Source organism: Emydura macquarii, unplaced genomic scaffold (assembly GCF_026122565.2).
Source record: "Emydura macquarii macquarii isolate MOO-44397 ecotype Brisbane River unplaced genomic scaffold, CSIRO-AGI_Emac_v2 contig_3108, whole genome shotgun sequence".
Classification (NCBI taxonomy): Eukaryota; Metazoa; Chordata; order Testudines; family Chelidae; genus Emydura; species Emydura macquarii.
Genome location: NW_027133245.1, coordinates 918709 through 1062887, shown reverse-complemented (window position 1 = coordinate 1062887; position 144179 = coordinate 918709). Strand labels below are relative to the sequence as shown.

The 144179-nt window shown below is 41.1% G+C and overlaps 1 protein-coding gene across 3 annotated transcripts; it reads right to left on the bottom strand.

Moving 5' to 3' along the window:
* Positions 1–44943: 44943 nt before the first annotated feature.
* Positions 44944–143871, bottom strand: CEP135 (centrosomal protein 135). Of its 3 annotated transcripts, XM_067530575.1 has the most exons (27): positions 142923–143871; positions 138645–138809; positions 136311–136501; positions 132519–132686; positions 125539–125680; positions 124528–124612; positions 120383–120511; positions 113421–113636; positions 112488–112553; positions 111068–111218; positions 110214–110407; positions 109011–109154; positions 104030–104173; positions 94441–94518; positions 94102–94253; positions 82260–82375; positions 82029–82183; positions 81372–81427; positions 68477–68645; positions 65248–65358; positions 60453–60638; positions 58010–58219; positions 57122–57324; positions 51984–52088; positions 50435–50581; positions 45447–45535; positions 44944–45092 (listed from the first exon to the last, which is right to left on the bottom strand). In XM_067530575.1, the coding sequence occupies exons 2-26, from the start codon at positions 138755–138757 to the stop codon at positions 45487–45489; spliced, it is 3480 nt and encodes a 1159-aa protein (XP_067386676.1). In that variant the 5' UTR covers positions 138758–138809; positions 142923–143871; the 3' UTR covers positions 44944–45092; positions 45447–45486. The 3 variants fall into 3 exon arrangements, with proteins under 3 accessions (XP_067386676.1, XP_067386677.1, XP_067386678.1); XM_067530576.1 differs by lacking the exon at positions 45447–45535; XM_067530577.1 differs by lacking the exons at positions 44944–45092; positions 45447–45535 and adding an exon at positions 45546–46489.
* Between the last annotated feature and the right edge of the window lie 308 nt (positions 143872–144179).

Genomic DNA, 144179 nt, shown 5'->3' with positions numbered 1-144179 from the left:
CTACTATAAAGGAATTATGTACCTTATTCATATATCAAGTTGTAAGGCACTTCAGCACAGAAGCATTTCCACAAGTAACACAAAGTTGCAGAGACAGAATACAGCAAAACAGTTTAATAAAAATGGCACCGTTTGTTATGGTGGTGTGGTTTTTTGTCTGTGTGTGGGTTTTTTGTTTTGTTTTTTCTTTGAGCAAAGTTTCATAGCTGGAGTAAGATTAAAACCTTGGAAGAAAACTGTGTCTAATTTTCCCACTCTATAGTTAAAAACCTCCATGATCTCCAGCAGTCAAACTAAAATTATTCCAAGTATAAAAGAGCAGATGCTGAAAGCCATAGCAACTGTACTTCGATGTTCATGCCAATGAGCTGAATTTGCTTGAAGAAGACTATTAATTATATGAATAGAGTTTGATCTGAAGAGAAGTCTATCATGAAATCTGCTAAACTTTTTCAGGAAAATGAATTTCTTATCCCCATGTTTCCCCCAAGTTTTACTTGATATATCTTCCCTTATGTCTCAATAGAGCAATGAAGCAGATTTACAAAGAAGAAATGTTTAGCTTTTGTATTGTCAACAAAATACTGAGAAATTCATAATTTAAAAAGGGAACAGTTTTATAACCAGGCTTGTTTAAAGGTATTTCAATCAAATCTTAAATGGCAACAACCCAAGAGTCTAGAGGTTGCAACTCTAAATAACTTCATGCTGTTGTGTATGTTTTAAGGGCAAGTCTTTTCCCCAAAATTCTCCAATGTTGCTATCACCTTATCTCCACAGGTGGTTGCACTAGTGTCAATAAGGCACTGAGTCCACCAGCATTTTACACACTGTGTGCTGTAGACCTTCTCTAAGCAGCAGTAGACAACAGTGTTTAAAATGCCAGCACCTGCGTGGAGGTTTGTCTAAAAGAGTAGAGCTACCACTTTGCTATTGCCTAGTGGAGGTGCAATGGTAGCAACAACAGTGGTGGATTTGTTTGTACTAGGTTTTTTGCCCAAAGTCTTTTTAAGTGTCCTCTGTGCTCTGGGGAAAATGAGACCAAAACTTACATTCTGCAACAATGTTAACTAAGTCTATCTCCAGAAAATAGAATTCATTCTGATGCTTTCACCCCCATACATTACAACAATGGGGCATAGTTGAAAATACTCATTGATATAAATCCCTGTGATAATCTTCAATGAACAGCTTTTCCACTAAGCTCTCTAGGTGGCCTGGCTTCATCGGTCTCGATTTTCATGATGTTGCCCGGGTGGTCTAGCTTAGAATTTCCTTCCCCTATGTACCAAGGAACGGGGAAGTTTGTAGCCATATTCAGCCAGTCATCTCCTCAAGTCCCAGCTGCTGTGCTCTTTTCCAGGAAGCACGGATGACCAATGTACTCTTTGGTCTCTCCCCAATTCGTGACTGTAAGATTGGCAATAGCTGCCTGGCTCCATGGATGAGGGGACATTATGCTATCATTGAAATAACTCCCCATTGATGGGAAAACTAATGGCCTGGGAAAGCTCCCATGTAAGATGCAGCTCCTAAAAAGCAGGTAGAAAACACAAAATATTGGCTGGCTGGCTGCTGCTACACATAATTGGGAGGCACACTCTGTAAACAATCATAGACTTACTTCATTATCCACTTTCAAATCCCTCATCAACACCCTCCTTTACTGTAATGTATACAAAACACTTGACAATCATTGGGCTATTGATGTGCAGATCACAGCCATCATGCTAATAATGTCTCATTCTTCCTGTATTCCCCGGTCTTTCTGTATCTACCTGTTGTCTCTTGTCTTATACCTGAATTGTAAACTCTTTGGGGAAGGGATTGTCTTTTTGTTCCATATTTGTAGGAAGTGTAGCACTATTTGGTCCTGATTCATGACTAGGGCATGACAGTAATACAAATAAATAATAAATATTACTGAATTTCACAGCGTCTAGTTTGAGACAAATTCTAACTCTAGAAACTAACTCAGACACTGTCCCTGACAGCTTAAATATGCCCATTTCTCCTCTTCCATTCACACCAACCATCCCATCCCCACATCATCTCCCTGTGCTCCAGTAGCTCTCCGGACCTCTGCTTACCTCCAGCTACACAGTTGGTTAGGACATTCCCTTCCCCCTACAACTCCCTAGGAGGGCTTCCTGATGCCAGGTATCCCTTCTTCCACCACAGCACCCCTACCCACTATCTCCTAACCTTGGGCAAGGTTCTCCTCCACTGCTAGGCCATGCCCAGCCTACAGATTCCATCAACTGCTGCAGGTGCTGCAGACACCAGTCCCCCGAGTCCTCTGCTATTGTTCCCAAGCTTGGCTATGGCTAGAGGAACCAGCAGAATAAAGAGGCAGTTATTGCTGCTGCAGTGTTCCCTGAAGGCTGTAGGAGATACTGCAGATGGTAGAAGCTGAAGTTCAGCTGAAAGTTGAATTTTGTTTCATTTTTTCAGTGGTGGTAGCTCCTTCAGGAATTCTCCCTTTCCCTCCGCCCCCTCAACCCAGGGCCACAAACAGTTATGCCTTTCCAGAATAACCCATCTAGAGAAGAGAGAACTCCCAAGCACATGCACTCAGAATTTCCTCCTAATTCTTTCATTAGGAAAGGGGAAAAAGAGAGATGGAGGATGAATTTGCCCCTTCACAAGCGTGGTAAGGGATTCAGTCCCCAGACTAGCAGATGTCAGAGGATATGCTAGGAGCACAGCTGTCCTCCCCTGTTGCTTCACTGGAGTAAGTCTCCTTCAAGAACTGTATTTTCATTGGCTGCCCCAGTTACAGGTGCCCTCAAACGCCAACTCATAGAGAGTGCATAAAATCTGTATAGGTGGAGCAGGGGGGCCTAGCAGGAGAATAGTTCATGATAACAGTGAGTTGGTCAACACTGGGAAAGGGAATTCCCAGCAATATCTTCTCCTGCTCCTTCTCCACCCAACGTGGAATCCTGTGGATTCTACAAAAGGGTTTCCCTAGGATCAGGGTGCATGTTGTGGAGGGAGGATGCACAGGTTCTCACTCATGGACAGCAATGGGATCATATGTTGTTAAAATGATCAATGAAGGATATTTCCGGTTTGTAAGGTAGTCGCAACTGTATCCTGGACTGACTAAACTCTTTGGCCTTCACTCTGTTTTTTAGCCCAAGAGATAGTTCTGATCAACTTAAAAAGGAAGCACCTTAATATTACTGAATTGAAATTTTAATTACATTTTAAAAAAACAAAAAGCTACACTGAACAAAATGGGTGGTCAAACAGCTGAAAGGTATATTGTTGAAAGATTAAAAACAAAACAATACTCTCAGCTTTTTGGCCCTTTATTCTCCCATCATTTCCTTCTTTTAGTCCTCATTTTCCTCCCTACTTCCCTTCATCACCGTTCCTAAGAGTTAGTAAAAGTGTTTCATATTAACATAAATTATGGAACCTGAGTTTGCTTTTGCAGGCCCCTGAAAATAAAAAGGACTTGGTTTTGTAATTTCATGTGATCTTGAATTTGGTCCCCAAACTAACAGTGATGAGTTCCAGCTGCATGCTATTTCAGCGTGTGTGCAATACTACATTTTGAAACAGGTGCTATAAAATAAAGAATTTCAGGGGCTATCATAAGCTTCAGTTCCAGAGTATCTAATATATTATGGGGCTCATTAAATAATATAGAAAAAGATACACTATCACATTGCAGTAGCATACTTCAAGAACTGCAGTAATACATACTAGATACTCAAGTGTCAATTGCAGAAGAGGTATGTGGTCTTGCTATAAAATGATATATGCCATACAAGATACCAAAAACAACTGGAAACCTAATATAAATTCCTGCCCCCTCATGTGCTTACACAACTGAGAGTATGTCTACACTATAAAAAAAATATGAGTCCTTCATTTATCCAGCAGTCCTTAAAAAAGTAGTATATTTCCTTAAATGAACAGTATATTTAGCCACTTAATTTAGATATAAAAATCCTCAGAATCTTATTAGAGATGGCATGGAGCCAAACCTAACTGCTTGTATGTAAAGGTATCAAATCTAAATCTATTAATAATTTTTCAGAGTTGTGGCATTAAAATTACTGATGAAAAAATTAAAAAACACTCTCCTAAACAAAATTTACGGGTACAGGATTAGGAGTGGGATTCACAAAGGGATTTAGGCATTGCAATGCTGAGAGTCATGATGCCTAACTTTTAGGCACTTAGATAACCACAGGAATAACACCACGATCAACAAAGCAGTTAGGTGCCTAGGCTCCTTATACAATGAATGTGGAGAGACACCTACAAATGCGATCTCCACCTACCGTGCTGGCATTTGTAGAGTCACCTTAGCTAGCCAACGGGAGATGCCAACCAGAGGGGGATGAGCTAAGCCCGCTCCCTTCTTGCAAATAGGTGCCTAAGTCTTCTTAGTAATCCATTAACAGGAACCTTCTGCCCACAGTCAGATGGACTAGGCACCTCAGGTGTTTCTTGCAGCAATGAGTTAAGTGCCTGCCTTGCTCCACACAAAATTGGCAGTAGGAGGAGGAGGAGAAGGTGGTAGTTGTAAGCAAGTGCCTTAATCTAGTACTGTAAAGAGGCTAGCTCTTAGACTGAATGAGATGAGAGTTAAATCACAGATGCTTTTATTTGCAAGCATGGCTTTGACTACCATCTTCAAATGGGTGGTTCACAAATCTACTTTGCTACTGAGACATTCTCCACCTTCATCCAATCTAGAATCCCAGCAGGTTTTTCTGACATCTCTTTGTGAAGATGCAGTCATCTTAAATTCAGCATGAACAAAACTGACCTCTTCAGTTTCCACCATACACCTTCTCTTCCCTCCACCCCATTTATCTATCACTGTGAATGCCACCACTATCCTCCCGTTCACTTAAGACAGTAATTTGGGCATCAGCTTTAAACCAAATTTAAAACTCACTACTTCTAACACAAGATGTCTAAGATCAGGCCTTTCCCCAGTCTACATACAAAATCAAAAATTTCTTGTCCAAGCCCCCATTATTTTCACATCATGACTACTGTAATTTCCTCCTTTCTCGCCCGTCACAATGGGCCCTCAACCTCAATTGGTGCCTTTGGGTGTTTCCAAAATATAAATATTTACTACAACTCTAAAAACTAAAACTTTAACACAGCCTATCATCTGCTGGTCTGTAACATTTAAACAAAATGTATGACAGAATATAGAACAAAAGAGAGCTAGAGATGATTGGAGCTGAATAACGTACTTAGGAGTTTATGGCTTTTCCAGTGTTCTGTGAGAGAACTTTCTTTGAATTGAAAATCTGAATTAAAGTGCTTTGGAAATTATTAATTTTTAAAATTAAATGACTTTAAAATCCCCACACACTCTGGAAATTAAATACAATAAATATACAACATGAAAATGAGTCAACACATGCATTACATTAAAAAAATTTAGAAGAAGAAAACAAAAAACCTATAAATCTTAACTATAGTTAGGAAGCTCTCACTGTTTGTACTGAGTCACAAAGCATTAATCACCTTCAGTGATCAATATCATCATAGCAAACTCTCTTTTCTCCAAGCTATAAGTTCTGAAACCATAACGGGGCAACTTGTACAAAAACTTAATATTTATACACACCAGGATAAATTGGCAAGTATTACCATTTTTTGTAATATAGATAAAGTACAGGCTTGGCAGTAAGTATAGCATTCTTTGCAACCCTCTTATCTTTTGAACATTACAAAGACCATCTATTCATAGAAGATGCCTTGGAAAATTCTATTCATCCACTTGCCTGAAGACAGTAATAGTTGTTTAGGACAATGATAATAAATTTAAAAATTAATTCTCTTTTACTGATCTGACAAAGGATGGATGACCAGATTTTTTTGACCATGGATTGGTGAATTTTATTAGTGACTTTGCAAGGCTCTCAAAATGTTCTGCTCTCCTATAAAATGTTTATTTTATTAAGTTTACTATAGATATGTTTTTATTACATAGTACTGGACAATTTTCTTTTTTTAATTTTCATCACTGGCTATCTGCCAGCGAGCTGTTCCTCTCTGTGTTGCCATAGAGGTATTTCAAACTAGTCAATCTGCAGCTGAGTAGTAAGTCATCCCTGCTTGTAACAATTGCCACAGTGGAGCAAGCTTTAGCAATATTTAACATACTTAGATAACATGGGAACAACTGACCTCAATAAAAAAGAAAAAGGCAAATCTTGAATATGGACTTCAAATCAGCCTTAATGTATTTATTTTTATTGTCAGATTACAAGAAATATAACTGAACTAATCACTTAACCCTTGTAGACATGAAAAGTTGCACAAGTTTAACTTAAATCAGTTTTTAAACAATGTACTTAAACCCGTAATAAAAGGTATGTGGACACTTGTGTTAAGAATGGCTTAATTTAAATCAGTGAGGAATCAATTAAACTGTAATAAGCCTGGTTTACATGAATTTATCATCTACACAGCCTTTTAACTAATTCATCTGAAAAATCTTACCTCAAGTAAAACCAGTGCACTTTTTTCATGCAGCCAAGCTCCCAGAATCAAAACTGAGTACCAAACAGTCTAAAATCAGAAAAGGATGATTTGGGATTTATTTTATTGTTATATTTTCTGGAGGTATTTAGTCTTTGAAGTGAAAGCATATAAGATTATAAAATAATTTGTACTGAGAGTATTCATTGGTAGGGATGTTGAAAGCTTTATACATTGCAAGAACTATTACCTCCTGGAAATAGTAAAGCGATTCCAGAACAGATTTAATATCCATCAATTATATTTTCTGCAATTGGGAAAAAATGCCCTATTCAAATTTTACTATTAGCCCATGGGGTGAAGTAGGAGGGAACATGCTATACTACTAAAGTAAGAAAGGAGGAGGAGGAAACAACTAGGAACTCGTTTGAACCAATGGCTCTATCACAAATGAAGCACTGTTTCATCTCTTAGATTAGACACATTCTCCCCCAGAAGTCCACTGCTAACAACAAACCCACAACACAGAATTCGTAAAGGCATTAAGAACCCACACCTTTAATGATGACAGTAGCTTTTGGTGTAAGTCAAAACAAAGAAGGAAAAAAGTTAAAAATTACAGGTGTTTTTTTAAAAATGTGTGTATAAAAAAAATCACTCCAGCTTCTCAGATTTGGTACAATCATTTTGGATTTCCTAATATGGCACAATCCTCTCCTCTAATCCAAATGTCAGCATTCCCTATCTGCTCTCCCTTGTCCACAAATCACTGATTGACGCCACTGTCTGCACACAGAGGGAGAGCAAAATACTGAAGTGGAGTACTACTGTGCAGAACTGAGAAAAAGATTTCGCACATAGTTTTGTGTAATGTCCACTTTCATTCCATCAGGCAGTGAACAGAGTGACTAGATACTCTGAATTTATGAAATACATGTATGTTCACATTCCAGCAAGTCAGCTGTGAATTTCTTTTTAAAAGTGCTACAAATAATATGCTATACTTGCCAATCATAAACAATTTTTCCTGAAGTTGAGTTTCCATTCAAGAAGAAACAGTTCGCTATACTGAAGTACTGAATACTGACATGCACATAAGTGACAAAGCAGTCTCTAATGATTCCGAAAGCTATATGCTGATGAGATATATACTGTTATCAGGCAGACAGAGCGACAGCAGCTGTGTCCAGAATTGCAAATGATACCATTTCATGGATCACCTAGCTGGTGCCTGCCAGGCCAGCATTATCCCCACCACAAAGATGAGTAATATTGAACATTTTTCATAGGCAGTCTCCTCTGCCCTTTGTTCTGGAATCTCAGATCTAATCTTTTGGAGGGGAAGGCATAGTGAGGGAAAAGGGAAAGAATGGGTTGTCATGCACAGATTAGACCATTATATATTCTGGCAAAGCGAGGTCTTCCATTTAAATTGCTCTTGCTGTGCAGTTTACAATAACGGTCAAACTATTAAGGGTGAAGTACTGGGCCCATTGAAGTCAATGGGAGTTTTGCAACTGACTTCAATGGGGCCAGGATTTCACCATGGAAAAGAAGCAGAGGATCAAAATCTTACAGAACCATAATAACCTATCTTCTCACTCACCACAGTAAGGATTTTCTTTGCATCTTCAGCAGAGAAAAACGCTGAAGCTGCAGACTGTCATTGCACTGCCTATTAATATTAGTATATGTTGCTAGGAAAGTGCTTATATTTTGTTTTTTATTTTGCATAGTGACAGCAAGTGGCACGAAATCAATCCTAAATTAAACTGTTCTTAGTTTAAAGACAGAACTGAATATGGACAGAATAGGCATAGAGCAAACAAACCATTTGCTACAGTTGGGAGACAAAGAGAAAAGGAAAATCTGAGTACATATAAGGTACTGAAACTTCATTTTATAATGGAATTCGTATATATTCATCAGAAGAGGTCTTCAGCTATACAGAAAATATAGGCAGTTTTTAAAAAAACAGACACCAAAACAGGATGCTCTTTACATGCCATGAGGCAATAAATATCCTGGATGACCTCAGATTATCCACAGAAAAAAATGTTCAAGTGTGCCTTTTCTAGGTAGTCCATTGCATATTATCTCAGATATCATCTGATACTACTAAAGACATGTATTTATCTGAACTACCACCACACTGAATGGAAAATAACCTTGATGTCCTTCAGATATGAAAACAGAGTGCTAAAGACTCATTGTAATTGATTGTATGCATCTGAAATCTGCCACAGTACATAGAATATTAAATAGAGACATAGTTGAAATATCCCTTGCAGGCATTAGAATGTGTCTCTAACACTCTATTAACTATAGCAAAACACCCTTTTCCATCAAATTGTTATTTGATATACTTTACTAAAATTATGAACATCACTATATTGTAAAGCACTTGAAGTTATGGAACTGTTTTAGTTTTTGTTACAATATAAAAACCCTCTCACCCTCCACCTCCCCAAATTTAAGATGCTAGTGTAGTTACAATTTGAGCAATAATAGGCATTTTCTTAGTTATTACCAGGCAGATGATCAGTTAAAGTAGCTAGATTTGCCATAGGTCCTAATCTAGCTTTCAGAGTAGTTTCATAGAAAATACTTTGTTGCTTTAGAAGAAAATTAAATCCTCTTGAATTATGTGAATATTTCATTCTGTAAAAAAGTTTGCACATTTTATGTTTTCCTTCATTTTATAAACTGCTAAAAGGGCACATAGAAAAGATTTAACCTATTTTGTACAAATTTAGAGAAAAATAAAATAGACTTAATTTTTATTACACAAAGGCCTGTTTCCATGGCTCTAGCAGTATGAAAATTACATCTACTTTTCAGAACACTGTAAAAGGCCTACATGTAAAAGAGAACCACGACCAACATGTGTCCCCTAGAAATTATTTGAATATCAACCCATCAAAAATATCTAAGCACATGTACACACACCACAAAACATGCTGGATTAACCAGTCCATGGAGTGGATTTGGGAGCATTTGGTGATTATTAGTTCTCTTAAAGGCTGCAAGCTAAGGACAAGGTTTTAGCCAGTCAAAATGTGGGACTTAGGAAAGCAAGTTTAAACTTTTCTTTTTTTTTTTTTTTTTGGTAACTGATTATACTTGACAAAATTACATATGAATAAAACATACAAAGCTGTACTATTACATGCTGATGCTCTGTTAGCTAATAAGTGGTTTTTAAATTACAAATTGGTAAGCAATTGTGAGATGTCATAGCTCTGCCATCCCACTGAAAAAGCAAGATTAGCGCAGTATGTGGCGGGCAATTTTTAATTATATCTACTTATAGCTTTGCAGAAGAGGACTGGATTGTATATGAATAAAAACATATGACAGGCCTTAGCAAAGTTTCAGGCAGTTCCTAATTAGAAATATATGTTTTAGCTGTAGCCTATAGAACTAGCCTGCTTGCTTGCTTGTATTATTATTATTAGAGATATTTTGATATGATTATGTGATTCAATAATAAAATTAGACATTTTATTCAGCTGTAATGCAAAGTACCTTCCAGGCCACATCCTGGATGACAGCTACCGTTAATATATATATATTCAACCTTTGACTTAGATAAATGTAGAATAGGATAGGACATATATGGTCATAACCTTTACCCTAGACAAGTCAAGTCAACCTTTGGCTTAGATAAGTATCAATGTAGGACAGGATAGGACATATATGGTCATAACCTTTACCCTAGACAAGTCAAGGGACATTAAAAGGGGTTAGGGGCTGTCCCGATTACCAAGAAACTTTACAAGAACACCACAGAACCCACAATAAGCTAGAAATAACAAAGGTGAGATAAATGGCCACTTGGAAAGGGATGTGGATACGTCAATAATACGTACGAACTTAGTAGCCAATAGATTATATGTACCCCAAAAGTTTGAAGGTGGAAAGGCCAAGTATGGGCCGGAGGATCCGTATTCTGGGGTATAAGAAAGATCAAATTTAGCTCATCGGGGCAGTCGACTGTCAGCAACCCCTGCTTGAAGTTTTATTTAGTGTTAAGATTCATTCTTTATTTTATATTCTTAAAGTTGTAATGTTAGTCTTAGCTTATAGCTCTTAGCTTTGAAGCAGCTCTTATTCCACTCAACTCCAACTTGAGAAATTAGACATCTCTTTCAACCAAGTCCAGAAAGGGTGTGAGTATACTAGTTTAAAGCATATCATAGATATATCTATCAAATAAGTCTTTACCTTTAAGATTGTATTAATCCATTATCAATTTGATTATTCATTTTATTTTCTCTATATCAGTCATTTGTTTATTATTTTATGTTATTTTAATAAATTTATAAAATTATACAAATATTGGTTATCACTGGAATTCTTCCTGTGTTGTACCCGGGGTCCTTATAACTCACCTGAAGCCTGATTAAGGATATGAACCTCATAATCCTTTAATTAGAGCAACTGGCAAACCTATTACCCTATTCAATAAATTAATAACTATAAAATCAGGCTACATAGCACAAGTCACAAACACAGATGCAGCAAATCAACAGTAGAATACAGAATGCTAGGCTAAGGTGAAAGGAACATATGAATTTGACAAAAAATCTAGTAGGAAAAAAGCAATGAAGTGTTTTTCTTTTCTCTTTTATAAACTAAATAGAACATTTTACCATAAGGAAAAAGATCACACAAATCAATGCAATGAAGACATGATATCTATCTGCAACTTCTGTGTGAAGAGAAGTTTAAAGACAACAGAGTCACACATCCTCAGATTTCCTCTCAATCTCCAACCCTTTTAGAGCCCTACTATATTCATTAATTGCCCATGAGTAGTTTGTCTACTGTGATGTAGGTGGTTTCTGTTTTGTTTGTAAAATAGTAGACAACTATTTGTGTACATAGAGTATAAATCCAATAACAACTAGACATTTACTATCTTGCCACCCTTCCCTCAGAAGAAATCCCAATTGACTAGCTATGGACATCCTGCCATAGTAATATTCTACATTTGGAGCCAACCAGGCCATCCTTGGAAAATTTCCCATTGAGATTGTAGGACTGGCCTCTAAAGTAGAACTTGCTTAGATAAGATGTCTATTGCAGTTGAATATCTTGTTCTACTTGAGACTATGAAACTCCAGAGTATCCAATCCATGTTGTACTGAAATCACAAGCCATGCAGCTGATGGTGGTTGGGGAAGCAACCTTTCTGCCACCCCTAATCCCAGGGCTATCCAAGGCCTAATTTAGCTCCTGGCACATGTTATTAAAGCAGCCTTGAGGCTCTAAATTGTGCCTGGCTGCACTAACCCCGCCCCCTCCCCAAAGAGCTGTTCTGGCAGCCAGAGTTCCCCAAACAACAGCAGTATCCATTCATGTCCTGACAAACCCCTTACACCAGAAGATCCTCCAGAAGCTGGCTAAGACCAAGGAGTCAGTATCTGGTGCAATATCTTAAAATTTAGGTTTATGTACTAAGCTAATGTTATTATATGTTTCTGATCAAATGACAAAATGAGAATGAGAGAGAGAATTCCCCTCCTGCCAAACTGCCAGGTAACTATTTGGTTCAAACACAGGGAACACCATAAGTGAGAACAGGGGTGAAATGGAAGGTGACCCTCAGCCTAACCCCTGCATAACCCTCAACTGGGGATTCAGAACCTGAGCTGGAATCCCAAACACCCTCCCTTCATACAAAGATGAGGGGGAAGAAGGGGTAACAATTTGTGTGAGATTTAAGTCACACACTGCTCTAAACCCAAACAGAATTGATGCCAGTAGCCTCATGTATCCTATGTTTGACATTACCTCAGGAGTTTGCCCCACTACCTACAGGCTGCAAGCTGCGACATTTTATTGTTTATTTTTTATTCCAGAATCATTAACCCACCGCCAACTAACAAGACAGACCCTCCAGGCTGCTGTGAGGAACGTAAAAACCCACCAGACATCAGTCACTCAAGTCTAGAAAGAAAATCCCATCCCAACCCCCCCCCCAAAAAAACATCTGGCGAGGTCCACAGCACACCCAGTGTACGTCTACACTGTGATAAAAGACCCATGGCTGGCCCAGGGTGAGCTGATTCTGGCTCATGTGGCTATAAAATTGTGGTGTAGATGTCTGAGCTCAGGTTGGACCCCACGCTCCAGAACTCCACAAGTGGGTAGAGTTCCGGAGCCTGGGCTCCAGCCTGAGCCGAAACATCTACACTGCAATTTTATAGCCCCTCAGCGTGAACCCCATGAGACTGAGTCAGTTGACACGAGCCAGCTGCAGGGGTTTTATTGCAGTGTAGAGACATATCCCTGGAGACCTGGTCAGGCAATTACAAAACAAAGAAGGTTGAGTGTAGTGGGAGCACTCTATGGAAGCTGACTGCTAGTCCGGGTACTTTTTATCCCTCAGAAGGAGAGCCACAGAAGCCAGTTGACTCTCTTGGCCTCCCCTAAATAGGCCAGTCACAGGCTAGAAGTGATGCCTAGCCGTCCTCTCACCCCATGCATGCTTTCTGCTTACACTTGGGAAAGTATGTGTGAAGCAAGCAGAAACCGAAAAGGACACCAGAGTGTTAATTCCCTGGCAGTACAACCATCCCCTTCCTGATATCCTCCTCACAGCTGAGGGTAGAGGGAAGCATTATACAGAACCTGTAATATTTTACACCAATACCACCTGCTGCAAGGAATTTCAGCAGAACTCTCTCACCTACAGGCTAATAAAATATACACAATAAATTACAAGAAGAGGTGATTGCAGCATAAGATGCTGTTGCAACATTTGGATTTCTTTCTTTAGGAGAGGATTAAAGGGTCAGGTATAGAAGCAGGAAAGTGGTGTTAAGATAAATAAGAAATGGGCAGGCATGCTAGGCCAGATGGCCTTTTTCCTTTCTTAACATTTCTTATATTCTTATATTCAGGAAGGATTGCTCAACAGGAATAACCCTTCCCTTGCAAATGCTCCAAAACATTATGCGGCATGGATGTTCTGCTTTTCTGAAATGGAAAACTCAACAACACTTTTGTTAAAAACAAATCTGATTGAAAAGGATGTCAGTTTGGAAGCAAACTAAACTGTCTGTAGAAGGGGTCAGAGAACAGCTATGCCAACCAGTCAACAATTTGCCTATATTAACATACTAGTGCAAATTCATCCTTGTTCTAACTCCTCTGAAGTCAAGAGTTAGGGATGAATTTGACACCAAATAGAGATATCTTTCCACTGTTTCAACAGAATAGTTGACCAGTAACACTATACAATAATTTTTTAAAGTCCATGAAATTAAACAAAACATCAAAATATTAAGAAACTGTGGTTGATTAAAAAACATTATTGAAAAACGTTGGAGGGTGGCTTTTTGAAGGTTGACTTTTGAACTTTAAAAGCAGGAAACCTCTCATTTTCCCAGATTCCAAACTTACCAACTTCACTAAGTTACGGAGTGTCAATATATGTTGCAATCATTCTGAATAAGATTGATCTAAATCATGCACTGACAGGTAGTGGGACATCCATCAGTCTTGCAAACTAGAGCTGAGATATTAAAAAGAAGAGAGTAATGGGCAAAAATAATTAATTGCTCAAAAATACAGAGCTGATGTCCACATGATATCTAAGGTTGTCAAAAACTGAAATACGATTCAGGAGAAATTCTGTTCATTGTGCATTGTAACCACAAGTGAATGAAAGCAGCACAGACACAGATCAAACATACAATCATTGGGATGATCAAACACCATTTGAGATCCTTCCAAAACAATTCTTGAATCATGTGTGCTCTCTCATGCTACCATTTGCAGGACTATGAATGCAGGAAGAAGGATGATGCAATCAATATTTTCAACCCTCTAGCAAGAAACTATCCGTCTCAAACTTCAATCTAAATAAACAACAAGGACTTCTCAATTCCAAAGAAGAGGTAAACCATGTGTGTTCATTATAACAAAATTCTCACACTATTGTTTTAGTTTATTTTTGGTGTTTTTAAAAAACAAAGTTAGTGGAAAACCCTTACTGGACAGGTGCCAAAAGAATCAAAGTAAACAAGATTAATACCCAAAAAACATTTGCTGTTATTTGAAGCAGTTTACATTGCTCCACACACACACACCTGATCCAAACCCACAAAAGCAAAGAACCAAAAACGTACGCCACCTCACAATAAATACCTTCTTCTCCTCTCCCCACAAACACACTCCTTACCATTACTACAACTACAGGCCATACACCAAACACCACAGGCCATGTACTACAACGTTAGGACTGGCTCTCCCTTTATGCACACACTCCCGTATCAAACTATCTTTTCCCAACACTACTAGTTGTGGATATTTGGAGTAGTGCAGCATAGTTATGTTGGAATGGGGTGGTTAGCTAAAGGAGTAATGGAAGGCTGGCATCCCTAGGAAAGACAGGGGACAGAGTTACCGATGAAGCATATTGTCTGTGTTGTTGGTTGGTAATTGAAATCAATGGAAGTTTTACCTAAATTAGAACTGGGCTCTAAATCTGGTAAGAAATTCTCAGCACTAGAATCCTTGCAAAGTCAGTAATTACACTAAACAGAAAATGTTTGTGGTGGCGGCAAGAGAGGGAAGGAAATTACAAAACAAAGTTTTACCAAAGTGAAATATTTTTCCTTCTGTTCCATACTGGAAGAAACTACTTGTCATTCTAAAAGGATTTTAAATTATGAACATATAGCCTTATAGAAATGATAAATTCTAGGTTCTCTCCTCTCTAATTTACACACCATTAACAACTTGGAGAGACTATTAAAGGAAATTAGTCTATAGTTTTCTGATTCCCTCTCCCCCTGCACACCAGAGTAATAAAACAAGATAAAATAAAAAAGCCAAACTTTCCCTTCTGTTTATAGGCCTCATCTATCTCCCATGACTTCACTGAGAGCTATCTGAAACTTGAATGCCATCTGAACCAGGAATTGTTACTTTAAGAATACCAGAAAAATTGTCAAATTAAATATTGATACCTGCAAAGGGTACGTATTTTAAATGGTTAAGGCACTTTAGCCTGTAGTACAAATCCTGAATCACCCAAGTCAATGGAATTCAGGAGGTGGACAGGAAAACAAGGCTAGGGACACCTAACGAAAGACTGTTTTACTTTTTAAATTATCTATGGAACAATTTGACCCAAACCAACTGAGAAACTGGTTAACCATGGTTTAAAACTAGTATAACCCACCAAACAGCAATATCTTGGTCCAATACAAGATATTACTTCACCCATCTTGTATCTGTATACAGTATACACATTACGTAAATATATTACACACAAAAAACTATGTTAAAGAGCATGAAGGGTGCAAAGTCAAGCCCTCCAAAGTTTGGAATTACCAGAATCCAGGCTGCATATACAATCTTAATTTGGCCCCTTTGGGTGTATACATTATGAGACCATCCTTAATTGTGTAATCACATGCTATTTTTGCCACAGGACCCCTGCCTCATTCCCTGCACACCGAATAGATAACTATTTTTGATGGTTGGCGCTTGTAGGGATTATCACCTAGTGATCAGGCGGTTAGGCCCTTTAAAATGTGGATGGGGGTTTTGGAAGGGGAGCCCAGGCTCCCCAGCATCACCAGGTTCCGACCTAGGGCCCTGTGAGGCCTTAAGGCTGCCCTGGGGGCATTTCCTACCACCCCTCTATTGTCCAAAGTTTGCAGTCTGTCACAACAAGGTGCAAAGAGGTCAGCTTACTGCTTGGCACCTCCTTGGGCCAGTATGGCATAGCACCTCTCTCTTTTAGTGGGGGCAGTAGTTGCCTCCTCCTGTGACCAGGTCATTTCCAAGTCTCTCCCTTTTTGGGATAGCCCATAAACAATACAAGGAGAATTAACAAACAAACGGAGTTAATATGAGAGAGGGGGAAATGCCTCCTTCGCAGGGTGTATCAGAAGCAGATCCTCCATCCCTTACATAAGGACCTTCAGACAGCTGTTAGGAGTTAAAAGTCTGCTCTCTTCCTTGATCTCCCCCCAAGTGAGATGTTCTACTTCCTTTTAACTCCTCCTCCAGTCTGTGCACTTCTTGCAGGGATGGGGCTGGCTAAACCCAGAGCTGCTCCTTATCACTGACCATTGTGGGGTTTGTATACCTCATCACACTGTTCAATATTTTGTTTCCTCCATATTCTTCACTGGGGCCCTAGAACTTACTTACTGCACGTTATTCAAACTCCGTTCTGAATACAGAATTATTAATTTCCTCATGGGTTTTTCAGTGGTACTCACCATTATAGTACCTGGGTGCCTCACAGACATTCATTAATTTATTTTCATAACAGTTCTGTGAGATGAGGGGGTTGATATTATCCTCATTTTACAGATAGGGAGCTGAGGCACAGAGAAATTAAGAACAAAGATGTCCACTAAATTTGGGTGTCCAGTTAGAGTTAGCTGGGACCTGATTTTTTCAGGATACTTAGCATTATATAGAACTTTGTGTGTTCAAAGCACATCTCCCACTGACTTCCGTTGCAGATGTGAGCACACAATGCTTCTGCATATCAGACCCCAGCATCTCATGTCAGACACCCAGAAAGCGAGGAACGCATGCATAGCAACCACCTGTGAAAAGTCTGGTTTAGGTGACTTGCTTAGCATCATACAGGAACTCTGCGGCAGAGGCAGGGATAGAATTCATTACTCCAGGGCAGCGTTTGATTGTCTTAACTACGAGACCCTTTTTTCCCTCTTCTTGCCATCCCCTGCCTCATTCACTACACATCTTCCAACCTCTGCAACAAATGAGGCAGGAGTCCTACAGACAATAGTCTTGTTTACTACACAACGCTGATTCTATTCTCAGAGCAGGTCCATTTGCGTACTGAAGGAAGCAGGAAAATAGTATGCAATCATGTAATTTAAGATTGTATCATAATTCATATGCTCAAGGGGGTGAATTAAGGTTGCACTGCACAGACCATCGTCATACTCTCACTTCCTAACTTTTGAGCGTTTGACTGTGCAACCTTCATAATGTTCTTTTAATATATATTTCTGTGGGTAACTTCCTAAGTTTAAAAAACCTGAAAAAAAAAGCAGTTCCATCCTATGGCATCGCACTGTCACCCACAGTGTCTTTAGATCTCACACACAGACCTCTGTCACTTGAGCTAATGGAGTAACTGATAGCAATAGTCAGTTTTCATCCTTTATGTGGAACAGCTCTCACAGGTGATGAGGCACACACTTTGCCAGTGGGTTTCAGAGATATTTGCCGAAAGCAGGGAAATGGTGAGATCCTGGAATCTTGGTTTCTGCAAGGGAGCATGCTTGAGTGGATCCACAAATTCTTCTTGGTCCCTCCCATTTCAACTTTCTGTCTCATCCCCTCTAACCTCTCTCAGTCCCAATCTTCTCTCTTCCTCAACTCTGATTATTTGTCCCATTCTCCTTGCCTACCCAGTCCTAGTCTGCACTCCTCAAGCTTCTCATCCCAGTCCCAGTCTCCCCCTCTGGGCTTCACTCTCCAGCTCCTAATCTCGTGACTGACTTCTAGTCTCAGTGTCCCCACCTGGTACCAGGTTCCCCTCCCCCAACTCCTTGTCCAATTTGGCTCTTTCCTCTCCACCCAATGGCTCCCAGCCCATCACAGCCCAGTGATTCCTAGCACTGGTCTCCTGGTTCAGAGCCTCATGTGATCGGTTTTTCCCCCCACCCAGCCAGCTAGCTCCCAGCCTTTCTGCCCCCAGTTTCCCTCATTAACTCTCAATGTCAGTCTCCTGCCCCCCAGTTTCAACTCCTATCGTCTTTGGCCAACCAATCCCAACTCGCTCTCTCCCACAGCTTCCAGTCTCTTTACCCAACCAACCCCAGTGTCAGACTCCCTGTCCAAATCTATTATTTTCTCTTCCCCTAGTCTAGTTTTTGTCTGCTCTGCATTCAGATCAGATGAATTCCTTCTCCATCACGTCAACAGAGGCTTGCTGAGAGCACAGAATGGACAGTCTCTCCCCTCTCCGTTACAGGGCCCAGTCCTAACCTGATCCAGAGTAACTGGGAACAGCCATGACAGGGAAAGTACTTCTGATCCCCCATAGTCCAGGGCTCGAGCACATTCAGTTGCTCTGTGGGGATGGCACATCGGCAGTCCTGTGACATACTCAGGAGCTGTGAGGGTACGGAGCATGCTTAGTCACTCTGGGGAATAGCGCAGCTGTTATCTGGTGAGCACTAGGATCTGCAAGAGGCTGGGGCCATGCTGAATGTTGATGGACTCTTCAGAGATTTTAGCAGCTAAAATCAAAGAAATCTCTGAGCATGTGTGAACTACAATTTTTCAAAGGTTTACAACTTGGACAAATTTTGGACAATTTTTCCACAGAAGTGGCAAAATACACATCCCTGCCCCAAAGGCCACCCTCTCCCAAATGTTAAGTCTCTACTCCAAAGCCTGGGGTCACTAGAGCATTTCAAATAAAAGATCAAGCTTTTTTTTTCATTTTTTAGCATGGACAAAACTACATTTTAAAAAATGTATTTATTTATTTTTACACAGCTATAGTCTCAGAAGTGGCTCACCCACTGTGGTTGAAATTTTTCAAAATCTTGAGGCAAAACACCCAGCAGGGAGAATTTCAACCCAGTTAAAGGTCAGAAAAATAATAAGCAACTGAAAACTGTCTTATAACAGGAAGTGTCAGGTAACCTTAATAAAAAGTGATGTTACCAACCTCACCTATATCACATACACACTATAGATACACACGTGTGTACACACTGTATATTTCTATAGGTTTTTAGTCCATTGTTAACCAGGATTTCTCTCTCTCTCTCTCCTAGTTTGGGTCAAATTGTTGCATACCTCAATTGATTTGTACTTTTCATTTTTTGTACTAAAGAGTTTCCAGTGTGGCTTTACTGAAGGTCACAGAGAAAGAACTGCATGCTGCTTTCTTTAAAGAAAAGGAGTGTTCTTTGAAGAACAAGTTAAAAAGTCAATGTCCTGTATAGCTCCACAGATATTAATTTTGGGTATATTTCTCCTAAATTTTTGTTTTGGCAATCAAAATTTCTCATATACAACCTCCTACTAAAGAAGGTTCACTGTAAAGCCCTAGATTGAATTGTTTTATTAAGCTGCTTGAGTCTGACTGATGACATTCAAAAACATGCTGAGTAATAAAACACACTCAAGCAGGTCAGCAGCATATAATTTTTGCACACCTTGTGTCTTTTCACACATGCAACCACTAATGGTGTGGACGAGAGCCTTTATTCACATGAACTGTGTTTTCATACACTTTTTCTAACTGCAGTAAGTTTATATAAAGTTATAGATATAAACATTAAAATGATACAGGCAACTATTTCAAAGCTTTTATGGGAAAGTGAATTGATTTTACTAATTAAAACAATAATAAATCCACTATATCCATATTTTAGAAGCAAACTTTAGTTGCATCATTCAGTATTGTGATCAACTGAAAATTACAAATATTGTTCCTCAACTTCTCTCAAATTCTGTCTAATTTCCTGTAACTGCATGCATATGGGAAAGGAAATGTGAATACATTTAAATGGTATATTGTACTTATGATTTTATTAGGATATGAATAATTTTTGCATATTATCTCAAACAAATTTAGTATGTCACTTATCCATGGCGATATTCAATAGCAACTTTAAATCTGTCTTCACAGCAGCCCTCAATTAACACACCACTAATGTAGTAATATGTATTATAGGTTTTTTAATGGCGTTAATTAAAAATGAGTCTGCTGTATGTAAATATTATTTCTTTAGCATACTTTATCAATATAGATATAAATTCTGAGGTAAAAACATCAGCTTCTGACCAGAGGCAATTTGGGTTTTTAACAAAGGAATCATATGATATATAATGAAGAGAGTCAGTGAAATTCCTTCTGGGGAAGGATATACAAGACTATGTTAAAAATCTGCATTACAATATATTGTTTCTTATAAAGATGGATTTCACAGATTCTCTGTGGAAAAAAAGATAGTTTTCAGGCACCAATGTAATCAAAAATGGAGATAAAATACATTTGAGTAGTCCAATGCAAACAGCAGCAGTGATTGTGTTAGAACTGCAATTCATATTATCCATTGTTCTAGTCAAAGGAGACAAATTTTTCCCTGAAATACATCCTGTGTAACCCCAGTGGGCCCAATTCAGTTGTATGGGATGCAAATTATTGCAAAATTTGTCCCAGGTGTTTAAACTATCTCAGCATTTATCTCACAGTCATCATGGTAGTATCTATGCATCTACACGGTTCCGAGCACCTTGGTCTCCAAAGATTCACAGTGCACCCTTCCTAGCATACCACTGCTAGTGACCTCTTTGAAACTATTATTCAGCACTGTATGTATAAATTTTGCCTTTGAAAAACCTAAGATTCCTGGATTGATATTATGTGGGGAAACCCCCTGGGCACCAAAACCTCTTGAATACATCCAGAGTAAGCTATTAAAATATGAATACAAAGGTGCAAAAGTATGTTTCTTGAACTAGTTCGAGAAAATTTAAAAATGTTCATGCAGTCATTTAAATATATGCTGTCTCTACAAAATTACTGTTTTTGTTCTTATATTTCATTTTAATGTGATAACCAAAGATGACATTCATTCTTTGTTCCATTTTTATTCTTCATGCTTATTCCATTGAATTATGCTTGTTGTAAAGCAATTTTTATTGATACACACATTGAAAGATCCCAAAACACAACTGATACCCAAAATATTGCATCATAATTTTCAAGGACTGACTGAGGTACCTGGCAAAGGTATATAAAAGTGACCTATGGGAAAACAAGAGGAGCCTCTAAAAGTCACTATTCTTATTTACAGCAATCAAAATTCTGAATTAATCTATAAAGTATCACTTGACTAATATCCACAATTAAATTCATATGTAAAACAAAACAATGTAAATAAAAAACAATGGTCCCTTTTAAAAACAAGTCAGTTTATTACGCATAACAATACGAATATTTTAGCTACCTACATAACTTATAACTTTTGTTATTTGCATGGGGGTGACTTGAAAGATTAATTTAGTAGTAAATGATGCAAAGTTACTTTATGCTTTAACAAATAAATGTCACAATAACTAATAAAGAGGACATTTATCTAACCATCTGTATAACTTCATACATCGGTAGAGTAAAATACTTAAGGATTCAATTGGAAAATATTTGTAATATTTTCCTTAACGTGAGATTATAGAAGCATTAATAATTCATACAAATAGTGAGCTCTATTCCATTACAGTTTGCTGGCAGTGCTATTTTTAAAAAATGTATATTATACAGCATAAAAAATACAAATATATGCTCACAGTTGAAAAGAAACTTACTTAAAATGTGTGTTATATGAAAAAGTTTTCAAATACTGCATATTTACATTCACGGGAGATGGGCCATTGAAAAGTGTGCTTAATTAAAAAGGATGCATTGAGACACAGTAACCTGAACAATAAGTAACAAGTAGTAGGAATCTCTAGGGTGAGTACTCTATTTACTAGTACCCTTTTTTAGAGTCTTTAAAACCTTGAAATATGTATAGCTTGCTTATAGTTTCCACACACTAATAGATACAGTCCTATATTTTAAACTCATTGTTATAATGAAATATTAGAAGAAAAAGCTTTGACTGAATAAGTTTAACAATTTAAGAGTTGGATTTAAAGTATTATCCTTAAATTCCTGAATTGGCTTAAAACTTTGTAAAGTGATTTATATGTATAATATACACACTGGAAATAAAATTTAATTTTTTCATTAAATAAATTTGTCAATGTTAGTTTCTGTTGCCTAATTTAATGTTCAGAAATAGCTAAAACATTTGATACCCTACACAAAGTATATCTAGCATTATTTGGTAGTGGTAATTTCTACATTTGAATTACTAAATATTAAGTGAAGTTCAGCTACAATCACTATTATTTTTAGTCTAATTAAATAAACAGTACTAGGTCCCTAAACTACACACAATACCAGTGTAAGTATATTATTACAAAAATAGGTAGAAGTTGTCTGTTTATGCAGCATACATTTATCTAGCTGACAACAGATAGAAAGTTAGCTACAGAATATTTATTATACACCTTCAGTGGTAAAGAGCACTTATCCTTTTCTGTGCTAACTCCCCCCAACATACACACACACCTAACTAGCAGATCAGTTTCAGTGCCATTATGTCAAGCACATTAAATTTTCAGGATGTATGGTGTGGTTTCTAGGTTTTCCTGTAACCCATTGAACTGTGTTTTTAAAATTAGTCATTTTGTATTTAAAAAGCCAGAGCAAAACATTAATAAAAATATGCTGTGAACTTCTACCACTAAACACTTATTCTTTTATTGTGAATCTTAATTTTAGCAAAATTCATCAAAATAAGTGACAAAATTCAAAAGAGATCTGTTAATATTACAAGGCAATAATTTGTATTGGTAGTTCATTCTCCCCTTCCAACAGAATGAGAAATGATCAAACTGAAGAAATTGTGTAAAAAAACAGATGAAAAGCAATTTTACATTCCGGACATCATAAGCTCTAGTTTACCTTTTCCAGTTCTCAGGGAAAAGGTAAAAACCAGAAATCATGCATTATATCTTGAAACCATGAAAACCAGCAGATTTCATAACTCATTACAATATGATGGCAGAGGTACACAATAAATGGCTTAGAGGAGTTTAAACAAAGCAATGTAGCTCGAGGGTGATTGTGTGGAACAAAAGTCATGTTTTGAGAGTTCTCGCTGTTCAGCGAAGGAAAATGAATACAGGACTCTCCGGGGAAACGCTAACAAAGGAAAAATAGAAGAAATGTAAAAGCCAATCCAGCTATTAAATTCTCAGAAAGCAACAAAGTAACACCCGCAATGAAACAGACATTCCCAATCTTTGTATTTAACAAAGACAATTTTACAGTAGGAGATACTGCTCATGCTTCTCCCACCCCGCATCTATTCATTGTGCATCCAACTGCCACTAGTGTACATAATCATCACAATTGCCTTTCATTGATGTTAACAAGGGAATATCACAGGAAGCAAAACCGACGCTAATCCCATGCTCAAGCAAAAACAATCGCACACATGTAGTTTAATAATCTTTAAGGAAAAACTAGCCGTGGCAAACAATAGAAAATAGCCCTGATCATCAAATAGTCTGACAAGCAACAATCGCTGAGTAGAGGCAAAGAGATGCTAATGGCTCAGAGTGACAAGGTCAGGATGCAAGGAAGCATAGTACAGTGATATAGGTTTTCCCTACCGGGAAAGCTAACTGCTGCAATTTACATTAAAATAACGTTTGTCAGGGAAACAGGGACGTCCTACCTGTTTCACTCATTCGTTTTGTGAGCAGCGATTTAGTGTGGGGTGGTTTCCTTTTGCGATGGATGCAGCAGCAGCCGACCAGCCTGCCTCTTAAGCAGCCTCCATTGCTCTCCCCGCTACTGCCACACCATGGCTCAGTCACTCCAATGATCACATGCTCCCTGCAGCCCACCAGACCCAACTTGGGAGAGAAGGCACAGCTACCCCACCAAATGGGAGAGTTTGGGTAAAAGCTGGATCCTGTCAGTTTTCAGTTAGGTCTGCCAAATTCTATTGCCTAAATAGAGAACTGTTCCCTATTAGGAAAAAAGGTAAATGCTGGATTTACCTGGATCCTGATGGCATTTGTACTCGAGTCTCCAAATTCCACTGCCTAAACAGAAATGTCTAGCTGCTTCTACTGCAAAGAAACTCTGAACACTGCTCTGTTCTGGTGTAGTAGCACAAACAAAAACCTGGTTCTGGCACCTGGATCTTATTGGATCCAGACAATTTTGGGCCCCATCCTGCAAATCCCCACTGCTTAAGTAGGCAACACGTTTAGCTGCTTCTGCTCCAACAATGACACACGAATACCAAAGCATCCCAATTCAACTGAATAGAAACCCTGGCACATTCCCCCAAAATCTTGCACCTAATCTTCAAATTCTATATGTTTAGCCACTGTTATCTACCAATAAATATATATATATATTTTTAGAAAGAGTGGACACCAATGCAACTAGATACAACAGCCCAGCAAAACCCAGATCCAGCACCTGGGAGGCATTGGATCCTTCCCCCTGGCATCAGCCAAATTCCACTGCCTACACAGAAAACATATTCAGCAAAACCTAAGCTTCAAGAATCCAGACTCTGATGCAACCCAGGGCAATAGTGCCACAAAATCTTGGCTCAAGCATCTGGATCCTGCTAAAACCTTACAAATTTTTGGCCCCAGAAAGCGTATCATCACAATGGAGAGAAAATGTTGCTTCTACTATTCCAAAACTATCTGGACCCCAGTACATGCTGCTACAAGAAAAATGCAAAAACTAACCGATGCAAAAACTCTTAACTTGGCACTTGTACCCTGCTGGATCTAATGTTTAGCTTCACACTCCCAGATTTAAGTCTTAATATTTATACAGCTTCTGCTAGCCCACCAGAATAATCTGGATCCCAGTGTATTGTGATCCAAAACCCCGCCCAAAAAAAAGAGGGGGAGGGAGATGCACATTTAACAATTACATAGAACACTGTGTACACATACCACTGAAACAGCAGTTAGCTATATGTATTCTAAGTAAATGTTAATAATGAAGTGCTGGAAATAGTTCTTTGATCTGCAATGTTCCATAAATGACCAAACAAGCTGAGAAATGTGCATCTTCATCGTCCCCCATTGGTCAAGAATCATAATCAGTGGATTAGTTCCTTAGCAGATGGATCAGCAACAAAAAATCTATGCCCCAAATTTTGCAAGCCAGTAATTGGCCGCCTGCAAGTATTAGATCTTGTTATTTGCAGCACTGTCAAGGTAAGATGCATGGTGAGCCATTTTATGCACATGCATGTAAGAAGTCTGTCTACACTTTAGAGATTAAAATTTTGATTAGAGGACAAAAATTAAATGGTTACAGTAATCCAAGCACCAACTAACAAGGGGCAGTTTCACATCCTCACAGGGAGTAGAAATAAATCAGGCTAGGATCACTATCTGTTATTGTTCTGTCTATTGCTGAGACAGGAAAAGATTAACACAGCTGAATTGCTTTTAGAGTTCTCCCAAGTTAAGAGAGGGATTGACTTTGAGAACAGGTGGTTTAGCTAGTAAAAGTCACTATGTGTTTATTAAATGTACCTGCACTATCCATTAAATAATGGTAGCTTCCATCAACACGGTGTTGTCCTAGTCATTTTGGTCCCAGGACACTAGAGAGACAAGGTGGGTGAGGTAATATCTTGTATTGAACAAACTTCTGTTGGTGAGAGACAAACCTTTGAGCTTACACAGAGCTCTTCTGAAGAAGTGTGTAAGAAGAGCTCTGTGTAAACTCAAAAGCTTGTCTCTCACATCCACAGAACATGGGCCAGTACAAGATATTACCTCACCCACCTTGTCTCTCTAGCTTCTGTCCATTGTGAGTGAAGGCATCAGTCCATTAGGTAGTGCAAATAAGCCATTTAGATTGAAGGCATTGAGTAAGAGAAAGAAAAAAAAGCAATGAAGAACCCCATTCACTAACTTGCTTTTACTTGCATGCATGCAAGAAAGCTGCACATCTTTTTAAATCCAGAACATTCAAAATCTCCTGTATACATACACATGTTCTTTATATCAGCCAGTCACTTCCCAGGTGCCACCTGCATGAAAAAAAGTGAGCAATAAACCACAAAAGCTGCAGTACTAGCTCCTACTGACATTTTATACGTATTAAGAAGAAAACCAGCACCAACAAAAGCAAAAAATTATTATGCTCAGATTAATTTCTGTTTTTAGGAAAATATGGATGTCATTACTAAGCATTAAAACTGACTCGACAGCCATTTGACATCCTTAATTTGCCATCTGAATGCAACCTGGCTTTCTAGTTCTTTCAAAAATGAATTCCTACAACATCAGTTGATAGTGGTTAAGAAAATGCCACTGTTAAACTCCTGCAGAACAGCTCTGCTAATAGACAATGCTGAGGCAACACCATGAATCTAATTAAAATAGGATATACAAATGCAAAGAACTCACCACCAATCTAAACTCTAAAGTAGATAAACTTTATTTAAGTAATCTAAGATGGCCAAAACAATGGTAATTTTAATCACATTTTACATTTTTTTAGAAACTAGAAAAACAAATATATTAGAAAACAATTATGCTCTCACTGTCTCACTTGAAGTGTTAGATATACACAAGTACCACTAATCAGGTTACTGATAGATAAAACAGACTGGGACACTTTAATATAGAAATCCATCAAAAGTTTCAAGACGACTTATATTTACAGCTTACATAACAATACAAAAGGATGGGGACTTTCTTATTCAGAAACACCTTAAAATTGTGCAAGAACCATTTCTGCACATTATAGAGTTAGAGTAATAAGTTGCATTGTTAAAATACAGAATCACTTATACACACATGCATCATTCAAGTAAAATAGAGCCTTCTCCTTTGATAGAACTAAGAGGCAAAATAAATTAGTCCATTGTTTTGCTAATACAAAATTGTTTCATACAGCCCATACATATTTTATCCAGTCTAGTTTTACATGTGCCAAGTACTGTAATGGACTTCCATTCCTTCCCTTGGGAAACTAGTTTACAGCCAAATACAGAAATTCAAGTTTTTCTTAGCATGAATCACACTTTGACTATCTCACAGATCATTTCCTTTCCCTAATCACAATTGCAAAAGTCAACTCTCTATCTTCTATAGGTTGCAGAGTCTTGTTTGCTCCTTATTCATGATAACATCCTGTAGCGAATACAGCAGCTGGTGACATGGAAGAAATACCAGGAAGTTATTTACATATATTTAGCATCTAATGGGATTTTCTCCTTTTTGAGCAAGTCAGTCGGCTTACTTCATGCTTCCCCATCCTCTTCAAAATGTTCTATTTCTTCCCTCTAACTACAACTTGTGCCCCAACTCTCCTGCATGGGCTTCTCTGCTGTTTGGACCCCTTCTAGTCCTCTTGCACATACTTCTGTTCCTTGTGGATCCCCTTGAGATATTGCTCAGAGGTGTAGTCTTCTCTCCCTGCTCCCATGGCTATAATACTTCCTGGATGCCTCATTTCCTTCTTTGCTTTCCTGGACATTCTTCTTCCGCTGGTGTCTAGCAGCTCAAGGCCTTCTGGTGATAGCTTCCATTTCTTCTTTTCCTGTGGTGGCAGTGGCCCCTAATAAAGGCATCTAGTTCGGCTTTTAATCTTTTTCCCCCTGATATTTTTACAGGTTTCCATATTCTTCTTTGTACCAAAGAGAGTGGACACCTATGTAAGCAGTGGGAATTGAGGTGAGCCAGCACCAGGTGACCATCAAGCTCTCTAGGGACCACAGTGCAGGAACTATTACCCTAATACATATCACACAACATTTTTCCTGATACTCAACCTAATATTCTCCTGTGGTACCTTAAGTCTGCTCTTTTGTTTCCATCTTATGAACGGAGGAAAGTGTCATCACATAACTAAAGATTAAATCATACAGCAAGGGTAGTCAATAGGTAGACTGCAGGCCAAATTTGGACCTCCAGACACTTTGGAACAAATTCCCACGTCTTTTTATTTACTTATTATCTATATTATTATTTCTCTAGAGTCTGGGCCTTGACCAAGAAATTTGGACCTTGACAAAAATAAATGACTGCCACTGTCATAATGTTTATACACACAGGGGATGAATAACAGTTTCACAGGCAACCATATACCTGGTAGTTCCTAGATGTCAAGTGTTTGACTTTGCAATCTAAAGAACGTTCTTTTAATGACTTTTTGGTATGCTCCACCCTCCCTTTCTAAGAAAATATTTTTTCTTATGTACAACAACAATTACTCCACCACATATGATTTGAACCATGAGCCTTAAGTACTGCAGGAGAGTTCTACCAACTATATTAGATAGCAGCTGGAGTTGGGGGGATAGGTTGAAAGCATCATGGGCTAGATCCAGGGGTTAGAGTGAGATGGGTTATGGGAAACAGACCTGGCCCTCCCTGCTTTCCTCACTCTGCAGCAGCTACTCTGGCAGGTCCCAGTACAGCAGCAACATGAGCATGGCTCTTTAGTATGTCCGTGTTCCATTGTTTTGGCACAGTGCCAACATTCTTCTGAGGCATAGAAACAAGATAAGAGAAATGGTGATTTATTTATATATTAAAACACGCAGATAAACCTGAATGGAATCTCACAGGACAAAGAACAAGCACTTCTCCAGTCATCTCCCTGATGAATTTCAGGAGCTTACTGCAAATAGTGGAGGCGTTAGGTAGTCTTCAAAAAGGGAGCAAGTATATTTTATAATGCAAAACATTTAAATTTTATTGCAAATTTTATTAAATTTAATGCAATTTAAATATAGGGGTTGCTACTAGCTCTATTACATATGCAACATAAATACACACTGTTAATAATTACAGGTGGGATTGGTAATAGTTGCTGATACTTCCCATTATAGGACCCTATTTTCAGTTGGTTATAATTTTGCAAACTGTAACTGTTAGAGCTAAAATGTTTCATGCTGGGTGTTTGCCTCAGTCTGATTTCGTTTTGCAAAACTTCAGCCAAAATAGTTTAACCACTTCCAAGAAACAAAGCTAGGGAAAATTACATTGTTTTGTCCATTTAAAAAAATAAATCCCGGTTACCTTTTCTTTGAACAGCAGTAGTACCCCTGGACTTTGGAAACGGGAGTTGAAATTCGGCAGGGGGTGGCCTTTGTGTCAGGGAATTGCCTTTTGCCATTCGTGTGAAAATCTGTCCAAATTTGCCCAAGTTATAATCCTTTGAAAATTGAGCTTCACACATGCTCAGTAGAGACATCTTAGAGTTTAGTAGTTAAAATTGCCAGAGACCCTGCCCTCAATGAGCATGCTTGAGTGTCTCAAAGAAGCTATTAGTGCTGACCAGACTGTGCATACCCCATTCTTACAGAGCAAATGAGCAAGCTACAGCCCAAAACCACAGGGTGAAGCCAGACATTCCATGTAATGGTTGCTCTGGGCAGGACCAGGGCCAGGCACTGGAGTGGAGAGCCTCTCTCTCCTGTGCTCTAAATGTTCCCCCTTCTGACACCCAGGCATTGTAGAGGAGGAAAATGATTCTAATGTACAGGAGGGATGGTGCTCACTTAGTGATCAGTTATTCAATATTTTGTTTTACCCTCATTGTTCACTCTACAGCCCTATGCTTTGCTACACACGGTTCAAACCCTGGTCTGAAGACAAAACTATTACATTTCCTCATGCATTTTTCAAGGCTTTCACCACTATAGCATCTAAGTGCTTTACAAGCATTAATTTATTTTTGCAACACTCCTGTGAGGTGAGAGTGTACTATCCCCATTTTACAGATGAGGCACTGTCACGGGTTGCTCCACTTACCGCCCATGTGGCACCTCCACCTGGTCACTTCTGGGGATTAGCTCTCGAAGCAAGTGTCCCTGTCCACGGTTTGCATGCCATCGCTCTGACTCTGGTCTGCAGCTCCTCTTGCACCAGGACTTGCAGCATCCTCTTCATGACTTAGCCCTCCCGCTGTCACTCAGTGTGCCCCCTTCCAGGGTTCAGTCCATCAACCGTCCTAGCTAGTCCTCCCATTCACTGCCCCTGTTCCATTCCCTCAGGGGCAAGTAGAGGTACCCATGCCTGCCCTCTACTCTGGGTTCTCAGCAGTTCAGGACTTCCTCTCTCTGACCTTACTGCTTCTTCCCTGGACTGCTTCCCACTATCTGGTTCCCCTTCTCTATCTAGGTGTACCAGCTCCAGGAACCCTCTTCCCAGGGAGTGACTGTTGCCTATCTTCCTGCAGCCCCCCAAACACCCCTACCTCTTCATAGGGAGTTTCTGCCCTTTCTCAGCCTGTTCCTGCACAGGTGAGCCTGTTCCTAATTAGCTGCCTGCAGCTAAAAGCTCTGCTGTTTGAAGCTTAATTAGATGATTGAGCCCACTTGGCCCAATTCCATTTTTGCAGGGCTAGTGTGGGGAAGAACATCATCACAGGAGTTGAGGCACAGATTTTAAGATTAAAAAGAAGTGCATTCATTGTAGGTGCCCAATTTGAGTTGACAAGAACCAGAGAAGTTCAGTTGCAATGCTGAGTGCTCAGCACTTCTGCAAGTTGGACCTTTGGCTATCAAATCAGGCACCCAGAAAATAAGGAACACACAGCTAGTGACCACATGTTAAAAGACTGGTTTAAATGACTTGAGCAGCATCACACAGGGACTCTGTAACAGAAACAGGATAGAATCCAATACTCCAGGGCAGCATTCATCTGCCTTCATCATGAGACCACCTCTTTTCTTCCTGCCATCCCCTGCCTCATTCACTACACACCTTCCAACTTCTGCAAAAAATGAGGCAGGGGTCCTACAGACAATAGTCTCCTTTACTACACAGCCTTAGTTCATTCACAGAGCAGGTACATCCTCTGTGCACTGAAGGAGGCAGGGATCCCATGGAAAAAAATGTATATGTTTGTGTAATTAAGACTATACATAATGCAAACACACAAGTGGGCTGAATTAAGATGGCAACAGGCAACCTTAATTCTAGCATCTCTTCTTCCCCTGTCCTCAGATTTTGAGCTTCCTGGGACAGAGATTGTACATTCTTCTGTTTAGAATGTATTTATTTTTAGTTAAAATAGCAATAATTTGATACAGATCAATAATTTGATAACAGAAAGACAGTGAAAGAGAAAGGAAAAGAAAAGAATAAAGATGCACCATAGAGAACTCTTCAAAGAGTTCTGTCTAGCTCGAAAGATTGTCTCTCTTACCAACAGAAGTTTATCCAGTAAAAGATATTACCTCACCCACATTGTCTCTCTAATATCCTGGAATGGACAGGGCTACAACACTACATAGACCAGAATGCTAGAGGAGAGAGAAGATGTGTGTTAATGGCAGAAACAAAGAGAAAGGGGTGGATGCTGGAGGAAATCTTGCTCACTTTTCTTATGCAAGTAGTCCCATTGACTTCTAACTGATCAAATCATCAACCTCATCAACTCAGAATATCTTCTCCAAGAAGCTTTTCAACTGCAAGATTTCTCCAACTCCTTGAACATGTACCATTACCTGATACAGTCTGTGTATCTAAATTCTGTCTGAACTAGATTGCAAGCACCTTGGAGCAAGGACTGAATCTTATTTTATGTGCATACTATACATGGGTGGCTCACCTCTTAAGGGCTGGGGCTAGCCAACCTTGCCTCCAGGTTGAGTCAGACTTCGGAAAGATCAGGAGGATTACCTCATAAAGGGCAGGAGGCTACAGTGAGGGAGGGAATGCTCAGGGATTAGACACTGCTAGCAGTGAGCAGGCTCTAGCGGGGAGTCTTGGGAGTTAAGATGGAGACTCTGGTAAGGCAGGGCTTGGAAATGGCCTGCCAAAACAGGAATATCTCTCCAGGCAGGGAGGCCTTGGAGATCCCCTGATCAAATAGGAGAGGGTCTACAAAGGCTTCTTGGCAGGAAGGTCTTGGAGGAGGAAGAGAAAAGTTTTGCTGCATGAATTTAGGAATGGGATTGTTTTGGGATTTTGAAATTTATTTGCAGTTCATTTTAGATTAATAAACCTGGTCCCCAAGGCAGTATTTTGACCAAGAAAAAGCCTGACGTTTTATTTAAACAGTCCAAGAAAGGAAGCTGAGGCAGGTTAGCTGTAGTGTGACCCTAAGCCATGACGTGGCACAAGAGAGGTGGCCAGCCCAGTTACAGTACTCAAATAAGAAAGGTTAATATTAATAACAAAAAATAAATTGTAGAGAGTTAAACTGTTTCTCCAGAGAATAAAATGCTTATTATTTTTTAAAGCTAGTGAAAAGCAATTGTTTTCATCTATAAAAAATGAAGGACAATTTGATTTTTTCTGGATGGCTGGGACATGTATGAACCATTATCCAGAACTGGTGCACCATAGGCAGCACATCATTCCTCATTGCTAGTGCAATGAACCTTTCTTCACACTTGATCTATTCCATAATTAAAGTCCTATGGGTTATAAGACTTTTGCCATTTAAAAGTGTTAACTCTACTACTTTAGATAAAGCAGAGGAAGAGGATGTTGTCAGAAGACAATTTCTTGCTGTTGGATACTTATTGATAAAGGTATGTTTTCAAAAATTTTAATATAGCAGACTGAAATAGACAATCATTTTGCCTGACAGATATGAGTGCACCACAATGACTGCTCCATTACTTATCACAGCAGCTAATTAGTGACAGTATAATTTGATGAGTGGCTCTAGGAAGCAACTGTTTTAGGCAAATGAAGAACAAAATATCCAGAAAAAGGAAATGTAAAAACCTGTTACTTACAGTATGTGGTTCTTCACGCACTTGTCTACATATGTTCCACGGTTGGTGCACATGTGCCCAATGCACTAGGTTTGCATTCTTTTGACCTGCAGTATCCATTGGGTGCCATGCCTACATCCTAAATGTCTTTGTGCCTCCAGCAGAGGGCATAAAGGGCAGGGCAACCCCAAGTGCCTCTCAGTTCTTTCACCAATACAGAATCCAGGTTTTATCAGACCCTGTAGTAGTGGGGACAGAAGGCAGGTCATGAAATATATATGGACAACACATCTCAAAGAATCACAGTTACTGTAAGGTAAATAACCATTTCTTCTTTTTGAAGTGCTTATCCAGATATATTCTTCTGCTGGAGACTCCCAAGCAGTAACCTGGATCACCAAAGATGAGTGCTAGGAGCCTACCAAAACAAGAGCCTTATCAAAATTAGCATTTGATTAGGATGTGTCAATGCTGGATAAACATGCACACAGAACCCTGGTAGCTGCCTTACATCTATCTAGTACTGAAACATTTCTCAAGAAGCAACAGAAGCTGTTTGTGCTTTTGTAGAGTGAGCTGTCATGATCTTTGGTGGGTTTATACTAACTAATTCATAGCACAGCCTGATGTAAGTAGGAATCAAGTTAGAAAGTCTCTGTGTTTAAATGGCCCGACTTTCACCTCATCCCCATAAGCTATCAACAGTCAGGGGGATACCCTAGAGGTATTAATGCTATGAATGTAGACAGAGAATGCCCTGGAGCATCTAGAGCAATGGCTCTCAACCTTTTCAGACTACTGTACCCCTTTCAGGAGTCTGATTTGTCTTGTATACCCCAAGTTTCACCTCACTTAAAAACTACTTGTTTACAAAATCAGATATAAAAATACAAAAGAGTCACAGAACATTATTAATGAAAAATTGCTTATTTTATAATTTTCACCATATAAATTATAAAATTAATCAACTGAATATAAATATTGTACTTACATTTCAGTGTATAGTATATAGATCAGTATAAACAAGTCATTGTCAGTTTGAAATTTTAGTTTGTATGTACTTCACTACTGCTTTTTCACGTAGCCAGTTGTAAAAGTAGGCAAGTATCTAGATGAGTTAATGTACCCCCTGGAATACCTCTGCATATCCTCAAGAGTACACGTACCTCTTGCTGAGAATCACTGATCTATGGCGTGAAGCTTAACCTCACCTTTGTAGGAAAGTGGTTTTGGGGAAAAATCCATCTAGGTACATAACCTGGTTTAGATGGAAGTTGGAGACTATCTTTGATATAAATTTTGGGTAAGGTGTCCGGGCCAATCTGCTCAACACTGGTAAGGCGTCAGCTGGAATTTGAACACACTGGAGAGAGTCCAGAGGAGAGCAATGAAAGTAAGAGTTTTAGAAAACATGACCTATGAAGAAAAGTTGAAAGAACTGGGCATGTTTAGAGAAGAGAGGGGCTGGGAGGAGAGAGGGGCGCGGCAGTGGGCACGTGATACGAGTCTTCAAATATGTAAAAGGTTGTTGTAAAGAGGATGATGATAATTTGTTCTTCATGTTCACCAATGGTAGGACGAGAAGTAGTGAGCCTAATCTGCAGCAAGGGGATTCAGGTTAGGTATAGTTAGAAAGTTTTTCCTAATAAGGATAGTTAAGCACTGGAACAAGTTACCTAGGGAGGTTGTGGAATGCCCATCATGGTTTTTAAGAACAAGTTTGACACCAATCAGGCTTGGTGTAGGTATACTTAATCCTGCCTCAATGCAGGGGGATGAACTACTAGGTGATCTCTTGATGTCCCTTCCAACCCTTTATTTCTATGATTTCTATGTACTACTTTCAGAATAATTCCATGGCAGATTTTTTTTTTGTTTGTTTTCAATTTCATGTTTTTGTTTCAGAAAGTGGAGGAAGTAACCAGGAGAACAATCATTTCAGACTTGATTCTCGCACAGAGGAATTTTGTTGCAAATCTGAAGGTGGAAGGCAACTTGGATGAAAGTGATCATGAAAACTGTGATTTAATGAAAGGAAGTGAAAGTGGCAGAATAAGAACAAAGAACTGCAAAAAAGCAGACTAAACAAACTTGGAGAACTGGTAGATAGAGAAGAAAAGGAAGGTAGGGAAGAAAATCTAAGGCAAAAAGGAGTTCAACAGAATTGGCAGTTTCTCAAAGATATAATACTAAATGCACAACAACAAACTATCTTGATGCGAATGAAAGATAGGAAGAATAGGAGCTCTTTAATTGCCTGAAAATCAAAAAGGAATTCTACAAAAAGTGGAAATGTAGACAAACATGGACAAATTTGCTAAAGATGAGCACAGAAGAATAGCACAAGCATGTAGGACAAAAAAGCTACGGCATAAAATGAGTTACACCTAGCAAGAGACATAAAAGGTAATAACAGCTTCTTTTAATACATTAGGAGCAAAAGAAAGACAAAGGAAAGTGTAGGTCCTATATTTAGAGGTGAAGAAGAGCTAATAACAGATTATATCAAGAAGGCTGTTTAAGGTGTTTAATTCCTATTTTGCTTCACTTGTCATTAAAAAAGTAAATTGTGACCAGATACTTAACACAATTAATATTAACTACAAGAGAAATGGAACACAAGCTGAAATAGGGAAAGAACAGGTTAAAGAATATTTAGAAAAGCTAGATGTATTCAAGTCAGCAGGATCTGGTGAAATTCATCCTAGGGTACTTATGGAACTACCTGAAGAAATCTCAGAAGCATTAGCAATTATCTTAGAGAACTCATGGAGGATGGGTGAAGTCCCAGAGGACTGGAGAATGGCAAACATAGTACCTATCTTTAAAAAGGGGAACAAAGAGGACCCAGTGACTTATAGATTAGTCAGCCTAACTTTGATGCTTACAAAGATACTGGAACAAATTATTAAAAATGTGTAAGTACCTTGAGGATATTAGGGTTATAAGGAGTAGCCAACATGGATTTGTCAAGAACAAATCACACCAAACCAACCTAATTTTCTTTACTGGCCTAGTAGATAACGGGAAAACAGCAGACATGCTATATCTTGATTTTAGGGCACAGTCCCACATGTTATTCTCATAAGCAAACTGAGGGGGGCAAATCTAGTCAAGTTCAGCAGAGGTCTATCCTGGGTTTGATACTATTCAATATTTTCATTAATGATTTTGATAATGGCGTGGAGAATATGCTTATAAAATTTGTGGATGACACCAAGCTGGGTGGGATTGCTAGCACCTTGGAAGTCAGGATTAGAATTCAAAGCAATCTCGACAAAGTGGAGAATTGGTCTGGAAACAATAAGATGAAATTCAATAAAGACAAATGCACAGTACTAAATGCACAAGTACAAAATGGGGAATAAATGGGTAGGCAGTAGTGCTGCCGAAAAGGATCTGGATACAGTGGATCACAAATTGAATATGAGTCAACAATGTGATGCAGTTGCAAAGTAGTTTATTATCATTCTGGGATGTGTTAACAGGAGTGTCAGATGTAACATATGGGAGGCAATTGTCCTGGTCCACTCAGTGCTGGTGATGCCTCAGCTGGAATACTCATCCAGTTCTGGGTGTCACACTATAAGAAACATGTGGATAAACTGGAGAGATACCAGAAGAAATGAACAAAAATGATAAAAGACGACTCAGCAGGGACTTGATAACAGTTCTCAAATATGTTAATAGTTGTTATAAAGAGGATGATGATCAATTGTTCTCCATGGCTACTGAAGGTAGGACAAGTAGTAATGGGCGTTAATCTGCAACAAGGGAGATTTAGGTTAGATATTAGGAAAATTTTTCTAACGATAAGGATAGTTAACCACTGGAATAAGCTTCCAAATGGGTCTGTGGAATTCCCATCATTGTAGGTTTTTAAGAACAGGATAGACAAATACCTATCAGGAATATTATAGGTTTACTGTGTTCTACCTCAGAGCAGGGTGGGTGGACTAAATGACTTCTTGAGGTTCCTTCCAACTGTACATTTCTCTGATTCAATGGCAAATGCAAAAGTTTCATAGGCTTCTTGACAGAGGGGTGGATTTTGCTCTCTCGTTTGTTTATATAAAACATGTCTGTGGTACTGTCCATCAGGATTTGAATGGTTAGTTCTTTTATAAATAGGAGGAGAAAATTATGCATGCCCAATAACTAGCCCGAAGATATTTCTGTGAAGTTGTGTTTCATGAGAAGTACACATACCTTGTGTCTGAAGGTTGTCCAAATGGGCTCCCCAACCAAATCTTTCACTAACATCTTTGAAGGCAATAGTGGAGACAATGGTACTTTCCTTGCAGACTTTCAGAATGACTTTCCACCAATTAAATGACAGGATTTCTGGGGGAACATGCACTGACATATCCAGGTGATGCCTGGTGGGCTGATATAGACTTTAACCACCCTTGCATGCAAGATGAAGTCTAGCAATACTGAGTTACATATATGCAGGAGGTCATGTATTTTAGGAATATGAGACAAGTCCTCATCAGTGTCTTGGGATGAACTTGCTGGTGGATGGATGGGTCCAGTATAGTCTGTCATTCTTGTGGTAGACTGGTCATTGCTATCTTGGAGTCTAAAACCACTCCTATAAAATCTATTCTTTGAGCTAAAGGTTAGTATTGACTTTTCTTTATTTTTAGACCTAAGGAGGCAAAAAGTTAGAGTCCAATTAATGGAGTTTGTTACCTGTTGATGCAACTTTCCATGAATGAACCAATCATTCAAGTATGGATAAACCTGGACTCCTTGTTTTCTGAGGTAAACTGTCACTACCACTAGGCATTTTATGAATACCCTTTATGCTGTTAATAGGCTGAATGGTAGCACCCTGTACCACTAGTGGCAATTGCCTACTTAATCCCTTTTGTGGGCCAAGTGAATCTTTATAGGGAAATAAGCATATATTGGAGATCAAGAATTACATATAGGTCATGAGAATCTAGGGCTGGAATCATTGTGACCAGAGTCCATCCTGAACTTGAGCTTGCAGATGAAGGTGGTCAGCTGTCTCACAATGAGAATGAGACATTTTTTATGTGACAATTTTCTGTTAGCAGCTTCCCACCTAATTCATTACTCATGGGCTACTATGCCCCACCTGTGGAGTTTGGAGGCAGTTCAATGTTGTTGTTGAGGCTCCAGGATTGGGCTCTGCCCTTCAGCTAAGGAGGCCACCAGAAGCATTCTTCAATAGCTGTAGAAACACTTCAGCAACTCATTATTAGCATTAAAGGAACTTGATATAATGTGTTAAATTAACGTTCAGGCAATATATGTCTACATCTCCCTTTTGAGCAAAATTTCAATTTATATTCTGGTTATTTACCAGACTACCAGGGTGGGTAGAATTTGGAGAGAGGTTGCTAACAAAGAAAATCATCAGATAAGAAATTTCTCATTCTGTTGCAAAGCTTCTCTCCTCATTCATTATTCATAGCTGTAGCAAGCAGTGAATCCCAGAAGTAGGAAGGGAAAGAATAAGCAGAGTTTAATTATTATGGTAGAACAACAGACAGCACTGAAAGTTATAAAGCTTGGTTGTAGGCCTTAGCCCCCCCTCACCACAAGGCTCTGTCCCTCTCCATGGCTCTGTACCCTGCTCCTCCTTTCCCCACCGAGACCCTGTCCCCTTCAGAGACCAGAAGCCAGAGCATTGGCTACTTCCAGGCACTAAGAGCCGTCCAAGCGGGGGGACCCAGCTCCGGGCCGGCAAAGCCCTTGTGGAGCTTGGGGAGCAGCAACTGTGAGGGGTGGAGCTCAGGAACCTGGGCCACAGCAGGTCAGTCTGGGCTACTGTAGCGAGTCCCAGCCCCCCCCCCCCCACCTGCCGTGGGCGGCACGCCCCCATGGGCAGGGACATGGGCTGGGGGCTGCTCACGGTCACCCCTGCCCAGTCTTACTTCTTCACTGCTTCTGGAGCTGAGTGCCTGGCCAGTAGCCACCACTCTTTCTGCTCTGCCTTCAGGTCCCCTCCCTGACCATTTTTGCTTACATCCATCAATGAACCTATATTCCTTGAATTTATCTAATTTTTTTTAAAACTCAGTTATAGTTTTGGTCTCCACAACATCCCCTGGCAACGAGTTCCACAAGTTGACTGTGCATTTTGTGAAGAAATCTTGAAATTGTGAATGATCTAGAAAAGTAGCATATTCTTCTTAAATCAGGACACCATCTCCATGGCCACAAAGAAGCTTTGACCTTTAGATGGTCCCTCATTTTGGATGGGATATAAACACTCATGTCTCAATCATAAGCCAACCACTAACTGGGGAGGAGGAGGGAGGTAAGGAGTAGGAGGAAACTTCCTTTGCAAGTACCATAGTTGCCCACTATGTGGTTTCTTGCATCTTCTTGTAAGACTCCACAGGTCTAGAACCTAGGCCTGCAGAGCTACTGTACTGCTACTCAGCAGCAGCTATAACCAACTTTCACTCCACTTCCCATGACCTGCTGTGTACTATGGGAAATTCTACCTCAAGGGTTTGACAGACAGCAACCCCATTGACTTCAGCAGCTTCTGATTGAGTTTCTGCCCTATATAAACCCAAGGGACATTCCAGGAAGTGTCTAGGCAACAATTATCTTCTGTAGCTGCCATGACTGGTCCTACTCCTTGCTCTTGAATTCCTGGCTTGACCTTGGCTTGATTTGGACTTTGCCTCCTGACTCGCATGCTGAAACCTGACTCGAACTCTGAACCTTAGTATCGATCCTGGCCTGGAACAGACTATGAACTCCTCAGGCGTGCCCCTGCTCTGACTGTTGGCCCTGACTGCCCTTGTTGGAATCTTGACACTTCTACCAGTTACTGTCACAGACAGAATACTGGACTACTTGGATCACTGGGCCGATGATTGTGAATTTTGTTTTACTTTACTTTTCTTTTTTTAAATAAAGACATACCCTGACAGAGGTGTCGAAATTAACTAAAAGTATGTATTCTATGAGATTTTGGAAAATTGCCTTCCAAGCATGCTTGCCTCCATAACACATATGCTAGAGTGAAAACTGGATTGGCTTCCAGCATATTATTTGTACTTACCTGACCAGAAAGGGGCAGGTGTTATCCGAGAATGATCCCTAATTTTGCATTGTATCAAGCGCAGGGTTTTATATCACTAGAAAGAATTTCAGCAGGTACATTTTGGGAAACTCATTCATGGGATGAAGCTGATGCATGACACCAGCAATTCTAGCTTTAGAAATAATTGGCTACTGAGAACCCCTCAAGACACAATTGATGCAATGAAGTTTTAGAGAACTGCAAATCTTTACCATTATGGTAAAATTACAGCCACAGCCACGTTTGTTTTGACTTCCAGTGAGCAATTCTCTGCATTAGGATAAAAAAATCCTCTTGATTTTAAAGAACTAGTGGCAATGAATCCCTTCCAGAAGCTGTTCATTTATGAAAGGGTCTGTTTCTTTCAACAGGGTACAGATTGGCATATTGTCTGTACATGGGTATAGGAGTGTAATGTGCGACCTGTACCTTGTATAACTACTTAAGACTCTGGCTGCAGAGGGTGGATCAAAAGGACAGGAACAGTGAGCTCCTACACACAAATGCTCTTTTTGTCTTTATCATACTGGGGATTTTGTTGGTTTAAAGGAACATTTATCTAGATTTACTTGAAAACTTCTGTTCCAGATTTTTCCCTCTGCCAGGGTAATGGTGCCTTCTTGGACACCTTTGGTGTTGGTAGCAACCAATGGATTGCTATGCTGTTTTTGACAGTGAGTGTTAAGGCCTCCATGCTCAGCTACCACCTTCTGTACTGCTTCCTCCAATAGCTCCTCATCTGCAAGTTGGCATGCACAACATATCTGTTTAGAATGAGTGATGGCTATTTATGGGTATCACATGGCTTCCTTGTAGCCACCAAGTTAGGATCCATTGCTCATCACAGATCACATCAAGGCTTTGACCAAGATAGAAACTGAGACAGCTCTCTCCAAGCAAGGATCATACCCCTAGCCAATGAGACACTTGTTTGCCAAAGTAGGCTTTCCGCCTAAGTATATGGAAAAACCTTTGGTCTGAAAGGCTATAACTGAGGCTTTGAAATTGCTGTGCAGTATGTCTTCACTTTTATAGTTTATGTGGCTTTTTGGAAGGAAGTCTCCTTCTGAAGGTGGAACTAAGTCTTTAACTGGTGGAGCTATTGCTACACCAACTTTTGCTCCCAAAATGTATGAAATCTTTTTATTTTTACATAAACATTTTAGTTTAACATTTGCTTCTATCATATGTCCTTATTTGATTCTTATGATGCCCTCAAAGGAGGCACTAATGGCAAAACATGTATCTAGCAATGCCTGAAAGGGAAGATAGTTTATTAATATTAATGAGTTCCTTGCAAGCCACTTTTTTTTTAAATGAATGTATGGTACTTCTCCTGGCTGTTTAGAGAGGGTACCAATATTCATCCTGGCAAAGGGACCAAACACAAGAGGGGTACTGGTTCACATACCTCAATTGGGAAGTAGCTTGCTACACTGTCCCTGAGACCCTGAAAGGCTGGCTCTTTGCTCCCTTAGGATGGCTAACACCTAAGGTTAGTACTGTAAGAACAACCCAGTACCCACTCAGGGCTTTACTCAATAAATCAAGACACTTTTGAACATGGGAAGGGATTTCCCTTCTGTAATCCGATGAAGGTGCAGCTTCAGGGGGAGTGGAATTCTCATGTGCCTCAATTCTGGTCACAAGCTGCCTGAAGTGCTAGTAAGACTTAACGGGAGCCTACCTGTAAAGCAGGGAAAGGAGGGAGAGCCCTCTTTTTGCCTTTTGGAGTCTGAGCCCCCTTCCCTGACAGAGCAAGGGTTTATGGCTGATGATCGAAAGGCACAATTTCCATTCCACTGCAATCTGAAATGAGCCCTTTTCCATGGCAGACCAAGGTCCTTTGACTGAAAGCCACACAGGCACAATTTCCATTAGGTTGCAGCCTAAGGCAGGATAGCACAGGAGGAACAGGCTTCTTTACATGCCCAGACATGCTGCAAGGTGGGGTGGGCAGTGAGCATGGTACAAAGCACTGAGACAGTCTGCAGGACAAAAGCCCCAGCACACCCTTCTTCAGGGAGAGCAAGCAAAAGATAAGGGGTTTACCCGATTTCCACCGCACTCCTTCATTACCAGGATTAATTACTGCCTTAAGGAGGACACATTTGCTTTTGCCTTTTTGGGACTCCCTGGGGTTTGCAGGATGTACCTGAGTAACATGAGAATCCCCCAACTCATAGTGGGAGGAAGGGGAGCTGGATAGGAATACTGCTTCTTTCCTCAAGGAGATGAGGATCTTTTAGTAGATAGAGGTGGGGGAGGACTCTGGATCCTTTTGGGATTTTCCCTCTCTCAGCCCAGGTCTATTGAGGGAACTTACCCCTGAACTAGCTGGATAGCTTTCTTCTTGTCCTTAGACTCTCTCTCCAGAAGCTCCTGATTGGGCTTTTCTGTATTGGAGTCATGGCTCTTTGGGGTAGGGCAGGGACCTGCTGTGCTAGTCTGACACTGAGCCCAATGCCCTAGCAGTGCAAGCATCGGGTGGTTAGCCACAGGCAGGGCATAATTCACCACCTGAAGAGCCTGTAATTTTATGTTGAAGTCATAACTTTTTGGGGCAAAGTGGGAACCTCCTGATCTGACTCTGAGCTCTGTACCCTGCTGTGAGGGTTGCTGACATAATTCAACTTCAATGGATGCTGTAAGTGCAGCCTTGCATAGAGAACACTACTTAGATTTAAGTAGGGGGGTTTGTAGGGCAGCTCTGCCATACATGAGTGAAGGCCACAGAGTCCAGCAGGGAGGTGCTGCAGTAGCAGATCCAGGTGGCTAAAACCACCACTCTGCCAGATGAGGAGAAAGATAAGTAGCAGCAACTGCAAGAAAATAAATAAAAATAAAGGTTTTAAAACAAAATGGTTGGGAGAAACTGAACCAACTTTTTCCACTAGCGGAGGCAGAAAACCTGGGGGCCTGAGCTGAAGGGTGGATCCTTGTCTTGGAGCCTCCAGCAATAACATTGTATTGTCTCCAAATTCTACACGTGGGGCGCATTAGACCATAAGTAATGAATGAGGAGAGAAGCTGTGCAACAGAATAGGGCACTGGCCTCCTTTCTTTTTGGGAATCAGAAAGTAATCAGAGTTAAACTTTTTGTACTTCTTCCATGGGTCCAAGATTTAGGAGTGACTGCATCTCCTCATGAAACTTACTTCATGTATGAGAGATCCCTGAAAAGGGATAAGGAAGGAGAGAGGTTTGGGGGCTAGGAAGGATCTGGAACTTAATGAAATATCTACCTCTACAGCTACCAGGACCCATTGGTCCATAGTAATAGTGTTCTAGACCCCATAAAAATGAAATAAATGAATCCTAAATGGAGGGGATATATCAGGAAGATCCAATAGAATGTGTATGCCACTCCTGACTGAGTCAAATCTGCTGCACTGATGATGATAAGGGCACTGAGCAGACTTGGTGTTAGATGCAAGTGACTTTTCTCTGTGGAATTGTTGGCACTTTCTACGTAGTTCAGGTTACCTATATCAGATATAAAAAGATTGCCTCTGCAGCAGTTGAGGGTTAAAGTCCTTCTGCTTTGGTGAAGAAGCATATAGTCCTAAGGATCTAAATGGGGCATGTGATGTCTTTCAGAAAGAATAAGGCCTCAGTTATTTTAACACTGTCAAGTTCATATCCCTCAAATTGAAGCTCCTCAGTTCTTAACAGATTTCTTTGTAGCAAGGGAGGCAGCCATATATCTGGCAGCTGTATCTACAACATCAAGGGCTATTTGGAGGGATTTAGTCACCACTAGTTGACCTTTGGCAATCAGCAACTTTAACTCCTCCTTGTTTACAAATTGAGATAAGGAGTCCCAATTCAAATAATCAGGACCTTGTAATTGGCAACTCATTTGGAAACTTGATGAAGAATACTTTTTCTAAACACATCTGTATTTTATTTGTCTCTTGTCTTTTGGTGTCACATTTTGTTGGCTTTGTCTCAATCTCTCATTCACATCACAGACAATTAATGACCCCTGTGGTAGTGATATAAAATTGCTGGAAGCTCTGGGAAGGCACTTAGGAGTGATGGTCTGCTTTCTTTGATGCCGGTGCCAGAGAAGCAGGCACCTGCCAGAGCCATTTAGCTGGCTCTAAAAGCCCTTTGTTGATGGTCACTGCAAGACATCCCAGTACTGAAGTGTGCAGGATGTCCAGGAGCTTGTGTGGTGCGCAGAATGCCTGGGAACACCTCTACTGGAATCTCCAGTGTGCCATCCATTCGGTTTAACAAGTCCAGGAATGTCTTGTTTACCTCACCAAGGTCAACTCTAGGTAGCGGTACAGGACTGACCTCCACAAGTTTACTTTGTTGTAAAACTAAAGTTCCTTGTCTTCACTGAGTTTTTATCTTGTGATAGCTCATATGCTACTTGAAGAGGACATACTGACCTCTCCAGGAGGAACATTTTCAGATGAGATTCCCTAAATTTTTGTGTTCTCTGTAATGTGGTTCTTGTCCAGACATAATAAGCATCACAACCTTAGGTCGTCTTAATTCTGTACTGTAGACATATGCTTGCTCTTTTCACTTAGTATTTTATTATTTTTAAGTTTTTGACAGTAAAAAGTATGTAAATTAAAAGATTGAAAAGCTACCGCTGAGACTATCCATAACAGAAGAAAATGCAGAATAATGTAAGAGTGTACTTGATATAGTTACTATGTGCTTCATCCTGCACTACTGATGTCAATGAGAGCTTTGCCATTAAACTCATTTGGGGTAGTATAAGTCCCTATAATATCATTTCCCTCCACCCCACACTGGACAAACCAACAACCTGTTAAAAAATGAATTGTACTCTTTTTGTATAAGCAATTCCCTTCCATGCCCCAGAAGTTGGAACTAACATGTTAAAAATATTTGCAAGTAATTCTTAATTTGCTTGTGTTCTGTGTTGCCATTTTGAGTCCATATGATGTAGTATCTACACAGATATGGCTATGTCTAAAGTAAACTGACAAAATATGCCCACCTTCATACAAGAATAAAGGAATTGTATATGGTAGCAACAATATATTTAAGTTAATTACAATATTTCTATTGAGACCATAGTTCCAGTTAAAACACATTTTTATTAAGTTACAATCTTAATCTTATTGCAAAATACTGTAGATGGGAGACAAAGTGTAGAGAAATTCAAAGCTTAATTCTTCCATGTCAGTTTATTGTTCTTTACTCCTTATTGCTGTCCATAATGGAATCTGGGAAGAACAAGATTTTCTTCAAAATTATATTAATGGAATGCTGTAAATCAGTCAACAGAGATGCATGACAACAATATAGGTTTCACCTTCAAATCCTATACATAACACCAATAAATATTTGTGACATTATCTTTCGAATTAGTAAGTATTATTAAGTACTATTCAAGTTTAACATTTTGGATGGCAATTAAGATGAATCCAAATACACACTTATCTGACATAGATCAACTTTAATATGTTATAAAAAATGAATGTAGCACAGTACATAATCTACTTTGACCTAAACTTTTAATAATTGTCTGTCACATTCATCAGAGTTTTCTTAAAGAGATGAATCTTCACTGCACTTACCTAGTAGCTCTGTATCCTAATAAGGCCCTGCGTCACCTCTTTAAAAGCTTGAACTCAACTGCATGAACAATTCCAGATTTTGTTCTGATCTTTTTAAAAAAAAAATTGAAAAATATCTCCAGATTTGGTCTGGAAATATTTATATTAAGTAAAATAAAGCTAATGTAAAATAAAGCTAATGTAATATTTAGTACATTACAACGCAGTATAATTTAAAAATCTCATGTTTTCATTACTTTGAATTAATATTGGCAAAATAAGTAAATTTTAAAAATAATAAATGGTATTACAGAAGACACTGCAGAAGACTAGACTATTCTTTTTATTAGAGATGCTGTATAGAATAAATCTATAAAATACAATTATTGATTTGACACTGTCCTTTAAGAAGAAAAATCTATAGCAATGGTGATAGTGCAGTCAGAAAATAAACTGAATTCCTCAGCACATGGGGATTATAAAAGCAATGACATGTAAACCAAAAACACTCGTAAAAAATCCAACACACTGAGAAATCCACCAGAAGCATAACAAATATACTGTGCATCAAGAAATCTTTTAAAAAGATCAAACCTGTTTTTGCTCTATATTAGCTCATGCTGTAATATGTACAAATTTCTGAAGCCTTATCTGATTTAAGCAAATGGAAATAAGCAGAGAAATCAGAAGTTGTCACATCAGTTATTCTGACCCAGCTTTCTTCTTTTGTACAATAAATGTATATAGTGATTATACTATCTTTGCAAAATTGTCATGCAACTTTGTTATGAGTGAATTTTATGCATTGACTAGCACTGAAAAACACCCCTTAAAAAAAAACCTTGTCACCCCCAGATAAATGGGAGAATAGAATTTTGCAAGGCGGACTGTATGACACAAACACATACAAATTCACAAGGAATCACTGCTTTGAAGAAAAGTCAGAGGTAGCATTCATATCAACCTTCATAATTTTCAAAAGTCCATGAAACAAGTTAATCCTCCTATTACTGGTTTAGTTTTAAGAATATCCCGGGTATGGTTATTCCTTGAAGCTCACATTTCTGGGGGGGGGGAGGAAGAAAATATTTTTAAAATATAAACATCTGCTTACAGTATTTATCAATTCAACCAATGGTAAAATATATAAGAACATTATCCTCTTCATAATTTATTCCTAAATAACTTGAATCAGCCCATATCACCCACAGCATATTTTAATATATGTTTAATTCTTGATACATATTGCACAAGCACTGGACAAAAGTACAATGTAAACCAAAGACAAGAAGAAAGTGTTTATAAAACAGGGAAAAATTCTCAGTACACAATATAAAATAGCACAGTTGACAAAGCATACTTCCACTGTGGAATGTGGCAAGGAATAAGAAGTAAAACCAATGAGAGAGGGGGTGAAATAAGTTCATGGGCAGGTCTGAATGCCAAGAATCAATTATGTTTTGGATTCAGAGATGTGACAAATCTTAAATTTGTGTATGAAACCAGGCATTTAAAGAGTATTTGGATTCAAGTAATAAATCCATGGAAAAAGTACAGATTTTAAATGGTTTATCTCCTGTTAACTTTGTGCAATTTTGGTATTCTTGGTTCCCCTCTGAAGTTCAGACATGATCTAGCTAGACAAATCAATTGTTGTAACATACCTGGTTACTAAATACTTTCTGAAAACAAACAGAGCTCATCTCAGTGTCCTTTGATTTTGATTTTTCACTGAGATGTAACATGTAGGCGTGAGAGAGACATGGGGCCCACAAACTAGTAACCAGGTTTGTAACATTGACAGGCCACATCTAAAGCAATAAGGCTTTGTTAAAAATATAGAAACATATGAGAAGGTCCTGTAAATCTCCAGATAGTAAAAGATTAGAGACTAGCTACAGATTTTGATAGACTGTGCCTTATGTCCTTGAACATTCAGACTTTGGCAATCAGAGATGGAAGAGACCCCAAGAAGTATGTTGGGAAACTGGCAGTTTATGCTAGAACATTCCAAAAAAAAAATCAAAGTTTTTGCTGTTTAGTAGCGTGTGGCTTGGCATCCTGAGGCCCCTGCTAATACAGAGGCCCAACACCTTCCAAGCACCCTTCAAACCTAGAAGTAAAGAACAATATCTTGGCCTGTCCCATACCTTTTTTATGGAAGGTACAGGGTTGGATAGTGGATCCCAGGAAATAGAATGTGACCACACCCTCCTTTGCCTTCATGAGATTATTCTCTATAGTCTCCTAAATGGTGCCTCTGCCCAAATCCCCATTTAGTAAACCTTCAGTCTGCTAAATTGCCTATTGAGTGTCAAAAATCTCAGGCAGATATATCTATGGGCATCAAGTGCGTTGGAGGATTTCCACACTTGATGCCATGTCATTTCCATAGACTGAATTCCATACAATTCTGCTTAGGGAGAGAACTGATAAACTGGCATGACTTTTCCCAAAGCTCATGCTAGTATTTACCTATATATCTGTTATTTACCTCAGTATAAGATTCCTATAACTGTTTATGTGTTGTTAACAGGTAGATCCTAGTATGGGTTGTTGCTCTTCATTCTTAAAGGATTCCAGTGTTAGAATCATGATTCGGGGTGCTGAACTATGTATGAGGATTGTCCTTGAACATCAGTACCGCTACCATCAAGTGCTAATGCAAAGGTTAGAAGGAAAAGCCAGTGATATTCTTTGGCAGCATGTGCTTGCATTTTGCCACCTTACACATGGCTAGAGTGGTACATAGAGGTTCCCAAACATCCTCCAGCCAGCAGACGATGGATTGGATGGGTATGATTTCTGGCCTGGAGCCCATGGTGGTTTTCCACATGATTTGGGTGATCCTAGCCTCTCTCTCTACACAAAAATGAGGAAGCTTGGGTACTCTGAGGTAAAAAGGAAGAGAGGAAGGATCGATGGCTGTTTTCCTCAATACTCCTGGATGTGATGACATAGCAAATTCCTCCAGCTTTCAGGGTATCAACCTGACAATCGTTCTCATCTTTTCATGTAGTGGTTTCAGGTTGCTAAACTAGATAGTTTGTGTATCAAATGTTGAACAGTTGTCAACCCTAGTCTTTGTGAGGCCATTAATACTGAGAATATCAGAGCAAACTGTAACGCAGAGTGTTTAAGTGAGGTTTACCACGGATGCCGAAATCTCAGAACAGGCTTGTGACACGCTGCTCCCCTCATTATCACTCTTATAGTGTAACTGTACTGTTTAATGCAAAGTATGTCATGTAAGATGTTTTTGGAATGCTCATGATATACTGAACCTTATTGTTATAATAATATGTTTGTTGCAATGTCATATCTATGGTCATGAGGCTTCACTATGTAATGTTTCCAAAGGTGTGTTTCATCGTTTGAAGCAGATTCAGGCAAACCCTCCAAGAGCAGAGGGACAGTTCATGCCTCACTAAGGCATGCATAAAACAAACCACCTCTTCCAGGAACAATGGACTAGCCTAAGCATTGATAAGGGGATGCTCACTGACTCAGGTATGCAGGAAGCCATACAAGGACATTGTTTATCACCTTATCGGAGGACGGGGGGGACACGGACGAATTCCCAGAGTGGGAAGAAGCAACATTCTAAAAAGGGGAGACATTTTGCCATTCGCTCTCTCTTCCACCTCCATCTGCAACCACAACCAAGCAACTGAAGTGCTGATAGCAGGGGGAGGGTCTGGCTGGAGGCAGATCAGCCAGCCTGTGGTGAGAATCATCTGACTTTGTAAGGTTGCTGAAAGTGTTAAGCTTAGTTTAGAATGTGATTTGCCTTTTATTTTCTCTTTATCAAATCTGACCTGATTTTCTCTGATTTATAATCATTATATATTTTTTGTTTGTTTTATCTAAAGCAGTGCATTTGGTTTAAGGTGTGTTAGAGACTCCATATGAAGTGACAAGGCTGGTGCATATCAATCTCTTTGGTAAACTGACAAACATATGAGCTTGCAGTGTTCAATGGACAACACTGAACATTGTAAGGCAGCAGTTCCTAGGGTTGCATGTGAGGACTGGGGATATTGATTGGTGTCATACTGGTCATACCAATGCATTATCCCATGAGTGGCTGGCCAGAGTTGGGAGCAACATGGTATAGGCTGTGAGTGAGCTGCCCAGGAGCGGGGGTTCTCACAGCAAAGCAGGGTAAGACGAGCTCCAAGAGTGAGGGATTGGGGTGACACAACGATTCACCAGTCCAGATTGCAGAGGGGAACGTCACAAGGCTATATGCTTGGACAGTACCTACAGGATACTATACAAAATGCAGGGCATATATCACCAAAGATAAAGTAAGGAAACAAGTTGATCAGGCTGCACAAATACTCAACCTCTGGCCCAGTTCAGGCCATTGTGGGTATGTCTACACAGCAACCAGACACCTGTGACTTGGCCAGTGCCAGACAACTTGGGCTCACAGGGTTGTTTCATTGCTATATAGACTTCTGGGCTTGGGCTGCAACCCACGATCTGGGACCTTCCTGCCTTGCAGGATCCCAGAACTCAGGCTACAGCCCGTGACCAGAAGTCTACACAGTAATGAAACATCCCTGCTGCCCATGCCCTGTGAGCCTAAGTCAGCTGGCATGGGCCAGCTGCAGGTTTTTCTTTGCTGTGTAGATATACTCTACATCAATTCAGCAGGATAGATATGCCCCAGCTCTCACCTACTGGTGAGGTGATTTAATGGCTTTAGAATTTTAAGCTATGGACATATGTGGGAGTCCTGTTCTATAAGCAAAAACCCAGGCACAAAAATCCATTGTAATATTTAGCTTTTGGAGAATAACTAGCATTTAATGTTTTCAGTCAATATTATTTATTCTGTTTAAAATACTATAAAAGAGTGTAACTATCATCAGAGTGTTTAAATATTTCATATGCACCAGAATATAAAATACTGATTTTCTGCCCTCCATTTCAATCTAAAAACAGCTGTACTTAACTCTTATGTGAACATTTAATCTTGATAAAATCATCAAATTACTTACTTTTCTGCTGTTGCTCGATCAGTTGTTCTTACAATTGCACGCTCTGGAGAATGGGAAGGAGATCTCAGTGTTGAGCTAAGTGGAGATGAGGTACGTACAGAGGATGTGGACAGACCATGTCGACGCATCTCCTGAACTGCACGCTCTCTATCAAGTAGACAATAATTTTGTTAAACACTAATTTGTACACACTTTTATCTTTATTATCATTATTAGTATTCATATTCTGTCACACCATACTATTTCTCTGTAGAAATTATTAGAAGATAAAAGAAAATGAAAGGTGATAATTTAAATGGCTATCTCACACATTTTAAATCAAAATGTCTCAATTATATTTAAGGGACACAGATCACACTTAAAAATTAATTGTTAAAAGTAACAAACAAGAGTACGATAAAAGATTAGAAAAAATTCTCTATTTTTTCACTGTTTGTTTTCTTTGTGAATTTGACAACACTTTGTGTAGTCAGTCTTGTTCTTCTGTAAAGTCAGTATGTTTGTTTTTGTATAGGTCTCCTACACCTCAAGAGGAGAGGAAAAATCATTTAAAAATGTGATTGTAAATCCACTGGATCTAGTAGGAGTTTCAAAACCAGATACAGTACCTAAAACCACTTGTAACATTAAAAAAAACAACACTCCCCTTTTCCCCCCCAAGTTTGAAGTTGAGCATGTTCTTTCTTTTACACCTCATTCAGCACTGAAGAGGATAGAAAACAACATCACTTGCACCAGCATCCAAGCTGCAGCCATCGTGTAGGAACACAGGCCTATGCCTGAGTGTATTATGATTTTAAATTGAGTTTTGGTGTTAGAAAAAGTGATAGGCCCAAAGCTTGTGACCAAAAAGAATTAGATCATGAGACAGGGGGGATTGTTTGTGTAAACTTGTACTGACCATTAAAATATCAACATTATCTTATTTAAGGTTTGGGTTGAGGTAACAGAAATAAAGAAAATATAGCTAATTGGATACCAGGTGCAGTAAATAATTCATTTGTTTAGTTTATTACAAAGAAATGTTTACTTTAGTAGTTAAGGAAAAATATGACAAAATGATGTAAGAAAACCTTGGAAAAAAAAGGCCCAGCTATCTTGACAGGGGCAGAGGATAGTGGTCAGTCCTAAGCTGTTTCGTTTGGCTTTAGCTAAAGTCAACAGTGACATCACTTGTTCGTTATACTGTATACAAAAGCAAGGTTTTCTAGGGGGTCTTTGTCAGAGCTTTCACAGGAGTCACACCATGATGGGAAGGAGTCTCCTGGGCCTGATCCAGTTGTAAGAATTTTGGCCAATGCTTATAACTATATTGTTGCTAGGGTATAAAATATTAGGATATATATGCTTGCATTGATATTCTGGATATCATGAACATCAAGAAGCCTTTGGACTAATAAAGGAATGCTTATGTGGAAACTGAGTTGTGGCAAACCTTAATAAAATTATTAGGAAAATTATTTTCAACACATGGTATTGCATTAGCAGCAACATTAAGGATGGGAAAGGAGGATTACCCCACTGCAACAAAAACAACACAGGTGCTTACCGTTCAAATCGTTCAGTTGTCAGTTGTCTTTTTAAAACATCATAGTCAGTCTGCAGCTGTGCAACTTTACTTCTAAGTATGGAAACCTCTCTATTATGACTGGTTCTAAAAATATCATGAGAAATAACAAAGAATTTTCTTAAACTGCTTAAGTTTAATGCTTAAACCAGCATTTTCAGCTGGTATCTTAGAAGAATTAGGAAAAACAGCAATGAACAAGGCAAACAAACAAAAAAACAGCAAGAGGAGTTGTTACTTCAAACAGTCCAAAATAACAGCGTGATAACCAGAAGTGATGGGAAGAAGAATTGAATAAATACAATGACAAATTTATTGGATGAAGCTAACCTGGGAAACACAGAAGTGTGAATGTGGAAGGCCTTCAACAAATTTGTACTACAATGCATCATATTCTTTTATAGATAAATATATACACAACTATGTCTGGGTGAGAACAGAGTCAATTATGAGTTAAAAATGTTATTTTAGTTAGCACCTACCCCTATATAAACCAAGCATTATTGCACAGTTAAAAGAGAAAAGAGTACAAAAGCAACTCATCACACAAGTGGCACAAAACTAAATGATATTGCCGCAGCCAGAAGTATATCAGCCAGGCTACACATCACTGGTCAAACTGCCAGCAACAAACACAATAAACTGAGCCAAATGCTAATCTAGAACCAATCTCTCTTAATTCAGACTCAGAGCAGCAAAAAAACCCAGGATCTGATGGACTGTCAAGAGGAATGAGTTCTCTGTGCTGAGATTTTTGATTAGTCCTAGATGGTACAATTGCAAGAACTGAAAAGAAAATCAGCCAGTCAATCTTAAGTATCATTATAAAACGTAATTCTCAGGAAGCTGCTTTCTCAGACAACACAGGCTTTTAAAGTTGGTTGCCAACACCATGAATATTGTCATGAATTTGGGCCTAGAACAGCTTGTCCAACTCAGAAGATAGACAATTACATTCTGCAGGAACTGAAGCTTCCAGATAATCTTCAAAGGTAGTGTTAAGGGTTGGGTTAAAACCTCATTGGAACTAATGGGTGTGAATGTGCCTTTCTTTAAGAGAGAGTTCATTAAGAGTAGTGATCCACCTACAACAAGGCATAATGGAATCTGCCAAGAAACTAGAACCATGATGTGAACAGAGAGTTCGAATGGGTATCGTGAGAGAGAGAGTGAGCGTGCATGAGAGAGAAGAACAACACAACTGAAGCAAGACATACTGAGAGAGAGAGCCTGGGCAAGCACAGAGAACGATCCTGGAATAAACTAGAAAGGGTGCTTCTGAGTCCAGTGCTGGCTAAAGAGGTTTGGGACTATAAAAAAAGACACTATCTCCTTTCGGTTTCGGTTTCTCTCGTGTGTGGATAAGCAGGACTTTCAGCACACAATGTCCTTTGTACATTCATTATAAATAAACAAGATAGCATCTGTAGGAAGGAGCTGTGGCCTCCCCGGGAGCGAGGACCTGAGGAAGGGCCGCAGCGACTGGGCTGGACAGGAGGAGACCCGACGGACAAGTCTGCCCAGCAACGCAAGGGCCGGGCAGGGATAGGACCACACGTGCTGCCCAATCAGCTGCAGCGGGGTGGAGCCTCTCAAGAAAGGGGCAGTATAAGAGACAGGCCGCAGAGCTCAATCTAGAGGAGACCGCTGCTGGAGGCAGACGTGCCACCCCGCTGGCTGAGGCCTAGGCCAGAGATAAGACTCCGACCATTCCCGGACCAACCTGGCCCTGGGGACTGGGTAGGGCCTTCTCGTAGCTGGACCAGGCAACCCGGCCAAAGAGACTGGGCCGAGATACCTGAATCGTGGGACTGGACAACGTCCCCTGAACCCCGGGACTGGGCCGAGCCCCCTAAGCAACCCAGGTGGGCAATACCACCTGAGGCCGGATGGGAGCTGCCGGCCACCAAGCCCCCAGAGTTGGGGCAGGACTTGGACGAGCTGCCTGAGGCCACACCCTCCCCTGAGCCCTGTGACTTAGGAGGAGGTGCTCCCCGCATTGCCGTCGGTGGACGAGGAGGGACTGGCGGGCCTACCCCGGACGGAGTGCCCCAGCGACCCTGAGGAGTCAGGAAGGCGCTGTGGCCTCCCCCAGAGTGAGGACCCGAGGAAGGGCTGCAGCGACCAGGCCGGATCTAACAGCCCTCCAACAGCATCAGATTCCATCATCCATTTCTACTCTGGAATGGAACATCTCCAGGGCCCTGAACTTTGACTAGCCATTTATGTCACAAAGGGGTAACAGTAGAAATAAGTACGATGTATAACAACAGGCAATTCTGGAGGTTGCGGAGTAGTACAGACTTATGGTTAAAGCACTAGAGTGGAACTCAGGAGATATCTGGCAATTCCCAGCTCAGTCACAGACTTCATGTGTGACCTTGGACAAGTTAATCTACCTTGTGTCTCAGTATATCCATCTGTAAAATGGGGATAATATTTCTCTGCCTCAAAAGGGGGGTTTTAAGGATAAAATTGTACTACAGAGGGCCATATAAATACCTTGATAGATATGTAAGCAGAAAGGCATGATTGACTGTAGTAAAGCTAGCATAAGAGAAAAGACCACCTCTCAAGTGGCTGTTGCTGAAAAAAAAACAAAACCCCACACTATAGACCACTGCAGTCCAATAACCCAGTTGTAATGAGTCCAATAGGATCTATTTAATACAAATTAATCCAATTAACACAGAAGGTTCAAAGGAGACAACAGTTTTCAACTTTCTGTTATGTCTTATTCAAAGTTCTTCAAAGACTGACAGTCTTTCAGGAAAGAGAGAGAATTTAGGACTTGATAGAATTGTAAAATAATAAATAAAGCAAAACATTTTGTAAACATTGAGGCTATCTATATGATTAGATAAAAATATATATATTAAAAGAAAGTTAAGGTTGTAAACTCAAACGTTAGGAATGCCATTATTAAGATTGCTTCTGCAACCTTAATTATAAGCATTATTGCACAGTATTTAATTACAAGAACACACTATTTTCCAACATGACTCATTCAGAGCACATGATAGAAAATACTCACTGAGTAGCTATTTTAATATTTATTTTTATACAAATCAATGTGTGGCCCTGTGCCTAATTTACTGCACACTATCCAAACACGCACTGAATACAGAATTATTAATTTCCTAATGGGCTCTTTATGGTACTCATGATAGCACCTGAGTGCTTCACAATGAATTTACTTTCATAATATCTTTATAAAGTGAGGTAGCATTATTATTCCCATTTCACAAATGAAGACCGGAGACAGTGAAATTAGGGCCAACAATATCAAAGTGTCTACTAATTTTGGGTGCCCAATTTAAGGTGACTAGGACTTGATTTTTCAAAGTACTTAATATTTTTATAGCAGTTAATATCGTCAAAGCACAACTCCCATTGACTTCAGTTGCAGTTGTGAGTGCTCAGCACTTCTAAAATCAGATCTCAAGGTCTCAAATCAGGCATCAAGAAAATAAGGGACACGGTGACCACCTTTAAAGTTCAGTATAAGTGACTTATCAAGCATCACATATGAATTCTATGGCAAAGACAGGGATAGAATCCAATTTCCCAGGGTGACATTCAACTGTCTTAAGCATTAGACCATTCTTTCTCTTCCTGCAACCCCTTACCTTTACGCACCTTCCAACTTCTGCAACAAATGAAGCAGTAGTCCTACAGATAACAGTCTCCCTCACTAACCAACCCTGATTTACTTCCAGAACAGGTACTCCTGTGCGTCAAATGAGACAGGAGTCCTGGAGAAAAATAGTACATGATCGTGTAAACAAAGATTGTATCATAATGCATATTCACAAAGAAGTCAAGGATGCCTGGGTAACCTTAATTCTGGCATTTCCTATCTTTTGAGTGCTTGACATTGCAATTTTAATGTATTTTTTATGTATTTAATTTATTCCATTTTAAAACAGCGGTTTTCAAACTTTTTCAGTTGGGCCTCTCCTCCACCTTAGAGTTACAATTTTTGGTTGCACCCCTGCCTCCCAATCCAGACAGGCTGGGTGGCCCACTGAGGTGAGTCTCGGGGTGGAGGTGGCACTCTCTCACCGAGTCTCGCCAGGCATCTCCACTCACCCCCCTTCTCGAACGTTCCTCTGCACCTCCCAAGGAGAGCACACCCCGCAGTTTAAAAACCTCTGGAAGCTGTTGCTAAATGGAAGGCTGAAATCTGGGGGGGGCATGTGACCTGCATAGTCCTCCACACATATTGCCTCTGCCTATCTCATAAGGAGGTATGCGGTAGACTACATTATTTGGAAAGTGGCACACAGGCTAAAAAGTTTGGAAACCACTGCACCAGAGTTAGGCTGTTTCCTCCTCCTCAAAGACTAGGCACCAGCAGGGAGAGAACTAAGAGCACTAGAGAGTTTCCCTGCTCTCTGTTCTAATGCTTGGCACTATAACGACCCTAGGCAGACAGGAGGACAAATTACAGTAAGAGTCCTGCTCTCTCTCAGGGTGGAGCATGCTCATTGTGATTAGCACAGAGCTCTGTGGAGATGGAGTTTACTCAATGGAGTCTGGTGTTTTGAGAATTTTGTTGCCAGACTCTAATAAACTTCTATGGTGCATGTGCAAACAGTGATTTTCAGAGGTTTATAATTCAATTACATTTGGATGGAATTTCACAGGGACAGCAAAAGGCAACTCTCCCATTCCAGGGTAATGCCCCTTGTCAAATTTCAAGTCTGTGCTTGAAAACACAGAGGCATCAGAGTTCTCAAAGAAACATTTGTAAGAGTTTAACATGAACAAAACAATGTATTTTCTCCTAACAATTTCCTGAAACAGATAAACCTGATCTGACAGAGTTTCTTTCCTGTAGCTGAAATGCTATTCATAATAGTAACTGGGAAGATGGAAGTCCACGTCAAGAGTCCTTGAGAATTTTGGGCTTTTATAGAAGGTTTGAACACACAAACTCTTCTGACAGGTGCACACACACAAATAATGATGTTCTCGGAAAAACAACCTTTTGATCTAGTGTGGAGGGATAATGTAAATAAGTTTTCAGGCAGATCAAAATTTTCCACAATAAAAATACAAATAAAAATTACAACTCAAAATATTGGAAGAAATGTAATTGTTTGTTTAGAACTTACAGTTTGCTCTCTGCAAGTGTTAGCTTGTCTTTAAGTAACTGAATTTCTGAATCCTTCTCATGGGATGTTAAATGATTCTGAAACTCTTTGTCTCTGCTAGTAGCCAACAGTGTTTCAAGATTTTGAATAGTAAGTCGTTCGCTGGACAGTTGCTTTTTTAACAGTTCTGCTTCTGACTTTACATCTTCTAATTCAGCCAGAACCTAGGGCATAAAACAATTACTACAGTAGAATTGTTACTTGCCTCGCATTTAATGTTCACTGTTTATGTAGTATTTTACAAACGAACGTACACAGACGTGCGCTTTCTCTGAAAAACACTAATTAACAATTTATAATTAAAGATTGTTTTAAACAGACAAGAAACTATGTTAAGATGGAGTTACTGTTGAACATACATATCAATTTTAATTTAATGGTTTAAAAAAAAACACATTACAGGGATGTTTTAATAATTCCTAAAATAAGCCTTAACTCTGTTAGTGTTATTTTTAACCTGAGAGTTTTTTATTTGTCATGTAACTTCAGAATTAAATATATTATATTAATTATTAAAATTAGTCATTTTAATACACAAAAACGAACCACCATGATCTAAATAAAATACTCCTAGATTTATAGTAGGTTAATAATCAGTGGAAAATTTAAAGATTGTAGTATATCAAGAATTATTGGACTAACATGCATCTGCTTCTTACATGCATGCGTGCGCGCGCACACTTATTTTCTATTCTAAAGGAATCCCAGTGAGATGTATATGCATTTCAGAAATGATTACTAGTAAAGAAGAGGAGAGGGGAGAAAACAATTATTAGAGCTCCCTCAAGTAAGGGAATCAAATTGTATATGTGTGCCATAACAAGAACTAAATTAGCCTTTGCTTCTTACCCTTTCATAATCCATGTTTTTGGATGTTAGCTGTCGTGAAAAAAGTTCTTTGCTAGACTCAAGTTTCATACACAGTTCCCTCACAGAAGCTAAGTCAGCTAATACAGATGACTTTTCTTCTTGTTCATGTTTGAGATCCTCTTCCAGTCTGGACATATTTTTTGCATTTGAAGAGAGCTGAGATTCATATGCTTGGTGCGCATTGATATGCTAAATGGAAATAGACAAAAGCTAAGGAGTCATGGATTTTTTTCCCTCCCCAGTGTTAAAAGTTGCATAACAAAGTTACATACATTTAAATATCTTTTCCAGGAGCTCTAAACTGAACTTCAGACTACCTTATTTTTTTCTAAATCATAGTTAAAAGAAAAAAAATCCAACCTAAAAACCATGTTTCTCTGAAATTTTTGCAACCATTTGAAGGATTACACAGATATTAAACAAAAACAGAAGTAGAATATAACAGTGTTTCAGAAGAAAATTAAAAATTGGAAGACTGAAGTCCATCTTTTACTCAACTGCCAGCCTTGAACCTATCACTCTTTTGTCAATGAATTAAGAATGCCAGACAGAAACGTGGCCTGTCTCTGCTTGGCTGTTATAATCTTTTTGATCTTCAGAAAGATTGTTCTCCCAAATATGAAATCCTCATCTGACATCACTGGAATAATCTAACATGCTGTTACAAGAGCCAAAAGTTGAACTAATACTTAACTCTGAAAAATCTCACAAGAAAATTTTGTCCCACTTAATGAAATGGAATTATCGGAAGACACGGGAATTATTTATTCACATCTACTGAGATCATGCATTATCTAACTCCTCCACCTTGAAATCTTCATACCAGCTCTATCAAACAACAGTTGCTCCACAGGAATGCAAATCTGCTCTAACTAACAACAATTACTCCACAGTGCAAGATTTTTCACTATACCATGCAGACGTTAATAGCAGAATTCTACCAGTTACGCAGGCAACTCCAAAAGGCAATGGAGTTTCCTGGGAATAATTAAGGGAAACACAGCTGAAGGAAACATTGCTATGCAGTTTCTTTACTGTTTTTCCTTTGGATTATTTATAGAAGTCCAGGCAGCAGAGCTACAAGTATTTTAGGATTTAGTTGTGGCTGGCCATAAACTCTGTGTAAGATGCAGCAATCTGTAGTGCTTTCCAAGGAGCAGACCTGTAAGTAAATGGTCACTAAGAGCCACCACCTGCCTTTCCTACTCCCTGGACCAGAACTATGCCTGTTGCAGCATATGTCTACAGGTATACCAGCCCAGCTGCATTCACTGGTATGCTAAGTGACTGAAGCCAAGGTTTCACCTATTTCCAAACCTTCCCATCCACATGCACTGGGTACGTGGAAAGAGTGTTATTAGTAACCGCTCTCTTAAGAATAGCAAAGAAAAAGAACAGAGGAAACAAAATTCAACAGACATTTCACATCAACTAATCATAATTAACCATGAAGGATCTTTCAAATACTTCGAAAAATAGATGTTTTAGTCTTACTGTTCTTAGTTGTAGATTTACTAGAAGAATTTTGTACATTTGTGTTTTCTAAAGAACTATGTTTTCTACTTCCAAAATTGCTGTTCCTACTCAGCCATATTCTGTGCTATTGACCTGCAAGTATACTTTAATGCTCTATTCCAGATGAAATAGAGGTTGCCTATGCTGCCTTACAACTGCTCAGCTACAAAATCAAACTCTGATGCGGAGGACAAAGGTATTGCCTCATTCAAAACCTCAATCTATCCACTAGATTTCACATCAACTCCAGCCCCTAACCAAAGCACAAAACTTCCTTAGCTCCTCTGATTTTTGTCTGTGGTAATTTCAGATGGGCTCCACTGAGCACGTTCAGATATTTAATTGAGTAACAATAGTATAGCATTAGAGTGGTTTGCATTTCTGTGCAATGCCTTGCACAAAGGGGGCTTTGATCCTTGACTTTGGCTACTAAATTATGCTAACGTATCAACACCTCCTCCACTACTGCCTCTATGATTGCCACATGGAGCCTTTCTGTCAAGGAACTCACCGTGCTTTAAACAAATAATAAATCATGCCCTTGTGAAATACTGTAGGCAAATGTCGGATCTATTTTATGAATAAGCAACCTAAAAGGCTCTTAGAGACAGATTGACATCATACTGGCAAATAATCTTTTTTCTAACAACTGAAAATCTCTCTCTGTGGCATCGGCAATGAGTTAAGTAGAATAGAAAAGATACTACTGCAGCAAGAATTGCAGTTACCATTTCAAATATTCTGTCTGCCTTCAAAGCATTAAAGAATAGAAGTTCATTTCCATGCAAGCATAGCAAAGGTTCCTATATTTTATTTAAAAAACAAAAACAAAACTAAAAACAAAAAAACAAGCATAAAGCACTTTCCTTGATAGGATTCAATTGTATTGGATAGTATTGGTTATTACCTCTTGATTTTCTTTTTCTAAATGTTCCACTCTCTCTCGAAGATGTCTTCTATCAGTATCTACAGAGAGGAGTTCAAGACGTATTGAGCTACTTTCTCCCTCGGCTTGATGGGCCTTGACTTCCCAGCCCTCAGCTTGGCTGTGGAGCATTCGGAACTTTTCTAACAATTCTTGATTTTCTTGTTCCTAGTTGAAATAAAAGTAATCACTCTATAATTAACAGTGTGTCACTGCAACAAGTGCATCTTCAAGTCATTTGATCCTCTTTGTGCCTACAAACCACTTCTATTACACTAATTCAGAGGAAGGGAGAATCTTTCACTATATCCCTGACCCTGGATGAAAGCATTCATCTTTATCTCTCTCTCAAGAAAGTACATAGCTTCATTCTTTTTGCAAGTGCCAAGCAGTAAATGTCTCCCAGATACAGCAGCCAAACTCAGTTTATATTAAACAGAAGTGCTTTTGTTTTGTTTTTTTAAAGCAATTTATGGAATAGACACTATTGTTAGACGATACATATTTGTCAAGGATACCATGAAAAATTCATTAACAATATTTTTCACTTCATATTTTACCTCTTAAGGTAGGAATTTCTTGCCATTCTCAAGGTCAAAGCTATGTTGCTATTATCATTTCTATCAAAGCTGCAGTGTGTCTGGCAAATATATCCCTAAAAGACCATCAACCCAGACAATTACCTCAATTTATGAGCTTCCCTAGCTTTAAAGTTTTCAGTGACTACAATAAATACTCAAATTTGGATTATATTCATATATATTCAACACTTTTTTTCTTTGATTTAAGGAAGCTATAAAAAAGGACCATATACTTCTTTCCAATCACCAGGGTCTCCAACAACTTCTTCCTAGCTAGATCTCAGGATTTGTAACCATATCCATTTTCTTTGACCTCTCAACTACTTTTGACACACTCAACCACATCCTGCTTATTAAAATTTTATCCTCCCTTGCTTTTCATGACTCTGTCTTCTCCTGATTCAACTCCCTACATCTCTAATCATTCCTTCGGCATCTCATTCAGCAGATACTCTTCCTCTTCTCTCGATGGAAGTTCCATAGGCCTCCATCTTTGGTCCCTTCTTCTTCCATTACACCTTCTTGCTACTACTATTTTTGTATTACAACAGTCCCTAAAGGTTCCAGTCGGGATTGAGGCTCCATTGTGGTAGGCACAGAACAAGTATGTATGTCACACACACACAAAAAACTACATTTAAATAACATTATTAAGTTTGCAAAGTCAAATACTCAAAAGTCAGGAAATGCTAGATTAAGGTTGTCTGTGCAACCTTATTCAGCTCCCTTTTGTGTATGCATTTGACATAATACAGTCTATGATTTTCTCCACAGGACCTCTTTCATTCAGTGCACAAAATGAGATGATGCTTAGTAAGCTGCTATTCAATATTTTATTTTATCCACATTGGTCGATGCCCTCATGCCTTGTTTACTACACACTATTTGAAAACTTATGAAGACAGAATTATTAATTTCTTCCTGGGCATTTCTATAGTACTTATTACTAGAGTATCTAAGTACTTCACAAAATTTATTTTGATAACATCCCTGTGAGATAAAGGGATGATATAATCCATTTTACAGATGGGCACTGAATATCACAGAGATTAAATTCAGAAGTGTCCACTAATTTTGGGTGCCCAATTTCAGATGACTAGAACCTGATTTTTTCAGATAACTTAGCATTATATAGAACTTTGTGTTCAAAGCACAGCTCCCACTGGGTTCTGTTGCAGATGTGAACGCTCAGCACTTCTGCAAATCACACTGCAGGGTCTAAAGTCAGGCATCCAAAAAACAATGAATACACCATTAGTGATCACCAATGAAAAGTTTGATTTGAATTACTTGACTAGCCTCACACAGGAACTCTGTGGCAAAAATAGGGATAGAATCCAGTTCTCCAGAGCAGCATTCAACTCTCTTAACCATGAGACCGACCATGCTTGCTCTTCTTGCAGTCCCTGTTTCATTCATTATATATCTTCCAGCCTCTGCAACCAATGAAGCAAGGATTCTACAGACAATAGTCTTCTTCAATACAAAACCCTCATTCATCCCCAAAGTAGGCCTATCCATTGCACCGAATGAAGCAGAAGTCCTGTGGAAAAAATTGTATGGGATCATATAATTGAAGACTGTCATAATGAATACAAACAAATGGGTTAAGGTTGCATGGGCGTTTTCTAACTTTTGAGTTCTTGACTGTAACATTATTGTTTTCTTTTTTAATTTAGGGTGTCGTGACAACCTGTACCCTATGTTCACCCCTTTTACAAGACTATGTTAAATTTTGTACAAAGCATACTGTGTAAAGTATCATTTGAAAACTCATGATTTGCTGATCATTATTGTCCTGGTAACATATGTGTGGCAACACTGCATGTAAAGATATGAGATTACACTGTATAATATTACCAACACATGTTCCAACATGTTCTGGAGGGCAGTCTCAAACAAGTTCTCCACAGACAAAAGGCTAGCCAATGCCTTAGCCAGGTGTCAACAAGATCAAATGGATCACCACCTGATTAAGTGGCTACTTTTTGGCAGGAGAGAGGGTGTGGGCAAAAGATCTACATTTTGAGAAAGAAGCAGTTTAAGGTTCCTGGACACACTGAGTTTCTGTCTCTTGAACATTAGCTGGAGATTATTCTTGTGCAAGAGAAAGGGCTATAAGAGAAGAGGACAGATGCCCCAAATCATCTCTCCCTTCTCTCTACCAACTGCATCAACAACACTTGAAGAAGAAAGGAAGCAGCACTGGACTGGGGGGAGAGATTCAGTCAGTAAGACTGCTGGAACTTGTGGTGAAGAGACCTTTGCTTTGAATTCACTTAGTTTGTAAAGTTAGGTATTAGTTGCATTTTACCTTTTATTTCTTTGTAACCAATTCTGATTTATATGCCTCATTACTTGTAGTCACTTAAAATCTTTGTAGTTAATATATTTGTTTTGTTGTTTTATTTAAACCAGTGTGTTTGGATTGAAGTATCTGAGAGACTCCATTTGGGATAACAAGATTTGTGCATATCATTTTCTATTAATAAATGACTGACTTTACATAAGCTTGTATTGTCCAGGAGAGTGCTGGGCAGTACAAGATGCACATTTCCCAGGGAAAAGCATGGGACTGGGAATTTGCCGGTGTCGCCCAGTAATGTAATTCATGAGTGGCTGCCTATAGCACTCATACAATATATATCGGAGTGATTTACGTGCTGGAGGCTATGTGTGAGTACTACTAGGAGTGGTTGCTCTCACAGCAAAGCAGGATAAGGCACCCCAGGTTGGTGAGTTTAGGAAACACAGTTGTCTATCAGTTCAGATTGTGCCCTGGGTAATGTCACAGGTGTCTGTGAGTGTGTAATATTCTTTAGAAAAGTGCTCCTCATTTGATCTCAGTCTTCCTCCACAGCTACTGGCTCCCATTCCCCTCCTGTTTCCTTCCCTGGCTCTTAGTTCCACTCTTTTTGCTCAGCCAGTCTTTCCTCTATTATCACACCAGCCTCTGGTCCCAGTCTTTTTTCGTCTCCAGACTACATTTCTTAATCTACTCACGCTGCCCTTCCAGAGCTGGGCTCTTGTTCCCACTGCATTTGATTCAGGCAACTTCATACTCCATGCTTTGCACCAGTAAGGGCAAGCATCAAAAGAACAGAGGAAACAGAATCCCAGCTTTCAATTCTGATGCCCAGACTCAGTATGGTCTGCAGCAACCCAGAGTTGCAATTTCAGAGAAAGACTCTGCAGCCCTGAGCTGAAGTATGCCCCATGCAAACAGAATCCTTCAGGAACTTAGCTGTGAAGCTCTAGCAAAAATCTCTACTGAGTGTGTGTGAACTGTGATTTTTTTCAAAGGCTTGTACCTTGGCCAGATTTGGGCAGATTTTTGCAGAAATAGCAGAAGGCATATCCCTGACATAAAGGTCACCTCGCTCCCCCTCCAAATTTCAACTCCCTGTCCCAAAGCATGGGGACCCTATAGCTTTTCAAAAGAAAAGGTTGCCAGAATTTTTCAACATGGGCAAAAGAATGTACTTTTCCCTAGTTTTGGTCTCAGAAACAGCTGAACTGTTTTGGCTGAAGTTTTCTCAAAAAATTCAGCTTGAGGCAGACAACCAGCATGGAAAATTTCAGCCTACATGGTCAAGTCTGGCAAAGTTATATAAGCAACAGAAAACAGGGTCTTATAATGGAAAGCACCAGGCAATCTTAATAGGAAACACTAACACACCACCTATAATAAAGGGTTGCTTTGACTACAACAGTGGTTGAGTTAAGGTGATCTTAAACATGTGCTAGCTAAGTCTGACCTAAACTCAAATCTTCTTCCTTGTGTAGATGCTGAATAACATCTTCAGCTTAATTTTAGGTTTGAGTTGTAACCTAGTCTTCTCACTAACTTCAAAATTGCTCAGTTTATAAATAAGTAGATGCATTTTCCTAAATCCTAGAAATAGATCATTATCTATATTGTAAAACATCCAACCAACTAAATTTGAGAATGCTTGTTCTCACCATTGCTTCTGACAATTTAACTATTATCATTGATGTCTGAAGTCTGCCAGAATGTCTTAAAGCCTCTAATCTAACAGAGTTTTAAGTATATACATTACTAGCTTTAAAATAAAGTGAAAGATTTACACCTACAAATCTTAATTTTATTGTAGGTTAATTAAAACACTTCAGAGTTGAAATAACGCATCTATTAAAAACACACTAATGTGAATTTACAGACTTTATTTCCTCACCTTTGAAGCCATTAAACTTTCAAATTTGGAGACTTCAGTTATGTAATTATGAACTCTGGTCTTCATTTCTTCTTTTTCTCGTACTGCTTCTTCCAGCTCAGTAGTGACTGCCTAAAGAGATTATATGAAAACTGAATAGTATACTAAAATAAAATATGCTAAAGTAAGCATGCCTGTGAGGTGCCCTATATTTTACTTTATTCTGTTTTGGGGTAGTTCATTCAGTAAATCTGATTTCACATACAACATCTTGTTAAATTCTACATTGATTGAGACATGCAAGTGAATGAACAAGATAGAGAATGGATTTTATGGCAGGCCACAACTTTATTTATTTAACACCCAAGTAAATGTGCTATGCCCCCCCAGTTCTTACATACCATGTATTTCGCTGGATTCAGCTTGGGGGGAGTTTAAAGGCAGGGGCGGGAGAGATGAGGGCCAACCAGCTAGCCCATTCTTACCTTCTGTTTGTCTGGGGATATAATTTGCCCCTGGGCGGCAGGACCCCCTTCCCCTCATGAACATCCTTTGCTGTCCCTTCAAGATCTCTCTCCTATTGATTATAGGGGAGTGGCATTTTACCTTCTTTCTCAGCTGAGTAATTTGAAGTGGAGATGGAGCAGTGATCCCAATAACAGGCCCTTATCGTTACTTTTACAAGGTCTCCATTTACAGTTTTCAAATTAACACTCATGACTCAAAAATCAGAAGACGAACAACATGGCTAAAAACTAGACTGAAGCACAACCAGAAAGAATTTTTTGTGCAGCATCTAAATTAGCATGTTGAAAAGTTCCAGAGGGGTAGCTGCGTTAGTCTGTATACAGCAAAAATGAGAATCCTGTAGCACTTTAAAGACTAAAAAATTTTTGCGGGCATAAGCTTTCGTGGGCTGCAACCCACTTCATCGGATGCATGAAATGGAAAGCACAGATAGGAGGTATATATACACATCCAAGAGTAAGAAACAACAATGGGGAAGGCAAGTGCTAACAAAGTCAATTCAGTTAGAGTAGATGAGGCCTATTCACAACCGTTGATTAGAAGGTGAGAATGTATGAATAGTGACAATTACTTCTTGCAATGAGATAACATTCCAAGTCCCTATTCAGACCCAGTCTGATTGTGTCAAATTTGCATATGAGTTCCAGCTCTGCAGTTTCTCGCTGAAGTATGTTTTTGAAGTTTTTTTGTTGAAGCTAGAGAGTCCTGGGAGATTGAAGTGCTTTCTGGCTTATGGAGGTTACCATTTTTTATGTCTGATTTGTGTCCATTTATTCTTTTGTGTAGTACAGTCCGGTTTGGCCAATGTACATGGCAGAGGGGCATTGCTGGCACATGATATATATATGCCATCATGAAAGCCAGTAGGAAAGCACTTCAATCTCCCAGGACACAATGTAGCTGACTTGAAAGTTGCCATTCTTCAACAAAAAAACTTCAAAAACAGACTTCAGCGAGAAACTGCAGAGCTGGAACTCATATGCAAATTTGACACAATCAGACTGGGTCTGAATAGGGACTTGGAATGGTTATCTCATTACAAGAAGTAATTGTCACTGTTCATACATTCTCACCTTCTAATTAACGGTTGCGAATAGGCCTCATCTCCTCTAACTGAATTGACTTTGTTACCACTTGCCCTCCCCATTGTTGTTTCTTACCCTTGGATGTATATATATACATACACCTCCTATCTGTGCTTTCCATTTCATGCATCCAACGAAGTGGGTTGCAGCCCACGAAAGTGTATGCCCTCAGAAATTTGTTAGTTTTTAAGGTGTTACAGGATTCTCATTGTTTTTTGTTTTTTTTAAAATTAGCATGTGTTATTGTGCTGGTTAATTCAAACTAACTAGGAATCAGTTAACTTGAGTTACAACACAACCAAAAGGTTTAGCCAGAAAATTTGAGTTACATGAATATAGCCTATGACCCAATGTTTTCCAAGTTAAAAAACAAAAACTTGTGTAGAACTTTTTTGTACTTCAGTAATCTAAATCCAAATTTATTTTACCATTAGAATTAATGTTTTTCTTAATGGAGAATGAAGCTTTCACTACGTTTGAAAAAATTCTTAATGGTTTTGAAAAGGATGTTTGAGCAAACTCAAACACTATGTTATCTTTCTTACTGATTTAATTATAACCATCATGTTTCAATTACAGTTATTCTGATGCTTGAACCCCAGGGTGCATAAAATTTGAAAGACAGAGTGATGTACCAAAAGGACAGTCATACCTGATAGTCCCTTACCTGTTTCCATTTTACATGTACACAGGTGGGTTAACATTCTTATTTAACTCACATCACTACCTTTGAGATATGTCACCTTCTTATGAAGTGTCATTATTACATTACATATCTTAAAAGTCAATGGTGCCTTAAGAAAATATGCATATTCTCGAGCTGTTAGAAGTTAATTAAATATGGGTCCTCTGATGGATACAATCAGTCTAACTAGATGGGTTTTCATCTACATTGTATTTGAAGAGGCACAAGCAACAAATAAAACTTAAATTTCAGCCCAAAAATACATTTTTGAAAGAGCTAGGATTGCCTGAAAAAGAAGGGGGGTTAGAATGGAAAGTCCATCTCTATCTTAACTATAAAGTTTAATATATGACAATAGTGTAATAAAACAATAATAATATGCATGCTGAAAGCTAACTGCTATACATGTTGGCCTTTTTCTACACACATTGAAGGTCACTGCCATGTGATAAAGGGTTTATTATCCTGTCAAAAAGTGGGGAAATTACACATGTAAATGCTCCACATATCAATAGGAGAAGAAACCTTTAGGTATTTGAGAGGATAACATAAGGAATAGAATGCATTTTGATTCCACAGGTGATCAAATAAAGGAAATCAGTTCTTAAATTTGCAGATATTTAATTTCAACCTAAATATCTTCATTTCAATTCAATTTTTCTTAATATTCTAGTATTCACAAGAATGCAAACAGCAAAATATTCAAAATGTATAATATACTGCAGCAGTTTTGGATTTAGTAATACATGCAAACAAAATGCAAGTAATCTGATGCAGAGACAGTGCTAGCCCATTGGGGACCCTAAGCTGGAATACTGTGTCCTCCTCTCCCCACAACACACTAAAAAAACGAATAGGGGCCCCCTCGAGCTGCTTTGGGCCCTAAACAATTGCTTATGCCTAGCACCAGCTCTACTTTGATGTACTTCATTATCAGGCAGTACTTTCATACCTGGTTTTCTCTGGTCATTATAGCTAGATCATCTTGTAATCTTCTGTTTTCCTTCAGAGCCATTTCCTTCACTCTTCCTGCTTCTGCAAGCTCTACCTGAGACGCATCAAGCTGACGACGGAGACTAGCTATCTCACGATCTCTGTTACTCAGCGCCTCCTTTAGCTGGCTATCAAATGGGTGATTTTGAAAACCTTAAATAAAATTTCCCTTCTTGCATTATAGCATATACTGCTTCAAAGTGTTAAATAAGCTCTGAATATACAACAGCTTTAGAAGCAACTTACTAATTTATTTCTTATTCTAAAGGTAACTATAAACCAGTGATACTCATACTTCAGTGGTTCAGGAGCCAAATTAGCGATCAACATTACCCAAAAGAGGTGTGTATACATATAAACATTCTCACAGAAAAACGACTGACCAAGTATTCTACAATTGGTTAATAACATAGTGAAAGCATGCTGATTGGTTAATAATTAAATCTCACAGTGTTTTAATATCATGTGCTGCAAAGAGCTGCAGGAGACACATTGAAGAGCCACCTGCAGCTCCCGAGCCTCAGTCTGAGTATCACTTCTAAAAACAAATTACCACTATATGGATCTTGTGCCCCTCGTGTGTGATGGATTGAAATTTGCATAACTCAGAGTTGTAAACTGCTGAACTGCCTACCAGCATAAAGTGCTTAACTGCATGTGGGTTGGGCAAAACATCATTGAAGCACGTGGAATTGTTGAGTGTTGAGTGAAATGCCATTGAAACTGGTGGGTATAAATGCTGTTCTTCATATAAGATGGCTGTAAGTAGATCTGGACAGGAATTTTCTAACAGTTTTTCCATTGGAAAATACTGATTCATCAAACCCAAAACTTCTGCTGTGAAAGGGAGTGGTTTCAACAAAAAACTTTTGTCAGGAAGGGTTCTCAGGTCCAGGATGGAATTCCTGCTCAAAACCAGAGAAAGAAAGAGACCTCCACATGGCACTCACTTAGGATACTGCTGGCATGAACTAAGCAGGTGCAAGTCCTTGAATCAGGCAGAACAGAGACCTGAACCTAACTTTCCACATTCTACTTGAGTACTCTAACCATTCTCCTTTAGGTCTCTGTCTAGCTCCTACTGGAGCTGTTCCACTTTATATAAACAATTAAATATTCATTGGGTTAGAAAAAGAAAGACTGAGTATAGCCCAGTGGTCAGGGCACTTATCTGGTATGTGGGAGACCCAGGTTAAAGTCTCTGCTCCAGTGAATATTTATATTTATTTACACAAAGTGGAACAGCTCAAGAGAAGAGACAGAAAGCAACTCAGAACAGTCAATAGCCTGGTAGTTAGGGTACTTACCTGAGATGTGAAAGACCTAGGATCAAATCTCTGTTCTGCATGGTTCTCCCATATCTCTGCATCCCAGGTGAGTGACAAAACCACCAGACTAGGGGGGAAAGGGATCTCAATTTTTTTTGAAAGGTTGGTTTCTATCCCACTATGGAATGGAAAATTTTTCAAATTTGCTAAAATTCTCAGATAGGAAAATTGTTTCCTATTCAGCTCTGGCCAAAAGAAAATTTAAGTTCCTTTGTAAAACAATAGCAGCTTCCACCCCAAACACAAGCATTGCACTGTTCAAAACAAAGACACACGTTAAGGGCATTCCAGAATTTGAACTAAATGAGTGGAGAGGTCTAGGTTGGGTATTGTTTTTAATAAAGGTTACACGCCTGTAGATGAGAGAGGCAGGAGAAACACCGTAGAAACAGACAAGAGAACAAACAGGAAGCCAGACACAGCCTGAACAAGCACTGAGAACATAGCTGAAAAAAACCTAGAGAAAGCTTTGGGCTGACTGCTGGCTGAAAGGGGCCTGGAGCAGTGAAGAAAAAAACCAGTTATTAACCTTTTATAACAGTTGTTCTTTGAGATGCATTGCACACATCCGTTCCACTCTTGGTATGAGCGTGCCTTGCACACAGTCATTGGAAATTTTTCCCTCTGCTGCTGCTGCATGCCACAGTGTGCTGATACAAAGGCCCAGCTGCCCTGGAGCTCCCTCAGATCCTTCTTGCTCAGTGGGTTGTGGAATGGACATGTGCAACACGTCTTGAAGAACAGCTACAAAAAGTTAGTAACCTTTTTTTTTTTCCCCAAGTGATTGCACATGTGCACTCCACTCTTGGCAACTCACAAGAGGTAACAAAGGGGTAGGGATCGGAGTTCATGTATACACAGACTGGAGTACAACTCATCCAAATTTAGCATTGTCTCTGGTGTAATGAATAAATGGCATAACAGGATGCAAAAGTGTGAACTGAAGACCAGGTTGCTGCTTTTTAAATGTCCTGGATAAAGGATTTGTGCAAAGAATGCTGTTGAGGCTGCTTGCGATCCTGTGGAACGTGCCGTTAGTTTGCCAGGCAGGAAAATACTTGCCAGATCATAACAAACATGAATGCATGAAGTTGTCCAAGATGAAAGTCTCTGCGAAGAGACCAGGAGACCTTTCATTCTGTCTTCTGTAGCCACAGATATTTGGGTTGACAAACAAAATTGTTCAGTCCTGTCTATGTAGAATGCCATTGTTCTTCTAGCATCTAAGATGTAGCTCCTGTCTATTTTTATGTGGTTTTGGGTAAAACGTAGGTAAGTAAATTGACTGATTAATACAAAAATTAGATACCACTTTAGAGAAAAATCTCAGATAAGGCACAAATACACTTTATCCTTAAAACAAGTTTATAAAAGGCAGTTTGGATGTCAGAGCATCTTTAGAGATAGGTGCAGTAAGAACCATGTTGCTAGAGGCTCAGATGATGGCCCAGTGAGCTTCAACAAAGCTATATTCAAGTGGGGTGGACAGATTCCTTTATTTGAGAGTACAACCTTTCCAGACGCTTCACAAATCTGATTGTCATCTCATTAAAAATATAGAATGGTTAACCATATAGGGATGAACTGCTGATATTGTTGCCAGGTGGACCTTGATAGAAGAAATTGCTAACCCCTGCTGTTTTAGGTGCAAACAGATAGTCCAGGATATGCTGTGTAAAGGAATGCACTGGCGTGATCCCAAACTGACACAATCAGATAGAAAAATGTCTCCATTTTGACGTATCAGCAGCTTTCCACTATTTAACAAGACATGGCAAACTTGCTCTGTGTAAGACTCCTCCCTAGGATTTAGCCATGGAGCCTCCAGGCCGTTAAATGAAGGGCCCAGAGGTTTGGGTTGAGTCACCGACCATGGTCTTGGGAGATCAAGCCTGAGTGCAACAGGAGTGAAACTAGAGATGCCATTGACAGCTCAAATAGAGTGGAGAATCAGAACTGTCAAGGCCATGCTGGGGCTATTAATATAACTTGGGTATGGTCCCACTTGACCTTCAGAAGCACTCTGTGTATGAGTGGGATGGGGGATAAGTATAGTAGACCTTGTTTGTTTAGGGGAGCAGGAAAATATCTGTGATGGAACTGGGACTAAGGCCTTGTAGAGATGAAAACTGTTGGCATTTCCTATTGGCCTTGTTTGCAAATAGGTGTCTGGGGATTCCCCCACTGTTGGAAAATTCACCTGGCTACATCCAGGATTGAGAGACCACTCGTGGTGACTCATAAATGAACTGCATAGGCAGTCCACCAGCTAGTTCTGCACTCCTGGAAGGTAAGAGCCTTTAAAATTGATTGAATTTGCAATCCAAAAGTTCCATAGGTGAACTGCTTCCTGACAAAATGGAGAAGAGCGAGCTCCCTCCTGCCTGTTGTGGTAAAACATCACTGCAGCGTTATCTGTGAGAACAAACAGGTTTTTCCCCTTGACATGTGGTAGGAAGGCCTGACAGGTGAGGCTGACAAGCCCTTAGCTCTCTGACATTGATATGAAGAGAGAGATCCCTTGAGTACCACAGGGCAGATTCATCTGTCACCAGTGTCAGCAAAGACTGAGGGCGGACAAACTGAACGCCCACATAAACACTGAGTGGGTCTGTCCACCAATCTAAAGTCAGTACCGGCAAGGGCTCAGTGACGACAGCGTTCAGAAGGTGGCAACTTGGTGAAAAAATGGAGGTCTGGCAACTTTGAAGAGTCTTGAGGTGCAGCCTGGCATGTTGGACTACATATGTGCATGGAAGCCATAAGCCCCAGTAGTCTCATACAGTTTCAAGCTGTTATGATTGGTTGAACTTTGCGATCTGCCACAAGGATCAAATTCTTTAGAATCTTATCTGGAAGGAAAGCTCTGGCCTGAGGAGAATCCAGCACTGTTCCTGTCAACTCTATTCTCTGCACTGGACAAAGGGTAGACTTGTCTAACTTGATCAGTAGACCTACAGCTTTGAAGGTTCACTGGATGAGTTGAACACCGGAAAGAGCCTCAGCCCTGGACTGGCCCTTGACTAGGCAGTTCAGGTAAGGGTAGACCTGTACTCCTAGTTTTCTCAGCAACACCATTATCACAGACATACATTTTATGAAAATCTGAGGAGCTGCTAACAGGCCAAAAGGCAGCACAGTGAACTGATAATGAAAGTGCTTCACTACAAACCTGAGAAACTTTCTATGACCTTGATAAATTACCACATGAATGTAGGTGCCTCTTAAATTGAAGACAGCATACCAGTCTCCAAGATCCAGGGAGGGAATAGTAGAAACCAAGATGATCATGCAAAACTATCTTTTTGAAATATTTGTTGAGCTGGCACACGTCTAAAATTGGTCTGAGACCTACTTTGGTTTCGGGAGTAGGAAATAACAGGAATAGAACTCCTTGCCTCTCCTCTAAGGTTCCTATCTGAAGGACAGACTGAAATTCCTGGATAAGGAGCTCCTTGTGAGAGTGATCCTTGAAGAGAGACAGGGAGAGCTGGTGAGTGGGAGGGGTTGTGGCACTCTGTACCTCAAAGCAACACCCTGGAACTCCCATAATCCCCACTGTCATATAATTATGATATGTTTTATACAAAGTACGCCTTGTGAGGTATCATTCTGAAAGTCATGATCTGTTGAACATTAATATCCTGTGAGATTATATGTGCTATCATTGGATGTGAAGTTATGAAGCATTGCTCCGTGTGTGTTACTGAAATATGTTGTGAGGTTGGGAACACTCACAACCAGCCTTTCAGGTACAACAATGGTTGTGTACACAAAGATGTGCTGATGGCCCATTAAAGATAATCCACTATCCCAGGAACACAATGAAGACTTCTCAGAGAGCACATGTACACAATAGAGGCTGCTTGACAGGGCGGACCCCAATCTCACAAGCAAAGATCTTTCCAACAACTGGAAGAAACTATAAAAGAGGGGAAATGACATCATCACTTGGCTTCTCTCCCCCCACAACTCAACACCTGGAGAAACATCTGGATGACAAAGATTTTGAATGGGGGACGAAGGTCCCAGGCTGGAAAGAGTCCCAGCCTGTATACTGAGGAACTATACCACCTGTCAGCGTCAGATGCTGTTTGATTCATGTTTAGTTTATAGAACTTAGTCTGCTAATTTATTTTTATTTCTTAGGAAACCAACTTTGATTTCTATGCTTGCTACTTTAATCAGTTCCACCAATCTTTCTGTAGTTCATAACTCTGCTTTATATTTTACCTAAAATGGTGTGTTTTGGTTGAAGTGCTTGGGAAATCTCAGCTCAGTTTATAAAGGCTAGTGTGTGTCCTCTCCACATCGAGGGAGGGGTGGAGTGGGTAATGAACTTACCCTGGCCAAGCTTTTCACCAGTGCAAGATGGTACAGTTCTGGGCACAAGGCTGGGGAGCAGGGTGGAATTGGCTGGAGCCTCCCTATTGATGGTTCATCAGTGGCTACAAAAGCATTCATTTAACTCAGTTGGGTGTGTCCCTGCCTATGGATGTCTGTGTAAGTGCAATACCTGCCAGATGTATGTGGCTTGACACAGCAGCACAGTGTGAGAGGGATACCCCAAGTTGGTGGGACAGAGAGCTCAGCAGTCCCATAGTCCAGGTTGCACCCCAGTGACTCCGTCAAAGGGGTAGAAATAAATTGGAAGGTATATTCCATTTCTACAGTCCTTAATACCCAGTGGTTTGAGGTAATCCAGGACCAAGCACTGAGGAAGTGGGAAAGGCAGTTTGCAAATATGGGGAAAATGGAATCTGGCATGGCATCTTCAAACATCCCATCAAAACACCTGTTTAGCATCCCCTAATTGTCTAGATGGAGCTGACATTGATGCAGAGGCAGAAAGAGGTCTATTCCATAACCCCAAATCTTCCTTCTCCGCAGTCCTGCCAAGGAGCAGGGGCAGAGTACCGATGGGTCTGCTGTGGGAAGAAATGCCTTCTGGATGGGGCTGTAGCATACAACTCCAAAGACTTTAGAGTTTCCCTAGAGTCTTTCAAACCCTGGGCTTAGAGTCAGTTTGCTCCAAAAACATCAAGGACCCTTCAAAGGCAGGACCTGAAAAGTCTGTTTGACTTCCTACAGAAGTCCTGAAGTTTGCATTCCTGAGCTCCTGCACATGGCCTCTGTAGAAGCCCTGGATCTAGCCACTGAGTGCACTGCAGCCAGCGCAGCCTGCAGGGAACATCTTGCTACAGATTTCCCCTCTTCAACTAACAAGAACTACTACCTAGTGTCCTCTGGCAGCACGTCTCTAAACTTTAAAGGAGTCCCAAACATTAAAATTAAACTGGCCCAGAAGTGTTTGCTGGTTGACAATTCTGAGTTGCAATCTTCCAGTCGAATACACTTTTCTACCAAAGAAATCTAGTTAGCTTTGCATCTTTTGATTTGAGGGTAGCCCCTTGTTGCCCTTGTCATTCCCTTTCCCTTGTAGTGGACACCACCAGAGAGCCCAGGGTCTGGGTGAATGAGAATATAAGTATTCAGACACCTGGGAAGGCACATAGTATTTACATATGGCTTTTTCTGAGGTGGAGGAAGGGACAAAGGAGTCTGCCAGGAAGCCTTAAAAGAGTCCTTAATTGCCTCATCAATAGGTAAGGTCACTCTCTAAGGCCCTGCTGTGGCCAAAACATCAACAAGACAGTGTGAGTGTGGATCCCCAGGCTTAAGGCTACCCTCTTTAACAACTCTTGGGGGGACTTGTAATTACCTGGAGGAGGCAATGCCCCCTGAAGAGATTGCATCATCAGAAGAGGCAGCCAGCACAGGCTGAGGGCTACTCTTCCTTCACTAGATTTCCAGCAAGGTCCTCCTGAACCACCTCTTAACTGCTCAGAACCAGGCTCAGGAATAGGCAGTAACTGGTATGTGCCCCATACCGCTCCCAAAACACAGAACATGAATGTCTTTTGTATGACCTAGAAATGGGGGGAGGGAAACCGAACAGATTCCAATAAGGCCAGTGGACTGGTGATGGACCTGTGACCCTCCTGGCCATGCACTCAATGGTACTCCTACCAAAGGTTCCCTAGCAGAGTAGCACTGCCTTAATGGAGAGCAGCAAGAACAACACCAAGGCTGGGAAACAGGAGCCAATCTCCAATTCAGAGGATTATGACTCTCCATCTGCTGACCAAAGAGGGACTGCTCTCGACAGTGCAAGTGATGAAGAACTGGAGAGGGATGCAGCCCAGTCAACACTGCAGGCTTCCCTTTCAACGGTACCAATGGACATGCAGTTTGAGACAGCAGAGGTTGAGATAGTACTTAGCCATGCACCAATGTTTCTGCTCCTCCTCTTCCCCCAGCTATATGCTGGTACTGAGGACATGGTCTCCTGAACCACAAGGCTCAGAAGATCTCTTGCTGCCACAACCACCACCGGCATGGTTCGTACCAAGATGATCTTGGGACAGTGCAGTGCCGCAGTTGTAGAAAGTGCTCTCTCAGGCTCTGAACTCAGTGCCAGAGTCAACGGTGTCAGCTTCTGTGGTGCCAGAGAAGGGGAGTGCTTAGGTTTCAGCTGCATTCTATTTTTATCCCCATGCCCAGATGACTTCGATGCCAGCAACCTTTCCCTCTCAGTGGTCTGCTTAAAGGTCTTATGTCTCTTCTTAGGTGCTGGAGAGGGTGAGTGGTGTCAGGATTCAGGCAACATCAAAGGTGCACTCCTACCCAATGCTGAAGCACTCGGTGTCAAGTCTGAGTGACAAGGCTTTGATGGAGGTCTTAGGGCTGCCTAGCTTCTCTGTCTTTCCTTGCCTGAGCCTTAAAATCTTTGCAGATCTACAATGAACCTGAATATGAGCTTCTCCTAAACACTTCAAGCAGCTTGAGTGTGGGTCACTCATGGGCATAAGCCTAGCGCAGGAGGGGCTGGACTTGAAGCCCAGTGACCGAGGCTTTCCTCAGTACTGAGCTACAGAAAAAAATCCAGTGGTGTTCAAAAAAGAAAACATATTATTTACAATATTAACTAAGGACTAATGCTGTAAATCTAGAAAACTATCCACAAAGAATTTATATTGAACACACAGAGCACTTGCTAACGCAAGCCAAGCAATTTCAATGACCATCATGGGCAGCAAGAAGGAACTAAGACAGCTTGGGGAGTGGCTGAGCCCTTTATACTGGTGTACAGTGATGTGCAGCAGCAGAGCATGCTCAAGGCACCCCTTGGGTGCCCCTGAGGGAAAATTTCCAGTGACTGTGAGCAGGGAGCATCTACATCAACAGTGGAATGCACATGTGCAAACACTCAAAGAAGAAAAGAAACTGTCTCCCATTTGATTCCTTCTGTGTTCAGGGAAACAGGACTTTGTACATTCTTTGTAAATAAAAGAACTGAATCAAATTTACCTGACTCCATTATCAATTTGTCCTCCTAATGATAACAACCTGCAGGACCCTGGACTTCAGCTAACTGTTCAGGTCATAAGGGGCAACAGGGTTTTCAAATGACCAGTTACTGCCTCTTCTGAGTTCTTTTTTAAAAAAAGATTATACACACAGAGAATGGAAATAAGGTATAATGTTTTTAAATGGTGGGAGTAATTAATGATTGGAACAATTTATGGGGTCATGGTGGATTCTCCATCACTAATAATTTTTAAATCAAGGTTTTTCTGAAAGACCTGCTCTAGGAAGTATTTTGTGGAAGTTCTATGGCTTGTATTATACAGGAGATCAGACTAGATGAACACAATGGTCTCTTCTGGCCTTGGTATCTATGACTCTCTCTCTCTCTCTCTCTCTCTCTCTCTCTCTCTCTCTCTCTCTCTCTCTCTCTCTCTCTCTCTCTCTCTCTCACACACACACACACACACACACACACACACACACACACACACACACACACACACACACACACACACACACACACACACACACACACACACACACACACACACACACACACACACACACACACACAAAATCTGGCATGCAAATATATCCTACCTTCAGGGTACAGGAATTATTTGTATTTATTTGTATTATGATAATAGCTACAATATGTTAGCTACTGCCCACACAAAGGAAGACATTTCCTTCCCCAGACAACTCAAAATCTAAAAAGGCCACAATCAAACAGTGACGGATAGGGATAAAACCCACATCATATATATTTCTACTGTAACGTATAGATACACACACACATATATAGCTTTTCTCCACAGATGTTTCATACATCAATGCACCAAAACTCCAGTTAAGATGACCTTCAAACAAATGTTTAACCTTAAAAAAAAAAAAAAAAAAAAAAGTCAGCAGTTAACTGAAGAAATGATCAAAAGGTGACAGCTAAAAAGGATCAGCTGAAGCCCAGATCAGAACAAGGTATAAAGAAAGTAGTTTACTGGTCTTTGGAATGCATTTGTAGGGACCCCTTGATGCAAAGGGGGTGCACAGGGTTTTACAACTATCCCCAGTCAGATATACGCACAATAGTTCACCAAAGGGTGGAAGATAAGATCTCTACCGAGAGCCAGTAGCCCACTAGTTGACAATCATTATGAAATGTATGTGCAGATTATATTTGAGTTATGTATCTATACAGCAAATTATGTTCTTATGGTCTTGAAATTAAGGCAGGTCACCAGGAGGTGACATATCTTGGAAATATTCCTTTCAGGCAGGAGATAACAGACACTTATCTCCCTGTCTGGTCATTTGTGTATTGTATGCCTCACAGTGTATGCCTATTTGCATACTGAGCCACAGGCTAAATCTACAAGATTAAACAAACAGCAGGGATGTTCTGCTTATGAATAAAACAAAGGATGGGACTGGTATATCCTGGGCGCAGAAGGGGCACAGAAACACATTGAATCCTTCACCAAGGCGGCAAACTGACAGCGTGTTTGTCTCATGAAAGAGGGGTCACAGCCTAACCTGGCTGTAAAGCATTGCAAGCATTTTGGGTGAGCCAAACTCTACAAGACATGAGAGTATCTAGTTAATTAAGTCTAGGACCTAGAATGCATCTTATGATTCCATTTTTTATATGCAATCAGTTGTTTCCAATACTTCTACTTGCTATTACTTGAATCTCTATGCCCTGTTAGTTAAACTTATACTTGATTTCCTTATAAACATACTTAAGTGCTGTGTGTCAAGTGAAGCAGTGATCTGAAGTGGAACTGGTAAACTGGGGATTATTGTTTCTTTGGAAGCAGCAAATCTGTGAATACTACAAATGTCCAATAGACGAAGGGCCGAACACTACAGGATGATGCTCATAGGGCTCAAGGATTGGTGCATGCCAATTGCTAACCTGTAGGATGACAATGGGGCCAGCAAGACCTAAAGGGGTGTGTCTGCGTTGCAAATGGTTGGAGGAGCTGGGGAGCTAACCAGCTAATCCATCGCAGGCACAAACATGGCTTCTTCACACTAAAGACAGATGGTTGAAAGGTGCCTCACAAGCCTGGGAACCACCAGGAAGCGTCACACATATATGCCTTGGTGACTGGGGGAGAGTTGAATAGTTTAAAACAGATCTGTAAAATACTAGAGGCACTAGATTCACAGAGTGGTAATATCTGTGCTATTATACCTTTGGAGAAAAACATTTTCTATCTGCATTATTACCAGTTTCAAGAGCTATTTTGACATTCTTTGAGAACAGACTCAGCAAGAGATTTCCTTAAATATGAGAAGATAAAGAAGTGAAGAATAACACAAGGCAATAAAAATCTATCAAGGGTTTCTGACAAGCAAATATTGGCAGCCATTTAATATTTATTTGGACTAAAGTATTTTCCAGAAGAGGCTAAGAATAGTAAATTGTTAGTGAATTAGACACAATGATGTAATTATAACAATGATAGTTTGGTATGATTTACATTGTTCCATATTGTTTTATAGTTTTTTATACAATTGCTTGTGGCTTTTGTGGACATTAGTTTAACTTTGTAAAACGTTAAGGACAACAGAAATCAAGAACAAATTTTAAAAATAATAAATTAGATAGCTCAGTAATTTGATTGGTATGAAATGGGGGAACATATAGGGGTATTTGCATACATTGATAATTAATGTTTATTTAAAAGCACTCTAAGGCTTTAGGCATCCAGTAAGGTGCCTCATTTATTTTGCAAGTGTTCTGTGTATGCTTAAATAGATTGTTGTATCATTCTCAGGTCTACCTATTCATTATTTGCTTCCATTTAAGCACATTGTACTCTGCATTCTATCAACTAGGTGTGCAGAAATTATGCTCTTATGCTGCTTTTACCCTAAAAAGTGACTTTGTAAAAATGGCCTGATGTCTATATTGAGCATAGTTTTAGATCAAGAAAACTTTTCTAACTGTTGGCTCCACAAACCCACCAGTAGGAGTTCAAACCAAATATAATGAATACAAAAGTCAAAACAAAACTGAGTTAAGTTATGCTCTCTTCATGGTGTACAGGTGTGTGAAGGTTCAAATAGAATGTAGGAGTTTGTTCGTGCAAAAGATTGACCAGGGGACCAACCATGACAAGTTTTATTTATGAAGTAGTAAATACAGTGAATGTGGAATAACTGCTTAAATTGGATCAGCTCCTGTCCTATGTATCTTCCTGTGGTCAAATGGCCGGCAGTCTGATCACTCAAGTGCTAATAAGGCCAACATTATTCGTAAACAATAACTTTTGATATTTCTATCGGAGATGGGCCTGAACCAACCCACAGAGCCAAACATACTTGATCTACGAGGAAGTTCAGATCTGGTACCAAACTTTGGTAGCTCAATAAAGAGACAAACCAAAAACTAGATCCAAACATTCCTGTGATTTGGGAAAGTTTGGCTCTGGATCCAAGCTTTGTGGTTCAGGACCATAACTAATTTCTACAATAACTTCCATCCACAAGGACCCCAAATCACTTTACAAAATGTAGATGCAGAAATCTTTCATCCAACATTGAAATGCACTCACTTCTGGGATAGAACAGATTAGTGATTAAATAGCACACAACACTACCTACCAGTTATATACCAATAGTAATGAGGAATATTCTATTTAATTAAAACTGTACCGTAATTTAGGAAGGCAGAATAAATTATTTCACCAATAATGGAGAGTCTGCAGGCCAGATTATGCCTTCCATGATATCTGAGTGACTCAACTAAGGGGGAATATAGAACAGCACAACACCATGTTTACAAAGTCACTTTAACTTAGAATTGCAATTAGAGTGCTACTTATAGGAAAATTAAATGCACATGAATTTAATTACCCAGATAAACAACTGCTATTCCTAGTTTTAATCCTTACCATCCACTAGTACCACACCTACAGTATTTGAGAGGAAGTGTCTTCTGCAACGAGATATTCTTTTTCCACAATGCAATTCATACTCCTGTTTGATTATATATATATATATATATATATATATATATATATATATATATATAGTGTACGTCACCAAAAATACAGTAAGAGCCTGACTGCTAGTGCTTTTATTCTGCAGAAGATATTGATTTTAGGAAAATAAAACCAACAGAGAATCATTTTAGTGATTACTTACTCTATGGAGGACTCCACTTCTGACAGAGTTAGTCTTAAATGAGTAATTGTTTTTTCCTATGAAATAAATCCAAAATTTGTATTACATATTAAGACACAAAATACCCAGAATAATTCAAACTAAGCATAATTTACTTTAAAGTAGCATTTTTAAAAACTTTATTGTAACTATTCAGCAATAGGTAACTGGGTTTTTAAATGTTCAAATTTCCAAACTTTTTTATAATAAAAATAAAATTTATGATTAATTTGAAGTTTGTAGAAGAAGGATATCTTGCAGTTAAAGTAAATGACTGGGAGTCAGTAGATGCAGGTTATATCCCTGATAGTGCTACAATCTTGATGTGTGACATCAGGCAAGAGTCTTAACTCTCTGTAACTTGGTATCCCTATATGTAATATGGGGATAATATATCTCTATTTCTCAAGTGTGTTGTGAAGTTAATTAATTAATAAAATTAAATCCAGAACAGAGGGCTGGCACAAGACCTTATGTACCACTTAAATATTTAACACACGGCCTAAGCAATACAAAGATCTTTTGCAGACTGTCTGCATCACAACAAAATCTAACCCTAATTTTTGCATCCTGCTTTGAGATCCTCAGATGGAAGGTGCTAATTTAGTGCAATGCAGTAAGTACTATTAGTGAACATACCTTGTTAGCTAAGTTGTCATCTAAACATGCAATTCTTTCAGTCTTTTCATCTACAGTTTCCTGAAGACTGTCTTTTTCCTTATCCAGGACACTAATGGTACTTCTGAGCACATTCACGGTCTCATCCTGTGCAGAGCTCTTATGGTTTAACCTAGCTGTAAAAGAAGAAATAGGTGTTTTTGTTGGTTTAAATATAGAAAATTAAAGCAAAAGAGAGTATGAAGTGATTACCTATTTTCTCCTTTAGCTCTGCAATTTCTTCTTGAGCTGACTGAAGTTCATCCTTTTTAAGAGAGGATCGGTGCTGAAGATCTTCAAGGGACCTCTGTAGTTGTTCATTTAATAGCCTGAGAAATCAATACTCAGTTGAAAATACAAGACTCTAAACTTTCAGGTACATTCTTTGATCAAATTGTCAAAGAATTAGGGAAAATGAAAAGGTTATCTAAGACCATAGCTTAAATTGGATTGTTTTGATCAGCTGGAGCTATTTTCACCATCTTAAGAAACCAGAACAAATGAAAATATTAATAAAACCAAAATTCCAATTTTGCAAGAGGAACAAGTGGTCTGATTTTCAAAGTAGTGCAGCAATTAGAAATCCCACTTAAGTCAAAAGGAGCTTATCTAAAAACAATCAATCAGTCTACGGTATTTGTTTTGTAAGAAGATATTGCTGTAAACCAACACTAGGTTAAACATCTCAGAACAAAACCTTATAAAAGGGTCTTGATTGATGCAGTAACAACTGACATTAAAAATTGTACTAAATGCTGAGAGGTTTACACTATCCTTATTTATCTTACTCTCTCCATAAATGCCATCTATACCATTTTCAGCTATAATTATGAGGAATTTACTAAACAAGAATTTTTCAGAAACAAGAATGTTTGAGGACTTCTCTCACTGTTTTATCTACAAACACATTTAACTTTTTGAAGGTTTTCAAGAAAATTGTGCATCAGTACAGGAGTTCTCAAAACTTTGTCAGTTTAATAGTGATTTGTATACACATCCCTCCCTGTTTATAACCAAGCAACTCTATGCAACTACAGCAGTTGCTTAAATGGAATACTAATACTGGGGAAGTATTTAGTAATTTTTAACCATTCTGCTGGTGGCTCAATCCCTGAGGGAGGCTTCTGTGTCAAGCAGTAGATATCCTTTTCATTTCCATCAGTTTTTAATGTCATCCGGTCTCCTTTTTGCAATGAGGAGCCACGACTGTCTGAAGAAGCAACTGAAAATAAGGCAATGGGGTCAGCTGTCTGAACCACCAGTAAATGCTCTATGGACCACAATTTCCAAATAGCTGTGTAAGTACATCACAGAAGCATGGTACTGACTTTACAGTTAAAAACTGCATTGAGTGTTCTATTGTAAGTCTTATTTTCATACATGCTCTGACCTTTTGATTTGAGTGAACAATTTGTTTAAAATTTCTGCATGGAATTCTGCATGGAATTTTTTTTCCAGAAAATGACATTAAAGAAGAGCTTACATATTTGTTCAGTAACTGTTGTTCTTCAAGATGTATTACAAAGGTCCATTCTGATTCAGGTGCCTGCATGCCCACACACTGGAGCCAGAAATTTTTTTCCCACAGTAGTACTGGTTAGGGAGGCAAATAAGCCCGCCACATGCTCATACTGATAGCCAAGAGTATAAAGGAGTGCAGTTACCTCGACCCTCACTTCTTTAACACTGGAAGCCAGTGCTTGCTGTGATTCCAGTTTAGGAGGAAGGAGGGAGGGTCATGGAATGGACAAGTGCAACACATCTTGAAGAATACATTTACTGAAAAGGTATGTAACTATTTTTTCTCTGAGTACCTGCACATGCCCATTCCACTTTAGGGGACACAAGCACTCCCAGATAGAGGAGGGAATCGGAGTCTACCTCAATAAAGAATGCAGCATGACTCTCCCAAACATAGCATCGTCCCTCAAGGCCTGGGAGAAAGCATAATGAGTAGTGAGCATATGAAGAGATGACAAGTGGAAGCCCTGCAAATGGTAACTCAGGAAAGCAGCCAAAGGTGTTTGAGCTCTCAAAGAAAGCACTAAAGCTCTTTGAGGTAATGAAATGTTGGCAATATCATAGCACAGACAAATACAGGAGGAGATCCAGGAAGGGATACTCTGAAATAATAGTTATTCTTTTCATCTTATCAGCAAAGGATATGAATAAGTGAGGAGACATCTTAAACGGTTTAGTCTCACCCATGTAGGAAGCCAATGCTCTGTGAATGTCCACATTTTCCACATGGAAAAAGGCATCCTTTAAGCCAGAGACAGCGAACCAATAGTTGAGCTTGAGAATGGATAATAGAAGATACGATAACCATATGAAACTTCATCTTTCTTATGTACTTGTTGAGGTTTGGCAGTCTAAAGTCTGAGGCATCATTTGGACTTTGGATGAGAAAATAGTGTGAATAAAATCCCTTCCCCAATGTTGAGGAAGTACTTCCTCTACGGCCCCTAACAGACACAAAACTTGAATCAGTACAGTGTTGCGAGAGTTGTCCAACCCCTTAGGAAGTGGGATAATCAGCTGCCAAAACGAGGAGAAATCGTACAGAATGGTTCACTGTCCTCAACCAAAGAGTCAAACAGATTGCTTGGATGATGAAGGTTATTTGGAGGTGGCAGAAGGTGGAGGGGGAGGCAGCAGTGTCTTCTTCTGAGACCTATGGCGTCTTCTGGCTGCCTTAGAGAATAAAATAGGTTTTGTTGCTGAACCTGCGGGTGATACTGCTTTCTATTTGGAGCGAGAGTATAAATGCCCAAGGATTTTAGAGTCACTCTAGAATCCTTAAGAGACTAAAATGTCTCATTTTTCTTTTGCTAAAATAAATTTGGGTCCTCAAAAGGGAAAGGCCTAGGTTGTTTGTTGGACTTCAGCAGGTATGCCTGATGACTGCAGTGAAGAAGCATCATGCATAATGACTGCCTTCACTATCACTCAAACAGCTGAATCAGTCCAATCCAGTACAGACCATACAGAAGAGCCTGCAATCAGATGGACTTTATTTATAAGAGTCCTGAACTCTTCCTTCACCTGATCTGGAAGCGCCTCTGTATATTTAGACACTGAGTCTGAGTTATAATAATCACAGAGAGTGAAAAGAGTCTGATGGTTTGCAATCCTAAACTGTAAACCTGTGGTTGAATAAACCTCTCTCCCAAGTCCATTTTTTTTGCATCTTTATCTTGGCAGTAGATCTACATAGCCCTTGACTTGCCTTCTCATTCACAGCTGCCACCACCATAGAACTTGGGTCAGATTGTGAATAAAAATACTAATGTCCCTCAGAGGTACCTGGTACCTCTCCTCAGTTCTTTTGGCAATAGCAGTTAAAGAAGGAACCTACCAAAGGATCTTGATGGGTTCTGAAATAGCCTCATTAATAGGCAGTGTCATTCTAGTGAGTCCTATGAAATGTAAAAAATCTAGCAACTTGTGTGGATTGTTCTAGACTAATTCATTTGGATCTCCAAAGAAGTAGCAAACTTCTTCATCAGGTCATGGTAGTTTTGTAGTCATCTGTAACTGGAGATGATAATTCCAACACTGTAACTTCATCTGGAGATGACGAGAAAGTGTTGAGTGGAAGCACTAAATTGTCTGCTGGCTCTGGTGGCCATAGCAGGATGGAGAAGCTGGAGGGACAACCTCCGCTGGCTGCTGTGAAGTGGTGCTGGTACCAAGAACAGTACTGGATGGAGAAAGGGGCCCTGACAGAGATCTGATAGCCTTTCTGGAACCTATCGGGTTCCTCTAGGGTACTGCTGAATTTGGTATGGTACTGGACGCCAGCCCCACAGAAGTCTACCTCTGGAGACGCTCCTATGAATGTCATAACAACAGGATCTCCATTTACATGACAAGAAATGAGGACACACTCAGGACTGCCCATAATAAGATTCTGACTGCTGGATTCCACCTCTGATTCAGAAGAGAAGTCACTATTTGAATATCAAGATGTTTGGAAGTACCTGAAGAAGATGGTTCCGACAAAGTGTCAGCACCTGAAGGTGCCATAAAGGCAGGTACTGAGATAGATTCTGGAGCCAATCTCTGAGTGGCAGACATAGTAGGCACTGCAGTCTCTTCTTGCATCAGAGGAGTGTCCAGCATCAACAGGCACAGAAGATCTCTGGCAGCCACATATACCTCAGGCATAATTAGTACTGACAAAGTGGCATGTACCACAGAGGAAGTTGATGCTGCTGAAGGTCTAGGCAATGGAGTTCGTCTCAATGACTCCACATTGCTAGTATGCAGTACCAGGATGCGCCTCACAGAAGCTGCTCTAATCTCAGCAACTGTCTTCCTCTCATGAGAGTCCGATAAATACTTAGCCCTCTATGAAGAGGACTTCTTTTGGTGCTTCCTCAGACCCAAGATGGAGAATGGTGTTTTCTCTCCAACTCCCTTCAACACAGGAAAGCTGACAAGTCTGGCAGCACACTCTGGGAAGGAGTTGAGACCTAATTCCACGTACCAAGCAGCTGGGTACCGAGTGGGGGCACAAAGCTGCCTCCATCAGAATTTCTATAAGCCAAATTTCCCTCAGCAAGTAGGGCACTTATGTTTGTCATGACACTCCCTCAAACACTTCAGGAACCGGGAATGGGGAATCGTTGACTGTTGTAGACTTATTGCAGCCAGAACAGTGCTTGAAATTCAGAGATTTCAGCATGCCCTGGTACCGAGCAAAAGCTAAAAAAGAAGAGCCAAACTAAAATAAGTCCAACTGAAACTTAATACAAGTATCACTATCTAAACTAATAACCATACAAACCATTTACGAGAAAAATCCTTTCAAATTTTTTTCTAAGGAAAAACATGGGAATAGTGTGAGAAGGAACTGAGGGGGGCTGGATGGCTCCACCCCTTTATACTCTTGGCTAACAGCACAAGCATGAGGAGGGCAAATGTGCTACCCCAACAGGTACTATTATGTGAAAAAGCTCTCTGGTTCTGGTGTACTGCTGTACAGACTCCTACACTGGAATGGATATATGCAAGCATTCAAAGAAGAACTCTCGTATCTAGTTTTCACATAATAGTTAATAAACAAGCAGCACTTCTTAAAATTTGGCTGTAGAGTGTCGTGACTTCTCAGAAGATGAAACAGGGTTACTTACCAGTAACTGTTGTTCTTCAACATGTGTTGCTCATATCCATTCCAATATAGGTGAGTGCGTAGGGTCGGCTTAGGCGCCCCCTGGAGTGCTGCGCTCATGCCGCGGTACATGAGGCCGACCCTGCAGGCCCTCAGTCCCTTCTTTCTGCCGATTCCGACAACAGGGACGGAGGGTGGGTGTGGAATGGATATGAACAATGGATATGTGGTTCTCGAAGAACCATAGTTACTGGTAAGTAACCCTGTTTTCTACTTTGAGTGATTGCTCATATCCATTCCAATATAGGTGATTACATAGCCATACCTTGGAGGTGGGTAGGAGTCATCGGCGAGCTACTCTCATCAGTACAGCCCTGCTGAAGCCTGTATCCTCTCTCGCCTGCTGCACGATGGCGTAGTGGGACGTGAAGGTGTGGACCGACGACAAGGTCGCTGCCTTGCAGATGTCCTGAAGGGGCACTCTTTCCAGAAAGGCTGCCAATGAGGTCTGAGCTCTGGTTGAGTGCGCTGGAAGCGGCACCTTGCCTGCTCGTAGCAGGCCCTGATGCAGGCAGAGATGCGTTGGGTGGAGACAGGTGAGCCCTTCACCCGGTCCGCCACTGCCACGAACAGCTGTGTCGACTTCCAGAATGGCTGTGTCCGCTTGATGTAGTAGGCGAGGGCTCGTCTCACGTCCAGCGAGTACCATCTCCGCTCCTCCTCCGACCCGTGCGGTTTAGGAAAGAACACGGGGAGGAAGATATCCTGGTTATAATGAAACTGGGACACCACCTTAGGCAGGAAGGCCGGGTGGGGTCTCAGCCGCACCTTGTCTTTATAAAAGACGGTGTAAGGAGGCTCCAAGGTTAAAGCTCTTATCTCAGAGACCCTCCTAGCCGATGTAATGGCCACCAGGAAGGCTACCTTCGACGAGAGGACGAGCAGCAGGCATGTTACCAATTGGCTTGAAGGGGGGTCCCGTCAGTGTGGCGAGGACCAGGTTCAAGTCCCAGGGAGGCACCGGGTCATGGACCTGCGGGTATAGCCTCTCCACCTCTTTAAGGAACCTGACTGACATGGGGTGGGAGAATAATGACCTCCCTTCCATCGGCTGGTGGAAGGCTGAGATGGCCAGCAGGTGCACCTTCAGGGAGGCCAGCGCTAAAGCCTGGAGCTTCAGGTGGAGCAGGTACTCCAAAATCGCCTGTATGGGCGAGCAGCTCGGAGGGATGCCCTGAGACTCCGCCCAACAGGTAAACCGCTTCCACTTGGCCCAGTACACCACCTGAGTGGAGGGTTTTCTGCTGCCCAGCAGAACCTGTTGTACCTGTGCCGAGCAGGCTCTCTCTCCGTCCGTCAGCCACAGAGTCTCCATGCCGTCAAGTGGAGGGAGTCCAGGTCCGGGTGCAGCAGGCGACCCTGGTCCTGGGAGAGCAGGTCGTAACGCCTCGGGAGCGGTACTGGCAGGGCAATGGACAGGTCCAGCAACATGCTGAGCCAGTGCTGTCTCAGTCAGGCTGGGGCGATCAATATGACGTCTGCTTTGTCCCTCTTGATTTTCAAGAGGACTTTGGGTAGCAGCGGAATGGGGGGAAAACGCATACGTCAGGATCCTCATCCAGTCTATGAGGAACGTGTCAGAGATGGAGCCCGGCTCGTGACCCCGGAGCGAACAGAACCTCGGGCACTTCCTGTTGCAGGACGACGCGAACAGGTCCAGTTGGGGAACACCCCACTTGTGGAAGATAAAACTTACCACCTCCGGGTGTAGCGACCAGTCGTGCCGAGGTAGAAACGACCTGCTGAAGCGGTCCGCCTCGTCGTTCCTGACCCCAGGGAGGTGAGAGGCAAATATGTGAAAGTTGTGCCTCACCGCAAGGTCCCAAAGTCGAATGGCCTCCTGGCAAAGGGCCGAGGAGCGTGGTCCCCTCTGCCTGTTCATGTAGAACATGGCCGCCGTTTTACCCGTGAGGACCTGCACCATCCTGCCCCTCAGGAATCTGAGGAACACCTTGCAGGCCAAGCAGACTACCCTGAGCTCCCAGACGTTGATACAGAGACTCCTTTCCTCTGCCAACCAGAGCCCCTGGGTGCTCAGGTCGCTGCTGATGTGGGCCCCCCATCCCATATCCAAAGTGTCCATGATGAGGGTGACCAATGGGGCCAAGTCTCGGAATGGACCCCCCTCAGTACTTCCCCGGGAGTCCTCCACCAGTTCAGGGAGGCCAGGACCTGTGTGGGAATCGTGACCACCCTGTTTAAGGAGTGCCTGGCTGGTGCGTATACTGAGGCTAGCTATGCCTGGAGAAGCCTGAGCTTGAGGCGAGCCAGCCTCACCACATACATGCAGGCCGCCATGTGTCCCAACAGCTGCTGGCAGTGCCTGGCTGTCATTGTGGGGGACCTGTGGAAATAGTCGATTATGGCGGCCATCGCCTTGAAGCAAGGCTGTGGGAGGAAGGCTCTCGCCTGGGTGGAATCCAGGGTGGCCCTGATAAAGTCTATGTGCTGCACCGGGGTGAGAGTGGACTTCCACTCGTTGATGAGCAGCCCCAGTCTGGTGCATGTCGTGCAGGTGAACTCCAGGCTGTTCGTCACGTGGGCCCTGGACCTGCCCCGGATCAGCCAGTCGTCCAGGTAAGGGAAGATCTGGACCCCTCTGCGGCACAGGTGGGCTGCCACCACTGCCATACATTTTGTGAAAACCCTGGGGGCAGACGAGAGGCCAAAGGGCAGGGCCGAGAATTGGTAGTGGCAGCCAGCTACCATAAATCAGAGGAAAAGCCCGTGTCTAGGAAGGATGGAAATATGAAAATACGCATCCTTTAGGTCGAGGGCAGTGTACCAGTCCCCTGGATACAGTGCGGGAATGATGGAGGCTAGGGAAACCATACAGAACCTGAGATGTCTGATGAACTTGTTCAGACGGCAAAGAACTAATATGGGTCTCAGGCCCCCCTTTGCCTTGGGGATGAGGAAATACCTGGAGTAGAAACCCCTCCCTATTTCCTGCGGAGGGACTGCTTCCACAGCCCCGAGGAGGAGGGAATTCACCTCCTGCAGCAGGAGTTGCTCGTGAGAGGGGTCCCTGAAGAGGGAGGGGGTGGGGGGCGAGTCCAGGGGGAAGGCCGTAAGCTGAAGGGCATAGCCCCTGAGAACCACACCGAGGACCCAACAGTCCGAAGTAATCTTTTGCCACTCGGTGTAGTAGGGCCTGAGCCTTTCTGAAAACAGGAGGGGCGGATCCAGGTGAGGGGTATTGGTGCCACCCTCGGGCGCACCATCAAAACCGCAGCTTGTTATTGTTGGGCCCCTTGGTTGGACCCTGTTGGGAGGCCGCAGATGACCCTGATCGGTTGCAGCGGCCAAAGTCCCTGTATCTGTCGCGGCCCCTCCGGGGCTGGGAAGGCCTGGGCAGCGGCCGGGGCTGGCGCTGTGGCTGAGGCCAAGACTGGCGCCTCGAGGCCTGCGGCATGTACAGCCCCAAGGATCTGAGGGTGGCCCTAGAGTCCTTCAGGGCGTGCAGTTTCTCATCAGTCCTATCCGAAAAGAGGCCTGTCCCATCAAAGGGCGGGTCCTGGATAGACTGTTGGACCTCTTGTGATAACCCAGAGGACTGCAGCCACGAACACCTCCGCATGGCAATAGCCAAGGCCATGGCTCTGCTGGCGGTGTCTGCGGCGTCGCTGGCAGTCTGTAAGGCCGCCCCTGCGACAGCGGCGCCCTCCTCTAGGACCGTCGTAAAGTCCGCCACCTGGTCCTGGGAGAGCCCCTCTGTGAACCACCGCATGGAGGTCCAGAGGTTCAGGTTATAGCGGCCGAGGAGCGCCTGGTGGTTAGCGATTCTCAGCTGCAGGGCCCCGGTAGAATAGACCTTGCGGCCGAACAGGTCCAATTTTTTATCATCTTTATTCTTGGGTGTGTTGCCCAGGCCGCCCTGACTGTCCCGCTGGTTGCCTGCATCAACCAGTTGGGTCGCAGGGGCTGGGTGGGTATATAGGAACTCAAACCCCTCCAATGGCACATAGTACTTTTTCTTGGCGCCCTTGGATGTGGGGACAACCAAGGAAGGGGTTTACCAGAGAGCCTTGGCCAGCTTCAGGACTCTCTCGTGCACAGGCAGGGCCACTGTGGACGGCCCTGCTGACCCAGCCACCCCAAAGAGGGGGTCCTCTTCCTCAGAGAGTTCCTTTAGTTCCAGATTGAGGTTGCTAGCCACCCTCTTTAGGAGCTCCTGGTGAGCTTTAAAATCTGGCAGGGGCGCCCTATGGTCCCTGGCGGTGACCTCATCAGGAGGAGGATTGCGGGAGGGGCCCAGTGGAGGGTCCCTCCCTCAGGGTCCAATTCCTTCCCCGAGGAATGGCCCTTGTCTGGTTGGCTCGGTGGGGGGGGTGCCAGTTGAGCCACTGACGACGGGACAGAGATGGTGCCCTGTCCCATCTGTGCCCCCCAAGACGCCCAGTATGGCAACTGCCACGGTCCCTGGGGCCACGCCGGTTGCTGGCATTGATGCCGGCTGCGGCATTTCCGTGCGGTGCGTGCGGGGCCCCGAGCCGCTGGAGCAGTGCTGGCGGTGTTTGTGGCTCCTGCCTGCCTTCGTTGAGGACCTGCTCCACGATGACGTTGACGAAGACGAGGAGTGCCTGTGCCATCGCGTACGGTGCTGGTGGGAAGGCGAGCAGTTCCAGGAGCTGGAGTACGACTTCCGTCTCAGCGCCGATGTTTTGCGGCAGTGCTTCCCCTTTGGGGACCAGGAGCGGTGCTGGCCATGCCTCCGCGGTGCCAATTCCAACTCCGAGGAGCACGAGCGGCGGCATGGTGCCGATGTCTGCGCCGTCGGTGCCGAGTCCTCTGGCACCGGGATCCGTGCCAGACTGTGGACCGGGGATCAAGACTGGTGCCATGGCGATGGACTCAGTGCCGGGGTGCGGGAGCAGGAGTTGCGCACCTCGTGCAAGGCGTAACTATAGCGGCAAACCCTCCGGTGCCCTGAACCGCCCACAGTGCTGTGGTGCAGGGGAGCTCGATGACCCGGAGTTGGAGCTGTGAGGGGAGCTCACACGCTCTACCCTCTGTGACCGTCTGGGGGGAGACTTGGACTGCTGTCTTGACCACCCATTGGGGCCACCCAACGTGGGTTTATCCCAAGACGCTGGTCCCTGCACCCTCGGCCAAGGGGGGGGGGCGGAGGCATGGGCATGGTCATGAGGGCGCGTGCTGCATCAAATGCCTCCGGTGTTGACGGCCCTTGCAGGGGCGCTCCCCCACCCCCAGGAGTCGGGGGAGGCTCCCTGCGTGGAGATGCAGGTGCCGGAGTAATCGCAATGGCCCGTGGCTGGTGCATCTCCTGACTCCCCCCAGGCCGGGCAGGCGGTGCGGGGGAGTCGTGGCGCTCGGTGCCCTGGCGCTTGTTCCTCTTCGGCACCGGAGACTGGCGACGGGTCGACACCAGTGCCGGTGGAGCGCTCCGCACCGAGGAGATGCTCGGTGCCGCAGGAGAACGTGCTGGTTCGGAGTCCTGGCAGAGAGCGGACTCCATCGGGATAGCCTTCAAGCGTGCGTCTCGTTCTTTCTGTGCGCGCGGCTTGAAGGCCTTGCAGATCCTGCACTTGTCCTTTCTATGCTGCTCTCCCAGACAGCAGAGACAGCAGTCATGAGGGTCGCTCACGGGAAAGGATTTGCCGCAAGCGACGCAGGATTTAAACCCAGTTGTGCCAGGCATGGCCCAACCTTAAGCCCCTAAGGGCTTCTTATCTAATCTAACTCTAACTACTATACATAACACTAACAACTATACTTAACAACTGCTTAATGCTAATTAAACAACTACAACAACGAGATAGAGCAAGAGGCAGACGTTTCAGCAACCATCACGGGCGGAAAGAAGGAACTGAGGGCCTGCAGGGTCGGCGGCGCCTCATATACCGTGACATGAGCGCGGCACTCCAGGGGGGTGCCTAAGCCAACCCTACAGAGCTTGCTAAAGGGAAAAAAGTTCCAGGAACAAGTGCACGGTGGTGCACACTCACCTATATTGGAATGGATATGAGCAATCACTCGAAGTAGAATACATCTTTAAACTTATAAATTGGAACATATACATAGTTTGGTCTACACACTTGAGCATAGGATGCTTTGCAAAGCCTCTGAGTAATAAAATAACAAAAACTCATGATTATTAAATGAATCCCCACAATAGGAACCATGTGTAAAAAATATACATGCCAGTCAGACAGCATGTAAAGAGATACTTTCTCTTGTTACATAATGCAGCTTTCCTTCCTCCATGCTCCTTCAAACACCCACAATTCCCTCATAGCTGCCCCACACACCCCAGCTCCTAGTTCCGTTCATTTCAATCAGCTTCTCCTCACTAATGGATCCCTTTCCTGCCACCTCATGGCACCATAGCCTTCAGAGGTTCTGCAGAGTTCCTAATCTCTTAAAGAAGCCTAAATAATCTAACTGAAAAGTGACAATCCTGTTGTAACATGGGGCCAACTTACACAAATGAAGAAGTTACTCACCTTGTGCATTAACAATGGTTCTTCGAGATATGTGTCCCTATGGGTGCTCCACTGCAGGTGTGCTTGCGTCCCTGTGCTGCTGATTGGAGAATTTCGGTAGCAGTGTCCATAAGGCCCACACACGCGCTGTCTCTCCTTGTACTGCGCCATGAGGCTAGTCAGTGCACACAGGCTAACCCCTTCAGTTCCTTCTCTACTGAAAAGCCATTGACGAGAACTCCAAAGTAGAGCGGAGGAGGGTGGGTTGCGGAGCACCCGTAGGGACACACATCTCAAGGAATATTTTACCAGAATATTTTTAAAACATTTTATGAAAGTTTTACCATGAGTTATCTATTTCTGTCATGTTAATTTATGACAAAATTGTATGTTATACAGGTTAACAGGATACAAAATTTTAAGCTAAACTTACTGAAGTGAGCATAACTCAGCTTTAAATTGTGAAGAGTCATCAGATGTCTGGGTAAGTTTATAAGACTTGGTTTTTAATTCGTCTTCCAGAGAGTTTATTCTTTCTTTCATTACAGAGATTGAACTCTTCAGTTCAAATTGTTCTGTTTCAAACTGCAATTAAAAAAAAAGACAAAGGAAAAAAAGACAAATTGTCTTTATTTCTCTTAGAAATCCATTACAGTGGAATGATTTTACTTACAAGAAAATTTAGCTAAAGGATTTTAAAAAGTCATTTGGGTGAAAAAGAACTTCTGTTAGAAGTTCACTATAACTAACTAGTGACTAATATGTCACTTACCCCACGAATAGTGTTTTCCAGCTCTGCGATGTCACATTCCATCTTTGATTTTTCAAAGGCAGCTGCCTCCTGCTGGATCTGACATGGAAAAAAAAATACAGGATTATTTGTAAAAATAGGTAATTTTTTCGACTGGATTATGATTTAAAATGGCAATGCTCTTTGCATAATATACAGTTCTAAAAGAAAAAGCCTTATTTTCATATGCACATGACTGGATGAAAAGCACTCAAAGAACTCCAAAGCTTTATGTGAACAAACAACAATGTAGGTACGATACAATGTGCCTCATGATTTTGTGAGGGTACTTGCTGATGTCTTCAAATCTCTGTATGATTCAGCCTTTGGGAGAATTTGTCACAGAAAAAGTAAATTTCCTTTCCCCCTTTTGAAATAGTCTCTGTGGGTTGCTTCAGAGAGATTACAGAACCAAAGTAATGCCAGATATGGTAAGCTAAGACATCAGTGTTCTAAACCATTTTCTAAAATGTCAAGTTTTAAAGTTATTTTTAAAATCAGTTTTCATTTATCACAAATACAACCTTGGAAGTTTGAAGCAAGGTCTGTTTACAAATCAAATTGATCTTTCCCAATTTCAGTCCTGTATTGTTATTTGCTGTTAAAGCACCTTTATCTACATGTACATGAGTACTGTGATGTCAGTAGTGAACTTCTTCAGAAATCTGTAGACGATAGTTCTGTACATTTCTCTTTACCCAGAGAGCTGTGGCTTGGGTCTGATTTCCCCTTCTTCCCAGACTTGCTTTGTATAAACAGCAACCAGACTCCTTCCAACCTTTCCTGTCTAGCAAACAAAGTTATAACAACCACCAACGGCTGGAAGTTGAAGCTAGAAAAATTCAGACTGGAAATAAGGTGCAAGTTTTTAACAATGAGGGTAATTAAACATTGGAACAGCTTACCAAGGGTTGTGGTGGATTTTCTATCAATTGCAATTTTTAAATCAAATATTTTCAAGTGGCCATTCATAGCGTGACCAGCAAGTATGGAGCACCTTAGAAAGGCTTCTCCAACACTGACTGTATGACAAGCTAAAAAAATGACAATTTCACTGGGAGTGCAATAAGATTTTCTCAGCTACATTATCTCCCCTGAAGGGCAGGGCACAGACCCACACAAAGCGACAGCCATTCACCAACTGGTGCCCAGGGATGTCCATGAGGTGCAATGCTTTTTGGGCTTTGCCAATTTCTAGTGACAGTTCATAAAGAATTTCTAAGGGTTGGGGACCCCAATCACAGCCCCGCTGGAGAAGGGGGACCATTTTTCTTGGTCCTCAGAGGCACAAGTAGTTTCTGCACCCAAAGCAGAAATTCATCACAGCCCACATTTTAGTTCATCCCAGCCTGAGCCGGCTATTTACAGCAGAAGCAGATGCCTTCAACTTTGCACAGGAACAGTCCTTTCCCAAATAGCAGCCTCTAATGGTCCGCTTCATCCTTGAGCCTTTTACTTGTGTAAGCTCACCCCAGCACTGCAAAACAATGACATCCTTAATAACCTACTGGTCATCAAAGGAGCCTTCAAGGAATGGCGGAATCTCTGGGGAATGCCAGGTTCCCAGTCTAAGTCCTCACTGACCACAAGAACCTGGAATTCTTGAAGAAGGCTTGGCACCTAAATCAGTGATAGGCCCACTGGTTCCTCTTCTTTATTTGGTTTGATTTCATGGTGACCTACCCTTCCAGAACCAGGAATGCAAAGAAAGGTGCATTATACCAAAAGGGGAGTCTCATGAATCTGACCAAGAAGCTCCATCCATGATCCTCAAACCATCAAATTTCATTTTGAGTACCACTGCTACCCTCCAAGTAATTCCTGCTGCCCAACGATACCTTCGCAATTCAGATCCATCAAACCCTAGACAATGCCACCACCCAGATGGCCTTTCTATATCATAAGGGGTACATCTGCAAATCCAATGGTCCATCCAGGCTGCAAGTCCTACGAATCAGTCACGATTCTCTTTTGGCATGTTACTTTGGTCAATCTAGGCCCTCAGTTTCAAGGAGTTTCTGGTGACTGGCCCTTCATGCTTCAACAGCAACTTATGTCTTGTCCTGTAACCTTCTGTGCCCAGACCAAAATCCCCATGCAAAACTATTCTGTCTCATTCAGCCCTTTTCCATTCCACTTCGGGCTTTGGTCATTACATCAATGGACTTCATCGTGGAACTACCGACCTCCCAAGGGTACACCACAATTCTACTGGTTGTTGCTCAACTGATAAAGATAGCGTATTTTATACTGTGTTGCAGTCTTCCCACTGCTCACAAAACAGCTCATCGGTTTGAAGACAACACCTTTCACCTTCATGGGTTGCTATAATAAGGTCTGACTCATCGCCTTGGTGCCTTCTGCTGATTATCTGGGGAATCAGCTCTCAGTCAGGTAGACACCCCGTCTGCGGTATCTCGCACTCAGTCCTGTCTCCGTTGAACTCTCCCTCCAGCTAAGTCACAATCCATGTTTCCCCCCTTCTGGGGGATTCTGCAGTCCATTCTAGTTACCTCCTGCTGTGTCCATTGCAGTCCTGCCATCAGTCCAATGGCCTGCCCACCACTCTGGGTCCTGGCCCAGGGACCCTATGTGTGTGTGGCAACCTTCCACAGCAGCCTTCCACTGAGTCTCCCGCACAATTCCTCTGTAGATTTCCCTGGGCCACTTCCCCACAGCCCCGGTACCTTCTCTGCCCTTGCTTCAGAGCCTTTGGCTCTGCTGAGTCCCAGCAGCCAGCCCCTGCTCTGCCCAAGGTGCTGACAGTCCTCCCTCTTCAAGCTCTTGGGAGGCACTGTCCTTGCTCTGCTCTGCAGCTCCCTTTTATACCGGCCTCCAAGGCACTGATTGGCTGCCACGCAGCTCCTTCCCATTGGCTGCCTTTTGCACAGCCTCTCCAACGGCCCTCCATGTCTACCTGGCAGCCGGTCACAAGCAGAGTGCCCCAGGGGTCGGTCCTGGGGCCGGTTTTGTTCAACATCTTCATTAATGATCTGGAGGATAGGGTAGATTGCACCCTCAGCAAGTTTGCAGATGACACTAAGCTAGGGGGAGTGGTAGATACCCTGGAAGGTAGGGATAGGATACAGAAGGACCTAAACAAACTGGAGGATTGGGCCAAAAGAAATCTGATGAGGTTCAACAAGGACAAGTGCAGAGTCATGCACTTTGGACGGAAGAATCCCATACACAGCTATAGACTGGGGACCGATGAGCTAGGTAGCTGTTCTGCAGAAAAGGACCTGGGGGTTACAGTGGATAAGAAGCTGCATATGAGTCAGCAGTGTGCCCTGATTGCCAAGAAGGCTAATAGCATATTGGGCTGCAGTAGTAGGAGCATTGCCAGCAGATTACGGGAAGTGATCATTCCCCTCTATTCGGCATTGGTGAGGCCGCATTTGGAGTATTGTGTCCAGTTTTGGGCCCCCTACTACAACAAGGATGTGGAGAAGTTAGAGAGAGTACAGCGGAGGGCAACAAAAATTATTAGGGGGCTGGAGCACAAGACTTATGAGGAGAGGCTGAGGGAACTAGGCTTGTTCAGTCTACAGAAAAGAAGAATGAGGGGGGATTTGATAGCAGCCTTTAACTACCTGAAATGGGGTTCCAGGGAGGATAGAGCTAGGCTGTTCTCAGTGGTGGCAGATGACAGAACAAGGAGCAACGGTCTCAAGTTGCAGGGGGGGAGGTCTAGGTTGGACATTAGGAAAAAGTTTTTCACTAGGAGGGTGGTGAAGCACTGGAATGGGTTACCTAGAGAGGTGGTGGAATCTCCATCTTTAGAGGTTTTTAAGCTGCGGCTTGATAAAACCCTCGCTGGGATTATTTAGCTGAGGTTAGTCCTGCTCTGAGCAGGGGGTTGGACTAGATTACCTCCTGAGGTCCCTTCCAACTCTATGGTTCTATGATTCTTAACCCTTTCCTGGCCAGTGAGGGGCAAGCGGCCTGTCACAGTTGCCCACAGGCATAGTATCCATCCTGGGATCCCAGTTTATTGCATGCTTTTGGTGTGACTTTCTATGCTTCCTGGCCATCAAACCTCGTACCTCAACTGCTTATTACCCTAGTACCAACAGTCAGGCAGAAAGAGTCAATCAATTCCTAGAGCAATACCTATGCTGCTTTCTAAATTACTACCAGGATGACTGGTTGGCACTCGTTCCCCATGCTGAATTCATCTACAACAGCTTTACACACAATGCAACTCATGCTGTTTGCCAGAGGCTGGGAATGGCTGAATAGCCGAGTAGCCACAGCACTGATTGGCTGCTGGTTTAGCAGCTCTGTTCATAAGCCTGGCACCCACAGCAGCTCAGCTGTTCCTCAATATGTACCATGTCCACAGTAGCGCTTTTCCTTCTCCAGCCTCCTTCCAGGCCCTGCTCCAGCCTTGTTTCCAAATCTGCTCCACCTTCTGTCCACTCCAGCTCTAGCCCGTTTCCCATCCACTTCTGACATCAATCCTCAGCTACAGCTCTGGCATCTGGCTTCTGTCTCTCCAGTACCGATCCTTGGCTCCATTTCTAGCCTACAACTCCAGTTTGCCCACCGGCTCTGGGATTTGGCATCTATTCCCTTGGTACTGACCCTTGGATCGTTCCTGAATTCTGGCCCCACTGGATTCAGCTTTAACTGGTAGGACAAAAACAAGGTTACTTACCAGTAACTGAGGTTCTTCGAGATGTGTTGCTCATGTCCATTCCACGATAGGTGTGTGCATACCTCCGTGCACGGCTACCAGAACTTTTTTCCCCTTAGCAGATCCCGTAGGGCTGGCTCTGGTGCCCCCTGGAGTCCCGCGCACATGCCGCAGTATATGAGGCACTGCCAGCCCTACGCCCCCTCAGTCCCTTCTTTCGGCCAACTCTGGCGGCAGGGACAGGGGGTGGGTTGTGGAATGGACATGAGCAACACATCTCAAAGAACATCAGTTACTAGTAAGTAACCTTGTTTTCTTCTTCAAGTGATTGCTCATGTCCATTCCACTATCGGTGACTAACAAGCAGTACCCTGGAGGTGGGCCGGAGTTAGTGGTGAGCTGCCTGCAGCCCAGCTCTGCTGAAGCCCACTACTTCCTGCGCCTTGGACAGAGGCGTGGTGGGACGTGAAGGTATGTACCGCCAGCCTGACAGTTGTTTTGCAGATGTTCCACACTAGCATTTCTGCTAGGAGGCTGTGGATGGAGTTTGAGCTCTGTTGGGTGAGCCGTGGCGTCTGGAAGCGGCACCTTCACCTGCTCGTGGCCGAACGCAATGCAGGAAATTATTCCCAAGGAATCTGCGGCGGCTGAAGACCAGTGAAGCTTTCATCTGACCAGATGCTGCGAGGAAGAGCTGCGTCACTCTCCTGAACGGCCTCATACATCTGATGTAGAAGCCAGGACCTCACTCTCGTTTTAGCCTTCTACTCTTCTCTGAACCGTGGGGTTTGGGGAGACCTGGGGAGAATATATGATTGGTCCAATGAAACCGGGCAACAACCTTGGGCCAGGGGGCCCGGTGCAGTCTCACTGAATCTTATCTTATAGACTACAGTATGAGGGAGGAGCTCTGGGTGTCAGAGCCCTGATCCTGGAGATCTTTCTTGCCAGGGAAGCTACCTTCCCAGAAGGCTAGAGTAGAGGGCCTGACGCCCTGGGTTCCAGGTGGGAGGGGGCATGGGCCGGGAAGGACCAGGTTGAGATCCCAGGGAAGCATTGGGTTGCGGGCCTACGGAGAGAGCCTTCCACCCCCGTCCGGGGCCATCTAATGGGAGGACCACAATTCCCCTTCCAGCAGCCGATGGGCAGCTGATATGGCTGCTACGTGGGGCTCCAGAGAGGCCACAGTCAGTCCCTGGAGCTTTAGCTGCGGCAATTATTTCCCAAATCACCTCCCATGGTGAGAGGCCGGGCAGAGTATCTCAGGATTGCTCCCGGCAGGCAACAGCCACTTTCACTTAATCTGGTACACGGCCTGTGTGGAGGGTTTCCTGCTACCCATCGGTATACACTGGGCTTGTTCTGAGTGGCTCGCTCATCGCCTCTCGGCCACCAATCTATCACTCCCCGAGGTGTCGGGAATCCAGGTCTGGGCACCACAGGTGACCGTGATCCTGGTAGCTGGAGTCGCTGGAGTTTGGCTTGCAGTCGCCCTTGTTGTCTGGAGTAGAGCCCATCTCCCTGCCAATCCCTGTGGCTGGCAGCAACCACCACCAGGGATCTGGGGCAGGGTGGTGAACAGTATTCAAACCCCTTGGCTGGGTGTAATACTTTTCTTGGCTCATTTAGGCATCGGGATACGGAGGAGGGGGTTTTGCCATAAGACCCTCACTATGTTGGGCACCCCTCTGTAGGCCAGGGCAGCTACCACACTGTGGAGCCCCTTGGTAGCATATTAAAGGTTGTCTGATGCCCCTCTTGCTCCTTCGCCTCCAGCCCCCTGAGGTGTGCCCTAGAAACAACTAGGGCTCGGAAGCATGTTTTATCTGGTGGAGAGGAGGGTGGGGGTAGGGGAGCTGCAGGCTGCAGCCCCTCTTCCCACCGACCGGCGGTCCACACAGAAGTCGCTGCCCATGGGGCCCTTTTCTTGTACTTGAGGCACTGGCTGCATCCCTGAGGGGTTGACGGACCGTGGTCCCATCCCCCCCTCGGGAAACCTCTTAGGCTCCCATACAGTCATTGGGATGACCATCGCCTTTGAGGCCATCTGCCTGGGGATCTGGCACCTTCGTTGATGGTTGCTCCCCCCAGGTACTGCATCCCCAAAGGGACACTGAGGCACTGTTGACAGACCACTGCTGGGGCTGCCCAAAGCCTCTTACTGTGCGGTATCATCGCTCCAGAGAGCAACCCCTCGGTGACGACCACCTCGACTACCATGTTTGTTGCGGGTGCTGCGACTGAAGCAGGCACACGGACAACGTTCCAGCGAGCTGGGGTGACCCGAGCATCATCCCTGCACAGAGGACTTTTTGCACTCTGCATGCGTCTCGGTGCTGAGTCAAGCTCCAGCGACCAGCTCTGCCCGGCCTTGGTGCACGGCGAACTCCTCGGTGCCAAGTCTGTTTCCGGCCACCGAGCTAGGCGCAGCCTCGGTACGGGGGGGCGAAACCTCAGTGCTGAGTCTGTCTCTGGCATCCGGGTTTCCTCGTTGCCTTGGCATGGGTGGGGGCGAACTCCTCAGTGTCGAGCCTGTCTCCAGCTATGGGGTTCTGCTCTGCCCGGCTCCTCGGTACCGAGACTGTTTCCGGTGACCAGGATCAGCGCCGCGTACTTGCTGGCAAATTCTTCGGTGCCGGAGCAATGGGATGGACCTCACCTGGTGCCGGGGGGTTGAGACCGGTGTCGGGCAGGTGACTGCTCTCCATCTCAATGCAGGTCAGTCCGGCGACTGCAACCTGGATAACTTCTCGGGGAGCATTCCTGCTCTACCCTAGGAAACCGGTCTGCAGGAGATCTTCCTCCCCGTACCGGGGATCTCCTGAGCCATTCAGGGGGTCCCAACACAGGCTTCCCCTTAATGCCAGCCCCTTCTCTCTTGTGGAGGTATGGGCAGCGACAGGGTATGCAAGGCCAACAAGACTCTTGCCACCATTCAGCCACCGAAATCGGTAGGTGCCGAGGGACTCCCCCACTCCTCAAGTCAGGTGAGGCTCCCTGGCTGGAGACACTGGCTCCGGAAGCGGGTCTCCGCGATCCAACCTCAATGCAGATCGGTGCTCTACCCCGCCTGCTCCGACGGTGCAGGGGAGTTCAAATGTGTCCGTCTCCGCGGTGCCGAGTCGGGTCGGTGCCAATGGTGCTCTCTGCACCGGCGGCGTGCTGGATACCGCAGCAAAGCAGTTGGCTCGGGCCTCCGTAAGCCAGGCTTTCATGTGGATTTTCCGAAGGTCTGAAAGCCTTATGATCCATTCTCTTACGAAGAGCTTCCCCCTCCCCACTCTTCAGGCAGTGGGGTCAGTTAGTGGGAAAACCTTCCCGCCAGAGCGCACGGCTTGAAGCCATGACACCAGCGCATACCTGTTCCCGGTAAAAAACTAAGCTAGACTACCTTCAAGTGTCTAACTACCACTACAGCAGTTACTAATCTAACTAATTAATTAACAAAAAAACCTAGTTTAAAGTTTAAACACAGGGAATAAGCACTTGCAATGGAAGCGCAGGCAGTTCCAGTAACCGCCATGGGCAGAAAGAAGAAACTGAGGGGGCATAGGGCCGGCAGTGCCTCATATACCGCGGCATGTGCGCGGGACTCCAGGGGGCACCAGAGCCGGCCCTATGGGATCTGCTAAGGGGAAAAAAGTTCCAGTAGCCGTGCACGGAGGCGTGCACACACCTATAGTGGAATGGACATGTGCAATCACTCGAAGAACAACTCGTGTTTCAATCACTAGGCCTGATTACCCACACCTGTCATTACTCTTTACCTAAGATAAAGCCAAGAGGTAAAGAAAACCTATCAAAATGTTTAACTAACAAAAATTTAAAAAACTTTGAAGACTAACTGGTTTCTCACTAAGCAAGGAACAATGATACCATAGGACTGTGTCTTGCAGTGACAGGTCATAAGAAAGAACCAAGCACAGATTGCAGCCATACCATCCTTTGTATCTTCCGCTGTGGGAAGCAGGAGTGCGTGCAGGGCACAGGCCAACCCCCCAGACATTGCTATTTTAAAGAATCCGATCTTGCACATATGGTGTGCAAGAGCACCAAGACTGGAATCTATGTGGACAATTACTCAAAGAGATATCTTAGTTGTAAGTATAATAACAAGTTAAAAATGTTTCCACATAGAAGTGAAATCTGGTTCTATTTAAGTCAACAGTAAAAGTGCTATTGGCTTCAATGGTTTCACCCATGGTGGTCACAGTGAGAGGTTGCAAGGCAAAACACGGAAGAAATATCACCATATTGAAGTAAACACAATAATATAATTAACTAAAGCTGCAGAAAGCTCACAGTGAATCTAAACACTAGACCCTAAATAATTAAATTAATTTTAATGTCTAGCCACCAGCTAGCAGATAAAATACCAGAGAGAATATACTTTAAATACATATTTTTGGAACAGTTTTTATTACCTAGTTTTTACAGAGCTGCTTCTGTGACACTGATTTTGTAGCTGTGTTTCCATGTCAGGTTCTTAAGTATAACCAGAGGCTTAAAGAAAACCAAAAATAACCCACAACATTATTGAGGATAGGTTTAATGGGATTTTTGCACCAATAAAATGAAACAATATGCAAGAGTAATTGCAACAGTATATCCATATATTTATTGCACAAATACATACTGATCCTATGCATAGTTTCTCCTGACAAATGCACATCCTTTGATGTATAAGGTGGTCATTTTTACAAGTGCAATATTTTAAACTTTTGAATTTCCAGAAAGCTCCTTAATCTTGCACAGACTATACAAATGGTCCTGTGGTGGTGTTCAGTGTAGAAGAAAAGTGAAGTTGTATGCTCTTGGTTATAATTATAACTGCATAATTAAGCAACGTATTGGAAGTTCCTCTCAGTGTTCACAAGAGTAGATATTCAAAGATTAACATAAAAGGTATTATTTATATTAACACATGCTCACCTTTAGTTTCTCCCTTAGACCTTCTTTTTCTGCCATCATTCTTCTGAAGTCAGCTAATGCAATGTCTCTTTCCTCTTCCACATGACTTTGGGAAACTAAGGTATGTTTTGCCTCTCGTCTTAACCTATTTAATTCACCCTGAGACTTTAAAGGAATACTGCTTAGTAGTATTCATACATTAAATTAGTACACTGTATATAATGTTAAGAAAAATGACAAATTGATTTTTAGCATTCTGATTACACTAGATCTACTGCATTTCTTTCTAGCTGTTTCCTAGACATCCAGAAAGTGCTCGTTAAGTACGCAAAAACAAAGAGTACTTGATTTTCCAAACATACATTTCATGCTTTTTCTCTCCCTTATGTCCAATTTCCTTCTGTTCTCTCATCCATCACGTCTTCCTCCTTCCTCTCCAGCTTCTATCCTCCCCACCCCTGCTCATGAATTCTCTCTCTCCTATCTTCTATTTCCACATTCCAAGTACAGTAGGTACATCTTAACTAATTACTTTCCAGAAGGAAGAGTTGTGAATTAGAAGTTACAATATACCATATGTAACTGTAGAAGCATCATTTGAAAGTACTCAAGTATATCTCACTAGAAAAATTTCCTTTAAAAAAAAAAAAAAAAAAAAAAAAAAAATCACATATTCAAGGATATAAGATTCAAAGGTTAGAATTCTTCTGAGGATGCTAACCTATGGAGTATTACAGCATAAATCAGATAAAACTGGAAAACTGGATTTAAAAGATTATGTGACTTAAAGTTTGTCTACACTGCCCTGCAGTTTGGACTAAGGGGGAGTGAACAGCAGTGTACACCAAAAGTGCTTTATTTCTAATTCCTCCATGTGGACTCTGCTGGTGCTAACTACAAGGTTCCTAATTCATGTTAATGTAGTCTTGTTTGAGAACTAGGATGTTAACAAGAATTAGGAATCTTTTAGTTTGCTCCCATGGTACCTACACAGGGGAGTTACAGCACAGCACTTTGGTGTGCCCTGCTCTTCTCACCCCTGTAGTCTGAACTGTGGGGAAGTATAGGCATAGCCTTAGTTTACATATTAACTAGTGACACGACTAAGGCAGATTACAATTTTAACTCCTATCTACCTGATTTAAGATTTTCTACTCATCACTCTAGTATTTAAGGACTTCACATATAAATTAGATCTGCACAGCAAATATCTTAACTGAATTCATGAAAACATAGTAGCCACTACTAGAATTTCTTTGAAGTTAATATACTAACTGCAAAATACACCAATTTATTACAAAGCAATAAAAACCAGGAATTATCTAATTAACAAATTTGCAATCTTTCTACACTACTTACAGCTTGTTATATCTTGGTTGGTCTGTGCTCCTAGGATCCCACTGTAACACTCTGTGGCTAAAAGCAACATCCCAGACATCCATTTCCTCACTGTCATATAATTATGATATGATTTGTACAAAGTATACCTTGTGAGGTATCATTTTAAAAGTCTTGGTCTGCTAAACATTAAAATACTGTTGGATTGTATGTGTTGCCATTGTATACAAAGTTATGAACTTCTGCGGTGTGCGCGCTACTGAAATATGTTGGAAGGTAGAGAATATTAAACCAGCTTTTGAGGTACAAAAATGGAGTAGCCAGATGTGCTGATAATCCATTAAGGGGAATCCGCTCTCCCAAGGGCCATCCCAAAAGACTTCACAGAGGAAGCACATACACAATGGGGTACAGCAGAGCACAAACAAACCAGGAAGTTTTTGGATAGTGTTGCAGACAACTTCCTGGTGCAAGTGCTGTAGCAACCAACTAGGGGCCGTGCTTCTCTTGACCTGCTGCTCACAAACCGAGAATAATTGGTAGGGAAAGTAGGAGTGGGTGGCAACCTAGGCAGCAGTGACCATGAGATGGTTGAGTTCAGGATCCTGACAAGAGGAAGAAAGGAGAACAGCAGGATACGGACTCTGGACTTCTGAAAAGCAGACTTTGACTCCCTCAGGGATCTAATGGGCAGGATACCCTGGGAGGCTAATATGAGGGGGAAAGGAGTCCAAGAAAGCTGGCTGTATTTTAAAGAAACCTTATTGAGGGCACAGGAACAAACCATCCCGATGTGCAGAAAGAATAGCAAATATGGTAGGCGTCCAGCTTGGCTTAACAAAGAAGTCTTTGGTGAACTTAAACACAAAAAAGAAGTTTACAAGAAGTGGAAGCTTGGTCAGATGACTAGGGAGGAGTATAAAAATGCTGCTCGAACATGCAGGAATGAAATCAGGAAGGCCAAAGCACAATTGGAGTTGCAGCAGGCAAGGGACATGAAGGGGAACAAGAAGGGTTTCTACAGGCATGTTGCCAACAAGAGGAAGATTAGGGAAAGTGTGGGCCCCTTACAGAATGGGGGAGGCAACCCATAACAGAGGATGTGGAGAAAGCTGAGGTACTCAATGCCTTTTTTGCCTCTGTCTTCACAGACAAGTTCAGCTCCCAGACTACTGCACTGGGTGGCACAGAATGGGAAGGAGGCAAACATCCCACAGTGCTAAAGGAACAGGTCCAAGACTATTTAGAAAGATTGGACACACACAAGTCCATGGGGCCAGATGCAATGCACCCGAGGGTGCTGAGGGAGTTGGCTGATGTGATTTCAGAGCCATTGGCTATTATCTTTGGAAGCTCATGGCAATTGGGGGAAGTCCCTGATGACTGGAAAAAAGCAAATATAGTGCCCATCTTCAAGAAAGGGAGGAAAGAGGATCCAGGGAACTATAGACCGGTCAGCCTCACCTCAATTCCTGGAAAAATCATGGAGCAGGTCCTCAAGGAATCCATTTTAAGGCACTTGGATGAGAGGAAGGTGATCAGGAACAGTCAACATGGATTCACCAAGGAAAAGTCATGCCTGACCAACCTGATTGCTTTCTATGAAGAGGTGACTGGCTCTGTGGATGTGGGGAAAGCGGTGGACGTGATATACCTTGACTTTAGCAAAGCTTTTGATACTGTCTCCCACAGTATTCTTATCAGCAAGTTAAAGAAGTATGGGTTGGATGAATGGACTATAAAATGGATAGAGAACTGGCTAGAGCATAGGGCTCGACGAGTAGTGATCAATGATTCCATGTCTAGCTGGCAGCCGGCCACAAGCAGAGTGCCCCAGGGGTCGGTCCTGGGGCCGGTTTTGTTCTACATCTTCATTAATGATCTGGAGGATAGGGTAGATTGCACCCTCAGCAAGTTTGCAGATGACACTAAGCTAGGGGGAGTGGTAGATACCCTGGAAGGTAGGGATAGGATACAGAAGGACCTAAACAAACTGGAGGATTGGGCCAAAAGAAATCTGATGAGGTTCAACAAGGACAAGTGCAGAGTCATGCACTTTGGACGGTAGAATCCCATACACAGCTATAGACTGGGGACCGATGAGCTAGGCAGCTGTTCTGCAGAAAAGGACCTGGGGGTTACAGTGGATAAGAAGCTGCATATAAGTCAGCAGTGTGCCCTGGTTGCCAAGAAGGCTAATAGCATATTGGGCTGCAGTAGTAGGAGCATTGCCAGCAGATCTCAGGAAGTGATCATTCCCCTCTATTCAGCATTGGTGAGGCCTCATTTAGAATATTGTGTCCAGTTTTGGGCCCCCTACTACAAAAAGGATGTGGACAAGTTGGAGAGAGTCCAGCGGAGGGCAACAAAAATTATTAGGGGGCTGGAGCACAAGACTTATGAGGAGAGGCTGAGGGAACTACGCTTGTTTAGTCTGCAGAAGAGAAGAATGAGTGGAGATTTGATAGCAGCCTTTAACTACCTGAAATGGGGTTCCAGGGAGGATGGAGCTAGGCTGTTCTCAGTGGTGGCAGATGACAGAACAAGGAGCAACGGTCTCAAGTTGCAGGGGGGAGGTCTAGGTTGGACATTAGGAAAAAGTTTTTCACTAGGAGGGTGGTGAAGCACTGGAATGGGTTACCTAGAGAGGTAGTGGAATCTCCATCTTTAGAGGTTTTTAAGCTGCGGTTTGATAAAACCCTCGCTGGGATTATTTAGCTGAGGTTAGTCCTGCTTTGAGCAGGGGGTTGGACTAGATGACCTCCTGAGGTCCCTTCCAACTCTATGATTCTATGTCACATGCATAGATCTTTCTCAAGCTGGAGGAACCCATAAAAAAGTGGGAGTGACATCCTCATTTGTCTTCATTCCCCCACAACTCAACACCTGAAGAAACATCTGGAAGACAAAGAACTATGAACGGGGGAGGGGAACCCAGGCTGCAAGGCAGATGCAGCCTGTGTATCAAGAACCTGTAAGCTTACTTGTATTGGCAGCCAGGGTGAGATATTGCTAATTCAAATTCTGTTTAGTGTACAAGAACATAGACTGTGAAGTTATTTTTATTTCTTTGATAATTATCTCTAATCCTTTAATACAATTACTTATAATCATTTAAAATCTAACTTTCTGTAGTTAATAAATCTGCTTTATAATTTTACCTAAAACATTGTGTCTAGGCTAAAGTGCTTGGAAAATCTTAGCTCAGTTCACAAAAGCTGGTGTATATCCTTCCCACATGGGGGTTGGGGGGAAGGAGGACTAAACTAATTAATGAAATGTTCAGTGAAAGACAGTATACTCCTGTAGTGCAGGGTTTGGGAACAGGGAGAATTGTCTGGTGCCTGTATACATTGTTGGTTTGGAGCTGGGTGTGTCCTTGCCTGTAAATGTCTGTGTAAGCACAGTACCTGTTAGAGGTTTGTGCCTTGACATCAGCATTACAGGGTGTGAGGGAGCCCAAAAGGCTCAGTGGTACCCCAGTCCCAGGCTGCACAAGGGGGGGAGGGGACCTGTCACACCCACCTCGCTGAGCCCTCATGTCCTTCAACCCCGCCCCCCCCGTTTTTTTTTTTTTTTTTTTTTTTTTTTTTTTTTAAAAGAGTACCACAAAGCGTTAGTCAATTAATTCAATGGCAATTAGATCATGCCTTTAATTTCTTACCTGTTCATAAAGGACATTTAATTTGTCTCTTTCTGCAGTCAGTAATTTGACATTGGATTGAATTTCTATCATGTGTTTTTCAAATCTATCCAACATAGATTGTAGTTCATCTCTTTCCTTGGTGATCAACCGCACATCCTCACTCTGCAAAGTAAATCAGAAAATTAGATATTATAATATAGTACAGTGTTTCTCAATTGGTGTTCCGCAGGAACACTGTTAGGGTTCCGCAAGCAGCTGTTCGCCACACCGCCAAGAGCAGCTGTTCTCCGCTCCGCCGATCAGCTGTTCTCCGCTCCGCCGATCAGCTGTTCTCCATGCCGCCGAAAAAGGGAAGATGTCCCGGATTTTTCGGCAGAGGGTATCGAGTGTAAGTGTAATTTAATTGAGAAACGCTGACCTAGTTGTTTGTATATAATTTGCTTATTTCGACATTTTTTTTTTGGCCCCATATGTAAAAATATTGTTAAGAGTTTGGGGGGTTCCGCAATTATTTATCGAGTTCAAAAGGGTTCCGTGGCCAAATTTAATTGAGAAACACTGATATAGTATAATATGAAAAATAGATAATAGTATTAGCAACATCTGCAAAAAGGATAATGTATTTCCAGGCAAAAGTCAGCAAAAGGGGGCCCCAATCTTGACTGGGCCTCTAAACCTGACAAAATGCTTAGGGTATGTCTATACTGCAATTAGACACCCATGGCTGGCCTGTGCCAGCTCACTCAGGCTGAGAGGCTCGGGCTTAGGAGCTGTTTAACTGTGGTGTAGACATTCGGGCTCAGGCTGCAGTCCAAGTTTGAATATCTAAACTGCAATTAAACACCACCTTAGCATGAGTCAGCTGTGGATTTTTAATTGCAGTATCGACATACCCTAAACCTTAGATACCCAGATAGACACATCCTTTGATCTCTCTTGCTTTTCTTCTCTTTTGAAATAAAATTCTTTTTCTACAGATTATGAAATAATGGAAGATTTAAAAATGTCAACAGGAAAAGAAAGAAATCAAGTCTATTATTATTATTCACAGTTACTTATTCTTCATGTTGGGAAAATAAATCTAAAAAGACAATTAGGATAAATAATTTTCTGCAGTTAATATTTAGAATATAATTTATCACTTCTTGAATGGAACTAATATCTTTCCAGCAACAGATCTGCATTGCTTTTTCCACCATTCATTGACAAAGGGAGCATTACCTTATCTGGAGACCTACGGCATGGGCTAGATCTTCGTTTTATCATCTTTTGAAAATATTCTAACTCTCTCTTATAGTAATTCCTGTCCTCTTCTAAGGTCTTCACAAATGCATCGAGTCGAGAAGGTGACTTGTCTCCAAGAGCTATACCATATTCTAACCTCATTCTTTCTATTTCTAAGACAAGTTCTCGTTCTGCAGGGGAAAACAACCAAGAAATTTAAAAATTAGCATACATGAATAAGAGACAGGTTTAAGGAATGCACACTCAAGTTACAACAACAGTTACTAAATATTACAACAAAATCTGATAGTGAAGATAGAATACATTTTATAATTGAAAAAACTAGAGAGTTGATAGTATTTGCCTAAAATATGAGTTTAAAGTTTTAGAAATATTTCTAATATATCGCAGCTAAAAAGGTATGTAACAATCACACACACACACACACACACACAAAATAAAGTCAACCGAACGGTAGCCACGATCAGCATACTGCAGTTCCATAATAATTTATTTTGCATTAATAAATGGAGTATGCTATTTCAGGACACACGTGTATCATCTTCAGGATTCATAAGAATAGCATAAATAAAGCCTAAAATCACTACAGAAGGCTATTCTGCTCACTCAGAAAAATGCAACTACAACTAAATTATATTACATATGCAGTTTCAGTGCTGGAACATTTTTAAGGAAAACTTTTAGCCTTCATACAATTATTTTTATTCCAAATATAATAGGATCATGATTTAGTGTTATTACCAGTTACAGATAAATATATTTAAGATTTCATTATCTTAAAAATAGCAATATAAAATACATATTTAACGGATCAATATTTAAACATTTACCTATAATTTCAAAGTTTTCAACTTTTTCTGAAAGCCTTTGTTTCTCTTGTTCAAGCTGATTTAACAATAGTTCAACATTTTGTTTTTCATCTGCTTTTCCAAAGAGTTCATCAGCCAGCCTCTCTTTTTCTCTTCGACAAGAGCATAACTCCTGAAATAAATATATTGAAAAACTTAGAAAAGAAAATTTAAGCAAAGTATTTACAAATTCATTTAACATTTTATTAAATTTCTAATTATGATCAGATATTGCTACAGTTTAACATACTCCATTTATACTATTTTAAATGTTAATGAATATGTATTATTTTGCTGCCAGTTTTTTACTATAACCAAGTAAAAATACATTATGCTATATCCTGCATTCAGAACCTTGCAGTCAGCCATTAAATTAAGAAGAATCAGGTCAGTTTCATTCTGCTGCTATTTTAAGAGACAAAAATAATAATTAAAAAAAAAAGTGGACAGGAACCCACAAAGGAAAGAAGATACAATTAAAGCAAGAGATTTTAATAAGTAGATCAGATCAAACAGTATTTGGCAAATATAAAATATTTGATTAAGTTAATTGGCATTAGTTAAATAATTTGTGTGACAATGTATTGTTGTATTCAATCAGTTCTGTATCTGGTAAAATACAGTTTGGTGAATTCTTTTCTATGTTTAGATTATCCTACTAGTTGAATGCTTTATTAAAAGTATATTTTACATAAAGTTGATTTTAATTTTAACATTTGCATACAATACTTAAACAGTACTACCACATGTTGTTTTAAACTGCAGGAGACTGACTTTAAAGGACTTGTGGACATAGGTATTTTTCATCGGGGCCGCTAAGCTTCGTCTCTAACCTAGCAAGTGCATGGTAAAATGTTGAAGTCCTGAGCAGTTTCTATATAAAAAAAGTTCTCCAAGATGTCCTACTTGGTTGTGGTGAAAATAATCCTACCGTTACAAATTAAGGATTATGACATTGGGGAAGGAGAAATGATAACAAGGAAAACTCAAAGAAAAGATTGTACTTTACATAGAAATGTCCTCTGTAATATAACGTGTACAAATACAAAAAAGAAAGCTACGATGCTTAACCAAACTGTTTTTCTATAGAATTTTTTCCTTTAGTTTATTCAAATTTACAACAAAATGATAGGATGGCTCATTCGGCTCTTTAACTTTGGAGTTTACTCTCTTAGCTATTTTATTAAAGTTCTTAGATAGAAGATATTCATGCCTATAAACTTTTTTAAAATAGAAAATGTAAACAGATTTTTTACAAAATTGTAAATTTTAACAATTTATCTCATCAGGATGAATGTATGCTAGAATACTCTATAGAAGATATGAGAAACAGAAAAAAGAGATCACAACTTAATAGGAGTTACCTAAAGAAACCTCAGTTTGAAAGGATTGTTTTACTTACTGACTTAAGTCTTGTTATTGTTTCTTCAAGATCCTGTATTTCACTATGTTTTCTTTTAATCTCTTTCTATTAATCAAAGTTAACATATATTAATAAAAATCATATAAGTATTCAAAATTATTATAATTGCTTAAAAATCAAAACCCCTTGATATTATGTACAAAATATTTTTGTGAGAAACATGCAATTTATTTAGAAAGTGATTTCTACTTTGCTAAATTCTAAGTACATGTACCCAGTAAAATGAAAAGTAAATTAAACTTGATACCTAGGAATTTACTGGTCATTACTTACTTGATTGAGAGCTTAATTTCCATATTATTTATTGAATAAAGCACAGAAATGTCTAGAATTTGCTGCACACAGACATACATTACTCTTAGAACAGCGATTAAATGGCTTATTGCTTGATTCCTCAAAGCAGAGGATTCTTCAAACCCAATCATCATTGTTACAAAGATCTATCTTGTCCCAGGAGTTCTTGGTGTCTCAGGATTTTTTTTAAGACAGTCTCTTTACTTCTAGAAGCTAACTACTCTTTAAATAACAGTCTTGCCTAAAATAGTAAAGTGATAAAATAAGAGAAATAAACACGCTTCCATTAGCATGCTTGATGGTCTAATTTTGTGCATTTTCCTGCTCATTCTTAATAGGATAGAGAACAAAATCATAAACCTTAAGACATAAAGCATCAAGAGATGAATCCAAACAAAGTTTTATGGTGCTATACAAAGCTTTGTGATGCCATAGTAACAATATATATACAAACATTCTAAGTACATTTGAAAAAGTTTTGATCTGTGGAAAACAATCCTTGTACCTTTTAAATGCAAATCAAACTCCTCTAGATGCCAATGTAAATAATAAAAATTACTTCAATGGGAGTTGGATCAGATCCTTAGCAACATAGCAAATTACAGTATATATGCTTACCTTAGCTTCCCCAATTTCCTTATCTGCAGTCTCAAGCACAATTTCTTTGTGTCTTTCCAACTGCTGTGCCAAATGGTCTATCTCACTCAGTTCTTGGCATAGTTCTTCATTTTTATTGCTTAAATGAACCACTTCACTAGTAACATTCTGTTTGGTGTCCAAAAGGTCTTGTATACGATTCTCAAGCTCTCTATTTGTTTGCTGAAGATATTCAACCTAAGTTGTATTTATAATTAAAACAGTATTATTAAATACAAAATTGTCTCATACTATTAAAGAAGACAGTAGAAAACCCCTGTGATGCTGTATAATTGAAAATGACCATTTATATCATTGTTGCGACTGTTGCACAGTTGTAACAAATCTTGTATGAAGTGTATCACGTAAGGTGTCAATGGAAAAGTTACAATCTATCAAGTATGATTATCCTAGTTAAAGTCATGTGTCATCACTGTATTTGAAGTTATGAATATTAGCTATGTATTTGTATCTCAAATGTGTTGTGTTCCTGGGTCATCCTCTCCCTTCCCCTTCCCCTTCCCCTCCCCCCACACCCCCGATAGATTTACATCAGGGCTACTAGACAGCTATGTGTTGATGGCCCATTAAGAACCCTCCACTCTCTCAATGGGCCACTGAAGAAACTCATCTTGCCCAGTAGGCCTTTCCTGTGGATGCCTCAGACATCAAGGGGCCAATGATCACCCCTGTGATTCAGGAAACCATTCAAGGACATGTGATGAGGACATGCGACCTAAGACTCCATCTTTTACCAGGAACTTTCCATGATCCTGTGACTGTGGACTCCATATTGGGCCAGTAACTTTCCATGCATCTGGGCTGGGCTATAAATTGCAAACTGCAAGTGATGACATCACTGCTTTGCCTCATTCCTGCGCCAATTCTCTGGACTATGGATTTACAACTAAAAAGAGCGTTTTCAAATATGGACTGAGGACCTTCTAATCTTTTGCAAGTTACCAGAGAGACTTTTGCAAGTCAGGTGTTTATTCCACCCCGCTACAAACCTGATATAAGGACTTTGTAATCATTTGTATACACATGATCTATTAATAATTTATAACTCTTATTTTCTTTTATTAATAAATCTTTAGTTGTTTACTAAGGATTGGATGACAATAGAATATTTGGGTAAGATCTGAGATACATATTGACCTTAGGGTAAGTGTCTGATCCTTTGGAATTAGTAGAACCTCAGATATGTGAATTGGGTTTTCAGTAACCTCTCTCCACATTAGACCCGTTTGCCTGGGTGGGAACCAAGGCTAGAATGCCTAAAGGGGACTGTGTTTTGGCTTCTAGTTAACCAATGTGGCACTGCAGAAGCTCTTTTGTTATTGGATTGGTGAATCTAATTATAGAATAAACCACCAATTATGGGGAGTAATTTGCTCTATTTCTTGAAATCTGCCCTGAGGTGGCACTCTCAGTGTGGTCCATCCCAGGCACCCGTTCACAACCTCTTCCACTGCTTCTGAAACACTGTACCTGTTTAGACATTAAAAACAAACTACATCCCTCATTGTAAAAAAATGCAGTTTTTCCTATTCTTAGAATGTAATAGAAGAAAACATATTAAAAATTTGATTAACTTGGAGTTAAGGATGTAGGCACTCAGCAGTGGCTTGAGGCACTAACGATGCTGCATTTGGCTGCTGACAGGCCCTCAACATTAAGTTGAAGAATTCAAACTGCCAGTCCAATGGCTTGAAAGTCAAAGGATGGCAATACATTGAGGTCGCAGTCAGACAGCATGACCAAGATTTATCACTGAATTTGGTCTGCTGGTTGGATCATTAACTTTCCTGGCCCAGGCCGGGTACTGACAGGGACTGCGATGTGAACGCTTATCTATTCTCCCAACCTTTGCTGGGTCAGGTCACTAGATGTCCATTCACAACCAGTGAGCCGTATAGTACTTGATAACTTCCCTCACAGCCAACACAGACCATCACTTATTCACATCGGGCTCCAGCTAGCCATCATTCAAAGCTCAATCACACATTGATGGAATTTCCGCAAGGCAGACTGGTTCTGCAATGCACTGGAACGTAGTGTGGTTACCATTCCATTGCATTCTAACCCAGTTGATGAAGCCAACTGCTGATTCCACAGAGCCATGTATGCTCATCTATAACACAGGGCTGTCGACCAATTTACATTCCCTGCCTGAGCGCCGAATTCCAAGTTTTGCCCAGGAAATTCAAATTATCTGGCTATTCGGATATCGCTGACCACTTGATTGAGTCTCTGGCTCACTAAGTGGAAGAAATCGATGAAGAAGCTTAACTTCATTTATTTCAGTCAGAAGTGCTGCAACTTGATCCGCTGGCTGGGTGCTGCTCAACAACCTACAGGTCAAAATCACCCAGTGGTTAAGCCCAGTAAAGTTGCAAGGCATCTACTGCGGCTAGCAAAGGTCCCAATAGAGAAGCGATTCAAATGCAAACTACACAATGAATGGTGCAACTTTGACTTCAGAATGTGGGTAGGAGTCAACCAGAGCTATTCATAGTCAATGAGCTAGATAAGGCCCTTAACTCCATCAATCCAGGAACAGCAGCAAGTTGTGATAACTTCTTGCTGGAATTCCTCAAGCACTTTGGACCAAAGGCTTCACAATGGCTTACTAACTTCTACATATGGGTCATTGCACTTGGCATCAAGCAAAGTTTATTGCCATTTTTAAGCCAGGCAAGGAACCCTACTTGTGTCGAGTTACCACCCAATATCCTTGCTGTCAGTGTGTTTCAAGGTGTTTGAGCATTTGATCCTCCAACAAATCACTTCAGATTTGGATGATATCTTGCAGGTCGAGCAGGAAGGGTTCAGGAAAGGACAAAGCACCTGTGATTATGTCCTGGCCTTTACCACCTTTATTGAAAACAGTTTTCAACAAAATCTAAAGACAGGAGCCATCTTCTTGCATTTGACAGCCACCTATGACACAGTTGGTACAGAGACCTTTTGTTTAAACTCTCCTGCGTTGGGTGGTCAAAGTAGTACAGCTCATTCTCCAAAACAGGCAGCTTCAGGTACACATGAGCAACTGCAGTAGCTCTTGCAAGTATCAGGTCAACGGCCTTCCTCAAAGCTCAGTTCTTTCACTAATATTGCCCCATGACCTGCCAGCTACATTCTCACACAATTTTATCTGTGCCAACAATATCTGCTGCAGCTACCAAGCTCAGCCCTTCTCAGAAATTGACAAGGTCTTGAATGATTATATGAAGCTCAAGTTAGAATATTGTAGTCAATGGCGCATTCAGCTAAGCTTTTCCAAGATGATTTCTAGTATATTTCATCTGCATAATGCAAGTGTAAGCCACAAGTTAAACGTTTTCTTCAACAGCCTACGCCTGCAGCATGATCCAAACCCGGTTTACCTCAGTGTAACATTGGATAGGTCATTAAAGTATCACAACCACTTGAGGAAAATGGCAGACAAAGTCAGCATTCAAAGAAACCTGTTCAGAAAATTGGCTGGTTCAATCTGGGGTGAGAATCCCGTATGCTTAGAACATCAGCCCTTGCACTCTGCTATTCAACAGCAGAATACCATGAGCCTGTCTGGTGTTGCTCATCTGCTTAACAAAGCTATGTGTATCGTTACTGAGACTTTATGGGCAACATCGTTGCCATGGCTCCTGAAACTTAGTAACATAGCACTGCCCCATATTTGCCATGAGAAGTCACACTACTAGCCATGATCCATGAAAATAGCAACCTGCCTTTGTACACAGATCTTTTCAACCACCCACCAGCTTGCCTGTCTTCTAGACATCCTTTATGGTCATTTATGCCACCACAAGACAAAATGGAGGAATCTGTTTGGTGCAATGAGCAGACAGCAACAACAGGCGTAAATCACTCTCTCATCACTGATCAACCATTTGTCCACCAAATTTTGATCTGCTGAGACATCTGTGGTCATCTCTTTAAATGGGTTTTTTCTAATGACTCGCGATGCACCTGCAGTCAACTTCAGATTATGTTGCATACCCTTGGCAAGTGCCCTCTGACTTATTTCGATGGCAGGCTACTGGCTCTCCACCTGGCTGATGATGATGCCATCTAATGGCTGGCCACATTGCACATATGCTGATATATATACTGTCTTGAGCTCCTTGTACCGTACCAGAACATGAGTTTAATTCCCAAAACCCAAATGCTGAAAAACCAAAAAGTGTGGAGTTAAGACCCACAATCATTTTTACAAGAAGCTTAGGGCTAGTCTACACTAGAAGCACTGCAGTTGTACTGACGCAGATGCACCACTGTATTGTGTCTGCTGAAGAAACTCTATGGTGATGGGGGAAGAGCTCTCCCATCAGCATAATAAATCCACCTCCATGAGAGGCTATCCACACCGCCGCTTTAGTTGATGTAACTTACGCCACTCATGCCCCTGAGCGACATGTTATACCAAAGTAAGTTGTAGTGTAGACCTGGCCTTAGTACTGCAAAAAACCCATAAACATCAGAAAACCAGGAAGTGCATAGCCAAGCTAAGGGAGCTGGGGTATGGGGGTTTTCTCAGTTGCAGGTCTTCTGATCGCAGCCCTGATTGTAAGCCTACCCCATTCCTGAAGGACATTAATGGATGGGCATCCATGTGTCCACATAGGGTTGAGACACAGCCTGGGGGACAGTAATGGGTGGAGAATCTAAGTCCCGCACAAGTCCCCAGTTGCTCTCCTCTCTCCATTACTACACTATGCACCTTGGCAACCCCAATGACTCTCTCTCCACCAAAGATACTGAGGAGATATCACTACCCCCACATTCCTGATCTCCTTGAACTTCCACTCATGTCACCTGTAGGCTAGGGAAGGAGTTTGTCTAGCTGGAGAGGAAGGACAGTCCAGTGGTTAGAGCATTAGTCTGGGACTCTGGAGGTTTGATTCCCTGCTCTGCCATTGCCTTCCTGTGTCCAAGATCTTGGGCAAGCCACTTTAGGTATGTCTACACTTGGAGATAGTGGTGTGATTCCCAGCTTGAGGAGACATACTTGCACTAGCCCTCATCAAGCTAGCATACTAAAAATAGAGTATAGCCATGGCAACAAACTGGGGATGGGCTAGCCACCTCAAGTATGTGGTAGGATCTCTGATGGACGTACTCATGCTGGTTAGCCCACCATGCTGCCACATTTTAGTGAGCTAGCTCAATGAAGACTAGTGTGAGTATGTCTCTTCAGGCTGGGAACCATACCATCTGCTTAAAGTGGAGACATACCCTTAATCTTTCTGTGCCTCAGTTCCATATCTGTAAACTGGGATAACAATACTTCTATTGTTCACAAGGGTGTTGTGAGAATAAATAAATTAAACATTGTGAGGTGCTCAGGTATTACATTAATGGGGGCCATATAACCTAACTAGATACATAGTTATCAGCAGTGCCCCCTGCAGTAGCCCCAGAGGCTCATTAGACAAGCACTGCTAGTAGCTAGGGAAGTGCCTTCTGTGGACCACAGGAGACATAAGGGGTGGGGTAATAAAGGGGAATGGCAGTACAAGAGATATAAGCATGCCCCATTGGTTCTCTTTATGTTACAGGGGAACTGTATTACCAGGGAATACAGCAGAAAAGGGGGGAAGGGATTAAGTGGGGATATGTATATCCCCATATAGATGACCTCATTCATTATCCCAGGCTCACTACAGGAGTCCTATAAAGCAGGAGCTGCAATCTCCTCTCCATATTATCTCACTGGGCTATTACATTATGAATGCAGGATAATAATGCAACTTAAGACAAGATAAATGCTTCCTTTTAAAATGTCTACTCATGTTTGTTTTAACTCACAGTACCCTTTTAAAAAATAAATACAAAGAGTTTATAAAATTGACTTCAGTGAGACAACTCACACGAGCAAAATTACCCACCTTCATAAGTGTTTGCAGGATTCCAGCCTAAATTATTCACATCATTCATGTTGATCGTCAGTTAAACAATGTAAGCAATTTTCTACCTTTAACACACATTTATTTTCAATTTCAGAATCTCAATTTTTCAGCATTATCATCAGTTCCTATTTAAAGTTGCTAGGTTTAATTTTAAAGATTTTCTTGAGATACTTATTTCTACTTCCCAGTTAGAATTGCCCTTACAGACTAATACTTCTGATACACATGCAGTGAACGTCTAAGGCGGGATCTGCATGGCTCAAATCTACCACTTTTCCAGATTGTCTGACCCTATGATGCCAGAGACACAAATGTATCTGCAAAGTCAATGTACTTGAAGAATTAGAATAAAATGTAAGTAACTTCTCTTTCCAGTGTAGTTTCAGTCCTTCTCACATAGAAAAAAATATAAAGCACCAAACAAAAACTTAACTGCTTTCAAATTAGTCCAAACAGATATTACAGAGATTTTACAGTTTGAACATAACAAAATGAAAATTACTAAACACAGGTGTCTTACCAAAAGCTTTTAGACAGAAACTGAGACCTTTGAGTTATGAACTAGAACTATTCTAAACATAAACATGAAGTAATCTAAAAATATACTGGTAAACAAAAGACATGATGCAATTTTAGATTAAGCCTCAAACTGATTTTGTTTCTAACACATAAAACACACTTTTTAAAAAGAAGAACTACAAGTCATTTATAACAAAAACAACGAGAGTTCTGTGGCACTTTAAAGACTAACAAATTTAATTTTTGTAGGCATAAAGCTTTCGTGAGACTCAGCTCACTTCGTCAGATGCAGAGGTAGAATGATACAGTAAAAATAGGAAACACAGATATACAAGTGCATAGAGAACAATGGGGGAGGTGGATGAAAGCTGGGTACTTGAGGGCTAATGACAGTCATTGAGTAGGAGGTGAGAATGGGTGAGCAAAGCAATTACCTCTTGTAATGAGAGAGTCATTTATAAGTTGCTAGTATTTCTAAATTTGACCATCTAACGTGCATAAATGTGTTACCTGCAAATTTAAGTGGGCAATAAGCTTCTCGTTACTTTTACTTCTGGATTCCAAAGATAGAACTTCATGAGAGCGACCACCATCCAGTGCTAGTACTAGACGTTCTATCTCTCTGTCTCTCAGTTCAACCTTTAGGGAGAAAATATTTATTCCTTTTAAGTGCTTATTTATCTGCTAGACAGTCTTAGAAAACCTCTACTATTTTTGTATATCTTAAACAGAATGAATTTAAAGTTGCTAACCATTTGCTTGTCACAATAATAATAAATATATAACTGCATGATATACAGTAAGGAATTCTGAACATTGAAAATCTCTAGAACATTAAAGGGAGTAGACTGACTGGGAAAACACCACTGGTTACTTGATTGTAATTATTGCTTTAAAGTTGAAAAATGTTCAATATTTTAAAGAATATTGCCCCCTCTGTCCCTTCCCCATCTGCAGCCCACACTAATAATCCAATAATGTTAATTTAAAGTTAAAAGAAATGAACATGCAGTAAAAATTAAATTTGAGAAGTTGCTTGAAAAAAATACTCTGTCCAAATACATATCTTTAAAAAGAGTAAGTAATAGCCACAAAAAGAGAATAGAAAGCACACATACAAAATAAATCAAAGGCACACATCTTAGAAATTCAGAAACTCAAAATGCAAAATATATAAATATATTTTTTTTAAATTACATCTTCATTACTAATGGTTATTTTGATTGATATATATAAATAGGAAACGTGTTTCCCAAATGTATTCCCAACGTCAAATGTTTTCCTCAAGCACAAGCAATTGCTATAAGCACATTCTCATTAGAAAACTAAAAAAGCTTACTAAGCAGATACAAAAGTGAAACATCCAAGTATTGGTATTCCATAATGTGGCTTATTCATGTGCCAAAGTGATTTCTCCAGCACCCTACCATACTGCCAGCTAATACAGCACAAAGGGTACTCAACCAATACTTTGCATCAAATGTGCTACATCAGTCAATTGTAAGCAGCACTATTTAAACCGAATGAGGTATGTTTTTATTGCATGAGCACAAGTAATCAAAATTGGAGACACACATCAGGCATAAGGAGATTACAGTATTTTATGTTTATTTGGGTAATAAATGAATTTGTCACCTCTAATAGCCTGCACACTCCCAGGGAAAGAAAAGAGGTTATAATTTGATTATGTCAGGGGATCGAGTAAATCATTCAGGCAATGGTAGCAAGCTTCCTAAAATCACTGATGTATTTACTTCTGGTGCTCCCATAGATTCTGTGCATTTTGTTTTATAGATATCCAGATTTGCTTGTCTCAGACGAAATGCATTAAGATCAGAGTTTTGAAATTATTTTAAACCAGAAAGGATTAAAGGATTTCACTTTGTAAAGGTCGGACTTAACACTGCTATTCCTTCCTTCCTTTCACCTAATTTGGTTTTGGAAACTCCATGGCTATTTGAGAAGAATCTGTTGTATCTCAGCTGGGAATAACAGAAGAAGAAAATTTCAATTCGAACAGATTTGAAGATACCCAGTACTTTGTTCTAAACAAACTGAACAGTAAGATACATTCAAATACAGAATTTCATAGGATCTTACCTGACTGAAACTAAAATAAGGAGTAAGATCATTTGAATTACTGAACTTGTCTTGAATATTTTGAAAAGCAAACTAGGAAGCAAGAAAAATGCTGTGGCAAAGGGAAGATGTGACCCTGACATGGGACATTCATGTTTAACGCATTAGTATGAAAAGGCCACAGTTGGTGTGACTGGATGCAATACTCATCTAAGGACTGGAAAAAGACTAGAATTCCTGGTCAGGCCCCTATGTAGCAAGCCAATCCTGAACAAAGACAGCTACATCTCTAATTCTCCAGACGACTAACTAGCCTGGAAGAAAATCAGCTGCTGGGACTCAGATAAAGCCAACCCAAAGCACTTGGAAGTACCTGGTTATAAGGAGAGGCTAGAAATCCAGACATAAATTCAATGAGAAAAAAGGCTGCTTTCAGCAAAATGCCTTTTCTGCTGTAGTAGAAGTGAAGGTCGATGATTGAGTATGTGTATATTGCATATTTAAGAACATATATTAAAGGACAAATCTCCATATATCGTAAAGAATGGAGGCTGCTAGGGCTCCCATTCACAAAGAATGGATACATACATTCTAGGTAATTTTTGCTATCTTTTCTCCAATTTAATTAGAAAACCCCAACTAGTCAACATTAATGTAATTTAATCACTCAAAATCCCATCTTTTCCCTGCAAATTTGTGGTCTTCAGGGAAGCACAATAAATAGAAGTCTATAATACATAAAAGTCATTAACCTAAAATCTGTGCTTTTCTTGCTTCTCTGCTACCATTTCTTTATCAGTTCTTTACTTCCATCTCCACACCATTTTGTTCTCATTTCTGTCTTTGATCATTCTCTCAGGAAGGCAACATCTATCTTCCTCTTTTTTTACATTTACTCCCATTTTGTTGTGCAGTGCCTTACTTCTTCCTGGGTTACACTGTCTCTACTACCCCCCTCCATATCCTAAGTTGTCTCATCTCTGTCCTACTTATTACACCATGCTATCCATTGTCCCTTCAAGGTCCTCCCTCAGCTCCCTTTCTAATATTGTACCTGGCACTTATGTGATTCTTTCAAACAAGAAATAATCACATGACCATCATTGTGGGGAAGATTAGGATTACCACCTCCATTTTACAAATAGAGCAACTGAGACAGAGAGGTTGAGTAACTTGACCAATGCCACAGAGCAAGTCAGTACGGAATACAAACTTCCCCTGCTCCCAGACCCAAGCATAGACTACTAGATCTGTGTGTCTCATATTATAGATACTTCTTGTGGTCAGAGGTCACATTGACTCCTCAACAGAAAAATTGATTTAGCAACAGAGAGCTGAAAGGCAGCTTTCAGCAGCTCTAGAACAACCAACAACAGACCTTACTCTCCCTTCAGAGCTACAAAATTATTTGGAGATCTCCCTCCAATAAAAATTAAAGCAGGCACAGCTCTGGGTTTCATGATCACAAAAGTCAGCTGTGGGTAGCTATTTGGTGGGCTATAAACAGCACAAGAATTTTTTGGGAAGGAGGGGGTAATCAGTGACAAAACTATCAGCACTACAAGCTATTTTAACTGTTTTACATTCACAAGGCTTTCTCTGAAAATAGGCTTGGGGGAAGAGAGAGGGAGAGAAAGAATCAGGGCTGGTGTGGGAGGACCAAGGCCACAAGTTTTCTCACTGTCAGAGAAAACATGCTGAAGGCAGAACTCCAAGAAAAGATTTAAATTTGCCCTAAAAAATTAGCAAGAATTCATCAGTTCTAAAGGGGATCCACTTTGGGATGTGAAAACTAAAATCTTAATAACCAAGAAGACCCAATTTAAGTGGAGTGATAGATGTTATTAAACTATTTGGTTTCAAAACATTTGTAATTTAAGTCTGCGTATATATTCTGTTCCTGAAATTTTTTTAAAGCGTCAGTTTCCCCATTAATTTCAACTAAGGCAATATTTTGTTGTGTGCTATAACCTCCTTTCCTTTTTTATTTACATATGTTTAAAAAGTCAATATTATTTATGTAAAAAGATATCTTATCTATTTCTCCAGATACGCAGAGTGCAAGTCTAAAAGTTGCTACTTTAATTCAAAACAGGAATCTAATAAACCATATATGGACTAAGACACTGCAAAGACAGTTTATCCTAACCAGATACACTTTTTTTAAAATCATGTTTTTAAATAGATGTATGTAGTCCAAACTTAACAAAAAAAAAATCCTTAGGGTGTATATTTGTACATCAAAGTGATCCTGGAATGATTTGAGCTTGTAAAAATACACAGAAACCTCAATTTAAAACCCCTTAAATATAAGTTATTTAATGGAATCATTCACCCAAACACAACATAAGCATTAGGAAAACATCTATTAAGAAAACATCCTTGCATTAGCAATATCATCCAGAAGTGTAAAAGCAGAACAGTATAGAATAAGGGGAGAATAATATTACCAATTTATGGAACTCATTCTGACCATATTTGAAGCTTAATGCTTCTCTAGTAATGTAAAAATACAAATTATATGCAGACTATTCCAATGTTACTGTGGCAAAAAAATCTTGAAGTGTTAATTCTACCTGTTTGCTATAATTTTTCACCCCACGTTCAGATATCTCCAGCTTTTCCTGCAATTCAGCTACTTCCAACTGAAGTTCATGAATTCTGAAATATATTTACAATATAGTTCATATGTCCAGATTGGTTTAATTGAATAATTCGACACCAACGTATTATAGTGAGATGCAGTTTCAACAGTTTTCTATTTATATTTGTTCCTTGTCCCCCAAGAGATACATTTGAGATACATTTAAACAGAAGGGTTACAGTCATGCATAGTAAAGGTACAGAGAATTCATATGAAAAGTAGATGAGTTTTAATAGAAGAAAATCAGGAAGACATCAGAGTAAAGTTTTTTTTTTATATGACTAGAGCCTCATACAAGTTCAAATTCCCAGACAAAAATTCTTAATACATAATCAGAAAAGGAAAAAAATATCAAATATAGAAAAACACCTAAGACGAGCCACCCCCTCCATAAAACACTGCACTCTTGGCTTCAATTCACAGTATTTGATCTAAAATTCATTTCAGGTACCATATTAGAATCTCAAGAGAAATGCTTTAAGACAATAAGCTGTTTATTTAAATCTCCAGTGCTAGTGTGTTAAATATAGAAATTAAGAATGAAGAAATGTAATATTTATTCCATACTGAGAGCACTGTCAGTCAATAAGCATGATATCCAGTAAAAAAAAACTAGCCTGTCTTAAAGAATATGTATTTCATTTCCTAGTCTCACTTGATTTCTCTGGTGTCATTACCACAGAGATACATGAATGACCTAATCTCCATGCACTTAGAGGTTCTTCTTGCAATAAGTTCTCTTAAGCAAGGGCAAAAAAAAATCTAGAAGGGCTATAGACTAGCAAATCAAATTAATGCATGATTTGGTGCTGCAAGACTTCATAGCAAGGAGACATGAAATGCTATATGATATCAAAGATTAAAGAGAGAGGAAAACAAATTGTTACAACAGCAAATATATATTACCAACATTTCAATATTTAAAAAAAAATCTTTAAGTGACCTGTTATCAGCCACTTGAAGAAGATCTGCAACATAAGGGTCATCTGGCTGAGGAATTGGATAGGTGCTGACTCCTGAAGGAGGGACAGGTTGGTCAATCTGCATGAGTTGACGTCTGAATGGAATGTTTCTTTTCCTGCCACCTAAAAAACCACAAATACTTATTACTTGAAATTGAAACAGAAGAGGACATTATATTTTCATCTGAAGTGAAGTATTCAACAGCATCTGAAGTGGAAGGTTCCTGCTTTTTGTCACAGAGAAACATCCATGGACAGGAGAAGTCATACGTTCTTGACAACATCCTTAATACAATACTACACATTAATTTTGTCTAATTCCAATTTTAAATAACCAAATATGCAGTCTGATCCAGACAAAGTCCAACACAAGAACTTTCCCTCAATATGTATGGGTGCCTAAACTTTCTACAACACAAGCTGTAGAATGTGTTACTGTTTCACCAGTCTTCACCCTTTCAACTAATCAATGGCTACAAGCACAAGAGCTGCTGGTAAGAACATTACTGAGAAAAAGGCTCCTCAACACTTTAAACAATTTTCAGATTCTGTTATTTCTATTTGTAATATTTTCAAACAGACAAATTTCAACAGTCATCATGTAATGTATGCAGTGTTGTCGTAGCCATGTTGGTCCCACGATATTAGAGAGACGAGATAGGTGAGGTAATATTTTTTACTAGACCAACTTCTGTTGCTGAAGGAGATGAGCTGTTGAGCAACACAAAGCTCTTCTTCAGGACAGAAGGTGGTTCAGTAAAACATATTACTTCACCCACCTCATCATATAATAATGGCACAGAGTTCACTGACATGCAATTCCAAATTTAGTGGATTTAGCAGAGAATCCAGTGACTAGGTTGCCTTATTGAGATATGTTAAGATAAATTAAACCCCCATTCAATAGTGAGATCTACAAATGATATGATAAATTTTTATTAACACAATAAAAATTAATAGAAGCTGTACAACATGCAACATTCTGGACTTCCTCTACCTCTTTCTGCCTTTGTTGTACATTTCAGGGTTACAGATATGGCAATTTCCTGCAATATCTTTGAAAAATCTTATTGAATTAAGTATAAGAATCTAGGTGGTCCATCATATTAAATAAAAAAGGTTATGTATTATTATGGGCTGGAATTGTATGTAACCTCTCTAAGGGTATGTCTACAAAGTACAGCCCTGCACGGGACTATTTTTTTAATCCTGATCCTGTCCCACTCTGCAATACCCACTCCTGCTCCTGCATTGTTTCTTGCATTTTTATCTGGCTTCCATGCACAAGAACCTTAGATCCTGCAAGAGACACAGATTCCCCCTTGCTACTAAAAAAAACCAAAACAAACCCCCCCCTGCAAAAAAAAAACCAAACAACAAAACCCAGTTGGTTAATATATTATATATAAAAACAGAATTCAGATACAATTTTTACCACTAAAAGAATAAAGCAAATCTTGCTTAAACTATTTTAAAAAATATTTTAATTCCTGTTATAGTAGACATCAAATCTCTTTCTATCCATCGCTTAAATTTAAGTATTAAAACCTTGATTTAAAAAAAAAGAAAAACTTGCCTTATATTGCTGAAATTCTATTTATGACAAACTGATGAGAGGTTTAAATGTTTTACCGCAAATTACCACAGTCTAGTTTTTTTGTCCACCCAATCCTGCCCACAACAAAGTACATTTTACCTGCTCCTGCTATTATGGCAGCAAGTCCTGCAGTATCCCAGATCCACTGCAGGGCTCTACTACACAGCAACGTGAGCCCAGGCTCAAGTCTATCCTTTCTTGCGTCCACAATTGTGCTAACCTAGGCTTTGGACCTAGGGTTGCAGGACCCTGCAGGGCTGGAGGGTCTGATCCTGTGTTAAGCTGGGCCCTAGGGTCCAAGGCCTATTGCTTTTCTGCATGCACGCAGCCTTAGCTTGACTCAGGTTCTGATATCCTCCAGAGTTTCTGCTCCCAGAGAAGCAGCACTGCAGGCAGCCAATGTAGTGGCTAGAAGTGTCATTACTGCTTGGCCAAGCCCGCTTCCCCTTCCTCCTGGAGTAGTGGTGGCTCTGGCTCCTCCTTGCTGCTGTGCAGAGCTTGCCCGGAACAGAAGTTGCCAGGTGGCTCCTGGCTGCCAGGATGTTGGGGGTCATCCCTCCCCTGACTACGCTGAGCTGAAAGCCCTGCCATTCCCCCTCCCTGCTGGGCAGCCATTTGGTCATCACTCCACTCTCTGGCCCCCAACCTCCTGAGGTTGCATGAACTATCAGGGCAGTGAGTGGGTGTCAGCCACAAACCTACCCGCAACCTCTCAGGGATTCCTTTTACCTGCCTCCCCAGGTGCAACAGGGGCAGGGATAAGGGATCCTCGGGATATATTGCCTTTACTGAAGCAAAAAAGAATCCAGCTTAAATAAGAAAAAGGAATTAAAACGATATTGATGGCATTTTGCCAGCTGGGTAGCAACATCTGGTTGGCATTCTGATGCTTCAGTGGCAGCTAATCCTGCTCTGAACTGGATTAAATTTTCAGGTTTAACATATAATTGCCATAGTCCACACAGAGCCAGAATTTTGGCACTTGTGAAACAGATAAAAGGAGGTCTAGAAAGTGGGGCTGAGTGACTCATTTACATGACTTTTCCATTCCCACTTGGGTCACTTTGGGTTCGATACTTTATTTAAAAAAAAACATCAGCTTTCATATCCAGGCTAAATTTCTATTTAATACATTTGAACCAATCCTCTCCCAGCCCCCAAGCACTTTGGCCAAGAAATAAGAATATTAGATGACAAAAAGTAAAGTAAAAATACTATTTAGAGAAAAGCAAGGGGGTTTTTTTTAGCCCAGGAGAATGAGCTATGAGAGATGGTTCTCAACCCCAAAAAGATAAAATACATAAAAGCAAATCCTACTTGCCGTTTCATGTGAGTATTCCTGTTGAAGGAAATAAGTTATATTTGTGCAAGGACTGCAATCAAAACTCCAGCATTTGGCCCTATAAAAAGATAAAGGATCCCCGAGGGTGCTTAAGCACACTACACCCCGAATACTGGGGATGCACCTCACCGCTCCACAGCAGCCACACTATCTCTCATGTGTGTGTGTCTTTCCTCTGAAACCTACATTTTGTCAAACTTCAAAACAACCAGAAAAAATAAAACAAACAAGAACACCTTCATTAAACAGCCTATTTTCAAAATTAGAATAGCAAAGTTTCACTTTAATAGTTTGACAGCCCCAGAGACCGATGTACCAATTATCCTCAGAACAGTGCACATGGTATTCAATGTGACTCAGTCTAGAGCTGGAAAGCCCAATTCTCACATTAGATGGCAGATCGGTATAAAGCCTTCTCAGACTGCAGTCATTCTATTGAGACAGCCACCAGAGGAGCTAATTATGCAGTTTATGTACTCATTTGCTCCTTATGGGAGTCCCATCAATAGCACCATCACAAAAGGGTGGACAGTAGAGTTTTCCCACAATGCAACACATTCACAGGGCTAGAGTGTCAATACTAAGCACAGAGGGCGCTAGGCAGCCTGGGTAGGGTTACTTTGACCAGACTCAGCTCTGTGCACTGCAGTGTGGATGCTAGAGCCCTAGGTTCAAGAATGACTCATAAAATCCTTAACTTAGGTGCAGTGTAGATGCTCAAACCCAGGGTTCCCTGACATGGGTCAGCTGACTCGAGTTCTATTATCCCTATGCTTACATTGCTGTGTAATCTTTAGGGGGAGATGTGATGTAAGGCCTGAATGATCAAAGGACTATACTAAACCATATTCCAGACAAGAAGAGACTTTTGGGACAAACCTGTGAAGTGTATTTCCTGGGAAATGACTAGGGAGTGGTTAATGCAAATTAGTTACCTCCAATTAGGAAAACATCCAGCCTTTTGAAGCTACACCCTGAGGAGCAAGCCATTGTCTGCTGATCACCTGTTACATGGGGCCAAGATCAAAGGCCCAAGCAGCATAAAGGAAAGACTGAACTAGTCCTGGTTGTTCTGGTGCTGAATCTAAGCCAGTTATGAACTCCTAACCATGGGAATGCCCAGTTTGGCTTTTGAAGGACTGACACTATCAGAGGCTAATGGTGGAATTGGGATGTCCTCTGATAAGCATTTTAGCAGGTATGTAGGTTTTTATTCTTTTTAATGTTTTCTCTGTAATGTTTTCACCTTAACAATAAACGTGCTTGCTTATAAAGAGCTGTGTGGTAACTTATAACTGTGGGCAATTATGCTGTTTATAGCTTTCAAAGAGAAAAAGTGCAGATGATGGAGCTTGCTGGGAATACCACAGTGTAGGCAGGGAACTGTGTCATCTGGAAAAAACCCTGTCAGGAGGGAGAGGCACATGGCTCTCTAACCAAGACAGGTGATGACTGGGAAACTGGAAGCCTAAGAGAAGCTAGGTGTGTCCTCAAGGGATCATGGAGGGGAGACTACAGGTATAGTTGCCCTGAACTGTGATAATAATTATACTAAATTATGTTTGACATATGCTTTGCCATTAATGGATGTCACACTGAGAAAAATAAGACTGCCTGTATGAAAGAATAATTTCCATGGTCAGAATATTGTGGAGTAACAGGAATCCTAGGACTCATCAGCTATCATATGATTATATAAGCATGGAACTGCAGACCAGCGCAAGTTTCCACAGCTACACAAGAGCAATAGAACTCTTATTGCTACAGACATACACCTTGAGTGATGTTATATTAAAATGTTACAGCTGAAAAATAAATCACCAAAAACAAAGCTATGAGACGTTTCTGCAGTAAAAAGGCATTTGGTATAGAATTGAAGGAATTCTTCCAGTAATTCTGAAGGATGAGCGAGAGAAAATTTCTGTGAAAATCCCCCAGCAGCAAAATTAAAATCAAGAGAATTGATTTAATTTTGACAGTTTTGTTCATTACGTCTTTACAAAGCCACAGGAAAATTTTTCAGAAATGCAGAAGTGAGTCTAAATTAGGATTTAATTAGCAGTAGAAGGCAAAAAACAAAAAGGGGAGGGACAAAGAGTAGGGAGCAAGGAGACGAAAGAGAATGGGGAGAGAGAAAACAGAAGGGAGGCTGACAAAGGGATCTAGTAGTAGCATACCGGTATTTGTAATTAACTTTCACATCTCCCTAGAGAAGCCTGGGCTAGGATTACTGTTTCTCCAGCACTCTCAGCACTTGACGGAATGGATTCCTTGTGTCACTCTAGTGACTACCTGTGGCCAAATGATGTATTTCACTCCTGTTCACTAAACAACCTAGCTCTCCTTAAAACATGTCTTTCAGCCATTTCCACCACTGATCTAATTTCACACTAACAGCTAAGCACTGAATTAAAAAAAGTTAAATTAAAATGTCAAAAGTATAATCAAAACACCATTTAGGATCTACTTGATCTGACTAAACTAAGTTCCTAGTTGTTTGCTGATGCCTCTTTTCCCTTCCTTCCTCCCATAATTTCAAATGGTCTATCACTAATTTAATTGCCTTATCGATCTAATTTACATTATAGATACTTTAAGCAACCTTGGCTATTTGCTTTTAAAGTAAAGGGCCATGAGCACCACTAATTTATTTTTCATATTATATTATATAAATAAAAAGCATGAGGTGCAGTACTGACTAGTTTCAGAGGGAGCAACCACTAGTTCTACTGACCAGAAGATTAAATATGATGTACAATCTTAGAGCATGAAATAAGGATAATTGAAGAAGACTCCTGAGGGGAAAAATAAGAAGGAAAAAAAGGAGGGAAAAGCACGGTCATAAAGGGAAAGTATAATGGGTCATAAAGAAAGAAATTAACAAAAATCCCAAGGAGGAATATGAACGCAGGGAGGTGAAAAAGAGTAGCAGATAACTTAATTTTAGCTAAATTGTACATGGATTTCTTTCAGATGCCAATAGTGGATGGGTAACCAAAGAATTCAGAAATAAAACCTAAGATTTTGTTGTTCCCCACAAACACTTCCTCATTTGAAAGAGTATGGGAAAGGAGTATGGGAAAGGAAAGGAGTATGGGAAAGGAGTTACCCTAACGTGAAATTAAAACACCAGCACATGTCCGTTTATCAGAGAGACCTGCAGAGTGAGACTACTTTTAGTTATGTGAGCTGAGAAGGCCAGATCCTTGGTGCACAGTGACAGTTTTGCACCCCAACACTAAACAGATTTCAGCTGCAAAAGCCAAATAAGTGACTCAGAGAGGATCAACCAGATGCAACAATTGTGATCCTGCAGCAGTGTACAGCCAAAGTAGGTGTCCATGTGTTCTTCTTCTTGCTGTAAGCATACCAGTGAAAGGCAGGGGAGAGGCATGATTATTGAAAACAAGAAGGCAAGGATTTAGAAGCCACTATATTACTTTGATTTTAAACTAAGTTTACAGCCCTTTATGGCTATTACAGGCCAGTACAATTTAACACAGCCCTCAAACAGCTCTAACAGGTTAATTAACATGATGCTGACCATTACTGTGCAGTCAATATAGACGGGGACAAATCATATTTAACATGGTGTAATTTGGTTATGGTTAAGATAAATTACTGAGACATGGGCTTACCCATGACCAACTGACAGTGTTAAACATGATTTGCCACTATGTACATTAGTAGCAAAGTCACGATCAAAATTATGTTGGTTAATATGATACCTTTAACTATGTAATTTTCTAACTATGTAATTTCCACTGAATACATATGCAGAGACAACTTTGCCCATATTGCTCATCATCTTTCTTTGATAACAATATGTTACACAAATCTCTCTTAAATGTATGGAAAAGTGGACCTGCACAGCAGAGAGCCAAAAGTTTAAGAAGATAATTATGCTGTACTGAAATGCTAAGTTTCCTCCCAACTTCTCATCTTTACCTATAAAGTAGAGCATCGTAACAGTTTGGGAAAAGTAAGACTACCCAGGATTGCTTCATATTTACAGGTCATACCTGGAGTTTGTACTACTGCTTGTAGATTCTTCTCCTGAAGTTGCTGAATTTTTTCAGTCTTGGCTTTGTTATCTCGCTCTAATGATCGAATTTTATGTATATATTGGTTATTCAGAAACTTCAAGTCGGCTGTCTCATGTTCAACCTTTCTTAATGTGGCCTTCAAGTCTTTTAGAAAAAAATCAAAACAATAGCTATCAACATTCTAATCGTATAAAAATATGCATAAACAAATCAGATGTTCTCATTTTCCAAAACATGACAATTTTACAAGAGCTTATAATTGTATGTAGTGCTTTAGATTCTTGTAAAGTTCATGCAAATTTCCTCTCATTATTACTAATATGTGTTTTTCAGCTGTTAAAGTCTTACTTCCTATACGTATCATCTGAATTTTATTTGCAGTTTATTAATTATTATTATTATTCAATATGAACTCTAGTGGAATGAACAGGAGACTTCTAGTTCTGCCAAACTACAAGTAGCACAAGTCAGACGGTGGTATGCAAAAGCAGCTTAAAGCTCAGCTGTGCATTCCTCTGATCTCAGGGACGCTCTGTGCAGGCTGTTCCCCTGGAGTTGCACTGCTCTAACTTATGCCAGGTTGCAACAGTCACAACAGGCTCAGACATCCTGGCCACATCCTCTTTCCTGTAGCCATAAACCATTTACCCTTCTATACCAGGAACAGTAAGTGGCATAAGCGGTTACTATAACTGCTCTGTGCCATCAGAGCATCACCCTTACGCTGATGTGCTCCTCCTTGGAAAGGGCTAAAATGTCTTTACAGCTAAGACTATGCTGGTGCTGCAGCAAAACAAACTGCCATTGGCTCTTCTTTCACAGTAAGGATAGAAATGGAAAAAAAAGAAGAGATAAATATATTGGAATACTGCTTTTGCTGATTACATTTGTCATTGTAATACTATTGCACAAAACAAAACAGACGCTTTGGCTCTCTCTGCACCTGGCATTGGCTACAGTCGGAAGACAGGATACCAGGCTACATGGGCCATTGGTCTGACCCAGTATGGCCATTCTTATGTTCTCAATATTCAGGATACGTTATTATTTTATTTTAATTATTCTAAAATCTTGCCTCAAGTTAATTTTGTTAAAGATGGCTGGTAAAAGTATTAAGAAAATATAATGGTAATTTTTGCAACACATTTTTACTTTATCTGTGGAAGCTTTAAGAACACAATGTAAGCCTACTGACAGTTGTTTTTAATACAGCCCTCAAAGTAACAAACATTTTTCATTTTATATATTATACAGTTGAAGGGTATATTTTATTCTACTCTATTTTAATGTATATGATATTTGGTTTGATAGATCTTTCTTATTTTAAGTTGATAAACTCTTCCTGAAAATTTCAACATGAGGGCTGTCAACTTCAAGACTAGAATGTGCCAGTGGCATATTGTGTGTGTTCAAGTCTGGAACAAGATTTATATTTTATGTGGGCAGAAGAACCTAGTCTCGAATTTACTTATGATAGTCATAGGCAAAAAATAAAGTCTGACCTCAGGATTTTCAATTTTAACTCATAATGTAATAAAAAACCTAACTTGATATTTGTGGTCATTATCTCTCACAAATGCACTGAAAAAGTTTAAAACCTCTTCAATGTTGAAACACAAAACAAGATCCAAGTTTTTTTTTTAATTTACAAAAAAATTATCTGCAAATTCGGAAGTCTATACTGAAATATTTAGCCCAAATACTTCTAAAATAATTCAGTGATAAGCAATGAAGATCTGACATTATACTTATTTCCTTTTTGACCATTCATTAGTATGAAAAGCTCACTGATGAAAAAATAAAGGCATTTATAGGATGAATATTGCTTGTTTAAATAACGAGCAAACAATGATATTTTAAGGAAATGATAGTGTGCTATTTATCTTATGGTCCCTGCAAATCCAAAACAGAACATCTTCTCCCTCCTCTCCTGTTCTTAGCTGTTAAGACTGGAAGGGATCCTGTGGCTTTTGCTTGTCTGCTTAGCATGATCTGTGCAACTTTGTGAGAAACCAGTCAGAGACCAGGATTTTCCATCAGATCTGTGGCTTCCATAAAGGTCACATGTACCTACTTTGCACCCATCAAATAGCTATAGATTGAGTACGCTTCAATCAAAGTGCACTTCCATTCTGAAAACAGACTGTAATGTGGTTGTTTCTTCCATAAGTGCATATTCAGAGTGGACTCTGCTTACCTTAATTACTAAGATACTATTTTTCTCCTTTTAGAAGTGCATAGCTAATACAATTCTGTAAGTGAAGTTCTAGAACAGCCTTCCAAGGGGAACAATGGGAGCAAGAAAACTAGCTGGCTTCAAGACTGAGCTTGAGAAGTTTATAGAGGGGATGGTATGATGGGACAGCCTAATTCGGCAATTATCTGATCTTTGACTACTAGCAGTAAATATGCCCAAAGGCCTATGATAGGATGTTAGATGAGTTGGGTTCTGAGTTACTACAGAGAATTCTTTCCAGGTGTCTGGCTCGTGAGCCTTGCCCACATGCTCAGGGTTCAGCTGATCACCATATTTGGGGTCAGGAAGGAATTTTACCCTGGGGCAAATTGGCAGAGGCCCTGGGGTTTTTTTTTTTTTTTTGCCTTCCTCTGCAGCATGGGGCACGAGTGACTTGCTGGTGGATTCTCTGTACCTTGAAGTCTTTAAACCATTATTTGAGGACTTCAATAACTCAGTCATAGGTGAGGAGTCTATTACAGAAGTGGGTGAGTGAGGTCATGTTGCCTGCGTTCTGCAGAAGGTCACACTAGATGATCATAATGGTCCCTTCTGACCTTAAAGTCTACAAGTCTATGAGATTTAACTAGATTCTCTTCAGGATTGTTAACTAAATTCCAGTTACAGAATTTTAAGTACTTTGAGATTTATGGGTGAAAAGCATTTTTATAAAAGCTAAGTATTAGTATTAGTAATGAGCCAGAAAGAACAATGGCTTCACTGTTAGATTTCAGGGTGAGTTTGCAGTTCGCCAGATGGGAAAAAATCCACAAATTTGAAAAATGAAAAAGTTTGATTTAGAAGTCACTGAAAGATCATAAATGTAGAACCACATAAAGACTTTTCATTCATATTTACACACACACAGTCCCTTTTCAGAGTAAAACCACACTTTGAACAGCAATATTCCTACTATTTTAATTTTTAAGCAATTTTTCCATGTTGTAGAACAATATTATTAAGACATCAGTGGTTCAGGAGCCAAATTAGCAATCAACATTACCCAAAAGAGCCACCGTAATGTGAATTCATTGTTGTTTCATTTACTATTTATTTATTTTATATATATAGATATATATATTCTCACAGCAAAATGACTGACCAAATATTCTATAATTGGTTTACAACACAGTAAAAGCATCCTATTGGTTAGTAACTTAGATTGGTTAATGATTAAATCACACAGTGTTTTAATATCGTGCTGCAAAGAGCTGCAGAAAAAGAGCCACTTGCAGCTCCTGACCTCAGTCTGAGTATCATTATTGTAGGAGTATCTCAAAAAAAATGTAACTTGACATGATCAGTATGTTAATGCACTGGAGTTCAGCAGCCTTTGGATTATAAAACAAGTATTTGTACATTTAGGCCCCAGTCTTGTAAACACACTGAAGTCAATGGGACTATACATGGATTTAAAGTTAAGGACATATAGAAGAGTTTGCAGGATCAGGGCCATATGTGCAATCTGAGACAAAATCCAGTTATTTTTGATATGCAGAAAAACTAAACATGATCTTAATTTTTCATGTTACCTTTAACATGACGATCAGATTGTTCTTTTAGCTTCAATATCTCTAAATGTAGCTCATTATTTTCTCTGGTGAGTTTAGCATTCTCTGCTTTATAAGGTTCCAGAATAGCATCAAAATTGCTGCATTCCTTTTCAATTTTTCCAGCAGATAACTTTGTGCTGCGCAGACTCTCTGTTGTATGGACAAGGTCACTGAAATCAAAGGACAGCAGACAGTCCAAATTCAGGTAAGAATCCTACCAAACTGAAAGTTACAATCACAAGTGGTTATTTTGTCCTTAAAAAGATAGTCATGTTGTTTGAATCCATTTTTAAATTATTTATTTCATCTACCAGAAAGATTTTAAGACTCTCTCTCCTAGCATTATACACAGGTACATTCCAAAGCTCAGGTATATAAAGACAGAATTATCATTATAAAGATTTTATGATAATTCAATGCAACCTTCAAAATATTAACGCAATATAACGAAATAGACATTATAAATGTGCCTCTTCTCCTTTCCCTTCTTGCTTTTGTCTAGAATTGTTGGTTACAATTTGCTAGATATTTAGATAGGATCCTATGATTACATAGTAATGCTAGCAGAACCACCAGAAGTCACCAGTGATTAATTTCTGTAACATACCTAGTGGCTGAAAAACAAAAATGTGGGATTAACAAATGTATTCCTAAAATTAGGCCTAATGTTGTGGGGGGAAATTCTCTTTGTGAAGAAAAATTCACAGCAGCACAAGTAGTTTTTTGTTTATTAATCCTTCTTAAATTTTCGATATGAAAAAGGGCATCCTGTCAAGAAAGCTTCTAGTACTCAATCAATTATGTTATTAATTTTTTCTTATGAAGTATCTTGTCCATGGACACCCTGGACCTGGTTATTGAACCAGAAACTATGTTGAACTGCTTTCTTTATGCAGAAAATGAGTTGCCTTGAGTTTTATTTTTCTAAATTAAAATGTTTTATATTGCTCTTCAAGCACAAGCTGCAACACGATATGAGCTAAAAAATATTGGATGGAGAGATTAGTTTGTCCAACAAGATTGAAAATGAGAACTGGAGTCCTTCCGTGAATGGCATAAAATGCATCAACACCACAATGGTGAATAATACAGAGATTACTATAGTGCCTTTATATAAATCAATGATGCGGCCTCATCTGGAATACTCTGTGCACCTCTTCTGAAAAAGAAAATTTCCAAGCTAGAGGGTGTTCAAAGAAAGGCAACGAGAATAATCAACAGCATGGAAAACCTGTCATAAGAATACAGATTGAAAAAATTGGGATTGTATACTTTAGAAAGGAGACGAATAAGAAGAGACATGACAAAAGTATAGAAAATAATTGATGGTATAGACAAGGCAGATCAGAAACTTCAGTTCTCCCTGCCTCATAACACAAGAACAAGTGAACATTCAATTAAATTAAAGGACAGGAAATTCAAAACTGATAAACAACATGTAATTAAACTGTGGTAGTCGTTGCAACAGGAAGTCACTGAGGCCAAGAATTTAACATGATTCAAAAAGGGATTAGCATTGATTTGGATATCAAGAATATTTAGTTACCATAATTAATTATAACAAATTTTGTGGAAGGAACATTAAACCTTATGCTTCAGAGGGCTTAAACCAATCTACTGGTGCTCAGGATGAGACCCAAGTGGGGGCAAATTACTCCACATCTGCTGACTGTGAGGTTGGTTACACCTTCCTCCAAAGCATCTGGTGCTGTTTACTATCCGAGACAGCATACTGGACTAGATGGACCTCTGTTCTGATCCATGATAGTAATTCCTGTATGCCTAATGGCATCAGAGCCATCAAACGGCAGAAAAGTGGATAAATTGTCCTCCAGACTCACTACTTAACTAAATTAATTTTTTGCTTTATGCAACCAGTTGCATCCCATAACACATTTCAGTAAATGTGGACATAGCTAATTATATATACAGTTTACCCACATAAGATTATAAAGAACCTGAGTCAGAAGGTAAGTTTTCATTTTCAACCTCAGTTCAGACATCCTGGATTTTTAAGTGAAGATCAGCAGCCTGTATAGTGACCAGTAAATACCCTGTTGTACCAGGAACTGGATACTAGGATTTTCTTAACTTGTCAATAATTAGAAACTATCCCAATAATTTTTCGTAAAATTTTAAATGTTCACTTTAAACAATTTCTCATTTGACCCTATTCCAATAGAAAATTATTTTTGCGTTTTAAGCAGTTTTTTTTTTAACAAATAAGGCAGTTTTCCACTAGTTTTATAGTCAAGTCGCATGCACTGATATGACTAAAGATTCTTTTTAAAGATTTCCCTTTTGTTTGGATACCTAAAAAGTTTTTCCACCAGAGGCAAGCTCTCCACTCCCAAGGGTTGCCGATAGCCCAGCTGATCTAGCCGCTTCCTGAGGTTAATAAACTTTCGCTCTGCAGCTGTGCTCATTGTGAATATGCTTCAAAAGTGGTTTTATCACTTCCACCAAAAACAAGGTGACCTGAAAAAGATTACAGAATATGTACAGAGTTTCTTTCTTGCCACTGTATAACATGAATACGCGAAATCAATCCTTTCTGGTAAAAAACAAAACAAAACCTGATATTTTTATATATGAAATATAGATAGCTATATATCTCCTCAAAACATCGTGTAACTAAAAGCCTTTATTAAAAGATACTGACCACTTATACTCAATTTTATTATAAAGAAATTATTCATCTAGATTTTTATACTGCACCTATCTAAGCTACTCCCAAAATCATGAGGTATACACCTAAAAATCTCTCTTTTTCTTTTCCCTCCCATCAACAAGAACCGGACTTTGGAGAGATTTTTTTATGAAAAGACTAAATCAAAGTGGATTCTGCATTTTCTGAATTTTATGGTCATCTTGATGTACTCCAGGAGCAAGATCTAGGGCCAGTTCCCAAAAAGATTTTGTTTCTTTCAAATACAAATTTCACTCGAGGTTGACAGTTTCATAGTTCCAGTAGATTATAACTGTCAGCAGTCAGGACCATACCAGGTGAAAAAGTTATGTAACTTGGGCCAATCTCAGGGGGGTCTTTGAAGATGGACCAAACCCTTGAATTTGACCTGGTACTCAATAGGGTGCCAATGAAGGAAGCAGATCATTGGGATAGTGTGATCTTGGTAGCTTTTGTTTTTGAGCAGATGAGCAGCTGTTCTGTATGAACTGCAGGGGTTTTTTTAATGATATTTTCATAATTAGTAAATTATAGCACTTAGACTGGAGTTCAAAAATGTGTAAATCAGAGATCTGATGACAATGAGAGTTTGCAGCCTTAGTACTTCCCTGAATTCTTCACTGCATCTGAATATCCAATAGTCCTTGAGTGAAAAATACACCTTTCCCACTATGGCTGGCAAGACAGACACCCTGAATGGTGGGTTTTGTTACAGAGGGGTTGATTTCTTTTAAATGCTTTCCTCTCCTGATGTTCATGACCTCGCTATTTCCAGGATTTAGCTTCAACCACCAATTCTGCATCCAGTTGCTGATCTCAGCCAAATGCTTAGTTCACTGGGAGATAAATGGTGCTGCTTGTATCTGATATGCAAGTGATGTAAACCTAGATGTCATCTGCAAATCTGACTTTTTAATCCATGTTTCACAATCTTCCTTAGTGACTTCATACAGATGAACATAACAAGGGAGATTTTGCGAGGCTTCACAGGTGAAGGCTTTGAAGGTGGAGAAGCAGATGCCCACAACAAGTGACGCGATAAACCTCATACATCCCAGTCACACGTCTGAGGCTGGACAGAAAGATCTCATGTTCCACTATCAAAACGTCTACCATGGAGAGGTTTCTAATGATAAGAGTATGGATGCAAGGCCCTGCTCTGTAGACAAGAGAAGATTATCTATCAATCTACCCAACACCATTTCTATACCATGTCCTGGCTTGAATCCTCTGTGGAAGAGGGCCTAAATACTGGCAGCGCCTAGGGAGAGTTCTAGGTAAAATTGGCAAGCTTCTCTGTTAACTTGTTTAGGGCATGTCTACTCTACAAAGTTAAGTCAACATAAGGCAGCTTATATCAACCCAACTATGTAAGCATACATGCTACAATGTTCTCCTGATGCTAATTACCTTGCTATGCCGACCTAGTAAATCCACCTTGATGAGATGCATAAGGCTTAGGTTGACGTATCTATATAGACACTGCCGTACTTGCAATGCCTGTTGATTGTCAAGCTGGCTGACAGCTGCAGCCATGTAATAGACAAGAATGTCAATTTCACTGCTGGTAGGTCCTGGAGGAGGATGAAGGGTGGGGGGTCTAGTGTGGGCCCCAGCAGTGCTAACAGCTGGAGCCTCGTTGCCTGGCACTGACAGCCCAGGCTGTGGGCTCCCCACAGAGCTCCCAGCTGGAGTCCATCTGCCACCCGGGCTTCAGCTCCATGCTCCACACAGAGCTCCCTCCCACGGGGAGCTGATAGCCTGGGTGGCAGCAGAGCTCCCAACTAGGAGCTTGGCACTGAATTGAGAGCCCAGGCTCTCAGCCCCCCGCACTGCCCCTCTTAAGTCAGTGCAACACTAGAGATGTAAATATTGGTTACAAAAGGTAACTGTTTAAACTATTCAAATTATATCAGTTAACCTATAAAATTTTGTGTTCCCCCCACATCCTACCTCTCCCCTCAACCCCTGGGTAGCACCCTCAGTCTGGCTCCATAGGGTACCCCATCTCTCAGACCCATGGTCCCTGGTGTTCTGCAGCAGGGTGCTCCGCAGCGCCGGCAGCAGGGCCTCAGCCTCCACAGGCAGCAGCAGCAGTGCAGCCCCTTCAGCCATGGCCCAACTCCATCACCATGGAGACAGAGAGCCTGTGCCTCCAGTTAACCAATAAGTATTAGTCTGTTTAGTATTTTACATCCCTAGCAAGTGCTTCTGGTGAGGACGTGCACCACCGACAAAAGGAGGGTAGTGTAGACATGAAAAAAATCACAGTAATTACTGCGGTGGCTGTAAGTTCACCTAATTGTGAAGCACAGATATGGCCTTAAGAAATGGAAGGTTAGAGGTCAGGTAACTGCAGACATCAGTTTGTTTTGTAAATTCTAGATGGATTGTTGTGTGCTTTGTGATGGTTGGTACATTACCCTCCTCAAAGGAAGTGCTGACAGTTTTAATTATCTCAATTCTCCTTCAGCAGCCAAGAAAGCTTAGAGTTGAAGGTGGTGACTTTGCTTTCCTGCACTTGCTACTAGGACTTCCTGCTGTACAATTGGGATGAATTTAGGAAGGAAAGAGATCACGTTACTGGGGCTGTATCTGGTGTTCCAGCAGTTAAGCCTGGATACAAATTACTTTCTCTGAAAAGTAGGCCGATAGCTATATGGTGGGTTCTGGAGCTGAGTAGAAGTATTCAAATTAACTAGATGCTTCAGAGCCTGGTAGCAGTTTAACAGGTATGATTTAGTGGCTGCTATGAGAAGAGGAGGGATTTCTTTGTTTCTGCCATACTATCCACAATGACTCCAAAATATCTTTCTTGAGTGGTAACAGCTAATTTAGACCCCCTTCATTTTGTGTGTAGATTTGGGATTATGTTTTCCTATATACATTTCTTTGCATTTATCAACATTGAATTTCACCTCCCATTTTGTTTCCCAGTCACTCAGTTTAGAAAGATCCCTTTGTAACTCTCCACAGTCAGCTTTTGGATTTAACTATCTTGAGTAATTTTGTATCATCTGCAAACTTTACCACCTCATTTATTACCCCTTTTTCCAGATCATCTATGAATATGTTGAACAGCACAAGTCTCAGTACAGATCCCTGCGGGACTCTTCTATTTACCATTCTGCACTGTGAAAACTGACCATTTATTCCTAGCCTTCATTTCCTATCTTTTAAACAGTTACTGATCCATGAGAGGACCTTCCCATTCGTCCCATGACTGCTTACTTTGCTTAAGAGCCTTTGGTGAGGGACCCTGTCAAAGGTTTTCTGAAAGTCCAAGTACACATATAAGGATGCAGATTCCAACTGCAGAAATGGGCTAGCCAGGGGTGTTAACACAGATTGCAGAGATGGGTTAATGTGCATGTGCACACACACGGGAGGCAGTGGGATTGCAAAGGTTGCAGTAAGGATAAGCGTAAGAGGTCAGCTGGGGTACATGGTGGGCAGATCACAAGGAGGTATCACTAGGTGGAAGGTTGGCTGGTACAGGTGCACAGGTGGGCGGGACGCACAGGGCCTGGGGAGCGGGCAAGGCGCAGTGGTGGTAACTGGGCCCCATCATTAATGTCCGGGGCGACGCCGGGATAGTCGGTAACACCCAGTGCCGCAGCCACGGGCACCCCAGGATCCGCAAACGCCCTAGCCCAGCCCTGCCACTAAGCGACGCCGCGTCCCTACTTCATGGAGCCCAGGATACCCCCCACCGGACCCGGACACCGAAACCCCGCAGCCCCGGGAGCTCCTAGGTCTCCCGCACCGGACACTGCTCGCCATAGCAACAGACTATGACCATGCAGGGCTTGCCCGTTCCTTCCCTGGGAGCTGGAAAAGAAGCCCCCGCCTGGAGGCTCCTAATGGCCGCGCCCATGATCTCGCATGCGAGGGACACTCACCCGGGACTCCGACTCCGCAGACCTCGGCGCCGGCAGCTAAGCCGAACCAGCGGTTTGAAAATGGCGCGCGGAGCAAGGTCCGCTTCCGCCCCGTCACCCCAGCAACCGGGCAAGCTCGAGCTTCGCAGCGTTCCGAACCAACCGCCTGGGAGCAGGCAAAGTTACAGCAACCAACCCCTAGCGGCACTCGGAGTCCCAGCAGCCCCCGCGCGAAGCGGGCTTCTAACTGCCTGCCTGCCTGCAGGCAGACCCCTCCCTCTTTCGCCGTAGCTGCCCGGGGGGGCGGGGGCTCGCTCGCTCGCTCCAGCAGGCGCACGCGGAGTCTGCCCCTTGGGCCTTCTGTGGGGGCGCTGGGGCGTCCCGTGTACACTAGAAATCCGGATGGGTCTCGCCGCTCCTCGAGTCCTGGCGCCTCCGAGCCGGGAAGGAGGCGGAGCTGAAGACGGGTTCAACGACTGCTCCTCCCCCTTCCCCGTGCGCTGAGAAAGCTGCCAAGTAGCCAGCGCCCTGCAGCACAAGCAGGCCGGACAGTGCTCAGGGTCAAATCCTGCGGCTCCGTGCCGCATCAGCGAGCAGGCAAGGGCGCAGCCCACCTAGTTTCCCTGTGCACGTCACCTTAACCGTGGAGCAACCGTCCGTCCGCCCGCGTAACCTGGGGGGAATGTTCGCTGCCCCGGCCTGACGCCTGAGCGGCGCCTCTCAGCCACCAAGGGACGTGACAGTGAGACCCGTTGTACCTGGGCGTGCACGACGGCGGATGGTTAAGCTGTTGCTGGCAAGTTAGAGCGCGAAACACCCTAGGCCCAAATTCAGGACTCTGGTCTGTTTCTGGACTTGCCCAGCCCTTTCTTAATCTTGCCAACCCCAACGTCAGGCCACAGGAAATCCTGAGTGGCTTAAAAATCACGGGCGATTAAAAATAAACATTGGGTTCTTGTTTCCCTGCTGATCCTTGAACCTTTGGAGGCAGGTCCCATTTTCAAGTTTTTCTTTGTCAGCCTGAAGTGTACTCTTATTTTTTTTAAAAAACAAACAAAAACAGATATTCATGACTGTGGGAGATGGGACTTTAAGATGATCAGCAAGCATTGCAGTGCAAGGTCTGTGATAAAATTGTGAAAGTTACAAACACCACTTTTGTAACACAGAAATCTTAACCAATTGTGTGGCACAGGAGGAAGACAGTAACCAATACCAGCTGATAGTTCATATCAATAGTGCTCTCATTAGTACAAATGTTAGAAGTGCTGCGGTAAT

What these genes read in the sequence shown, in the direction of transcription:
- CEP135 (XM_067530575.1), bottom strand. Translation starts at nt 138,757, where the DNA reads ATGAGCACAGCTGCAGAGCGAAAGTTTATTAACCTCAGGAAGCGGCTA. An exon ending in GTCTAAGGGAGAAACTAAAG is followed by an intron (nt 94,519 to 104,029) that starts GTGAGCATGTGT and finishes TTTCCATGTCAG; the next exon opens with ATCCAGCAGGAGGCAGCTGC. An exon ending in ACACTTGCAGAGAGCAAACT is followed by an intron (nt 52,089 to 57,121) that starts GTAAGTTCTAAA and finishes TGATATTTTTAG; the next exon opens with AACCAGTCATAATAGAGAGG.